This window comes from Mixophyes fleayi, chromosome 4, assembly GCF_038048845.1.
Source record: "Mixophyes fleayi isolate aMixFle1 chromosome 4, aMixFle1.hap1, whole genome shotgun sequence".
NCBI classification, from domain to species: domain Eukaryota; kingdom Metazoa; phylum Chordata; class Amphibia; order Anura; family Limnodynastidae; genus Mixophyes; species Mixophyes fleayi.
The window spans coordinates 135,654,393-135,781,545 of NC_134405.1; the positions used below are offsets into that span (position 1 = coordinate 135,654,393).

General features: G+C 41.9%; 2 protein-coding genes across 2 annotated transcripts; both read left to right on the forward strand.

Annotated features, from left to right (window-relative positions):
* The first annotated feature begins 930 nt into the window (after positions 1 to 930).
* Positions 931 to 35,841, forward strand: CRABP1 (cellular retinoic acid binding protein 1). Its single transcript, XM_075208403.1, has 4 exons — positions 931 to 1,239; positions 5,340 to 5,518; positions 20,276 to 20,389; positions 33,770 to 35,841. Exons 1-4 carry the CDS (start codon positions 1,170 to 1,172, stop codon positions 33,818 to 33,820), a joined length of 414 nt encoding a protein of 137 aa, XP_075064504.1. The 5' UTR covers positions 931 to 1,169; the 3' UTR covers positions 33,821 to 35,841.
* Positions 35,842 to 58,073: 22,232 nt separating this feature from the next.
* Positions 58,074 to 117,198, forward strand: IREB2 (iron responsive element binding protein 2). Its single transcript, XM_075208404.1, has 23 exons — positions 58,074 to 58,159; positions 63,572 to 63,623; positions 63,738 to 63,827; positions 73,565 to 73,730; positions 85,307 to 85,444; positions 88,812 to 89,024; positions 89,146 to 89,215; positions 89,777 to 89,960; positions 92,873 to 93,012; positions 93,956 to 94,127; positions 95,074 to 95,171; positions 98,194 to 98,310; positions 104,412 to 104,571; positions 106,712 to 106,847; positions 107,512 to 107,596; positions 107,675 to 107,831; positions 108,296 to 108,420; positions 108,622 to 108,726; positions 109,116 to 109,258; positions 109,385 to 109,532; positions 115,120 to 115,242; positions 116,124 to 116,309; positions 116,619 to 117,198. Exons 1-23 carry the CDS (start codon positions 58,103 to 58,105, stop codon positions 116,727 to 116,729), a joined length of 2,976 nt encoding a protein of 991 aa, XP_075064505.1. The 5' UTR covers positions 58,074 to 58,102; the 3' UTR covers positions 116,730 to 117,198.
* The last annotated feature ends 9,955 nt before the right edge of the window (positions 117,199 to 127,153 follow it).

Consider the following 127,153-nt stretch of genomic DNA (forward strand, 5'->3'; position numbering starts at 1 on the left):
TAAATAGTTAATGCAGACACAGCAAACATGCCCCATTTTAGGCTACTTTTTCCTTATACTAGAGTGACCCCTTAACCCATTGTTGTTGCCACTCTCAGCAGGCAGCCCTGAATCTGAAATATCCACATACAAATAATAATGGGAGTGTCATATTATGCAGATTTATAGCAGTGTATGTCATTATAGCCAGAAGGCACTTGGATTTATGACACCTTAATGTCTGCATCAACGTCCCAAGTGTCCCACACCCATAGACCAGCTGGGACATTCTATCAAACCCAATCGGCAGCTGTGACATGCATTAACTGTTCCACTGCCTGAGGGTGCACAAACATACCCATCTGCTCATGGTGTGCCAATGAAACCTTTATACCTTTGCATACCTGTCAGCATATCATATAGTAATTTCAGAAGGGTAAGAAGAGCACTTTGCTTGTGTTTGAACACTATACACACAAGCACCTCAACATTTATTACACATATTACTATAAAATACAACTAATCTTACTATGCAATGTACTAAAAGTCACAAAATATATATAGTATATATAAATAATTGTATGTTAGGTGCAATGTACTGTATATATATGTGCATGTATATATCATACACTTGAGTGTGAGCCATATGGATGAATATATCCGAGACAAAACAGGAACAATGAGAAACAGTGGTGTAGTTGCTTGTGTTGTAAAAAAAAAAAAAGAGCAAAGATCTACGTAGAAATAGGTACAGACCTGTACCAAAAGCACTCAAATGCAAAATTTAGGGCTGTGGACTAGACTTTTTATAAATAGAAATATGCTTGCTGCAATATATTTGACTGGGAATAATAATAAAACCAATCTTGCACTTTTATCCATTAGACCTTAGTACTGAGGCTGCAGCTGAAAAGGAATCTTACACATTATTTGCATACCATGCATATGTTCTAGTAAGGTGCTTATATTCCAAATGAAAATCTGACATTGCAGAAGGGGGGCAGAGGAGAGGGCAGAAGGAGGGGCACCCCCTCTCTCCTCCATCAAGATGACACACATAAGAGAATAAGACAGGACTCATTTAGACGTCTGGCTGGAATCAGAGCGTCCGCTGAGGGTGAACCTTCCTGAGTCCCTTCATTTTTGCCCTGCTCACCGCCAACAGCTTCTGTGGAATTAACATATACATCATGCCGGATTTTGCAGGAATTTGGAAAATGAAAAGCAGTGAGAATTTTGACGAACTTCTGAAAGCTCTTGGTAAGACTGGCAAATAAATATGCAGCACTTAATCATCCCTGTTGGAATCATATAATGTACAGGATTTTATATATTTCGGTAGAAGTCCCTGCCTTCTTACTATCTATGGCTTGCATACTGAACACAAAGAACTAACAAACTGCTCCTAAGGGCTCTAATGCTGATCTCTCTATCCTGCCTCTTATATAGAGTTCCAAAATAATTCTACAATCATGCACACATTTATTAAAATATAATTAAGCATATCACTGTTTACTTAACTATGGTACGTTTATGGCATAACTCAGCAATTCCATCACTATTACTAACTATATATATATATATATATATATATATATATATATATATATATATATATACACACATGTATATGCCCTGCCTCTCTCTCTCTATACATATATGTATGTCTGTGTGTACATATGTGTTTCCTTGCATATGTGTGTGAATATGTATCTTTTTCGAGCCATTGTATGTAATTTGTTTGTATCATGATCCCCTCAATGTATAGCACTAGATAAGATGCTTTATGAAAATGGGTGATAATAGATATATATAACATATAAAACATTTATGTTAAGTATTATATTACATTAATTGATGCATTTTAATATAAAAAGTGGTTAAAATAAGTAAATACAATTTAACAGGTTTTGCAAATACTGTAAATGAGGCATAGAGTGGAGATAGCCTGTAATGGCTCAGAACTGCTTCTTATGATGAAAAGAGATTAGACTACAATCAAACTCACACTTTACATATCCTGATTATACAAGTTCCTTTCATGGTCATTTCATTCTCTAATATATTTCATTGGGTCAATTACCCTCACTTTACACTACCTTTTCCTACAGTTTATACCACCACTATTTTCCTCATACAGTATTTTGAACTGTTTCAGTACTGAACATGTTTATTTCTGTGCGTTACTGGAAGTTTTCAGTATAGTACGTACAATAGTTCATGTTCTGATATTGTAAAAGTTACAAAACACTGTAAAAACTATATACATGTCTGGATATAGCACTTTTTATAGGTCATTTTATGTAAAGTACACGTTTAACATTATAGAACAATAAATTGCAAATGGCTAGAGTGTTTATCTACAGGTGGGAGAACATATAGATTAAAATAGCATTACAAGAAAACATTGGGACTAGATTTATCAGACTCTAAGCCACGTTATCAAGTAGTGCTGAAATCTATGTAATATGACAGTATAGGTATAGATCTGAAACAAGGTGGATATATGGCTTTGAAACAAGTTTAGTCAAGAAAGAAAAGTAATGGACAAATGATCGTTTTTATCTGTGACATAACGGAAAAAGCTATAATTATCAGTACAACAGAAAAATACCATCATTATTAGTTTAGCAGATTGAAGACTTTGGACTGGTGGATGTTTACTCTATGCCTATATTTGGGCTATGCTTACACAAATTGATGCGTCTTTTACAAACTCATGTACAAAGTGTACAGTAATTTAATTATATTTTCCTTAAAGTCACACTTTTTTCATTGATACATGGTAAGCAAAACCATACATACATGCTAAGCAACTGTGGCTAGTGAATGAAATATTATGCAAATTGGGTATATAACTAAAATATAAGAATCAAGACAAATAGCTCACATGCAGTTTAAAAGGCCATCTTGAATCATTACTCATAACTATTTCCAATCCTTGAAACAAAATATTGTTAAGACTTAAGACCACTTGAGAAAATATGGTTGTGGTGACTGACATGTCACTGATATGGTTAATGTACAAAAAATACCTGTACCTATGAATAAGATTTGTGTTATGCTGAGCACGTCTTTTTGCTGTCACCCTGGTGATAACTACAGCATTGAGATGTGTAGGTGTTAAATATCCTATACATGAACAGCATTTTTACTTGGCATAATACTGTGGGGCTCGTGTTGAGAGGAAAGCAAATTGCATTTTTAGTGTATAATACTTTTTTGTTTCTTCTCAAGAGCATAAAGCACTACTTCTGAAACTAGATAATAGAGATGTAATCATATATAAAAAAAAGCATATTATACACCAAAAATGCAATTTACGTTCAACTCAACATAAGTCTTGTATATACAGTGAGCGTGTCAAAACTACCACTAGTATAAAAAATGAATCCTTCTTTTTGCTATGTTTCATTGGGTGTATAGCACTTTATTGGTATGTTTTGTATTGATAATATCATTGTGCATTTACCTCTTTCTATATTCCCCTCTTATGATTTTTTTGATGTACCCTTTTCCCTTTTTTGCTTTCTGTACCCCTTTATTTGACAAAATGTAATAACTACTATTGTTGGGGAAAAAATGCATCCTTCATAGGAAAGTAATTTTTGGGTTGTTTCATTGTTAAGGGGTCCAAAGAAACTTTAAAAAATAGGGACATATTATAGTGAAATGTATCAATATTATAATTATACTTTAGTAATAAAGATTTGCACTTAACATTGGTTAACTTAGTGGTGAAGATAAGGTCATGTTATGTGCTACTATTATTAGAGTACTGTTATGGTGGTCAATGTATTTTCTTTTTAGTCTTCATACGACATTAGGAAATAGATGCATATGGCAAGATATGTATGTACAAAGCTATGCTGCCATATATAGGAATTGGTGAGCACAGCTAGAAGCCACTGAGAATTGCCCATTAGTAGTCCACATCTCAAAATAATTTACTGGAACACTTTGCTACTAGGAGGATGCATCTCTTTATAAAACACACACATTAAAATACAAATTGACATTCCTTCAATCTGCACTACCACCTTGAAAAATACTTTCCTAATGTACCCCTAGCTAGAACTTGGCGGCTGAGAAATACAACTGTTTTTCCTGGGGTTGTACCAATTCTATATGACGGAAACAGAAAATTAATAAAGTCCACCATATGTAAATGGCATTGAGGGGGAGTGTGAGGACCAATCACAAGCCATGTTCTCTTGAATATGGCTTGTGATTGGTACTCCCGCTTATGCACCCTCCACCCCCCTCTAGTATTCAGCGGGCGAGGAGAGGTATAGAGGAGTCCCAGAAAAATGGTTGCACGTAGCAGCTTCTCGGGCTGAGCATAGGCAAACCAAGGGGGAGGGGGGGGGTTTCCTAGTGCTTGGAACCCCCCCCCCCCCTCCCAGCCTGAGCTACTGTTTGCTTAAGGTGGCTGGACCTGGCCCCGGGACCAGCCACTTTGCAGCTTGTGTGCAGATTGTTTCTGTCTGTACTATTCACAGCCATCTCTCCCCAACCAGTATTGCAAGCAGCAAGAACAGGTAGGAGAGAGCAGGACAGTCTGCCAACTGTTCTGACACATTCAATCAGGACTTTGTCCTGATTGTAGGGACAGTTGGGAGGTATGTCCCACTTCACACAGCTCTGCACTAACAGTAGTGCACGCAGCATTGCCCATGTATATGATGGGGATAGGAGTAGTTGGAGAGCAGCCAAGCACTGTCTAATATTATAGCCACGCCCGAAGCATGCTAGCCACGCCCACTGGTGGTGTGGCATGGAAACCCCTCTCTACAACTCCTGCATTTGCCCCTGTTGAAGGTAGTGAGGGAGCACATTAGGAAAATACTTTCCTTGCTGGTAGTACAGCGTTAAATAAAACTTGACTTCTACTAAATATAATATTATTGTAATTAAGAATTACACACAGAAGAAGATAAATAATACATTGCAAATTGGTCATGCATAAAACACAGTAACAGTGCCAAGAACAAAAACATTTCCAAGCACACATCTGCCCAGGAAGTTAGTTGCAGTTGGCAAGTAATGATATTTATATTTGTTTCTTTGAGTGGCATAGTGTATTCTTATTAAATGTACATAGTATGTCTATTGTAAGTAAAGGGTATCTGGTACCAGAGTAGGAATCTGTGTAATTTAGAATGTGTTAAAATATCAGTGAACTGCAGGGAATGAATAACAAGCATGATACACAAGTAGTTGTCATGCCATTTTGAATCTATGGTGATTAAAGAAATAATATATACATTAATGTCATTTTGCTTTGTTTTATAATTTGTATTATTACGTGAGAATATTTTAATGTTAATATGACCAAAAACTATTGTATAACTACACAGGTGTGAACGCTATGCTTAGGAAGGTAGCAGTGGCTGCAGCTTCCAAGCCTCATGTTGAGATCCGTCAAAATGGGGACCAATTTTACATTAAGACATCTACCACAGTCAGAACCACAGAGATCCGATTCACCGTTGGAGAAGAGTTTGATGAGGAGACTGTGGATGGCAGAAAATGCAAGGTATCCCAAATGATTATATTGAGATTCTTAACTGCTGCCACATTGTATGATACAGAATTGTGTATAGTAAACAATGGATCAGTATGAACCCACAATATATTATTAAACATTAAATGGTACTATAAATCAAAAATTGTCCGACCAGAGCATATACTGTAGGAATTAGCTGCCTCTGTGCAGAAAGGACGATCTGTACACATAGATTTATATAAAAATGTATAATGGGAAAAATAGGTGGGTGCATAGCACATCCATGCTCTGCAATGTACTTTTATTGTAGCCCAACTTGGATGGTGGAGAGGATTGTAAGTGTCTGAGTGGACATACTGTATATCAAGGTCTATCTTTTTTTATCTTACTGGAATGCAAAGTTCTCAAATAAAGCAGGAGCAATTCTGCTCAATGGGCATTGTAAGATGACAATGTTGCAAAGAATTAAGATGAGAACGTAGGTAAATAAAACAGAAACATGACATGACAGTCAGGCAAAGACCAGACTGTCATGGTCTGCCCATAATCTTCCTGTATGAGTTCTAGATAGCCTTTTCCCAATTCACTTTTATTAATTATTTTACGCTTATTTCCCAACAATCTTAAATTCTTTTATTGCATGTATCTCTACCACTACCTCTACATGTATAATCCACCGCAGCTAATGAGACAGACTCCACACCATGTCTGGCCCTGATTCATCAAGGCTCGCATACTGAGCGCAACGCGAGTTTGGTTTAAAATGCACGTAAATCGGCTCTGAGCACACTACCAAATTCATCAAGGCACGGATCTGGAGATACATGCGCTGTTGAATTCAGGTGTAGGTCTTCTGTGCTGTACAACACAAGACACTGCAGGATACGAGCCTATATGAATTCTAAATTCGCAAAAGAACGCACAAAAAAATAAAATATAGAATTAATGCTACCAGTTAATAATAAAGGCATTAATGATAAAATAAATGCATCTATTAGGACGCTGTTAATGTCTACTGAACATAAAATGCATTTTTACAGTTGTTCCTTATTGCAAACACATGTTATAGCATGCATACAAGACTAATCATCAATAATGATAATGACTTAGACTAGCCCTGTAACTAGAGCAAGAGATACAGCAGAATAACAAGTAACTTTGAGATGCCCAGAGCTTGATTCGTACATGGCTGCGTGCGCATGAGTTTTGCATTGACTACGGAAAAACACCCCTTCCCCACCCCGTTCACTCCCCAAAATTGTAGGCTGCAGTAAGCGTCCTTTGCATTCGAAGGAGTGAACAGGGCTGCGTTTACTGGCGTATGTCCCGATTCTGGGCATGCGCAGAGTGGTTTTGCATGCAATACGCTCACAATTGGCAGAGGTGTGCCTTGATGAGTCAGGCCCTCTGTGTGCAAATAAATAGCTAAGCTCATAATGTAAAGATGAATTTGGAGCGTCTTTATGGCGAGTATACTGCAACTTAAAACTTATGTATGTAAATTACAATTAATTAAATGTTTTTTTAATAAGCATGTGGTACTATAAATGCACAGTACTACCAGGGACAAATGTGTCTCTTAACCTCAATACAACATTATTGAAAGCCGAAAATAAAAAAAATAAAAAATTTAGACACTTGCTTATATTGTGAAAGCATCAACAGCTTCATGCTAAGAAACGTCATAAGAAAAAAAAAAGATGGGCAGTAAATGTAAAGTACTTTCACTCATTGTTACAAATCTGAGGCGGCAACCGAAATTTTGACATTGTCGCCCCTTACACAAACTACCACAAACATTTGGATTTTAGCTGTTTATATTATGAAAAAAAATAAAATGTACCATTTAATAATTAATCAATAAAACGTGTTTTGCTGAAATATTATTGATGTAAGGCAGCACGTTCTCATGCTCTGTTGGTTAAGCGCTGTTAAAGATATATTTGGATTGCCAACAGGGCCGGTGCTAGGGTCCATGGCGCCCTAGGCATTTTTACAAAATCGGCGCCCCCTCCCACCCCCCGAAAAAATCGGCGCCCTCCTACCCCCTCACCCCATTTTCCGTACCTTGTCTCACCACCGCCGCCTCTCCGCTCCGTCTCCTCCCCTCCACTCACTGACACTAGTGAGTGGAGGGGAGGAGACGGAGCAGAGAGGCGGCGGTGGTGAGCAATAGCCTCTTCCCCCCTCCCCGTGCATCTGAATGCTGTGCGGCGGCCGTGACAGGTATGGTCAGCGATCGCCGCACAGTTTTAAAGTAATTTACCATTCTGTGGCGCCCTCCAGGCGCCCTCCAGAGCCCGGCGCCCTAGGCAAGTGCCTAACCTTGCCTAATGGGAGTGCCGGGCTTGATTGCCACACAAAGCAGATGAAACACAAAATATAACTTTCCGGTGCTGAAAATCTTCTGCCCCTATTAGTTAGATTTCAGCTAAAATTGTACTTTATTATCCACCTTTTATTAATAATATACTTCCACACAAAGGGAGAATCCACATTTTGTTTATCTGGATAAGTCCCATAAAATAAGCATGAAATAATATTTTGCCCACTTAATGTAAGACAGTAAGTGGTGGAGGTGTAAGCGCATTAATGTAACACACTCTGCGATGGTGTCAGAGAATTAGCTGGACACAGAACAGCTGTCAATGGAAGTACATTAGTGTAACAGATGACACACGTAATGGGCTACGGTGAGCTGTATATTTCTGAATCTGTCACATTGAACGTGAATTGGCTACATGATTACATTCCAGACATTACACAGTCCACCTGATGTACAGTGTATTAAGCCTGACACTGCACGGCATGACCCTATGATATATAAGGCATCTCCATCTGGCTCTTTATAGAGTCCAGACCAGAAGATGTGGTGGATTTATCAGAGCACCCAGCCTGCAGAAAGGGCGTGGTACTAATGATGCGACACAGCAAATTATTATATATAATTACTGTAAGAAACATTAAGATATTTGGCAAGGAACTAGTACTATGAGCCAAGTGTCATTTACCATGGTTCATGCTGGCATCTATCATTTTTACACGTCTATATTTTTCACACATCTCTTCAGTCTTTTGCCTTTCTTTGACAAAACAGGGTCCTATGAATTTTGTTCATTCCATAAAAGCAATGTCATGCTTTCATATTTTCATATGTGTGCTATAGATGTAATAATTATAGCAGGGATCATTGTCTACCACTGATTTGTCTTAAACCCAAGAGGGCACAGAAATTTTGGGAAAGAAAACACAAAATAAATACATGATCATACAAAGTATAAATATACAATCTTAAAAAGCAAAATATAGTTGTGTTATTATTTAAACGCTACCTATATTATGGTCTGAGGCAGTGATGATACAAAACTATTTAAGTCTATGACCGTAAACCAATATGTTAGTAAACATAGGCTATTAATAATTAACTACACAAAGTACATCAACTATAATGTTATAAAGTGACTATAAAAAGTATAAATTAATTTCATTGTTGACATTTAATTTTCATTCCTTACTCATGTAAACTGCTTGGTGATTCAGGACCAACAAGAAGCAAAGACCTTGGCTTGAGACCCAATCGGAAACAGAGTACCTTTATCTCCCTACTTTTTAGGCTTGGCGATGCACCTCATTACTGGCACAGTAAATTCTTTAAAACTCCATCTTTTTATTAGGTCTTACCCGACTCTCTTATCTATACTACTCACATCAAAACACACTTACAAGTGGGACTTGGGGTTCCACAACTACAGCAAAGGCACAGGTTGCCCATTTTGAATATTATGGGTGTTACTGCTGAAAATGAATGTCATCAAGGGATCAACAGCATAAGATGCATTTTTTATTATTATTATTATTATTATTATTATTATTATTAATGCTGGGACTTGAAGTGCAATAGCAGCTGGGGCAGCAATAAAGTTTGCTTAAGACTGTGGACGCCAATGAATATTAATGAATATCTCTATGTAACAGTGTCTTCAGGTGATCATTAATCCACAGTTTCTTATCATCTTCTCTGAGTGGTTAGTTATTTGTAATGGTACCATCTGGTGAACTGGAGGTTGATCATGCATCTGCTTGATGAACCTACAAGACTGAGTTTTCAGCCACTTTGTTTTTCACAAATACGTCATGCTCTTCAAGGGTTAAATGACTTTGGGTCACTCGTTGTACAGTACACACACAGTGGTGGGGATGCCCTAGAATACAGAGCATACAGGTAAATCCTGTCTGACCCAAAGTAGTTTTGGCAGTGAAAATTGGCACCAAACTGGGCATAGTGTAGTGGCATAACTACCATCACTGCATGGGGTACAGCTGTTAAAGTGCTCATAGGTGCTGATTACCGGCAATTTCAGCCCATCTGCCAGAGGCCCCCACTTTGCCCTTCTTAGCTTGTGTGGGGGCCAACCCATTCACAGAAGAGCATAGTGAGGGTCTCGAAAGAGTCGATTGGCAATGCCCGGCTCACATTCAGATTTTGCTTTGGACCAAGCCCATACCATGTTCCACCCCTGGCACAGTGGCTAATGGTTTCAAATGGTTAAATGACTGGGTTACTAATTTCCTGTGCACATACATAGGTATGATTTACCTGAGTGGTCCAATGTCATTTAACCCTTGAAAAAAATAAAAAAAAATTACTTATTCAAATATGCAAATTTCTACATTATGCCTTTTTGGTCCTGTTTTAAAACCCAGAAATAGTTTGGGCCAGCTAGATTTTGCTATATCCTGTGCAGGTTAAAAGTACCTGTAATGTAAAAACAGTTGCTCACAGTCATTTAACTATTTAAAACATCCATTATTTATATGTGAATAAGATTTTGATTAAATTAGCAATCAATTTCAGCCATTTGATGAATGCTTGAGTCACTCAGATTCTTATGCCTGTGTTACCTTACTTTTATATCATAGGTAATTTACTTTACTATTCAGCACATCATTAAATTATTGTTAACAACCTAAAAAAATAGTAAATTGCCTTGCTAGTCCATTTTAGCTTCAATATAATGGTGATGTATTATGGATGCCATCAATAAATATTATTTAAAAAACAAAAACAAACAGTTATAAATATTGTATATGGTATTGCAAAGGGTGTGCTAGTCTAAAACCTATGTAGTGCTGGTGGACATGTCTGTCTGCACTTGCACAGTTGTGTCCCTGGCTGCCGGCGAGAGACTATATCTCCTTGGAGGCTAGGGGTCTGGAAGAGGAGAGGAGAGCCCATGCACAGTACAAATGATTGTTAAGGCTGTTGGGGGGGAGGAACAGAGCCAACTTATGAAAAAGAGAGAGCAAGAAAAATGCAGCTGGCTGAGAAGGGAGTGTATCTCTGTAAAATTGCATGGGAGCCAAATAGAATCAGTGGAGAAGCAGGACAGAGACCCTGTGAGAGTACCAGAGGTCAGAAAGAGGAGTGGAGCAAAGTTTGAGAAGAGGAGGTAGCAGTATCTAATAGACCCCTGTGTACAGAGGACCCATATTGGTAAATAGGAGCTGTTGGTTAGGTGACTGCACACCTGTCACTTGTTTGAACGTTCAAACAGAGGACTGGAGTAAAGGAAATACCTCAGAGTGAAAGAGGGAGACACAGTGAGAAGAAGGAAAAGATCTTTTAAAAAGAGAGACGACTGGAGTCCTGACTGGAAAAAGCCATCTTTGACTCAAGGGCTGATCATCATATGGATAAATAACCTCTTTTTATTTGTATATTGAATTACCGGGACAGTGTAATGCACCAGCAGTAGATAGGGACTAAGTGGGGAGGCCTGAAGATTGTAATGTAAAAGAACCCTTTTGCTGGCCTGAGATAATATTAACAAGGGATTAGTGCAGGGGCAGTTAGTTAGGGAGCAGAGACTGAATTATATGTATGAGAAACTGCGTAGACTACTTCACTATCCTTTCAGCCACACATAAGAGAAATTCATAAACCTGCGTTGTCAGGAGCCTATGATACTAAAGAGACTATATGGTCATGTCTAAAGTAGAGAATCATATTGAAACTACCATCTGAATAAAACCCTGCATAACCATTTATGTCTATACTGCAGAACATACTTCATGCTAATTGTTTGATATTAGTTATATTTTTCAGATAACCATAGTTAAAAGAGAGGTACCTCTTAGTTGTAGAATAATAGAAAGGAAATTATATATATATATATATATATATATATATATAGGGATCAGGAGATGAAAACAACAGGTGTTCTTGTACAGAGCGGCACCTATGCCAAGATTACAGATTGCTGTCAAGCAGTTTAGTAAAAAAAAGGGACAATGTTTCTTTCCTGCTCTTGAAGATCCCACTCCAGTCAAGCGTGGCAGCGCATTCTGTGTTGAACTTGGCTGAGGATTATTTCCTAAGGACTCAGTGATCTGGATCTTTGGCAATGTGGTAGCGTGATAGTTACTGAATCCTGCTGTCCTGTTCCAGCTCAAAGATACCCAGATAAGCATATATCTTAATTTTTTAATGTAAGTGTACATCTGTATTTTACTCTGCAATAAATGTGTAACCATATGGTATTACACTATGAGAGTCTTCCCCCTTTTTTCCTCTATATAAATGTGGCTACCACTGAGGATATTTGAAGTGTCTGTTCATGCTCCTGTAAGTGTTGAGAATAACACTCCACCAACCTGAAGGGGAATCAAAGCTACTCTATCTATGAAGGGACCGACTATACCTACAGATAAGCTTTAAAGTTCTTTTATCTGGTACGCATATTGGTATGGTGTTGGTGGTCTTGGAAATATTTCCTCCTCTGTGTGTTTTTATCCTTACTGATTCACTTCTAATACCTGAGTGCCTATGTCCACTTGGTGATTTAAATTCTGGCTTGCGGTACACCTATCTGTATTGTTGAATACAGTATTATACTATGTGGCGCCCCCTCCTACTTATTTTGTTTTATATATATATATATATATATATATATATATATATATATATACACACAGGTTAACCCGTGCATTCTAGTCAAATCAAGCTACTTAAGGTGTTCAAAAGGTTCTTGTCATGCATTTGGGCCTAGCCCAGGCCTCAACCGTCAACCACTCCCCACTGTCACCCCCGGCAACCACCAACCACTCCCAACTGTCACTTCTCCTTCAAGAAATATATATATATTTTTTTAAATCTTTATAAACACTTTTAACAATTAACAAATTAAAAACATCTTAGTATACCAAATTTCAGCCCTTTCTGAATTTTTTTTTCCACACACACTAAGAATTTAGTAGGTCAGTGTATAACTCCGCCCAGCAGGTGGCGCTGCAGCTTGGTTTTATTTTTTCCACACACACAGACAGACTAACACACGCCACTAAGCATTTATATTATAGATATATATATATATATGTGTATGATAATATAGGTATTAGTAATATTTATCGATTACATATAATTGTTTGCGTAAACTACAAATTATATTTTTGATTCAAAATACTAGAAAATCCCTTTAGAAACTTACATCTCACTAATAAATACCCAGTGTGGCTTCTAAAGATAATTTCCATGTTATATTACTCATTTGTGTGTGCCTTTGTTCCAGTGAAGGGGGTGGAGGGTTCCTTGGTCTCCCTCTGTTGTTACTACAACCATGACACTACCCAACGAAGACCATTCAGTAATCATATCAAGGTGAAGGCACTGCTCAATCAGGAATGCAAGGTACTGAATCCATTTTCAGACTGCACACACAAATTGATATATACACCATAACTGGGATAAGGGGTGTTACATTGGAGGCACTGCTGGGATTGAACAAAAAATTCAGGATTGTAATAGGAAAAGGAGTTCCATGACGATCTTGTCCCAGGAGATATACCATTGGTGCGAACAACTCTCGAAGGATTCGGATCGCTGTTTGCACTGAGTGGTGAACTATCTGGGGTCAATGATGAAGAAAGTGCTAAAAAATTGCTAAAGTAACAGCAGTAACGAGCATGGATACCTAGGCCTAAAGTGTTAGATAGGTGTGGTGACAGCCAGACTAGGGTGCATATAGTACTACCTGAGAGTCAGACAAGTTTAGATAGAGTATTACTCCCCGCTGCCTTTTCGGATGGAGGATGACGTAGATGGAGCATAACGTTAGCCATTATGTCTAGCAAAGGTGTGGTAGTTGCCCCACAGTTAAATCCTATTTATGGAGAGGAAAAATTTCCAGATTCCCCCAAAGGCGGAAAATTCATCTGTAGGTCCTAGTGACATACTCAGAGTCAAATGTTCCTGGTGGCCATGAATAAAAAAAAATTGTAGAACAAATGGGGAAGACCAAGCATAAGGATGGATACAGACGGTTAAGATCTTTTTCAGGTAGCCTACCTGTTCCTGCTGGGGATGAAGTCTATGAGTCATGGAAATAAACTGCAATATTGTATCTGGAGAAGTGGCAATTTCCTGAAACTACTAAAAGACAGAGAATAATGGAGAATTTGCTGGGCCCAGCAATGGAAATTGTACAGGTTACTCGCCAGAGAGATCCCCAAGCCACTCTGGACTATTTATCCGCATTGGAAAGAGAATTTGGGAGGTCTGAAGATGCCACCGATTTGTTACATAAACTAAGAAATAGTTATCAAGAGTCAGGGGAGAGGTTGCTAAATACTTATATAGATTAGACAAACAAATATATTGTATTGTAGAAAAAGAAGGAACTTGCTGAAGTGGACAATAGTTGCATGTGACAACTGTTAAGAGGGGCTTTATCCTTAGATCCAGTCACTTCAAAAGTACCAAGTAGTTGTGTTGGGAACATGCAACCAACTGATCCTCTAGGTCAACCAAGAAGAGGCTTTAATAGGTATTAAAGATCGAGTGACAAAGAATGCAAAAGCTGCAGTATGAACTCTGAACCCAATGCAAAAGAAGAAAAGCTGCTGAAAAATCATACATGCAAAAAAAGAGCAGATAGACTGATTGATAGCTATCCAATTGGACTCCCAGATTCACTGCTACACCACTTTCCAATCGACCAGTAGAGGGGGGTGACAGGAAATGTTTTGAATGTGGCCAGGTGGGACATATAGCCCAAAGATGTCCTAGTAAGTTGAATTCAAGAACACCTCCTAGAAAGACATGTCATCCTAAACCACCGTCGGGAAACAAGAAAGGGGGACCAGAAGACTCCACTCTGGGCACCCACAGAATCCATATAAACACAATGGGGAATCAGTCAAGTACATGGAGTAGACTGCCACCTATTCTAGTAGGCCCAGCGCCACATGTGCTGCCCTGATAAATGAAAGAAAATGTAATGCTTTACTTGATAGTGGCTGACAGGTGCCCATTATATTTGAGAAGTGGTTCCAGGAGAATATGTCTGATGTGGAGGTGCAGCTGTTGTCTGAACTCAGTGAGTGAACAAAGCTATCCTTATCTGGGATACATTACAGTTGACTTGAAATTACAGTGAAGCGTAGCAGGTGTTGAGAAGGAGATCCTAGTAGTCGCCCTGTTATGTCCAGCCAGAGGAAAAAGAAAGAGATATACATCTTATAGTGGGCACTAACGCACATTTATTCAATACCTTCGATCAGTGGTGTGGGAAAGTATGAGGGATGGAGTATCACCAGACGCAAACCAAGTGTGCCTAGCAGCCTACCAGAAGAGAGAGACAGAGGAAGCTAGTTAGGAAGCGTGCAGTTTATTTCAATTGTCTAAAGCTATTTTTCATGAATCAGGGTCTTAGCCCTGTTTACGCCACTCTGCAATATAACTGTGCATATCCCTCCTGTCAGAATGCTTAATCCTGGAACAAAGTGTGACTTCTGTCTGCTGTACTGGAAGCTGCCATCTTGGGTGAGACATTTTTGCTGCATCCTGCTTATTCAGAGCACCTGATTTCATCAATCAATTAGCACCCTCTGCATACTATAAAAGTCACATACTACACTCAGATAATTGCCAGTAGAACACTTTCCTAGTTCCATATTGCCACTTTTGTTGTTTGTTTGCTGCTGTACAGATTTCAGCCATTAACCCTTTGTGTGAATTCAGCTTCATTCTGCCTGCTGCTGTACAGATTTCAACCATTAACCCTTGGTGTGAATTCAGCTTCATTCTGCCTGCTGTAATACAGACTTTGGCTATTAACCCCTTGTGTGGATCCACCTCATCTCTTGTGTGGATCCTGCTCTCTTCAGCCTATTCCTGTCGCACCTACTGGCTATTTGGGGTAGTAGGTTATTGCTCTGAGTCTTCCAATTTCTGGAGCCATCTCTGTGTTTTTAGGTACTGGCTTGCAGTTCCAGGCTTGTCTCAGATTCTGAGTTCTGAGTTGCCCGGGCCAGTTCCAGGCTTATACAGCTCAGGAGGTAGTCACCCCTGATAATCAGCTGCCTGAGTTCTGAGCCTTCCAAGTCCAGGTTTTGGTACTATATTCATCTGAGTTTCTGGATCCTTGGAGGAACTGAGTCTCTGGCCGTGGTTTCAGTCCACCAGGTCCAGCTTCCAGTCGTTTATTTCAGTATGAAGTCCAGTCCAGTAATCCTCCTCCTAATATCTGGTGTACAGGAGTAGAGCACATCCTCCATGAGCAATACCTTCATCCGGCCTCCTAGTTTCCACTTCATCCCTGCCACTGGTAGTCTCAAGGGTCCCGAGACAGATCCCAGAAACCTATTCATGTGACACTGTGTTTCAAAGAATCGGATGCTGACCCAACAGAAATAAGGAGGATGACAGAAGAAATGTTGAAAAGATATGGGGGATTGGGACCTTGGATTGGCCTGAGGATTCTGCCATAAAATCCGTCTCTGACAAGAAACAATTCCGAGTGAGGTCCTTCCAATCTGTATGATGTGAGAAGCCACCTAAAGGGCTTATTAGAAAACGATGTGATAGAGAAATCGGAGTCCCTATGCTTCTCCTATAGTGGTAGCAATGAAGAAGAGTGGTGATATATGTATGTGTGTGGATTATCTGACTCTGAACAAGAGGACAGTGCCTGTTTAGTATACAGTACCCAGGATAGATGAGGCCTTAGATTGTCTACAAGGGAGACAGTGGTTCTCTGTATTGGACCTGAGAAGTGGGTACCATCAAACTTTGTGAAACCAGATTATGCAGAGAAGACAGCCTTTATATACCCTGAGAGATTCTTCCAATTCAACCGAATGCCGCAAAGGGGTGTCAGGAGCCCCAGTCACGTTCCAAACATGCATGGATGAAACAGTGGGAGATATGAACTTCCATGAAGTGATAGTATAACTAGATGATCTAATTGTATTTGGGAAGACATTGCAAGAACACAATAAAGTTTGTGATTGTCTGAGAAACAAGGGTCCGAAACTATCATTAGATAAATGTAAGATATCCCAAAAGCAAGTGAAGTATCTCCATTGTAAGCAGGGAGAGAGTCTACACTGATCCTGCCAAGATAGAGGCTGTAACAGAGTGACCCTGGCCTACAAAGTTGACAGAATTGTGATCTTTCCTGGGATTCTGTGGTTACTACAGAAAGTTCATCCCAGGGTATTATAAAATAGCCAGGTCACTGACAGAGCTAACCAAAGGTTACCCGCTAGTGAAGGGACAGCATTGCAAGTGGGAAAAGAAATGTTATCTTCAGATCAACAATCCGTTCGGAGAGAGAGATGGACAGCAGAATGTGAGAATGCTTTTAAAAAGTTTAAAGAGTGCATCATTCATTCTCCTGGGCTCGCCTACGCAAACCCTTATTTACCCTATGTTCTACATGTGGAAACATCCTTCGATGGACTAGGGGGAGTGCTATATCAAGAGCACTGAGGAAGACTGAAGCCTATATATTAAATAAGCAGAGCATTGTCGCCCAGTGAGAAAAATTATCCAATGCACAAATTGGAATTCCTAACACTGACAACAATCCCTTGACCTATATTCAGACTACAGTGAATTTGGACACCACCAGACATAAGTGGTTACCCAATCTAGCTGTGTACGACTTCAAGTTAAATTACCAACATGGCAAAGGTAACATCGATGCTGACTCACTCTCTAGTTTGGCAGGAAGGCAAGCAGAATTACCTGAAGAAAGTGGGTTTAAGTGCCTACTCCCGAGACTCGAGGCATGTGTCAAGAAGGAAGAGTTGTAGTACCACTGGTGAGCGAATGCATCACGACATTAGGGAGTACTGAGGCTGTACTGCCCAAACAGTTTTGCTTGCTTAGTCATTTGGAACAGGACAACTTACAGAGAGTAAGTAAAACACAGCTGAAGAATGACCAGCAGGAAGATCCATCCATAGGAGCTGTGTACTAGATGGTAAAAATACATGAAGACTGGGGCCAATGGCTCTTAAAACTGAGGAAGCTAAATTATTGTTTGATAGTTTTGGCACGACACCTCTACAGAGAAACCTCCAGCAGGGATGACAGACTGAGGAGACAATCGGTCTTGCCAATTGTCACCAAGTGACAGTCTTGAATTCACTGCATGATTAACACAGACATTTGGGTGTTGAGAAGACAAATAGGCTCATTACTGAACAATTTTACTGGCCCAGCATGGAAAGTAAGATAGAGAAATATTGCAAAACAACATGTGGGACATGTGTTCTGAGAAAAACATTACCTGAGAGAGTTGCGTCCCTGAAGATCATTTAGAGTGATGGGCCACTAGAACTTGTATGTATTGTTTTCCTGTATGTGGAGGCCGACAAGAAAAACACCACCAACACCCTCATGGTCACTGACCATTTCACTAGATATGCTCAAGCATACCCAGCAAAATACCAGAGGGCTACAACAGTGGCAAAAATTCTTTGTGTATTATGGGCTTTCTGTGAGAATTCTTTGAGAGTCTATGTGGAATATGCAAATCTCAAACCACACCATTCTTTCCACATCATCATCATTTATTTATATAGTGCCACTAATTTCGCAGCACTGTACAGAGAACTCACTCACATCAGTCCCTGCTCCATTGGGGCTTACAGTCTAAATTCCCTAATGCACACACAGACACACAGGCTAGGGTCAATTGGTTAGCAGCCAATTAACCCTATCCACAAGGAGACTCACAGCCAGAGAGATTCTACCGGACCTTTCTCAATTTGATGGGCACTTTGGGCAGTGTTAGAAAGTCACATTGGTGCAAACATGTTACTCAATTAGTACATGCCTTGTACTAAAAATGAGTCCACAGGGTATTCACCTTATCATGTTTGGAAGAGAAGCACGTTTGCCAGTTGACGTATGATTTGGATTTAGCGACTCCCGACACTCAGGGGATACTTATCTATAGTACATCCAGCAACTGAGAAAAGGGTTAAAGGATGCCTACAGATTGGCACAAGAGCTATCTACTCATTCAGGGTTATGAAATGGGATTGTCAATCAGGATTTTTAAATTGTACCATATAACAGAGGGAAGGTCTGAGAAGAGGATGTGAGGGAACCAGGCATCAAAGTTATTGAGAAATTGGGACCTGGGGCTTGGTAGATGACCATGACATGAAGGTGAATTTGAAATCTTCAAGTGAGGAGAGTCAGGTTTCAGTGAGACTCCCTTTCCCAATCCTGTCGTTTCCATCTCCAGAACATGACCAGGATTTGACCTTTCCTCTCCCTTGATGCTGCCAAAATATTAATTCACTCATCATATCTTGCCTTGAATATTGCAACCTTCTCTTCTCCGGCCTTCTCCTCACCTGTCTCTCCCCTCTCCAGTCCCTCCTCAACACTGTGGCAAGATTGATGTTTCTCTCATGTTGCTCTGTTTCTGCCTCCCCCTCTGCCAAACCCTCCACTTTCGCCCTATACAGAATCCAATCCAAACTACTCACCCTCAGCTATAAAGCTCTGAACTGCTCCTCCCCCCACACTATATCCTTGACATCATCTCCCTTCAGTTCCTCCCACCCCCTCCATTCGGCCAATGAACGCTGCCTGCCATTTCCAGCCAGCTACCCATCACTGTGTCAGACTCTCCCCAGCATTCAGTGCTTCAAACATTCCCTCAAAACTCACCTGTTTACCAAAGCCTACCACACCACTGCCTAACCTCTCCCTACCAACCCTTCTTCATCCCCTTTATGTCACCCCCTCGTTCTTCCACTCCAATCCCTCCCATATAGATTGTAAGAACGGGCCTCCTTCCACTTGTTTCTTCCCTCCCACCTTTTCCTCACTTGCTTCCTACCCCTCCTTTTTCACCTTCAGCTACCCTTGCTATCCTTGTAATTGTCCAATAATTGCTCTTTGAAATATGACTTAATTAATATTGCCTTCCTTATATTGCTATTTGTATTTGTTTTCCGCGCTTTTCAATTCTACTTGTGCTATGTACATTTTGTGAACTTCTGTTTACCTATGTGACTTATGTCTGCCTTTTTTTGTACTACCTCCATGCACGGCGCTGCAGAACTTTGTGTCACGCTGTAAATAAACTCTAATAATAATAATAAAGTAGAATAACGCAGTTATTAATATGGTAGTTGTTTGGATTTTTTAGAAATACTTTAATTGGCTATTTATGAGAATAGTTAGTTATTAGGGGATGACTGGATAACAACATATTCACAAGGTAAAACACAGATGTTACAACAGTCAAGAGAGTCAGTGACTGATTCAACCGTTTTGAAGAAGGGTTCACCATCAGTCCTGTTAGTAACATGTGTATACTTTGGATATAGATTTCCTGACCAACTCAACAATCTTAGATTGCAGTGAGCATGTTTTGTTATTTTATAAGGCTTGTAATGATACTGACTTTGCTGCTTGTTTTCTGTATATCCACCATTTTAACACATACAGACTTCAGTCTATTTTTTTCTGTTTACTAGAGTTTTCCTATTTGGGAGAAGGAAAATAAGATCTACTGCAAGCAAACTCTGGTGGAGGGGATGGGGCCCAAGACATACTGGACTCGGGAGCTTGTAGGAGGCGAGCTGATTTTGGTGAGATCTTATATTTGTACACTCTACTTACTGTATGTATCTCTTTTGGCAGTGTAATTCAACCTACTGCCTTACTATCTTTTAAACAGAAGCTGACAGATCACGGTCATACTTTGGTATTAGAAGTAACGAGGCTCTCTTAGCAATGAAGAAATGTTTTGTTTTTTTACACAAAGGTACTGCGGCAAAGTTCTGATGAAAAGTTAATGCCATTTAGGGTAATGTTGGGCCAGAGATAAGTCTGATTGACAATTTGGGAATTGAGGTGGATTTTTGCCCCCTTTGGGATAAAACTGAAAATGATGTATCTCTCCTGAGACAACAATGGAAAAACTTTCAAGAGATGGTTACACTGTTATCTCCAAAATTGGCTTCAACATTTAGCACATGTATGCTATGCTGTCTTTATGTTATATTAAGAGTGTGTTCTTTGTCTTCTCACGTGTGCTCAAATATTAATTTCACTATGTTTTTCAGGTGTGCATGCTTGTGTGTCTATTTAATATTTGCTAAAATGGTTTTGTTTTGTCAATGGCCTACTCTTCTTAATTTAACCATCCAACTTCATATAGCAAATAGGGCTGGTCTACTGCTAAGTGTACCCATCCCTGTTACCTTAGCCCAAGAACGTTTAAGCACTGAATCCTGCTAGTTCTTCCTGCAGCATAAACAAATGCTTTGTAGGCTGCCCCTAGCTTTACAATAGAGCTCAATGGAAGACCTTCTCTCTTCACCTCTATTGTGAGCTGTGGATGAACTGACTCTCAGATAAAGGTAACAGTGGGGCTGTTCCCCCACCAGCACTCCATTTCATATGATAGATATATATAGAGAGAAGGTTTAAGTAAGAATGGGTTGTCCAAAAGTGGCCAATCCCTTTAACATTTACCAGTTGTGTATCATCATTTATCTTATTTAAAATGCTGTTTGTTGGTCGTGTTAATTGTTCTGCTTCTGTATACTGCACATTGACAATTGTTTAAAATTGAAAATTGTAACTTTATCATGATATCATCAGATTCTGTGGTCATATTTGTTGGAACTTAAAACCACTTGTACAGGAACAAATTGACAACCATTTTTTTTTGTATAAGCATTACATTGTGTGTTTATGTTTTGTCCCCAACAGTTATGATAGAAAGGTGGACTCACATTTGTGTTGCTATCTTGGCTGCCCTTGGCTTTAAATAATTCACATACATTAAAACATAATGGGGTAGCAGTACAGTAAGAGTAGGGCCTACAAAAATTAAAGGTAACACTGACCTCATAAGAACTAATTTTTTGACGTGCCTCCACTAGCCTATTATCATTGTGTCTGTTTTAACCAAACATACTGCTGTGCATTAAGATCAAACAACTCTACATTGTCTTGTCTGTTCGGAGAACACTGTTGCTGTTACGAGCCGCAGCGGTACTCACAGCCGCCGCGGCTCACTTTGGGTGCCCTCTGGCGTCCCGGCCGTCACGTTGACGACCGGGACGTCATGTCCGGTTCCTGCCCGGCCGTTGCCAAGGCAATGACCGGACGCCTCTCGTGTAGCGCCACGTCCCGGCAGTGCTGGAAGCCGGGCACATGCGCGCAAACAGGTACAGCTTGTGGGCTGATTAATGTAATTATCTGCAGGGGGCTGTGTATGATTCAGAGCTAGGCTCTGATTGGTGGACTTTGCTATTTAAGGCAGTGAGGTCTGCAGCCTCACTGCCGGTTATAGCTTCTCTGTTACAGTCTTGCTGACCTGCTCCTGCTTGCTAGTCCTGTCCTGTGGATACTCTGTTTGATCCCTTGTGTATGACCCCCTGCTTGGATTATTGGACTCTGCCTGTTTTGCTCATGACCCTGACCTTTCTTGCCTGTACCTTGGACCTTGCTACCGTGCCTGTGACCTCTGACCTCGGCTTGTTTGTTGGATACGCTGTCTGCTGCCGGCCCTCGACCCTTGCCTGGACTTCACTCTGCTTTCCTGGGTTCTCCCCAGCCGGTACACATTTCACGACCCTCTGTTAGTCTGCGGCCAAGTCTGTCCCCACCACTAGGGGCAACAGTGAACACCAGACTTTCAGAGCAGACTCCGGGTTTTGCTGTACTGGTTGGAGTGGTTCCTAACAGTTCCATTGTCTTATGTTTCATTTAATGCAACTTTGCAAACCTAAGCTGTACTGCATTTCTTCTATATAATTTTTCACAGAAGCGGCTTTCTACTGTCTACCCTACATGAAAGACATCTTCAATCAGCCTTTTTCTGCTAGTCATGAACTTTTTTTTATTTACTGTCTTGACAGAGATCTGTAGATCCCTGGTTGCACAGATTTGATAGTGTGTGCATCATCATCACTCTTTATTTATATAGCACCACTAATTCCGCAGAGCTGTACAGAGAACTCACATCAGTCCCTGCCCCATTGGAGCTTACAGTCTAAATCCCCTAACATACACACACAGTAATGCAAATAGATGGCTGATACTTGATACCATATAGCAGCAACAAAATACTGAATGTAGTAATGAATCAAGTACTATCAGCTGAAGGGGTCAATAAGCTAATCAGACGATCAGAAGTGGTTTGATAGCCTTCATCACCATTGCTTATTGCTGTACCAGCTCTCCACCACCTGCAAGAGATATGCCTCCTAAAAGGCATATATGCAGATGTGTCCTTGTCTGAAAAAGCCCTTACTATATTTTGTCTGCTTGCCCACCCCTGCTCCCCCTCCTCACCGGTTATAAATAGACGCAAGTAAACAATACGCTAAAATCTACATATGGGGCAAATGTACAGTACAGAAATGCGTATATTGCACAAAAATAAATGACATTCGTCCAATTCTATACTCTGTCAATAGTGACATATAAGGAATGAATTGCATGTCTTCACCTACATTTACTTAAATAAGGATTAAATCCCTATATTTTGTTTTTTTGAGGTAATGCTATTGTATAGCAGCGATATATAAATGCCTTCTGCTTTAAGAAAGCTGTTGCTGTACTTTATTCACATCATTTAATAAACCTAAATCATGTGACCAAGCAGTGCAGTATTCTTCATAGTGAATATGGTTGAGTGGCTATTTCTATGCATAATATTACTGTTCCTGTATGTGTCATTTTATAGAAACTTTGCATGCTGCTTACTGTGTGAGGACTTGGAAGATATGGGAAATATTCAAGTCTATTGGACATTTTCATCAATAACTATTTCACATACTCTTTTAAGCAACTTCTGATAATACTAATTTACACATTTTATAAAAGAGAAGCCACAATATATAAGTAGAGAATGTGAAAATGAAAAATATAAATTGAAAATATAATGACTGAAAATATTTGTCAATGGAAAAGTGTATTTTACTCTACTTACAATGGCAAATCGCAGTGTTATAGCTGATTATGTTAGAGGAATCTTTAAATTAAATACTGTATTTACCCTTCACAATTCTAATGCACCTCATTAGTATATAATGATGATTTCCTGCGACAGTGAGGTCACCTGGAACATCAGATCAATAGAAGAAAGTTGTTGTTTTCTGACCCAACACTCGTTAACATTATCCATATTCACAGAGTTCAGTGCTTTTGCTCATTAAAACCCTGGTCCAAAATATTGTTTTCTCTCCTAAATTGACTTTTTATTATTATATATTCATCCTCAAACCTGACGTACTTGCTTTTCTGCCACAGGTCATATACAAATTTGGCATCAACAAGGTTTCTGGGATGTAGCAATCTGTAATGTGAAAGAGAAGCTAACAGCTTGTGCTGACTCACAAACAGGACTGGGAGACACAGTCACAGGCAGGACTGAGAGACAGTCACAGACTAGTAGAAAAAGGATGATTGAGCTTCTCTTTTATAGAGAAGCTCCACATTTGTTTTCCCCACCCAGCAAACTTTAAGTAACAAGGTACAGGCAGGGCCGGTGCTAGAGTCCATGGCGCCCTAGGCATTTTGAAAAAATCGGCGCCCCCCGCAAAAATCAGCGCCCTCCTCCCCCCTCACCCCGTCTTTCCTTACCTTGTCACACCACCGCCGCCTCTCTGCTCCGTCTCCTCCCCTCCACTCACTAGTGTCAGTGAGTGGAGGGGAGGAGACGGAGCAGAGAGGCGGCGGTGGTGAGCAATAGCCTCTCCCCCCTCCCCCGTGCATCTGAATGCTGTGCGGCGGCCGTGACAGGTATGGTTAGCGGTCGCCGCACAGTTTTAAAGTAATTTACATTCTTGTGGCGCCCTCCAGAGCCTGGCGCCCTAGGCAAGTGCCTAACCTTGCCTAATGGGAGCGCCGGGCCTGGGTACAGGGTTTTCTGGCAAAGTCCTCTTCCCCCTAAGTGAGCTCATGCCAGTTAGTGAAAGATCCAGATAAGATATATACATGTGGGTGTCAACCGCATAGAGGTAATACTGGAACACAAATGAGCTGATACAGTTTAGATTAGAGAAGAGTAAAGGGTCTAGGCACTAAAATAATAAAACGCTTCACACAAACATACAATTGTCACATGTAGTAAAAACAATTTCGATGTTTACTCACAGTCATGATTTTTAAAACTATAAACTAGGCTGTTATGACAACCAGTGCGGCATAAACTTATAGAACAGGTAGAAGAGGTCTTCACCTTTAGCAGCCGCCTTTTCTGTAGTGACTGGTTATGCTCACAGGTACTCAGATGCCCCCAGGTCTTAAACTCAAAGTAGTATAAGTTTAAACTCACACAGCTGCATACAGGTACAGGAGATGACACACGGAACAGTGGTGGACCAGCGATCTGCAGACTGGACGGAGCACCGGAGGGGATGTCAGGTATCAGCATGGTGTTACGAGCTGCGGCAGCTCTGGGTACCGCCACGACTCGCTCCCTGCTGTCTTCAGCAGAGCCGGATTTAGACCTCATAGGGCCCTAGGCAGGATACTGTTTTTGGGCCCCCTCCCTGAAACAATCCATAGCACTATATTTTTGCAGCCTACCATATACCCCTATAGTTACGTAGAAGTGAAAGCATGTGCCGCCGCATGCCTACCATATACCCCTGCGCGGCGGCACGCCGCCAAAGGAGGTGAGGGCGTGGCTTGCATCTTTGGGGGCGTATCTAACATGTGAAAAGAGCAAGGTCACCCTGCTGCAGAAAAAGGCACCCCTAAATAATTACCAAGCAGTCCCGTTTTTTTAAGTAGTTGGGTCAAAACAACATAATAAATATTGAAGTCAGGGCAGAAATACTTACTTAAGTTGTTTGCAAAAATAATACGCATAAATCCAAGTATGGGCTCTTGTCCCTTTTGTCCCTCTATCATCACACTGTGCCCCTTCATTGTCACTTTTGCCCCTTCACAATATCACATGTGCCCTTTCCCCATCACCTCTGTGCCCATCACCATCACCACCTCTGTGCCAATCACCATCACCACCAATGTGCCAATCACCATCACCACCTCTGTGCCCATTACCACCTCTGTGCCCTTCACCATCACCACTTCTGTGCCAATCACCATCACCACCTCTGTGCCTCTTCACCATCACCACCTCTGTGCCCTTCACCATCACCACTTCTGTGCCAATCACCATCACCACCTCTGTGCCTCTTCACCATCACCACCTCTGTGCCCTTCACCATCACCACCTCTGTGCCCATCACCACCTCTGTGCCTCTTTACCATCACCACCTCTGTGCCCTTCACCATCACCACCTCTGTGCCCTTCACCATCACCACCTCTGTGCCAATCACCATCACCACCTCTGTGCCAATCACCATCACCACCTCTGTGCCAATCACCATCACCAATTCTGTGCCCCTTCACCATCACCACCTCTGTGCCCTTCACCATCACCACCTCTGTGCCCATCACCACTTCTGTGCCAATCACCATCACCACTTCTGTGCCAATCACCATCACCACTTCTGTGCCAATCACCATCTCTGTGCCCTTCACCATCACCACCTCTGTGCCCTTCACCATCACCACTTCTGTGCCAATCACCATCACCACTTCTGTGCCAATCACCATCTCTGTGCCCTTCACCATCACCACCTCTGTGCCCTTCACCATCACCACCTCTGTGCCAATCACCATCACCACCTCTGTGCCAATCACCATCACCAATTCTGTGCCCCTTCACCATCACCACCTCTGTGCCCTTCACCATCACCACCTCTGTGCCCATCACCACTTCTGTGCCAATCACCATCACCACTTCTGTGCCAATCACCATCACCACTTCTGTGCCAATCACCATCTCTGTGCCCTTCACCACCTCTGTGCCCCTTCACCATCACCACTTATGTCCCTTGTTTTACTTACCTTTCTATTACGCGCTGCTCCTCCTCCGTCAGTTCAGATGTAAAAAAAAAAGAAAAAAAAAAAAGAAAGAGTCACGTGATCGCTCGTCGGGTCCCGGCAGCCTCTCCTCCTCTCTCTATCACTGAGACACTGAGAGGAGAAGAGGCTGCCGGGACCCGATTCGGGGCACCCGACCCCCCCCCTCCCGACTCGCGGCACCCCCCCCCGCACGAGTCGCGGAGGGGGGGGTGCCGCGAGTCGGGGGAGGGGCCGAATTTTTTAATTATTTTTTTTCATTTTTTAAAAAATTACTCCTGTCCCCCCCAGCTGTGCCCCCCGAGAGCCGCTAGGCCCTAGGCAGGTGCCTAGGTTGCCTAGCGGTAAATCCGGCCCTGGTCTTCAGACGTCCCGGCCATCGTCATGATGACCGGGACGTCACTTCCGATTTTCCCCGACCGTTGCTAAGGGAACGGCCGGGACGCTATTGTGAGGCAGCAACGCGTCACGGCATTCAGGGTAGCCGGGTGCGCGTGCGCTAATTTAAACTTTAGCCATGTGGCTAATGTAGGACCTGCCCCCAGTTCCCTTCTATTGGCCAGTGCACAGTTATAAGGCAGGGAGGGGCAATCCTCCCCTGATGGTTATAGTTCCTGCTTGCTGCATACTAGCCTGCTGTATCCCTTGCTCTCTGTTCCATTTGGATTCTGAGTACTGTTGCCGACCCTTGCCTGGATATCGGACTACGATTTATTGCTTGTGCCCCTTGATCTTTTGCCTGGACTCTTACGCTGCTGTTTTGCCTGTGACCTCTGACCTCGGCTTGTTTATTGGATACTGTTTGCTGCCGGCCCTCGACCCTTGCCTGGACTTTACTCTGCTTTCCTGGGTTCTCCCCAGCCGGTACGCATCTCACGACCCTCTGTTAGTCTGCAGCCAAGTCTGTCCTCACCACTAGGGGCAACAGTGAACACCAGACTTTCAGAGCAGACTTCGGGTTTTGCTGTACTGGTTTGAGGGGTTCCTAACACACGGTCAGGGTCGCAGGCAATGGTTCGGAATCCAGGGACAGGCAATGGATCAGGATCACAGGCAACGGTTCAGAGTCCGGGTGCAGGCAATATGTCAAGGTCACAGGCAAAGGTTCGGAAACAGGAAGCAGGCAATAGGTCAAGGTCACAGGCAAAGGCTCAGAATCCAGGGGCAAGCAAAGGGTCATACACAGGTAGTCAAATCCAAGGGTTTTCACCAACAAAGGCACAGGAGCAGGCTAAGGTACAGGAATACTGAACTATAACCGGCAGGGAGGCTAAGCCCTCCCTGCCTTACAGACCAACACTGGGCAATGGGGACAGGGAAGTAATCAACCCTAGAGGCTGTCCTAGTGGCCCACACTTGCTGATTAGCGTGCCCGGCTGCACCTAATGCCGGGACGCGGCGCTATGTCCGACAGCGTCCCAACCGTTGCCTAGGCAACGGCCGGGACGTGACCCGGAAGTGACGTCCCAGTCATCATAGCGATGGCTGGGACGCGGAAAAGAGAGTCGCCGCGGCTGAGCACCGCCGCGGCTCGTAACATAGGCTAGGAAAAAAAGGGTAATGTTTACTTTAATAAAAGGGGCACTAGTAAAGTAGAAGGAGTTGGACTTTGATGTAACTTGTACACTTTACACAGTGCACTACTGGAGATTTTCCATCCTTTACGCACACACTTAGATACATGTCTAGTTAGAAGAGGCACCCCTGAGTAGGTGTCTGCTTTGAAGTGTGCTGGGCAGACCATTCAGGCACACTAGTGCAAAACCAATACGTCACATCCAGTAGACTTCATAAATGAGGCCCAGTGCAAACAGCCATTCTATGAGCTGAGTCAATACTCATAAGATTGCATTCTATCAGTTCATTGGGAACCAGCGATACCATTATGTGTAGGCAACAGGTGTGCTTTAAATTTAGCAGGATAAGATTGTACTTTTCAATTGACCAAGGAATGCACTTGTAAAAAAAATACATATAAAGTGTACAGTAAACCCTTGCTTTTTATAGTGCTAATCACATTTTACATACATACAGCATATTGTCACGGTTACAAACAGGAGTACAGTTAGGAGTCACGAATATGGTGAAAACAAACACTCTGTTTATTTGCAGATAAGTATAAATAGCAGGTAATCGAGAGCAGTAGTAAATACCATGTGCAAGCTGATGCAGGAAATAATACGAATGTTCAGAAACCAGCAGGTAAACAGCTAATGCAGGGAAGCAGGAGGTATGAACAGATTCCAAGCAGGCATGAACCAGAGGAGCAAGGCAGGAGGAAGAATCCACAGGTTGCAACAAGGATATGACATCACAGGATGGGACAACAATAACCAGCAATGTGTGCTGGGAGTGACAGGTATATAAAGGGAAAACCACACCCAGGTGCATGGGATAATTGGTGAACATGAAGGTTAACCCCTAATGCACACAATAAGGCACAATAGCAGCACCTCTGGTGAATGGAGGTACTGCCAATACAAATACAATAATAAAGGACAAAAAGGCAGGAGCTGCCATGCAAAGCAGCATGTAATGCATAAGCTGTAGGCAGATCGTGACAGTACCCCCTCCCTTAAGGGCGGATTCCAGACGCCCAATTACCAAAAATGTCTGAATGCATCGGAATCATAGTCCAGAATTGGGGGCCCGGCAGAAAAGTCCTCGTCCATGGGTGGACGGGCAAAGGAGACTATGCCAGCTGCCAGTTCAAGCTCCGTAGACCCTGCTCTCTTCTTTCGCTTTTTCTTCTTGCGAGAATTCCCTGGAACAGCAGTTTGAACCAATTGGGTGGAGCACAAAGGAATCTCTAGACCAGGTGAGATGGGTGGAACTGCTGACAATATGGAGGCCCCGTAAGATGGCATAGCGGGAGGTGTTGGTGAAAACTTGTTGATCACTGCCTCGACAAATAGTGGTAAGTCAGATAGTGTGGGGTGATTAGTCTCAATCAAAGGGTTCGCCCATTCCATAGCCTCTCCTCTAAAGTTTTTTAATAAAAACAAAACTTGCCTCTTTGGGTCACTGACAAGGCTAGGTACTGAGGGGAAATATGAAGCACAAAACCTCAGTAGAGCACTAAATTGAGAAAGGTGCCCCTCAAAGGTAGGTGGCAGCTCAGACTTGGCACCCTCGGCAACGGATGGTTCGGACTTGGCAGCAGGCTTGACAGGAGACCCGGACTGGGCGGCTGGCTTGGCAGCAGGCCCGGACTGGGTGGAAGGCTTGGCAGCAGGCCCGGACTGGGCGGAAGGCTTGGCAGCAGGCCCGGACTGGGCAGATTTGGGGGCAGGCCCGGACTGGGCGGCAGACTTGGGAGCAGGCCCGGACTGGGCAGAAGGCTGGGCAGCGGGCCCGGACTGGGCAGAAGGCTTGCCAGCAGGCCCGGACTGGGCGGCAGGCTTGGCAGGGACAGCACTTTGAGAAGCCTGAGGGCAGACAGCACTTTGAGAAGCCTGAGGGCAGACAGCACTTTGAGAAGCCTGAGGGCAGACAGCACTTTGAGAAGCCTGAGGGCAGACAGCACCAAGTGGTAACTCAGGCTGGACCGCATGGACTGGCAACTCGGGCTGGACCGCATGGACTGGCAACTCGGGCTGGACCAAATGGACTGGCAACTCGGGCTGGACCGCATGGACTGGCAACTCGGGCTGGACCGCATGGACTGGCAACTCGGGCTGGACCGCATGGACAGGCAACTCTTGAGCGGACTGTAAGGGCAGCGCCCCCTCTTGAGCAGACAGTAAGGGCAGCGCCCCCTCTGGAGAAGACGTTAAGGGCAGCGCCCCCTCTGGAGAAGACGATAAGGGCAGCGCCCCCTCTGGAGGAGACGGTAAGGGCAGCGCCCCCTCTGGAGAAGACGGTAAGGGCAGCGCCCCCTCTGGAGAAGACTGCAACGGCAGCGCCCCCTCTGGAGAAGTCTTTAAGGGCAGTGCCCCCTCTGGAGAAGTCTTTAAGGGCAGCGCCCCCTCTGGAGGAGTCTTTAAGGGCAGCGCCCCCTCTGGAGGAGTCTTTAAGGGCAGCGCCCCCTCTGGAAGAGTCTTTAAGGGCAGTGCCCCCTCTGAAGCAGACTTTAAGGGCAGCGCCCCCTCTGGAGCAGGCTGAAGCTCAGGAACAGAGACAGCGGCTGAAGACTCGGAACTGGAGGCAGCGGCTGAAGACTCGGAACTGGAGGCAGCGGCTGAAGACTCGGAACTGGAGGCAGCGGCTGAAGACTCGGAACTGGAGGCAGCGGCTGAAGACTCGGAACTGGAGGCAGCGGCTGAAGACTCGGAACTGGAGGCAGCGGCTGAAGACTCGGAACTGGAGGCAGCGGCTGAAGACTCGGAACTGGAGGCAGCGGCTGAAGACTCGGAACTGGAGGCAGCGGCTGAAGACTCGGAACTGGAGGCAGCGGCTGAAGACTCGGAACTGGAGGCAGCGGCTGAAGACTCGGAACTGGAGGCAGCGGCTGAAGACTCGGAACTGGAGGCAGCGGCTGAAGACTCGGAACTAGAGGCAGCGGCTGAAGACTCGGAACTAGAGGCAGCGGCTGAAGACTCGGAACTGGAGGCAGCGGCTGAAGACTCGGAACTGGAGGCAGCGGCTGAAGACTCGGAACTGGAGGCAGCGGCTGAAGACTCGGAACTGGAGGCAGCGGCTGAAGACTCGGAACTGGACACAGTGGCAGGAGACTCGGGACCGGACACAGTGGCAGGAGACTCAGGACCGGACACAGTGGCAGGAGACTCAGGACCGGACACAGTGACAGGAGACTCAGGACCGGACACAGTGGCAGCAGGCTCAGGACCAGACACAGTGGCAGCAGGCTCCAAGCTGGAGGCAGATGATGTGACCTCAGAGCTGGAGGCAGATGATGTGACCTCAGAGCTGAAGGCAGATGATGTGACCTCAGAGCTGAAGGCAGATGATGTGACCTCAGAGCTGGAGGCAGATGATGTGACCTCAGAGCTGGAGGCAGATGATGTGACCTCAGAGCTGGAGGCAGATGATGTGACCTCAGAGCTGGAGGCAGATGATGTGACCTCGGCACAGGAGACAGAGGCTGGCACCTCGGCACAGGAGACAGAGGCTGGCCCCTCGGCACAGGAGACAGAGGCTGGCCCCTCGGCACAGGAGACAGAGGCTGGCCCCTCGGCACAGGAGACAGAGGCTGGCCCCTCGGCACAGGAGACAGAGGCTGGCCCCTCGGCACAGGAGACAGAGGCTGGCCCCTCGGCACAGGAGACAGAGGCTGGCCCCTCGGCACAGGAGACAGAGGCTGGCCCCTCGGCACAGGAGACAGAGGCTGGCCCCTCGGCACAGGAGACAGAGGCTGGCCCCTCGGCACAGGAGACAGAGGCTGGCACCTCGGCACAGTAGACAGAGGCTGGCACCTCGGCACAGGAGACAGAGGCTGGCACCTCGGCACAGGAGACAGAGGCTGGCACCTCGGCACAGGAGACAGAGGCTGGCACCTCGGCACAGGCGGCTGGAGCTGGAGCCTCCGGACAGGCGGCTGGAGCTGGCAGATTGGGTCTCTTCCCAGAGAACAGAAATGGTGGAGCATAAACAATTTTGGAATGCGGAGAGGAAATAACAGGAGATGGTTCAGTAAGCTGACGTGGTCTACGGACAGGACAGTCCTGCAAGAAATGTGCATTGCTGGCACAGTAGAGACACAACTTGTATGTTATCCTGCGCCGCCGTTCTTCTTCGGTCAGATGGGGGCGTGGACCACCTGTGTACTGGGAATTTGTTACCCCATAGTTCATAGAAAACAGCAAATTTGTAGAAGTACTTTTAAGAGGTGCTGTTTGCACAGGTTCATCAGCAGAGAAGGTGGATTGAGACAGCTCAGGAGCTTCTGAATTAAGAGAGACAGAATCTGACAGTCTCCTGAGTGGGTCCACAAGTAAAGAGGAAAATCTAGCAAACTGAGAACGTAGCAATATAATATAATGTCCATCTGTAAAGTTTGTAGCAGTGGCAATTCCATGATTGGTGAAACAGACATGTTGCAAAAAATAAATGAAAACTTGATTGCAGAAAAAAGGTCCCAGAATAAAACAAAACTTTCAACTGACTCCAAAGCTGTCTTGTAGGCTGGTTATTCTGTCACGGTTGTACTTTTCAATTGACCAAGGAATGCACTTGTAAAAAAAATACATATAAAGTGTACAGTAAACCCTTGCTTTTTATAGTGCTAATCACATTTTACATACATACAGCATATTGTCACGGTTACAAACAGGAGTACAGTTAGGTGTCACGAATATGGTGAAAACAAACACTCTGTTTATTTGCAGATAAGTATAAATAGCAGGTAATCGAGAGCAGTAGTAAATACCAGGTGCAAGCTGATGCAGGAAATAATACGAATGTTCAGAAACCAGCAGGTAAACAGCTAATGCAGGGAAGCAGGATGTATGAACAGATTCCAAGCAGGCATGAACCAGAAGAGCAAGGCAGGAGGAAGAATCCACAGGTTGCAACAAAGATATGACATCACAGGATGGGACAACAATAACCAGCAATGTGTGCTGGGAGTGACAGGTATATAAAGGGAAAACCACACCCAGGTGCATGGGATAATTGGTGAACATGAAGGTTAACCCCTAATGCACACAATAAGGCACAATAGCAGCACCTCTGGTGAATGGAGGTACTGCCAATACAAATACAATAATAAGGACAAAAAGGCAGGAGCTGCCATGCAAAGCAGCATGTAATGCATAAGCTGTAGGCAGATCGTGACACATATTAGCATTTTGGGTGATTTTGTGAATTGGAGCTCAAAAGGACATAATTTAATAGTGTTTATTTACTAACATTGCATTTAAGTGCAACATTTCCACTGCACCACAGCAACCAATGTTCTTATCTGCCTTGTACAAGACAGATTATTAGAGCAAATGTCTGATTGGTTGCTATGGTTTAGTGCTAATTTTGCTCTTCAATGTAATATTAGTCAATGAGTGATGATGACAACTAAGAAGTTCAGCATGAGGAATAATGTGGTTGTTCTATTGATATTGAATTTTGTATCCAGAGTACTCAGTATTGAAACTAATTGTAACCTTCTTTGTTGCAGGTCTTCGGGGCTGACGACGTAGTCTGTACACGGATATATGTGAGGGCATGAGACATGAACTTGTCTGGTCTCTCGGAATCTTCTTTCACCGTCAGTAATGTAGGGATCATTTTCCTGTCACACCAGCCCACCTGTTGTATACTTTGAGGTTTAAAATAGTGTTCACTAGTAAAATCAGACTGCGCTCTTAGAAAATGCAGTTTTTAACATAAAGTATGAATCTCCAATGAAAAAAACTCTCATAGTGTATTGGTGCTATCTACTTCTATATATACAACCTAGAACTTCTGCTTTTAAGATGTACCACAATGTCCTGCTAGAAGTCATTACTGTGCAAAGATTCCAGGTCTATAAATTTCTTTGCATTCAATTCAGCCCATTACTTTAATGGATTTTGGTTATATACTGTAACCAGACAGGGGTTTCTCAACTTTTTTTCAAAATATTCCCTCTGTGATGGTAAATGCTTACCAAATAACCCCTAAAATGGGTTTATACCATGTATTGCCTAATGTGAGTAATGTATTTAGACAACCCCCTAATCTAAATAAATTTACACCAAGTCGTTGCATTTATATGTTTTTAAAAATACACCTTCTGATTATTTTTGTATTCTGATTATTTAAATACTGGAGTACCCCTTGAATCTATTTGAGGTAACCTTTGAGTCACACATACCAGAGGGTGAGAATCTAGGCTTTAAAAAAACTAAGCGTTTGCATACATATATTTCATAAAATAAACTATACTCTGCTAATGCAGATGGTAATATTAGATAAACTCCATACCATTCAGAATATCTAGCACCTTTAAGATTAGCATCTGAATTTATTAAATTATGCCATTTATAAAAGCAGCAATTTCTGCTATATACATAGTGACTTATGCCTTACTAGCACACCTCTATGTAACTAAAGCTCCAGTTGACAAGTACTTTTCAGGAAACGACCTATACACTGGCATTGATGCCTTCAGATTGGTAGTGTAGCCTCTGACCTTGTGTAGCAAATGGAATTATTGGCACCACCAATATAGTATGTTTATGATTTTGCTTCTATTAGAAATTTCCCTATTGTAGTATGGTCCACCATGTATGGATAGATCTGCTGAGGTTTTTTGTTAGATAGACATATTGTGATATGGTTGGTAACATTTTGTAGAGACATTAGTTCATATTGGCAATACATTGCAAGTTCTCATTTTTGCTTAATAGTGTTTGCCTTTGTTCAAAAGAAGTAATTCTGGGGCCACTAGGGAGGTAACAGGATGAAGATACAGGAATCACATTTTTACCTATTTTACACTCAAAATCTGCAAATTCTATTTGGCTTTAGTTTCTATTGTCAGATTATAAGTTTACCGGAGTTACTCAATGGAGAAAACACAGTATAGAATACCCAGCTAATCAGAACCAAGTTTGTGTAATAATTGTACAGACAGATAATGTACAAAAATTAACAATACACTTAGCTCATCTGAACGGGTAAGTTTAATTTGCATAAGGATATCATTCTTTTCTGATAGGTTAGAACAAGTTCTAACATCATCTTATGATGGACAAGCATAAAAAACTATTGATACTCAAAGTGGTTAAAAAATTATGTGAACATGCTATTAATTTACTTACAGTGTATTGCCCTAAAATCAAATACAAAGGCATTAACTGAAGGTATCCTCATTGATGACTATGGCAGAGACTTCAATGTTAAACATGATATGTTATAATAAAGAGAAACTTATTAACAAATCACAGCACGTTACTTACCTGTATTGTTCAGATTGTGTTACATTCAGTAGAGGAGATAAATAAATGCTTTATGTAAGTCTGATAATAGTACTGTGTTAGCCTGGTGATTACAATTGGCATCAAATAAACTTCTAATGACAGGAGGTTTAAAATGGTATGTTTGCAAAATATCTGAACCAATGCTGCATTTCATAAGGACACAGTCTGTCTTTAATCCTTTACTGCCGAAGGGGACTGGATGCACCACATAGCACCAGCACTTCAACCATTATACTTTCTGCAATGTTTTTTGTATTGTGTACTGTGCCTTTGATCGATGTCTCATTCCATGTAATTTCTTGTTTGTCATTTAATAAAGTTATTTCAATAAAACGCTTTATGTTTTCTATTAGAATTAATGAAAGCCATTTAGCAACACATCTTTTGACAGTTGTAAAAGTAATTGTATCCTGCCAAAGTCATTGTCTTGCTCAGAACCAAAGAGGGGATACTGTACAGTATCATAGCCCCTCATTGTGGTCACTGGAGTATAAAGCTTGACTGCTTCACAGGAACTTAGCTTAACATGTAAAGATAAGGTTAAAATTTATAGGTGTTTCTGAGGTTTGTAATGTGGTTGAGGGTTTCACTGCACAGAGTAATTCAGGTGGTCATATATGGTGGGGTATTGCCAGTCTTATGAGCTTTATCTTACATTCATATTATTGTTGTTTTGTCTTTTTATTATATATACAATGCTGTGAAAAAGTTTTAGGCAGGTGTGGAAAAAATGCTGCAAAGAATGCTTTCAAAAATAGAAGTGTTAATAGTTTATTTTTATCAATTAACACAATGCAAAGTAAATGAACAGAAGAGAAATCTAAATCAAAATCAATATTTGGTGTGACCACCCTTTGCCTTCAAAACAGCATTAATTCTTCTAAGTACACACTTTAAGGGAACATTCAACAAATGTAAAGTAAACTTTAAAATGTATTCAAATTCATTTACTCCCCTTTAATTTTCCCAAGTCAATGATATTTTGTTTTCTTAGGAACAAACAAGGCTTACTTTAGATATCATAAAGTATTAAATACATTTTTAATTTCATTGTAATACACAGAGAAATAAGCAAAATAAAAAAAACCAAAAACATATTTTCAAGATATTGCCAAAGGTTATGTGCATGAACATAGTCCATACTTGGCAACTTTTTTGATCTGTCCTCCGGAAGATCCCAGAGGACAGGTCATGTGACAGAGGGGGGGGGTGACGTTGTCACTCCACCATAGCCCCGCCCGTAATATAGAATGTCGAAATTCACGAACCCCTCCACAAGAATCCAGGCCTACTCTCCCGGGAGTCCAGGAGGACTCCCTGAAATTCAGGAGCCTATCGAAAATTTTGGGAGAGTAGGCAAGTATGACATAGTGCAACCTAATTAATTTACCCCAAACTTTAAATAGCTAGAGACTCTCAGTAGAAAAATGCTTTTGTACGTTTATAAAATGTATATATTTATATTGCAGAGAAACAGAATAGGAATTTGTATGAATTCCTTTATTTTATTCAATATTTTTATTTATTTTTTTCAGGAATCAAAAGGCACTTCAATTGGTCTTCCTTATTAGTAGCACTGCAAAGGCTGATAGGATCTAATAAAGCAGGCTAAAAAAACAGACCTTATTCAGGTCTCCACTGCTTTACCTAACATGTCTAATGCTAGAGAGATATTCAAGTGACAATGAGATGCAACAGGATTAGACACATAGTACTTAGTTGGAAAACTGTATGCAGTGATTGTGTGCCTGGCATTTATTGAAACAATTTATGGTCCCAAATTATTTAAAGGTGTGGTGGATGCACATAAACAGTACTAGATAGAGATTGCATGAGCTGCTAAGTGAAGAAGGAGTTTACCACACTCCTCAGTGATACAGGCAAAAGGACAGCACGGTGGCTTAGTGGTTAGCACTTCTGCCTTACAGCACTGGGGTCATGAGTTCAATTTCCGACCATGGCCTTATCTGTGTGTAGTTTGTATGTTCTCCCCGTGTTTGCGTGGGTTTCCTCCGGGTGCTCCGGTTTCCTCTCACATTCCAAAAGCATACTGGTAGGTTAATTGGCTGCTATCAAATTGACCCTAGTCTCTCTGTCTCTGTCTGTGTGTGTGTGTGTTAGGAAATTTAAACTGTAAGCTCCAATGGGGCAGGAACTGATGTGAGTGAGTTCCCTGTACAGCGCTGCGGAATTAGTGGCGCTATATAAATAAATGGTGATGATGATGATAGTACAGAAAGCACTCAAGTGCAAGTAGAGAAAATGGGATATTGGATAAATGCGGGTCTTCTAATACATATATGCCAAATGGGCAGAAAGAACAACTGATGTGTAATATAACGTATTTTGTGCATCAATGTGAGAGCAGAGGATAATGTCCAGGGTAAAGTATTAATGTCCAAATGAAGCAGGCACGGAGCAGTAATGTAATTGGAGGTGACTGCAACTAGGGTGTCTGTGTATGCACTGCTTCTGGAATACCTCAGGGTGATGTATGCAATACACAAGTGATGTCTCGGATGCTCTTGCTATATGCCGAGGGTGTACAATTACCTGAAAGTGGTATAAGTAGTACCCAAAGATGAATTCCTGATGATGTTACCCTGACGCCGTGCTGGCGTGAGCTTGTCTGACCATGCCCTCGGACCCCTGGCCCAACCGTCCGGTGAATGTTCCTGTCGGAGTCAGATGTAATCTTCCTGGATGTAATGGTATACTGAAGGCTGCACAAGTGCAGGTGGCAAATTTGGAGGAAAGTAAAACTACATAGTGAAGTACTATCAACAAACTTTATTAGCAATCGGCTATGGGGATGTAGCCACACAGTGATCAACATGGGGTGTGGCTGCGCCTTTTTTTTTAAAATACGTTTTATTAGTAACATCTTATCTTGAACAGCATTACAAAAAAGAAGAAACTTTTGAGAGGTACATTAGTGAGATGACAAGTGCACATGAAAATTTAACAGTGTGTATGACACTCTCTCACAGAGCCTTTACAAAACAAATTAAGTTTCATAAGAACATAGTACCATGGAGATGTTATTTTGTTTTAAATTATACAAATAAGGGGGAGAAGAGAAAGAAGAGGGGGTATAGGGATGGAACAGGGCAGAATGGGGGAAGGGGAAAGAGATTGGGGGGGGTTAGGGCAAGGGAGGAGGAATTCACGCTTTTATGTTTTTAGCAGAGGATAATAGTTCAATCTGTTATTTCCAGAAACGGATCGGGTTTGACTAATATTGGAGCAGAGGTTGGTTGTAATATGAAGCCCAGGGAGACCAGACTTTGTTAAAGACACGGAGAAGCCCCTAAGCACGCTGGTGAGGGCGCCCTTGTGACCTCCCCACAATACAGAGGGCGCCCTTGTGACCGCCCCACAATACAGAGGGCAGCCATGTGACCATCACACAATACAGAAGGTACCCATGTGACCACCACACAATACAGAGGGAACTCTTGTGACCACCAACTCAAGTACTTTAAACCAGATCCAGATAAAATTGCGGCAATAGATCATGAAAAAAAATAATTTGGCATGTTACAGGTATATTGCTTTTTGTAAAGAAAGTCTGACTTTCAACATGGGTTTCAGCAGAATGAGGCATTTGAAGGTATTTTTTTCCTCTTTCTTTTTCTTTTTACTGGATTTCTAGCACTATCAATCCACAGTCAAATGGAAAGATTGAGAAAACCTTTAAACTTACAAGTAGAGAACTTCACTTTATCACTATAGTGAAATACAGCTGATCACACTGTATGCTGCTAATTACAACTAAAATGGATGAAATTCTTCACATCACACAATGCCATATACAAACACACAATGCCATATACATACACAATGCCATATACATACAAATGCACATAATGGCATAAATATACACATGTGCACAATGCCATATTCCTACACATACTGCCATATACACACAATGCCATATAAATACACATACACACACACACACACAATGCCATATACAAATATAATGCAATATATACACACACACTGCCATATACACCGACACACAATGTCATGTATATCCACACACACAATGCCATATATACACACACAAATGTCATATTATATATATATATATATATATATATATATATATATAATATAAAAGCCTAGCGGCGTATGTTAGTGTGTGTGTGTGTGTGGAAAAAACTAGCGGGTGACAGAGTGCTCAAGCTGCAGCACCACCTGCTGGGCGGAGTTATATACTACACTGACTTACTAAATTCTTAGCATTATCTAATATATAAAAGCCTAGCGGCGTGTGTGTGTGGCGCTGAAGATGACAAGAACCTTTTTAACACCTTAAGTAGCTTGATTTGACTAGAATGCATTAGTATCATGCACGGGTTAACTTGTGTATATATATATATATATATATATATATATATATATATATACTAGCAGAATACCCGACGTTGCCCGGGATTTAAAGAATTTTAAGACACAACTGTGTTACAAAGTGTTTCTCTGAGTTTGAAGAGACCAGTTACTGGATGAAGCGGCATTAAACCATTCCCAATATTTAAGAAATGATCAGCAAACTGACCGTCCATTGTGTTGCCATGCAGAGAAACTCTCATATTTGTGGTTAGTCGCAAAGTGCGAACATGCCTGCAAAGATGTGATGATTTAAGGCATGCATTAATTTCATCCGGCATTGTTTCTTTTGGAATGACCGGCAATGTTTGTCGAAAATCTCCAGCCAATACAACAGTGACTACACCCATTAGTAAATCATTGCCTCTTAAAAATTGAAGTGTTTGATTGAGGGCCTGTAAAGCATTTTTGTGTGACATGGTGCATTTATCCCATACAATGACCTGACATTGCTGCAGAATCTGATTTTTTTCTGTTCGTTTAGTGATATTGCAGACGGGAGTTTCACTTCAGGCCAGATTAAGCGGTAACTTGAAAGCTGAATGTGCTGTTCTTCCACCAGGGAGCAAAGTTGCAGCAATTCCAGAAGAGGCCACAGCAATAGCTATCTTGGAATGTACTCGAATTTTAGCAAGTAACAACTTGATGAGAAACATCTTACCTGTTCCTCCTGGTGCATCCAGAAAAAATATATTTCCCCTTTTTTTTGGAACTTCTTCCAAGACATTGTTCCAGACATTCCAGAGTTATGGTCGTTTTCGATGATTTTTAGGTGTTACCCCCCTCGCCACCCCCACCCTTAGGAGTGCTAGGGGTGTTTTGCACCTACAATATTTGTTGTCAGACTGTAAGTCATATGTGTACCTGGTTTGGTGTAAATTGTTCCAGACATTCCAGAGTTATGGTCGTTTTCGATGATTTTTAGGTGTTACCCCCCTCGCCACCCCCACCCTTAGGAGTGCTAGGGGTGTGTTGCCCCCACTATATTTGTTGTCAGACTGTAAGTCATATGTGTACCAGGTTTGGTGTAAATTGTTGCAGACATTCCAGAGTTATGGTCGTTTTCGATGATTTTTAGGTGTTACCCCCCTCGCCACCCCCACCCTTAGGAGTGCTAGGGGTGTCTTGCCCCACAATATTTGTTGTCAGACTGTAAGTCATATGTGTACCAGGTTTGGTGTAAATTGTTCCAGACATTCCAGAGTTATGGTCGTTTTCGATGATTTTTAGGTGTTACCCCCCTCGCCACCCCCACCCTTAGGAGTGCTAGGGGTGTCTTGCCCCCACAATATTTGTTGTCAGACTGTAAGTCATATGTGTACCTGGTTTGGTGTAAATTGTTGCAGACATTCCAGAGTTATGGTCGTTTTCGATGATTTTTAGGTGTTACCCCCCTCGCCACCCCCAACCTTAGGAGTGCTAGGGGTGTGTTGCCCACACAATATTTGTTGTCAGACTGTAAGTCATATGTGTACCAGGTTTGGTGTAAATTGTTCCAGACATTCCAGGGTTATGGTCGTTTTTGATGATTTTTAGGTGTTACCCCCCTCGTCACCCCCACCCCGTAGTGAATTTCAATTTTAAATTTTTTTAGTTGCCTCCGTCATGTTTTAATACACTCGTATGCAAAATTTCATGATCTTCGCTTGAAAAATGTGGATTTGTATAGAAAGACAGACAGAAGGACAAATTTTCTCTTTTATATATTAGATATATATATATATATATATATATATATATATATATACATACACACACACATATACACACACACACGCACACATACATACATACATACATACATACATACATACATACATATACAGACACACAATGCCATACACATACATACAATTCCATATAGATACTCACAATGACAGGTTATAACACCCCCACCCCCCAGTCCTCTGTATTTACCTGCTGACGTACGCTGGTAAAAAGGAACAGGAAAGAAAGCCTCATCGGCCGCGCTCTGAAATTACAGACAGCCTGGCAGCAGTCTGATTTGTTTTCTGGCTACCTGTCTCCATTAGTTCACTGACAGGGCTATCCTGGTTAGCATCTGCCCATCTCCCGATTAGCCCCGCCGCTCCAGGCCAGGTGAATGGAATTTTTTTTTTTTCTTAATAAAAAAAATAAGTTTGTGGTCTGCAGTGTGAGCCCGGGTCCCCAGGCATGCCCAGGCCCTGCCCCTCTTGTCGACCCCGAACATAAGTCAGGAGCCTTACTGTAGTATGTCCCTATGTAGCTTTTCAGTGTTTTTGGTCTAACAAACAAATATTTAACACAAACATGCATTTAAGTGTCAGCAACCAAAGATTGAAAATATTAAATGCCTAGCCCCTATTCAGGGCACTACCTCACTACTGACCCCTTATTGCCACAGGTGCAGGAGGTCTGGTTAACAACTTCTCTCATGGGCACCACGGTGGCTAAGTGGTTAACACTTCTGCCTCACAGCGCTAGGGTCTTGAGAAGATAGTTCAATTCCCAACCATGGCCTTATCTGTGTGGAGTTTGTATGTTCTCCTCGTGTTTACGTGGGTTTCCTCCGGATGCTCCGTTTTCCTCCCACACTCCTAAAACATACTAGTAAGTTAATTGGCTGCTATCAAAATTGACCCTAGTCTCTCTCTCTCTGTCTGTGTGTGTGTACGTTAGGGAATTTAGACTGTAAGCTCCAATGGGGTAGGCACTGATATGAATGAGTTCTCTGTACAGCGCTGCGAAATCAATGGCGCTATATAAATAAATGGTGATGATGATGATTCTAGACTCTGTACTCTGTCTCCTCTCAGTCTCTCTTGGATGCCTCCTGCCCAACATAGTGTGTTTACTGGGCCCTCCTCAACTCTTCTCTTAGCTCCTGGCCTACCGTATACAAGGCTTTACTGGTGGGCTTCTCACAGGTGTGTGACCACAACATTTCATCTCTCTGGGGGAGGATCTCCCAGGCCTGAACTTCTGGCAGACTAGCACCACCTATTCTGTTACCACCACCAAAATCATTACTAGTTACATAACTCCTGTGCTTGCGGAGATTATCATCTTAAGGGATCTGTGAGCTGTTTGTCCCTCCAATCTTCCTCTGACCAGCACTAGGCTGGCAGCACTAAGGTTATTAACCATTTATTACCCCACACCCACTTCCCAGGGGTGTGGGAACAGCCCTCGTGTTGTCAGCCTTGGGTTGGGTACCCCTACCCTAGGGAGGGGGCTGGTTGGCATCATGGCAGGAGGACCCTCTCTTGCAGTTCCCCTGCTATAGTGCCACCAGCCCCAGCTGGCTAAGCCAAGGGTTGGTTGTCCCAATTTTCCGCCGACCAGCATTAGAGTTAATATGACTGAGGAGGGGAGGCTTTATTTTTAAAATTGTTTACTGCCGGCGACTCCAGCAAATATATATCTATATCTATATATATCCCTCTAGCATTGCCAATTTAATGTCAACACTGTGATTGTCAATAGTGAAAATGCAAACACACACAATGTTGGTATTATATCTGTGCCGGGAAAATTGAAATATCAGCATTTATTCCATTAGCATTTTCATGTCGGCAGGATAAGTGTCGGTATTTCTTCTGTCGGAAATATGACTACCACCGCTTTTGACTCCTATCTGGTACAACCCTCAGTTTCCCCTGGGCCATCTACTGCGAAGTACTGTAGTTGGATCTTGGCAGACTTTAAATTTCCTGCTTTCTCCAGACAGGGATGAGGCGGCGTGGGAGCCTATGAGACTGGGGATTGCCAAAACTCTATCTTAGCCAAAATAAGGAGACATAGAATAAACTTTACTGCTGCTGGTACTATACTCCAACAAGACTCAATAAAATATTTCCTTACTCTCCACCTGTTGGTGTAATTGTGGTCATAGGGGCACCATGCTACATATTTGATGGACCTGCCAATTTGTCGCACCCTTTGGGGACAAGGTTCATACACTTTTGAACAACCTCTTTGAGGCCTTGGTGGCACAGGCCCTTGGATATTTTTTATGTGTTTGATAAATTCTATAGAAAAGTCTCTTAGCTTTTTAATGGAAAAACACTTTATCCCTGTCTCTGTCCGCACTTAAAAAGCAGATGACATGTTGCATGCATGGAGGAGATAACCTACTACCTCCATGACAGAGTCCTTGCTCTTATTCAAGTCTTGGCTCCCTGGCTGTTTACAGAATGCAGACCTCCTATTTCAGCTCCACCCCCCTCCCTCCGACGACCCATGTACAGTAAACAACTTCTCTTCCTATATTATATATAATATTTATCCTCAGCTATCCCGTACTACTTATTCTACATTGTGCTGCTTCATGGTTGCCCCTCCCCTCGCTTTTAGTCCTGTACTCCTTCTCCCCTTTCAGTCTAATTGCTGTTTATTATGCTACAATTACTGTAAACCTTTATACACTGGTCATAGATTATCATCCCCTGGGACCTGCTTGTGATATGTTATATATGTTATTAAAAAAAAATAATGTATCACTGTTTTATCTCTTTGTTACTGTATTGTCTATTGACCACTCAAGATAAAGAACTATAAAAAAAACGCATTGTATGTACAGTACATATTAAGAACATCTTTATTATTGTAAATACAAATATATATATATATATTATTTTTTTTCTTTTAAACCAACCATATTTTATTTACTAATGATTATCTGTTTGTTCATTTCATTTGTAATATAAAGTTTGTGTATGCATTCTAATGTGACCTTATATTGCACATATGCTTATGCGCATACTGCAATCTGTCATTTACCATACAGCAAGTAACGTTTAGGCAGAGCCCATGTACACCCAGTTCAAATCGAAACACATCATGAGATGTGCTTGAAATTCAATACGGTCAGAACAACAAACATATTGATCTGAATATTCATAGCGCTTCAGTTTCTTTTAAAAAACAAAACAAAAAAGCTTGCTATAGAAAGAGGACCTGTTGGAGACATTTATGAAAACTGTGTAGAATAGGAAGTTTTGCCATAGCACAGCATGCCATAGGAACCAATCTGATTCTGGCTGTCATTTATCTAGCTGGGAAATAAAAAAAATTAAAAATTGTGCAATGTGCAACTCCACTCAGTTACCTGAAGCACCGTTTTCAGAAAAGTCTCCAATTGTTCTGTGCTTGGGTCAGCTATTACTCAACGGTATAGATGCTTTCAGGGGTTTCCTGATTTATATATACATACACTCATTCTGTGGGGAATATTTGTTAAACTGAAATGAGCCAAAAATCCCAACAAAACTGCTGTTTTCTCCAGAGAAGCGCTGCTTAATAGAATTTATACCAAGCACCGGCACGCTTTTTTCAATTTTTTTTAGGAAGGCTTGGAGATTAGACAGCCGATGGGTCCTCTCATTGCCCCCTTAATGATGCCAATGTAGCTGTTGCAGCTTTAAGTGTTGTGACTCCTACTGTCTGCATTTTCTGCTGTTTCTATTTATCAGAGGGACGTCGGATATCATACCTGTCACTTTTTATGTAAGTCTGAATTTTTTCTACTTCGCTTTAATCACCTTCGGCATTTTATTGATGATTTAACAGTTGTCGGAATCATGGCCATCGTAAATTTGACTACTACCGAATATTAAATAACAAAAGTATTTTAAATAAAAGTTATACATTATAAATGCTGGTAACATTATCAAGATTGAAAGAAGCTGAATTAATAAGCAAGGCCTGGACAATTTGCAATATAAGTGGGGAGGGGCAGTCTGCACACAAGATATTTAGAAGGTCGCGCTGTCACAGAAAAACATTATATGCAGAATGGGCATTAGAAACGGTTACCTTTTTGCGAGACTTAAACTGACCAATGTGTGAAGTTTTTATCATAATGTTTGCAAAGCAAATGTAAGGTTTATTCTTTCTTCGTGATGAAGAGAAATATAACATTCCAAGTTACAAAAAACAGTTTGATGTAAAAACTTTCTTTCATATAGAGTTGAAACCTCCTCACATCATGTCACTATCCATGTCACGGACAGGTCACTGCTGTCCACAATATAAGTACACTTATATTCCAAAACAGATTGTTTGATTCTTACCCACTTCAAAATAGGGTACACATGGACAAACAGGAGATGCAATATTATAGGAAAAAGGCGGTCAGAGCCTAGCCAGACGAATTTGAGACAACTGCAATATCAGCCATTTCAGGCTCATATATAAGTAACTAAATAACTATTAATATGACTATATAATAACAGGTCTTGAAGGTTGCCCCACGATAGACAACAGTTATAGTAAACTTCACTAATGTCCAAAAAAAAAATACAGCTGTACCTTTTAGATAGCAAGCTTGGATGTGCCTGCTTCCAGATCCCAGGGTAGAGTTGAGTACAATTCCATAAAGGGAACAAAGCATACCTTTTTGTAGGGGCTAGATGTTTAGATTCTCAAAAGGGGTTATCTGTCTTCGGACTACTCCCAACATGAGTGTTCCTATGAAATGTCTCAACTGCAAATATACAAATCCTTTTAGATTAAGATCAGAATATCTACTTACTAGGGCATCAAAGGAAAACAAAACCCCTGTGCCAGAGAAATTGCTGACAAATCATATTCCCGATCTGAACTAGGTTTGGGAGTAGATGTGAGATAGGCCTGGAGGGGAGTCAGGGCTGTCCCATAGCAGTAGGATAGGAAGAAATAAAGACTTCAGAGATAAGTGGGATTTGCAGTTATCCTAAATCTTATATGATAAGCGCAGAGTAGGCAAAAATGTTACAAGGTTTGTTCCTTATTGTTTGGGAAGACCCCAGATGTTGGGTAGGAAAGTCAGTGTAATGTATTTGGTCTTTACATCTAGCCAGGATAATGAGGGAGGTGGGGCGAAGGAGGCGGCGAATTTGGCTTAGATGGGCTGTCCAATATTAAATTTGAGATCTGGGAAGACTCTACCTCCTTGTTTTTTAGGTTTCTTAAGTAGTATTAAACTGATCCTGGGAGACTAGTTGTTACAAATAAACTTTAAAAGGCATTTTTGGATGGCTGCAAGTTCAGAAAGTGGGGTTCTGATTGTGTGGGACTGGAAGTAACGTAGGAGTTTGAGGAGTATATTCATTTTGAAGCAATGATCCTGCCCAAACACATAAGATAATTTGACATCACCAGGAATAAATGTCTAATTTGGTCTTGAGAATAAGGCCTGGGAAGTTCTCTTGGTACATGGATTTTGCAGAATGCGTAACACAGACCCCAACATATTTGATTTTTTCTTTTGCCATTTTAAATTTTGTTGCCTATCCTGGAGGGATAGATTTAGTTACATAGAATCTGACTTTGTGATGTTGATTTTATAGCCTGATAGATCGTTGTAGAAGTCCATAATTTTGGAACAGAGATTCTCGGCTGTTAGAAGATAGGACATTGTCGGTGAAAAGTGATAATTTGCTCTCTAGGTCCAGCACCCTCACACTGCAGATGTTCTGATAGTTGCAGCTGGGGGTTCTATTATAGAGTAAAGATTAGGGGGGTGATGGGTCACACTTGATTGATGCCATTATTAATAGTAATGGGTCCTGAGGAGGGAGCTATTGACCATGATTATAGTTGAAGGCTGTATATATAGAGCTTTAGCACCCATGAGAAAGCTTCCAAACACAGCAAAATGGTTTAGAGTTCGGGTCATAAATTGTCAGGATATCCTGTCAAAGCTTACTGAGTGTCCATAGATGGTATAATGGCTGGATCCCTGGCTTGTCTACCTAGGATAAACCTTACCTGGTCATAGTGGATCAGGGATGGAATTGCCGAGTTCAATCTGTTGGCAAGAAGTTTGGCATATAATGTAATGTAATTCTTTGTATTCCTATCCTCTTTCTTCCATGAAACCTTTGGAAAAAATAAAAATGAACCCTGTTATGTGATGACTGACTTATTCCAAGAAGAGCCACAAGATGGACCTGACTGCAAGTAATCAATTAAAGCGGCTTTGCTTTGATTGTCTACTTGTGAATAGACCCAACATGGCGTGTCAATGAAGTTCATAGTAGATAGCAATCTATCAATAGATCACGACCAGTCAGATAGTAGATCATGCATTAGTTTCCAAGTTACCCCTGACTTGTGCACCCACATGCCTGTGCCCTCTCTTGATGAGCGGGCTCGGATGTCTGGAATCCGAGCCCACCCGAACAGTGTTATTCCGAGTCAGATCCAAGTGATGTCCGGGTATTCCCGCCGATTCCGAAACTTAAAACGAGGCTCTGACTCATAATCCCGCTGTCGGATCTCGCGATACCCGGATCCTTTCAATTCCCCGCTTGCCGCCGCCATCTTCACTCGGGCATTGATCAGGGAAGAGGGAAGGTGTGTTAGGTGGTCCTCTGTCCTGTGATTTCTCGTGCTGTGCTGTGTTCTGCTCAGTCCAGTCCAGTGGTGCTGTGTCCTGAGCTCTGTCCTGCTGAGTCCAGTGGTGCTGTGTCCTGTGCTCTGTCCTGCTGAGTCCAGTGGTGCTTTGTGCAGTGCTGTGTCCTGCTGATTCCAGTGGTGCTGTGTCCTGTGCTCTGTTCTGCTAAGGGCATTGTTATTTCTAAATTATTCCAAAGTTATAAAAAATTTATTAAAAAGTTATAAAAAAATAAATATAAAAAAAATAAAAAAATTATACGAAAAAAAAAAAAATTAGGTTGAAAAAAATAGGTAGTACTACTTCAATTCAAAGTCACACTACGTTCACTCTTGCAGCTGTCACAAAAAATAGGTAGTACTATTTCAATTCAAAGTCACATTACGTTCACTCTTCCAGCTGTCACAAAAATTAGGTAGTACTATTTCAATTCAAATTCACACTACGTTCACTCTTGCAGCTGTCACTAAAAATAGGTACTGCTGTATAACTACAGTCCAGTGGTACTCTCCTGTGCCACAGATAATTTGTAAAGGCTTTGCCCAGTGTGTGTGGTTTAGGGGTACGCTCTCTTGTGCTGCATATAATGGAGTACCAAAATATGGAGGATAAAGTAGTGAAAGATCAAGAACCACTTCCTCCTAATGCTGAAGCTGCTGCCACTAGTCATGACATAGACGATGAAATACCATCAACGTCGTCTGCCAAGGCCGATGCCCAATCTCCTAGTACAGGGCATGTAAAATCCAAAAACCCAAAGTTGACTAAAATTTCCAAAAAAAGAAAATTAAAAACATCTGAGGAGAAACGAAAACTTGCCAATATGCCATTTACGACACGGAGTGGCAAGGAACGGCTTAGGCCCTGGCCCGTGTTCAGGACTAGTGGTTCAGCTTCACCCAAGGATCTAAGCCCTCCTCCTCCCCCCTCGCAAAAAAATTGAAGAGAGTTATCCTGTCAGCAACAACAACAAAACAGCAAACAACCCTGTCTTCTAAACAGATGACATCACAAATCCCCAAGTCGAGTCCAAGGGTGTTGGTGGTTGATAAGCCTGACCTTCCAATCACTGTACGGGAAGAGGTGACTCCATCCACCATTTGCAGCACACCCTCTGCATATGCTGGAAGGATCACCCACAGTATAGATCCAGATTTGGATAATCAAGGTGTCAATGTTGTACACCGGGAGGAGGCTATTGATGTAGCTGGCGCTGTGGAGGAACTTGATGATGAGGATGCTGATGTGGTTATTGTAAATGAGGCACCAGGGGGGGAAACAGCTATTGTCCATGGGATGAAAAAGCCCATCGTCATGCCTGGTCAGAGGACCAAAAAATGCACCTCTTCGGTCTGGAGTTATTTTTATCCAAATCCTGACAACAAATGTATGGCCATATGTAGCTTATGTAGGGGTAAGGATCTTGGCCACCTAAGGACATCCTCCCTTATACGTCACCTGAATAACCTTCATAGTTCAGTGGTTAGTTCAGGAACTGGGGCTAGGACCGTCATCAGTCCAGGGACACCTAAATCCCTTGGTCCTGTTGGATACACACCACCAACACCCTCCTCGTCAACTTCCTCCACAATCTCCATCAGATTTAGTCCTGCAGGCCATGTCACCAGCCAGACTGAGTCCTCTTCAATACGGGATTCATCCGAGGAATCCTGCAGCGGTACGCCTACTACTGCCACTGCTGCTGTTGCTGCTGGAAGTCGGTCATCTTCCCAGAGGGGAAGTCGTAAGACCGCTACGTCTTTCACCAAACAATTGACCGTCCAACAGTCATTTGCCATGAGCACCAAGTAAAACAAAATTAAAACAAATTAAACAAATTAAACCAAAAGTATAATATAACTTATAAACACTACACTTGAAAGCTTGAGCCTTTAAATGAAAAAGTCACTCTTCATTGCACGAAGATTTGCAACAGGGACAGTTTTTTTGTTTCCAAAGTCAACAAATAACACTTCGACCCTGTCTGTCTTTAACATACTTGATGGGATCTCAATGATAAATGGTCTGTACCATGGTTGGAGGAGGTATTGTGGCCCCGGTACCAAATTGGGTACCGGGGCCACTCCACTACGCAGTCCAGATAGAGGCGTATCAGATATTAAAAAACGTTGACTGTTGCTGCCAAATCCAAAATTAATCAAAATGACCTGTCATCGTCTAAAACAAGAGGTATTGACACGCTCGAACTACACCCTGTATATGCTGCAGAGGATGTAGGAGCAGGCAGCTGTGCAGTGGAATTGAGACCATTTGAAGGCAGAGGTATTGTGGCCCCGGTACCAAATTGTGTACCGGGCCCACTCCACTACGCAGTCCAGAAAGCTACCTCGGTGCAACGTTTTGGACTAAAAACAATATTGTGAGGTGTGAGGTGTTCAGAATAGACTGGAAATTAGTGGAAATGATTGTTATTGAATGTTATTGAGGTTAATAATAGCGTAGGAGTGAAAAACAAACAAAAAACTAGATTTTAGCACTTTTTATGCTTTTTTAAAAATAAATCAGAACCCAAAACCCTAAATCAGAACCAAGACCTTTCGTCAGGTGTTTTGGCAAAACAAATCAGAACCCAAAACCTCAAGCTAATCAGAACCCAAAACACTAAACGTGCCCGGTGCACACCCTTAATTTTCACACACCCACATGCCTGAGACCTTCCCTGAGTTGTAAGAAAATACAAAGAAGTTCCACTTAAAAGGCACGTGCTTGAAACACAAAGTCTTTCATTTGTTGCTTTGGACCCTCAGAAACAACCGTACAGTTACCGTTACAGTGCGGATACAGCTCTATGATTGGCCTTAATATCACACTAATGAAGACTGCTAGGTTAAGTGTAATATAAGCTATTTAAAGGTATGATTTAATACATTTTGAAATGGGATTTACTAGAAGTAACTTTTTCATATACTTCCGTGGCCTGTTTGGATAAATGTCTGGGCTCTAACTAGTGTTCCCACTAAACAGTTTTTTTATATTTCTGAACAGGAATACATATGAATTTGATTCAGTAATGAGTCGGACTGCTGTATGGTCTAAGCCAGTGGTGGGCAAACTCAGTCCTCAAGGGCTACCAACAGTTCATGTTTTTAGGATTTCTTTAATCATGCACAGCTGAGTTAATCTATTTGGCTGGGTCAGTAATTATCCCACCTGTTTCTACAGACAGAAATCCTAAAAACATGAACTGTTGGTAGCCCTTGAGGACCGAGTTTGCCCACCACTGGTCTAAGCTTACATTGAATATTTATGAATTTAAATATTCATGTATTTTTACTTATACTATCATCAATAAAGTAAATTTTAAAACTTAACAAGGAGACCACTGAATCTAGTAATGGTATATAAAGATATATATATATCTATATACACATATATATTGTAACCGGGTGGTTAAGGGTACAGGTGCCATCTCCTGGGGTAGACAGTTGTGTACAGCAGCAGTGAAGTACACGGTTCTAGTACAACTAGCCTCAGCCAGTTTTACTAAACAGAAAAAAAACAAACAAAGACAGCTTCAATATAAACACCTTGCCTGTCTGGCAGTAATTAAACACAGGAAAACCCTATCTCAAGTGAGGGATCTGTGTCCCACACACATAAAAATATACTGGACTTACTGGTTACAGTTTGCAGTGTCTAACAGGAGGCACCCCCCTTTCCCCCAAGTCTGAGAGACTGAGACTGATCTGGCATCCTTTTTTAAAAAAAAAAAAACAACAACACACCTTTCAGGTGCAACCCTTAATCAGTTTGCTCCCAGACTGACAGAACAGAAGACCTGGACTAGGCCTTGAATATGAAGCCCACCTTTCTCTCTCCATTTACAACCCCAAGGACAGTTACCATTTTTTTCTGAAGCTAAAAACATGCTTTGGGAAGCTTCTTACCATAAATGACAGAAAGCCTGGGACATATACCTTTGCTATTCACCACTTGCCTGGTGCTTATCTCACTGTATATATATTTTTTTTTTTATCAAAATGATTTTTACTGGGGTATTTAAATGGTAAGGGAAGGGATACAGAACAAAGGAAGGGAAGGGGAACATAGTGGGGAGCAGACACAACACAAGCTGAATACAATCAGAATTGTAAGTGTCATTAACAGATAAAGATTAATAAATCAGTCAAACTTCCGGCAGATAAATTCGTTACATACTCTAGGGCCAAACTGTTGCGTGTCCTATGGCACAACTTGGGAAGACTGTACATGAGGATTCAGGATCGCAGTGATCAACCTAACTGGAAGGCCAAGCATCCCAACCCCCTCCCCCTCTGTAGCAAACTCATGCCCAAATACCCACTTAACTATGGGTGAGGACAGGGCCATGGAATAAGGGACCTCGTGTCTCTTCATCTCGTAGCTGAAATGGATTTTAGCTACAATTTTGTTGATGGTGGGAGGAGAGGATTGTTTCCACTGCTGAGTAATGGCCGCTCTAACAGCAATCATGATATGACCCCATATATATCTATGATGTTGCGGTACCTGATCGGGGAATAGTTGGAGAAGGGCAATGAGTAGAGACGGGGAAAGTTTTACCAATGTGACCTTTTCTGTGAGTTGAAAAACTTCAATCCAAATCGATTCAATTATCGGGCAGGACCAAAAAACATGAAAAATATCACCCACCTCTCCACAAACACGCCAGCAATGCTGAGAGTGAGAGGGCCATATTTTATGGAGGTGGGCAGGGGTTAAGAAAGTCCTATACAGGAGCTTCATAAACATTTCCAGGTGGTTTGTGCATTTAGACATTTTGGCTATATTATTATAAATGCAATCCCATTGAGTCGGGGAAAGGGCTAAATCTAAATCGGATTCCCATTTTGCTTGGGAAGTATATTTAGTGATAATAGAGAGGGTGGAAAGGTAGGTATACCAAAATGTGATGCCACTTCATGTCTTACGCAGAAGGTCAGTGATCCAATGCCGCAGCTACTTATAAAAAATCTCTGGCGCGGAGGTCGAAACTATCCTGCAGCTGTGCAAAGGAGCAAAGACCCCGTCCCAAACAAATGTGCCAAGGAGCAAAAACTCTCAGAGATCCTGCTTTCTGGGCAAAGCCATATGCGTGAAAGACAAACGAGAGGGCTTGCCCCTCCAGGGGGTAAATGTATGAAGCTCCAGGTTCTTCAACACCCGCGAGTTCGGCGTCTTCAGCGCTTAAATTTAAAGCGGCGCTGCCTTCATACATTTACCCCCAGATGTACTTAATCATAAGGGAGTGCATCGCATCTAGATATTTATTGGGGAGCATGTATGGGATTGTTCTAAAGATGTACATGAGTTTGGGGAGCAGCATCATTTTGAAAGCTGCCACTCTGCCCATCCAGGTAGTTGATAGTTTAGTAAGTTGGGCAATCAAAGGCGGGTAATTTAAATCAAATACATCAGAAATGTTGGCCGATATGTGGATTCCAAGGTAGGATAGTGAGTGTTCCTTCCATGTGTATTTAAATCGGGCTTTCAAACGCGTCATGGAGTCTAAAGGGTCGTTAAGAGGAAGAGCTTCCATTTTTGTAGTATTTAATTTATAAAAGGACGCTCGACTATATTCAGTAAGATTCTTGTGTAAATTTGGTAATAAGGTCCCTGGACAAGACAGAAGGAGCAGCACATCATCCCCAAACAGACATAGGCCGTGGTCGGTTCCCCTAAAGCCAAACCCCTTGCAAGCATCTGAGCGACGTATCCGTTCCGCCAACGGTTCAATTGCCAATATATAAATGAGAGGGGATAAAGGGCAACCCCCTCTAGTACCATTAGAAATGACAAATTTTTCAGAGAGGAACCCATTGCTGAACACTTTGGCAGAAGGGCCATCATATAATGCCAGTATCGCTTTCAAAATGCTAACAGTAAAACCAAATTTCAGCAGGACCTGTCGCTTATACCCCCAATGGAGTCTGCCAAATACCTTCTCTGCGTCCAGAGAAAGCATCAACAGTTCATCTCGAGACCTAAAAATACACTCCACAACATCCAGAACTCCTCTTGCGTTGTTGGAGGCCTGGCCTGGCGCTCCGTAACCACTACATATATATATATATATATATATATATATATATATATATATATATATGTTATGCATTATACAGCACAAAAACAATGCTCAATTGGTATTAAGGGGCCTAATGTGTGACAAGAAAACATTCCTCGACCATTACACCACCACCAACAGGCTCCACCATTGACAGAAGGCGGGATCAATCCATGGATTTATATTGTTTACACCAAATTCTGGCCCAATCATCTGCATGTTGCAGCAAAAATCAAGATTTGTCAGACCAGGCATAGCTTTTTCCATCTTCAGCGGACTTGTTTTGGCGAGTCTGCGCCATCAGTTTCCTTTGACAGCAGTGCAATCCAGTGCCATTTTCTGCTGCTGTAGCCCATCATTGTCAATATTTGATGTGCTGTGTGTTCAAAGATGCTCTCTTGCATACCCCTGTAGTAACGCATTATTTGAGTTGCTGTCACCTTCCTGTCAGCTTGATCCAGTCTGGTAATTCTCCTATCTCTCATTAACAAGGCATTTTTGTTGTTTTGTGCACCATTCTCTGGAAACTCTTGCGACTCTGAGATACTCAAACCAGTCCATCTGTTACCAATAATAATTGCACAATCAAAGTCCTTTCGATTACATTTCTTCCCCATTCTGAACAACAAGTGAACCATGTCTGCATACTTTTATGCATTGAGTTGCTGCCATATGATTGGCTGATTAGATATTGTATTGACGAGCAGGTGAACAGGTGTACCTAATAATGTGACCACGGAGTGTGAGTTAAAAAAGTAATAAGCAAGCCAAACTGAGCCATAGGAGCATTCAGTGAGGACTACAGGAGCATGCAAGCACTATAAAAAAAACCAGGGAGATAGCCTTTGTTGTAACACAAATGTAGTTTCCTGTGTGACTGTAATTTCATTCCGTGCTCGTAATTTCCTTTGTACATCATATGTGGAAGTAATGGGAAAAAAAGAAAGCGACATGTGAACAAGGAAGAGCTCTGACCTGAAACCGGGCACAGAGGCAGCAGAGGCTGCAAATGAAAGACTCCTGGATGACTGCATTACAATGACACAGAACATTTGAATCACAACTTGCCTAGCTTTGATAACAAACTATTCATTAATGTATATAGACCAACGTGGCTGATTAGGCAGCCTAGCAATGGGTAATCATTATGATAATTATTTGCTTAAATAAAAATATTTACATTGGTACAGGTGTCCGAGTTGCTTTGAAATATCCATATAGCCACAGATTCACATAATTCCAAGTACAGTTTGTTTTACCTACATTTAATTTTAACTAAGTTTTTTTCTTATGCTATCCTTTGCAGCTCCACAAAAGTTAACTATTATGAATATGACTGGGGCAGGCTGAATCTCCAGTCTGTGACAGAACATTGCACTGAAACAGCAGGAACAGAATTTGTTGCTAGCAAAAAAAAAAGTAATTGTAATATGTTAGCAATTCATATGAAAGTGCAATTTAAGGTTCCTACAAACATTGAGATTTTTATATCAGTTAAGTCATTATAAACTCGTTTAGCCAGACCTATCCATTTATATAAGCACAAAAATGATAAGCTGGGCCCATAAAAATTAGTTAGGGTCCGATAGGATTTTTACTGGGCCAGATCAAAGCTCAAAGTGGGATGGTATTGCTCGTATGATATACCGGCACTTCTCCCTACTTCCATTGAAGCTGCTCACATGCTCTACAAGCATGTAAGCACATGATCACAGCCATTGCTAGCTAATCCATTTTGTCCATGTCACACCAATGAAAATCCCTTCCGATTTCACCAGCTGCTTGCAACCCACCAATCCTCGGCTATTTCCCAGCCATTACAATGTTGATAGAGCTTCTGCTTTTTGTCGCAGGACTGCTCATTCTTCACCAGTTCCTAGCGCCACTCTGATTGACTGCACTGTCCAGTGAGTGCAGTGTTACTTTATCTGTATAGCCTACCCATTGTGCAGTATAGAGGGGTCCTTAAACTGGCCCCTCCCACCACTGATAGAGGAAAAGCACCTACCTGAATTATACCTAAAATAATTATAATACTAACCTGGCTGATAGTTATGGGGGGGGGGGGGGCAGTACTTACCAATCATTATACTCAAGATAATTCTAGATGAAAAGTACCTACCTGTCAATAAATGGAAAGCTCTTAGCTTAACTTTCATTATATCTGGCTTATTATTATGAAGGTAAGAGTACCTACTTGTCATTATACCTGAAATAGTTAAAGTATTTACCTAGCTGGTAGCTATTGGGGTACATGATTTAAGTTTGTCTCAGCTGATGGCAGGAATGTTAAAAAGCATATAAAATTAATTCAATTTTTTAATTTTCCAAACCAGCACTATTTTCCCACTTCAGCCGCTGGTCTAGACAATGTCTGATAGTAGGCCTCCCACTCCTGTCACTGCAGCAGGAAATATATATTTTTAGCATTGTTTGTTTCCAAAATCAAGTATTTTGGAAACACCCCTCTGGAAATCTTGTTTTAGCAGGGAGTGTGGAGGTCATACCCGATGGTGAAGTTTAGGAGATGCCACCAATGTCAGCTGTAGAGAATGTGTGTCCATGGGGTGGTTTGTGGAAGAAGAGAGATCATGCCCTTAATTAAAGTCACCATACTTGCCAACTTTTCCTCATTGGCTTCAGTGAAATCCCAGGGAGGTGGGCATGTGGGAAGGGAGGTGGGCATGTGGGTGGGGGGGGGGGGCTTGATGAATCACATAGATTTGGCCCCACCCCCGCGATATTTGCATCATTAAGCCCCTCCCCCCACCACTTATCTATTGCGGAGGCGAGAACCGGGAGGTTGCCCTGGTCTCCCGATCCGGGAGATTAGGCAACTATGCGTTAAAGAAAAGCAGCTAATGAATCTCTAGAGACTGAAGTGTCTTTTACATATCTGTTTCCATTACTGAAGTCATGTTGTCTTACTTGTCAGTCTTTGATTAAATCTTGGTCTCTATGAAAATGGCCACCTCCATAGGCATCAATACATGGACATAGGACATAATTTCTGAACTGTGTCATCATGCCACAGATGGCAAAGTTAACCACGTCTTGCAGTGTCTCATCATCAGGGATAATGCCAGACTCTTCAGGGAGTGAGGGAGATCAGCCCTATTTCAGGAAGTCTCCCTGACATTCATGGAGTTGACAAGTATGCTTAAAAGTCTAGTGCAATTTGCATTACATTCACACTTTCTAGGGTCAAATGGTAATGTCACCCCAATCAGAACATACCTCCCAGCAAACAAATCAGGGTTGTTCTAAACTAAATAGGAACAGTGTGCACTCACGCCATCTTGACATGCTTAGCCATATAAATGCGCACAAAAATGGTCATAAATACAGAAATGCATACACGACGCCACAATGGAAGAAGAAATGGTATTTGCACTAGACCTCCAAATGATTCCACATATAAAATTACCCTTATTTTGGTGTAACACAATGTGTTATCAAAATGTACATTCCTGTTATTTACAAACTTTGGCAACTCTAACCCTTAAAAGCTAGTTATACCTGCTCTGTAACGCCATCAATTACTGAGCTTTGAGAGTAGACTCAAATATTGTTTCCACATATATTTTAAATCGAATGCAATGTTTATAAATAAAGTTATTTATGTTGAAGGGAAACAAACAGCCAGTATGTCGTTTTCAATAAAGTTTTCTTTTAAAAAAAAAAATAGTTTGACGTCATTGAGCTGCTGGCTCCGGTGGAGTCAATATGGCGACTGCTGGTTCGGGAGGTGACGGGGAGACTGAGACGTCCTCAGCTCACTTGGTGAGACGTGATTTCGTGAGGCAGCATGTTTACACTTATGTATATGTGTCACACTTGGTTTATCCCAATGCTATCTATTGCTCCTGTTATCTCGATGATTATCAGCGCTATTGACTCCTTTTCAGCAACCAGTCTACCCAAATCCACTCTCTTGTTTCTAGGTCCCCAGCTTTCTGCTCTCATTTCCTGTTATAATTGCCATTCCATCACCCTCCGCAGTAGTGACCCCACCCCCCCATTTTCTTCTGTACAATATGACACATTCTATTAATATTTATCCATGCATAAACCAACAATACACACACACACTCTATGACTGACACACACACACGCGATTAAAATTCACACCCTATGATATGATCTGTTGTGTCTGATGCAGATATCCAGTAATGACAAATAACAATGTTTTTATACATTACAGCAGCTAATTTTGTCTCTTTGTAATGAAATCATTACCACATTATTGATCTGTGCAGTATAGGTTGACTTTATTTACCATATAGATTAACCTGTCTGGGTTAGCATTGAATTGGTTATTTTATTTACTACTTTCTTTACCAAACCACATATGATTACTGTTAGGAGTGTGTTGGATGCACAGTTACAAAAATTGCTGATTAATGGCATGTGTATATTTCATTGCTTTGTGGGAATTGGGCAATTTGCTGACATCAAACTGTATTACTGCAATTGACCAGCCAGGATACACTTATTTATTATAGCACCAGAATACTTTGCAGCACTTTACAATTGTGTATAAACACAGAAATAAAAGTTTGGCAGCTGACAGTCTATAGGAACTTTGGAGTTTGATACATGAGTAAGTGTCACTTATTGGATTTTGGTTCATACAGATAACAATGGAAAAAAGTGCTTAGTGGGGTTGTGATCCAGTCAGGGGTCATAGGGCTTTTGAATCTGGGAGGAGACATATCAAGGTATTTTGGTACAAAACCTACTGTCCTCTGTCAGAAAAATTAAGAGGAATATCACTTTTCAACATAATCACAATCCATAAGCATACATCTAAATCAACCAATGAATGGCTTCAGTAAAAGGAAGATCAAAGTCTAGTAATTGCCCAGTACTAGCCCAAACCTCTGCCCCATTGAAAACCTGAGGAATGAGCTAAAGAGATCTCCTTGCAATTTGTTGGATCTCAAACATTTTTGCAGAGAAGAGTGGAAAAGAATTGCAAAGTTGATCAAGAATTGTGCAAAAAGGCTCACTGCTATAGTAAAAGCAAAATGTTCTTCCACATAGTATAACTTTAGGGGGGTGTGCACAACCAGGATATTCTGTTTTTTTAATTTTCTCTTTTTAAAAAAAAAAAAAAAGCCTTCTTTGTTTTTCAGTTGAATTTTGTTGGTTGAAAGCTCACATTAAAGGTGAAAAAGGGTCTGACATGATTTATCATGCAACAATTGTAATTTCAATAAGGACATTTAGATGTTTCATATCCACTGTATGTTAATAGAAGTATTTTATATTAGATTTGGTAAAACAGAGGCAACCAATCAAGGAAAATTAGTCTAGCTGTTTCAGTCAAAATAGATTGAAGGGGTTAAAGTTTAGTTAGGGGGAAGACCTGTAAGAAGGGAATTTCAATAGTCAATGCGGGAAGTAATGTGTGTAAGAAATTTAAGTTTTTGTATGAGATATACACGGATCAGCCACAAAATTAAAGCCACTGATAATTGAAGTGAATAATATTGATTATCTTGTTGCAATGACACCTGGCAATTGGTGGGATTTATTAGGCAGCAAGTGACTAGTCAGTTCTTGAAGTTGATCTTTCGGAAACAGAAAAATGGGCAAGCGTAAGAATCTGAGGGACTTTTTGACAAGGGCCAAATTGTGATGAGTGGGTCAGAGCATCTCCAAAACAGCACGTCTTGTGGCATGTTCTTGGTATGCATTGGTTAGTGCCTACCAAAAGTCCAAGGAAGTAAAACCGTACACCTGGCGACAGGCTCATAGATGCATGTGGGGAGCTAAGGCTGGTCCAATCCCACAGAAAAACTACTGTAGCACAAATTGCTGAAAAAGTGAATGCGGCCTATAAGAGAAAGCTGTCAGAAATGTATTGCAGACTGGTCAGAGTGCCCATGCTGACTGCTGTTCACTTCCAGAATAGGCGGTGAATAGCAGTCACGTGAGCTCTAGAACTAGACACCATGGAGCAATGAAAGAAGGTTGCTTGGTCTGATGAATCACTTTTTTTCTTTATTTTACATAATGTGTACGTTTGGGTGTGAGTGCGTTTACCTCAGGAAGAGATGAAACCAGAGTGCACTATGGGGAAAAAGGCATGCTGGTGGAGGCAGTGTTATGATCTCGGAAGCCTTGGGTCTTGGCATTGGTGTAAATGTTATTTTGACATGTACCACCTACCTAAACATTGTTGCAGACCAAGTATACCCCTTCATGACAATGGTATTACCTGATGGCAGTGGCTTCTTTCAGCACAGTAATGTACCCTGCCACACTGAAAAAATTGTTCAGGATTGGTCTGAGGGACATGTCAAAGTGTTCAAGGTGTTGACTTGGCCTCCAAATTCCCCACATCTCAATCCAATCGAGAATCTGTGGGATGTGCTGGAAAAACAAGCCCGTGCCATAGAGGCATGACCCTGCAACTTAAATGATCTGCTGCTAACGTCTTCATACCAGATTCCACAGGAAACCTTCAGAGTGTCCATGCCTCGACGGATCAGAACTGTTTTTGCGGCACGAGTGGGACCTACACAATATCAGGCAGATAGTTTTAATGTTGTGGCTGATCAGTGTATATGCATAGATGGTTCTGAAATCCAAGGAACTGTGACAGGGTGGGCTTACTTTGTCATCTTGTCCTTTTTGGTCTTCCGTCGGTAACCTGCCATAACTGACCACTACTACAGGTATCACTCGCCACTAAACACTAACCAACTACAAGTACCAAGTGCACACTAGTTGTAGGAGCTTAGTCGATACCACAACCAATCCTCTTTACCGGTACCTGAAACTGCTTAGTTCTGGGTATCTGGTGACTTGTGGCTGATTCCTTCTGACTACTTACTTTTTATTTGGACTGCAGGTAACAGAGAGTTGAGACAGGGCACTGGATTCAACACATGGACAGCCGGGGAACAGATTAGAATTTAGCTAACAGGAAATACAATAGGCAATAAGTGACATGCAGAATCTTAAAAAGGAGAATATTTATTACTCAAAAGTAGCTTTGTGGTACTGGTGATTACCTCAGAAGTACGAGATGGTTTATTCACTATGTGGGCTTTGCTGCCTCTCTTTATAAAGTGTATATACACATCGGTAGGTGGTGTTATCCCCCTCTTCAAACTGACACCACAAGTATCTGTTATTAATGCATCAGTGTGTAGAACAGTAATCGGTGCATTTTCTAAAATTGCTGTAAAATGTAATTTAAACTCAATCTTTAGTTTCCCAAATTGCTTGCTGTTTCACTATGGGAATAGTTTCCCTATCTCTCTGATTACATAGGATACAAAGGAGGATGACCTCCTGCTGACAAAGTTTAACATGGGAATTACGGTCTGAAAATGCTGCACAAATACGCCATTTCAAATATACCTATATCAAAAATACACACTGCATTTATTATAATATACCAGGCTCGCTGCTGTTGAACAGCACACTGCACCAGAGAAAAGAAGTTTACAGCTGTAGAAATAGAAGCTCTTGCTGTGAAATGGACTTTACAAACCTTAAAATACCTGTTATGGAGCCATTCATTTTAGAGACAGATCATGAGCATCTTAACTAGATGTACCTGAATTAGGAGAGTAATGCTTCAATAATTCGCTTGTTCCTTTCTCTACAGTTGTTCAGGTTTAAAGTGAGACACGGGTCTGGCAGTTAAATTGGCAATGCAAATGGCCTGTCATAGTGTACTCTCTGTTAGTGACAGTCCCTCAGCTCATAGGTGTGTGTGAGAGGCAATGTGGCAGGTTTATTCAGGACAGTTGTGTCAGCCACAGAATTCTTGGGTTGGTTTTGCCTGTATAAAACAGTTTGGCATGCAAGGTGTTCTGTAAGGTAAAGTTGGTCTCGGAGACTCAGAGAGGAGAGCTACTGTTATGCTGAGGCAGTTATTCATTATAGACTAAGCACACAAGTTACCCTACAGAGTTTTAATGGCCGGGGACAGATTGGCTGTTGGAAGCCACTTGTCGTTTCAAAGTCCTTTTTACAGCAGGGCCCAGAAATAGTAAATATTCTGCATAGCTGTGTCTGTGAGCAACCATGTGTTTAAAGGGCCAGTGCCCTAAGAGTTTTTGAATAAAAGTAAACTTTGGTTTCATTTAACTTGTGGCTGGAAGTGTACTAGGTTTCTAGGGGGAAGGAAAGATATGACTACTTTGGACCCTCTGAAGAGATAGCAGTGTTATACCCCAACAGATTAATAATATGTAACAAATATTGTGTGTCAGAATGTACTTCATCCACGGTTTGCTTTTATAGTGAGTTTCAGGCCTCTGCTATGGACCGCTCTTCTTTTGAACTAGAGTACTGTTAGAGTAATTTGACATTTTCTCACAGATTAGGTATGCACACTGGAGTAATGTTGTTTAACAAAATGTTACTTTTACTTCCAAACATTACAGATGTTTACTTTTCATGTGGCATTTGAAACATTCTTATATGAATAATATTTGTTTAAACATTTAACTGTTTATTATTGTAATTGTAAACTTCAAATATGTGCTTTTAAGATGTGAACATCTGTCATGTATTCATTTTGTTTATCTCACAGCTAGTATCAATTAATGAAAGGGACCTATTTGCATTTAAACAATTGCAGACCAACTTTTTTTAGGTATGTAATGTTTGTTTGTGCTTTTACCGTGAATCCTAAGGTAGCCATTGTCTTTATATTATAAAAAATAGAGATTGAAAATTATATTTCAGTTTTTATGTCCTATTATGCAACTGCTTGAATTCCGATGGAAATGCTGTCGCCATCCTTTGGGTATTGTGGATTCAGACTGGTATTCCTACCCTGTCCTCACCTTCATTTTTCAAAGTGGCAAACCTAAATTTCTGCTGGTTAGGTGGTAATGCAGGTTTACAATACTGAATCCCTTGGTATGTTAGTACTTGTAGATCCTATTTGTCCTACTGGAATGATTCAATATCTTCTGATTTATTAAACATTTTCATGTTGATCATCTATTAGGATACCTGGTAATATATGGCTCTCTATTTGGGAGATAGCCAGATGGACAAGCGTACTTGGCATTTATGATTCACCAATAATAGTTTACCTTAAAGTACCCATATTTATTTATTGTATGTATTCCAAGAAATATTACATTTTAAGTTAATCATTGTATGTTTTGACCATAAATATACTCCTTCATTTTCATTATGTACATTATATTTGCTTAGGTTGGTGACTGGTATGATCAAGCAGATAAACTGAGGATGGATAATCTAAAAGGTACTCATTAAATATGCTACTTTAATGTAGTAAACACATGAGTGAATTGTTGTGTGATTACATTATGTGGGTATATGTCACTGACTTTGAAACCTTTTTCTCATCCCTCCTTAGAGAGCCCCTTCAAATACTTGGTGGAATCCCTTGAATGCAATCCTGACAAAATATTCTTCAATATATCTAAACTGCAGGCTCCAGAGTATGGTGAGCGAGCTGTTTTAATAAAGGACGTTTAAATTATATGTCCACCTTTTCTGAACATTTTTTTATATTTGAATTTAATAGACTGCTAATGGACAATTTAATTAGCCACAGGGTCCTATATGAACTTCACATGTTGTCTGTGCAGGATGTATCTGCTAAGAATGCTAATGTGTCCTGTACAGTAATTGTAGTATTTCTGCTCAAGAACACATCACTACGGGACCTTGTGACTACTTGAATCTCTCCCTTAGGTAAATATTAACTTGCAAAATAAACTTTTTTAAATGGCCTATCAAAACCTCTAGTAGCATTGTGTGCAGTGTACATTTCAAACCAAGGGATACCAAGTCTGCTGATGTGGTGGTTGTGGTTTTGTGTTAAGTACTTGTGGAAACACAGATTTCTGACTCTGCTTGGCATCTGTTGAGAGCTGTTACTTTTGTTTGTTAGCTGTACTCTCTAGAGACAATATTTAAATTACCTTATCTGTGTAAAGAAATTGATTTATTATAGTATTTTCAGTTAAATTCTCTATACAGTTGATTGGCAACTTGATATTTTTTAGGGGGCCTCCTAAGTGGCCCATATTCTTCATTAGGGATCTATTCACTCTGTTTTGCATAGAAATATCAGCTCACATTATGTACTTAGAGCTGCAGCATGTGGATAGTATTCCAACTTGGTCCAGCCATCACCTTTCAAACATGAACTTACTGCTTCATAGCAGAATGTCCTGCAATCACTGTGCTTTCGACATGGAAGGTTGCTGTGTCAACTTCCATGTGCAGGTGGGCATTGAACTCCCTTGGCCCATCCCATTGCTTTAAGACTGTTGTCGGATGTCTTATATTGACCTCTTGAGGTTGAGTTTAACTCAAGACAGGAGGCCAGATGCTTTCAACTTCTCCTCGCTGATAGCATTGAGTATCTGGTCCTCCACTGAACTGTTTATTGACCTGAATATAGAGATGGAGAGGAAATGGATCTACTATAAACAGGTTATTAAAGACTATAATCCAGCAAATGAGAGTTTTTGTGCATTTGTTTTCAAGTAAATGGCTCTATTGTCTACTGGGCCACTAGTGATTGGAAAGTGTTTATTGAGTTAGGGATGAGTGCTCAGCCCATTCTATTTGTTAAATCTACTTTCTACTGCTGCCACATACATTAATAATAGTGAAGTGTCCTGCCCTAAGATAACAATGTAGAATAGATCAATGTAAGGTTAGGGGCAAGATAAAGAGTGTGCAGTAAGATGTCAAATGTACACAATCCCTAGTGGTGAGCTGTACTCAATGCAGACCTATATAGTATACCAGATAATAGGTGCAAAAAGGAAAAACCATTCAGATCATATGCATTTGGCAGGGGCGCAGCGCAGGATTTTTAAGGGTGGGGTTTCCCCCCATCCAAAAAGGAAAAAAAAAAGAGAGAGCTGCTGCGCATGCGCCCAAAGAAGCATCCGTGATGGTGCTATATACAATACAGCATTGCCGCGGACTCCCCTTTGACAGCGCCGCGGCTGCTATATAGTACAGTGCCACTATGTAGAGGCACTTCTTGAGGGGAGGGGTTTCTGGAGACCCAGAACCCCCCCCCCCCCTGCGTGCGCCCCTGCTTGGTCAACCTAAAATGCATGAATGCTGAAATGGTCTGTTGCCTTCTATTAATGTCTGTGCTTTCAAAACAAAACTGGTAGTGTTCTTATAATTAGTACTTCTTGTTCTATACAGTATTCCCCTTTTCCCAGGATATCTCTCCACTTACACATTCCTTGTGGAAATTGTGTCCTTTTGATGCAAGAAATAGAAAGACATACATGGTCACAGTATAAATTTAATCATTAGATTGTTCTACTCGCACTTAAGCTGAACAAAGCATGTGTATCAAATTAGCCTGTCTGGATCACCATTCTTGGATTTAGCGGTCATGGAGCAGGTGTTGACTATGTCCTAATCATTCTCCTTGTGTTGCTGCTACTCCCTTTCTCCCACAATACAGGAGCTCCAAGGTGCCAAAGTTGTTGCACCGTTCTGCTGTCATTTGTGAGTGTGTTCCTACGCAATTCTACAACTTGCAACAAGTTCTACAAGTGGATCCTCAGTGGATCATGGTAGTGTGAAAAACAAGCATATTTATAGTCTAATGCAGACAAATAAAACAGTTGAGTAATGAAAGTAAATTAGTTTGCTGGTCACCAAATTGCAACCCTTAGAACATAACAAGCCTTAATACATCTATCTTCACTATACCTTCATCATAGATTGTTTCTATACAAAGATGTACCTGTGTCGCACACAATTTCTAACTCGCAATAGTATAACTTTACAACTGTAAAGTCATGGTGGAAGCGTGACAGATGGTGTTAAATGCCAAACTAGCATTTAAATACAGAGCTGTGACTTGTACTACAAGCTCCAGAGTGGATAATCTAAGTTGGGGTCACTTTACTTGCCTATACATATTCTTAGATTGTGGAGGTTCTCTTCCACAATGGGGTGTGTAGCAGTAGTATAATGATCTCTCACCACAATCTATCACACATATTAGACATGTACTTTACCTGAATAATAGTTAATCTGTATGTTTCCTCTAAAAATTGCTCAGCCATCTAAGTATTGTACCTACTTCTGTCAGTTTGGATTAGGCAGCTAGTCCTTTTTCTCTGTATACTCCCAAGTAATTTATGGTCTGTTATTCTTCTGATAATACTCTGAGGTAGAGAAATACCAGCCCTTGGTGGTGACTTCCAATGTTGCAACTTGAGCTGCATTTAATTAGTAAATAGCACGCATCTTCCATCCATATTAAGTATACCTTGCATCATAAAACAGATCATCTGAGTATGTATAAATGTTTACTCTCCTGTGTATAAGACAGAATGAGTTATCATCTTATATAGAGAAAGTGATCCACAAGTTTTATCAGTTGTATGTCTTGTAACTTTTGCAGATTACCTCAACAGATCCATCCAGGGCAATGGTCATTTCACAAAAAAAGTTGTCCAGGTTCCTGTCTGAAAGTTTCGTACTTCCCCAAAAAAATTTACTGCCAAAAACCCAGAACACCAAAGTTGCTTGTCTGTGGTTTGCAATAGCTTAAGCTGGGTACACACTACAGAAATTTCGACCAACTTTTTATGCAGAGCGATTTTACATGCGATCGATGATCCAATCTCTCGGCCCATGGACTGCATACACACTAGCCTTGTCTAGGACGAGAAAGGGAAGAGCGGACGTCCCTTTAGCAACTTTTTACAGCCATGTTGTCGTGAGCAATGACTGTAATTTCGTACTCACTGTTGTGGATCGGTCGGAAGTTTATACACACTGCACAGCGGAAACGAGGTTGGACCGAAAATATTAAACGGTATGACCAACCAAATGAGGTGATAATCGTCCATTTGGGCAGACTTTCGACCATCGTGTCACTACACACACTGACCCGACTTTTGAACGAGCGGTCGTATGTCGGCTGTTTGAGACGATTATTGGATGAAAACAGTGAAGTGTGTACCAGCTTTATTAAGTTATCCCGGGTTTAGCATAGGATTTAGATAGTGAGATCCATTGAAGTGCACCAGGAACCTCCTCTGCATCCAAATTCGGATGTTGTCTTTTTAATTGCATAGAGATCGAGTGGTCACAGTTGAGTTGCAAGGAAGAGTTTCTGACAAGTTCTTCAAGTACTTGTGAGTGAGGTGTGGAGGAGATTTATTCTATAATGCACATCCAAGTTGGATGATCATATTTCTGCTAGCCTTCTACATTTTCTTGATTTTCTTCTCAATGACTTCAACAAGGGCATTGTCCTGACATATCTAAGGTTTCATGCGTCTGCTCGGTGTTTTTCTGGACATTATATTAGCATTAAAGAATCTTATTTTTCAATATTGTTTTTATTTACTTGTTCCCCTTGTTAAACATTTTGAGGCACCTTGGGTTCTCAGTGTTGTCCTAGATACCTTAATATTTAATTCCTTTCAGCCTTTGCTAGTGGTCTAACTCAAGTGTATCGCGCTTAAGGTGTTGTTTCTAGCAATCACGTTTGCCCAATGAGTGGTGGCATTACATGCCCTATTGTTTAAGGAACCATTTCTAAATATTATATATTCCTAAATTCCTTTTGAACTCTGTATGTTTGTGCCGGAAAATATTGAATAAGCATTTAATATGTCAATATGAAAACTTATGATTTAAACTGCCGTTGTCTGTATTTGGCTGTTCTAACCTTGTTAAAATGATAATCTAGTATTATGTGTAATCCCAGTAACCTCTCTATTTTCCTCAAACGTTCTTTTGGAAGATGAGTTCTCTCATTTTAAGTTTTAGGTAAGGAAACAGGCTGGCCAGACTGAAGATAGCCATTTTACAAAATCCCATTAGATAATGAGTTCTCACCTTTTATGATCTGCTCACACAGCTGATCCAAATCTCATTGACTGCAACTAAATGGGGATCATTATCCCAAACTTCTGGGATACACCTCTGATTGGGGGGGTGGGATGTGGGTGATGACATGGTCTACAAGCGTTTAAGGATACCACAGGTACACGCCCTTTTATATATCAAGCTTTTAGAATATGGTAATTGGACAAATCTATTATTATGAAAGGGTTTATAGACTTTCCTGTAGGGTAATGCTAACCTTCCAGTGTTTTTTCTTCTGATGTTGATATTTTGAAGGGGTGAGAATATGAAAATTTTGGGTATGAATGTGATGAAGTTCTTCTAACAGATATATACCCAACTTACCATTCCAAAGACTTCTTTTTATAGATATCTTTGGTTTTACTGTGTTACCATAGCAGACTATATTGGTGCGTTTCTAGAAATTTTGGACTTTCTAGCACTAGATTACATCCACAATGGCTATACTAGAAATTAATTTATACTGCCTTTTTAATACAGTGCGAGGTAATGCATTGTACCAAACCTGGAGAGGTGATGTTGGTCCCATCGAGAATTCCAACTGATAAAATGCTTTATCTATTCTCTTGGTGGTCTCTCCTCATTATGGAGAGAGAGAAACTTCATTATATACACTATATGGACAAAAGTATTTGGCCACACCTGTTAATTATTGAATTAAGGTGTTTCAATCAGACTCGTTGCCAGAGGTGTATGAAATCAAGCACCTAGCCTTGCAGTCTCCATTTGCAAACAGTTGTGATACAACATGGGTCCTTCTGAAAAGCTCAGTGACTTCAAGCGTGGTACTGTGATAGGATGCCACCTTTGCAATAAGACGTGAAATTTCATCCATGCCTGTTATTCCACAGTCAACTGTATGTGATTATTAGAAAATAGAAGCATTTAAGAACAGCAGCAACTCAGCCACGGAGCGGAAGACAACGTAAAATCAGAGTGAGGTCAACGACTGCTAAGGCGAATGGTGTGTAAAAGTCGCCAACGCACTGCTGATTCCATAGCTGAAGAGTTCCGAACTTCCACTGGTATTAGTGTAAGCACAAAAACTGTGCAGTGGGAACTTAATGGAATGGGTTTACATGGCCAAGCAGCTGCATGCAAGCCTTGCATCACCAAAACCAATGCCAAGCATTGGATGGAGAGGTGTAAAGCACACAGACACGACTGTGGAGCAGTGGAAACGTGTTCTGTGGCGTGATGTATCACGCTTCTTGTTTGGCAGTCAGATGGGTGTGTCTTGGTTTGGCGGATGCCAGGAGAACGTTACCTGCCTGACTGCTTTATCTCAACTGTGAAGTTTGGTGGAGGAGGAATAATGGTATGGGGCTGTTTTTCAGGGTTTGGGCTAGGCCCCTTATTTCCAGTGAAGGGCAATCTTAATGCTTCAGTATACCAAGTCATTTTGGTCAATGCTATGCTTCCAACTTTGTGGCAACAGTTTGGGAAGGCCCTTTTCTATTCCAACATGACTGTGCCCCAGTGCACAAAGCAAGGACTACAAAGACATGGTTTGATAAGTTCAGTGTGGCAGAACTTGAATGGCCCGCACAGAGCCCTGACCTCAACCCCATCGAACACCTTTGGGATGAACTGGAACGGTGATTGCGAACCAGGCCTTCTCGTCCAACATCGGTGTCTGACCTCATAAATGCTCTACAGAATGTGTGGGCACAAATTCCCACAGAAACACTCCAACACTTCTACAGTCCGCAACAAACTATCCTCCCTCCATGACCCTTTCATTTCCAACTCTCTTAATCTTTTTGCTATCACTGAAACCTGGCTTACTTCTTCTGACACTTCCTCTCCTGCTGCTCTCTCCTACGGGGGCCTCTCCTTCACCCACTCCACCAGGCCGGATGAGCATCATGGAGGTGGAGTGGGCCTCCTCCTGTCCCCTAACTGCACTTTTCGGGTAATTCCTACCTTACATTCCCTCTTCTTCTCCTCTTTCGAAGTTCACTCCATCCGTCTCTTCTCCCCTATCCACCTCCGTGTCTCTGTCATCTACCGTCCCCCGGGCCCCACGCCCCTCTTCCTTGACAACTTTGCTGCCTGGCTCTCCCATTACCTCGCCTCTGACCTCCCCTCCATCATACTTCAATATCCCCATTGACAACCGTTCCGACCCCGTCACCATCAAACTTCTCTCCCTTTCCTCCACTCTAGGCCTCATCCAGTGGACCTCCTCCCCCACCCACTGTCTTGGTCACTCCCTCGACCTTGTCTTCTCTCATCTCTGTGATCTCTCTGACTTCTCTAACTCTCCATTCCCACTCTGACCACCATCTCCTCTCCTTCACTCTGTCCTCCTCCCCTACTCCCGCCTCTCCTAAAGCCACCCTCACTAGGCGCAACCTTGATTCTATTGACCCTACCTCCTTCTCCTCCTCTCTTGAAACTCTCCTATCACCCCTTCCCTCCCTGGCCTGTCCTGACCAGGCGTCCTCTCTCTACAACCACTCCCTCACTACTGCCCTTGATGCTGTCGCCCCGGCCTCCGCTATCCGCCGACGCCGCCTCATTCCTCAACCCTGGCACTCCAAACTCACCCGCTTCCTCCAAAGTGCTCTCGCACTGCTGAACTCCTCTGGAGGAAATCTCGTTCTAGGCTGACTTCCTTCACTATAAATTCATCCTCTCCTCTTTCTGCTGCACCCTCTCCCTCGCTAAACAATCCTTTTTTAAGTCCCTCATTTCTTCTCAGTCCTCCAACCCCCGCTGCCTCTTTGCCACCTTCAACTCCCTCCTCTCTCTCCCCCCCCCTCCTGTCCCGCCCTCCCTCTCCGCTACTGACTTTTCCACCTTTTTCTCCTCCAAAATTGAGGCCATCAGACTGAACATCTCCTCCTCCTCTCCCGCCACCCTCATCGCCTCACCTCCCTCCAACAACCAACTCTGGAGCTCCTTTCGCCTCACAGCAGGGGAAGAAGTTCGCTCCCTTGTTCTTTACTCTCCTCCCTCTACCTGTGTATTTTTGATCCCATCCCCTCCCACCTCCTTCGCTCTCTTTCTCCCACTGTCTGCTCTTACTTCGCACACCTCTTCAACTTATCTTTCTCCTCTGGTGAAGTCCCCTCCTCCTTTAAACACACGCTTATCTCTCCTATCCTTAAAAAACCCAATCTCCACCCCACCTCTCTCGCTAATTATCGCCCTATCTCACTACTCCCCTATGCCTCCAAATTACTTGAGCAGATTGTCTGCAGCCGCCTCACCAGTCACCTCTCTGACTTTTCCCTCCTTGACCCCCTCCAATCCGGCTACCGTCCTCTCCACTCCACCGAAACTGCCCTGGCCAAGGTTACTAACGACCTCCTATTGGCCAAATCCAAGGGTCACTTCTCCCTACTTATCCTCCTTGACCCTTCCTCTGCCTTTGACACTGTGGACCACCCCCTCCTGCTGCAAACTCTTCTCTCTCTGCCTCTCCGGATCTGTCCATACCTGGGTCACCTCTTACCTCGCTAACCGCTCCTTCTCTGTATCCATGTCCGGCTCTTCCTCCCCCCTACTCTATCCCTGTTGTTGTCCCGCAGGGCTCTGTTCTTGGCCCTCTACTCTTTTCGCTCTATACTTCCTCCCTTGGTGCTCTCATCTCCTCATTCGGTCTTCAGTATCGCCTGTATGCTGACGACATTCAACTCTACATCTCTTCTCCTGACCTTTCTCCCGCCGTCCTCTCGTGTGTCTGACTGCCTCTTCGCCATCTCCTCCTGGATGTCCACGTGTTTTCTCAAAATCAATATCTCTAAAACGGAACTCATTGTCTTTCCTCCGTCCAGACTCCCATCCCACCACGACCTCTCTATTGTCGTCAACAACACCAACCATCTCCTCTGTCACCCAACTCCGCTGCCTGGGGGTCACTCTCGACTCCTATCTCTCTTTTGCCCCCCACATTCATTCCCTTGCCCAAGCCTGTCGCTTCCAACTACTCAACATCGCCCGCATCCTTCCCTTTCTCTCTCAGGATGCCACCATGACCATCATATATGCACTCATCATCTCCCGCCTGGATTACTGCAACCTCCCCCTCACCGGCCTCCCCCACTCCCATCTCTCCCCCCTCCGCTCTGTACTCAATACAGCCGCTAGACTCATCTTCCTCTCACGCCGCTTCTCCTCTGCCTCCCCTCACACTGGCTTCCCTTCCCCTACAGAATCCCTTTCAAACTCCTCACCACCACTTACAAGGCTCTCTCCCACTCTACTGCCCCCTATATCTCTAACCTCCTCTCCATTCACACTCCTGCACGCTCCCTGCGCTCAGCCAATGATCGCCGCCTCTCCTCCACTCTTATCACCTCTTCCCACTCCAGAATCCACTCTCTCCTACTCTGTGCTCCCTTCAAACGTGCACTGAAAACCGACCTCTTCCTTAAAGCCTACCAACCATCCACATAACCCCTTCATCTCCTTCACTCGCGCTCTCCCTTGCCTCATCTGGCTCTCCTTGTGCCTGTTCTGTTTTCCCTCCCTTAGGATGTAAGCTCACATGCGCAGGGCCCTCTTCCCTCCTGTCTCCCTGCCTGTTCTTCTGCTCCGTGTTTATTGCATTAACCAGCCTGGAGTTTCTGTACTGGTATTTTTTGTTTATTGTTTTGTACTGTTTCACCCTGTATAGTGTACTGTTTGTATGGTGTACGGCGCTGTGGAAATCTTGTGGCGCCTAACAAATAAAGGATGATGATAATAATAATATCCTGTGGAAAGCCTTCCAAGAAGGGTGGAAGCTGTTATCTCTGCAAAAGGGGGACCAACTCCTTATTAAAGTCTGTGTATTTGAATGCAATGTCATTACAGTCCTTGTGGTGTAATGGTCAAGCGTCCAAATACTTTTGTCCATATAGTGTACTTGTTCATAGATTATATTACACTTCTCATTTTAGTAGTCAGACTCTTCAATTAGAACATAAATAAACAAAACATGCGATCAGGAGCTGATCACAATCAGTCTGCATGTGCAGTCGTCTTCCCACCGCTCAAGGAAGCTGGAAGAGATTTGGATGTTTGTTCGTTGTGCTGAACGGCTGTAAATGCAGGTTTGGCTAAATTGGATCTTGATCCATGCAAAATCATCCAGTGATCAGTAATAGTTGGCTACAATTGGTAGTAACCTTTGCAAAAGAAGTGTAAAAAAAAATAAAAAAATTCTTTTAAATTTAAAAAAATAAAATAAAATATCATGTATGTGGTTAGATGGACTAGTAACATTGTCTGTGTTGACCAGTGACTGTTACAAATAATGTCTAAGCAGATCAGTTGTCACCGGGTTGTGTTGTAATGTTGCTTGTTTTGCTGCAGATGCCTTGCCTTACTGTATCCGTGTTGTGCTTGAATCCGTGGTGCGAAACTGTGACGGTGTCTTGGTAAAGCAGGAAGATGCCATGAACGTTTTGAAATGGAAGACCAACCATGAATGCAGAGAAGTTCCCTTCCTACCATCTCGCGTTGTTCTGCAGGACTTCACGTGAGCATTGCCTTTTTTTTTTTTTTGCTTTCTTTTTTTTAAGCAACCCTGTTAGTGATGTAACTGATTTAGGAGTGGAAAGTCCCAGAATTTCTTATGCGTGGTCATTGTATATATTGATCATGGAGACTGATGCTTAGCAGAAACTTAGAACAAGTATACTTTCTTTGATACTGGAACTTTCAGGAAAAGCAAAGTCCTGTAAGTACAATAATTTAATTAAATTAATTATATATATATATATATATATATATATATATATATATGTGTTGAAATGTATATTATGAGTCCACATTTACAGTAATATACAATGCACTGACAGTACGAAAGTACCTAAATGCACTATACATAATTTATACAAAGACCAGTCCACTATGAATGAACAGAATACATACAGAGAACATAGTATTGCAGGTCAAGATCACGTAATTTACATGACCAGCGAGTATAAGTGGTATACAAAGGCCATGTGAATTAGTCTTGTGCGCATGAGTATGGGCTCGAGAAAGCTGGCCTGGGTAAGCAGACCAGGAGATGCAGAAGATACGAAAGTGTAAGGAGAGCATGAGGAAATGGCCCTGCTTGTGAGCGCTTACTTGCTAAAAGGAAAGGGTAAATGCATGCGGTTGCACTGAGTGAAGGTGGTGGTAGAGGCAAAGGCGTTAAGAGGGGCCTGATAAGGACAGATATCTTTTGGGGCACATATTGATAGCTGCTAGAGCGACAATAGCCCAAAACTGGAAGTCCCCCTCCACTCCTAGTATTACCCGAATCATTTCCAAGATTCAGTACACCTTTTAAATAGAAACAATAAACATGCCCTATTCCACATCTGCATCAGCTCTCATGAGATGGTTTAGGTGGCATGAATGTCACAGACAGCCCTGGGGCACCCCGAGACACACCACCATTCCCCTCTCCAGTGGCCCTCGTAGAATTCCCCCACCCCAACGAACAGATCACACCCTCCGCGGCACCCCTGACATGCTGGGAGTATTTTCAGACTGTCAAAATGAAGGTTAATGTGATTTGATCTACAGGGTGAGTCAAAAGTCGCAGTACACCCTTTTATTTCAAAAATGTATATAGGAATTGGGAAACCTGAATACTCCAGTAAGGTATGGGTGACATGGTCTATCTTTTACGGTATGTACCAAACATGGGCGCCATCTTAAAATCGGCCAATCGGCCCAATTCCTGTAGAGTTTTTGAAATAAAAGGGTGTACTGTGACTTTTGACTCACCCTGTATACTTGTTTTTACTCTATGTATATTGCTGATTTTATGAGCCTTGCTTCAACTGAGTGACCCCCCCCCCCCCCCTCTGTGTTGGGGTCCCCATGTGTTCTTCCTTGTGTGATTTGCCCTCTCCTTTTTTTCTGTACCTCCATATATTTTTGAAAAATTTCAAAAAAAATATTGATGATCAAAAAAAAAAAAAAAAAGAGTTGGGGCTGATGGACTTTAATAAAGAAGTGGGGTTGAAGGACATGCTTGAAGCCATGGAATGCATTCCACAGGTGGGGAGCAGCCCAGGTGAAATCCTGCAGGTGGGAGTGCGAGGAGGTAATCGGTGTGGTTGAAAAACAGAGGTTGTTGGTTGAGCGGAGGAAACTGGAAGAAGTGTGGGTAGAGATGAGTTTGGTGATGTGGCTGAGGTTTTGTAGCTTTGACACGATTCTCGGAGCCAGTGTAGTGATTTACCACAGAGATAGAGGAAAATAAGACTGGCAATGGCATTGAGGATAGGCTAAAGAGATCCTGGAGTTAGGAAGGACCGTAAATGAGAGTTTTGGTTGCTTCCATGGTGAGTGAGGGCAGGATTCTGGAAATGTTAAGGAGGTGGAAGAGGCAGTATTTGGAGAGGGACTGAAGGTGTGGAGTGAAAGAGCGGGGAAACTCAAGATGTCCCCTAGGCTAGACTTGAGATACAGAGTGTAGTGTTTTCAATGGATAGAGCGTGGGGGTCCTGGGGTGCACGGTTGATGACTATAATTTCAGGCTTTGATATTTTGAGTTTCAGAATGCACTGGGACATCAAAGACAAAACTGCTGGAAAACAGCAGGAGAGTTGAGGGAAAGCTCAGGGGCAGATAAATTTGGGGGTTGTCGTCATACAAATGATCATGGAGACCAATGGAGCTAATGAGATCACAAAGGGAGGAGATGTAAAAGGAGGTGCTCAGAACAGATCCTTGGGACGCCTTCAGATAATGGAGGGTCTCCCACTTTATTAAATATTATTGAGCCACCCATATTACTCAATGTATCCTATCCTATTCGCCTCCTGGACGCAGGGTATGGGTTGATATTAAAGCTGCTCTCTCCAACACCTACTCTCCTGCCTGTGGCTTAACCCTCAACACTGCCCTCCCCCGCTCCTCTAGCGTTCTCGCTCACGAGCTGGTCCCACACTGTGACGTCTTATGGCCCTAGCTCCAGCTCCTGGCGTATGACTTGCCTATGGAGCAACCCTTCCTCACCCCTCCCCCTCCTCCTGACTCAATTCTTATTTTGGACGTTTTATGACATTAAATTCTTTAATGACCTAGCCCCCCTTCAACTGTTCTCCACATTTTCTGCTCTATAGGCACAATACCGCATCCCCTCGTCCTGTTTTTTCAATATCTTCAACTCTGCCAACTTTACTTTGTGTAATTTCATTTTATTGAAAGATTGGGGGAATGCATACAGCAGATGAAACATAATGTAAAGGTAATTGAAAACGTTGTAGTCCATCAACAAATAAATGATGCAAAATGTAAAGACAAACCATGCATGCCAGACGAGAGGGGAAAAATAAGGTGGGAAGGTGCAGAGAGTGGGGCGAGAAGGCAAGAAGAAAAGTGGGTGGGAATCGTGCGCAAAATGGGGACTCCTCACATGTTAATGCAACTTTGCTAGGAAAGGGATGCCAAACAGGAGTGTATGTCAGGCCTGACCCCCCCAGTGTGCCCACCCAGATGATCCACTAGCGATAGAAGGCTGTTCACAGTCCATGAGGGAGCGGTAAGATGGACATTCCTTAAATTCAAGCCAGCGGAGCCACATTGCTGTATATTCAGTAACTTTCTTTAGTCCAGAAAGGGCAATGTCCTCCATGAGCCTATAAAGATCAATCCGTCAGAACCATTCTTGCATGTTGGGGGAGGCAGGGCACCTCCGATGGACTGGGGTAACCGCTGTGGCTGCGTTGCTCAAATATCGGTGTAGTGATTTTTTATTTTGGGAAATGGAAGCTTCTAGGAAGCTGAACAGTCAGAAATCAGGGCCTTCCGGAACGGAGCATCCCATGATTTCCTCCGCAACTGTTTGCACCATGCACCAGTATTGCGCTTTGACAGGACACATCCACCATATGTGGAGAGAGCATCCCGTCCACGAACCTCATCTCCAGCATGACACTGTGACACCCGGGTGCATCTTAATTGGAAGCGACACCTGTACTAACGTGAAAGAACCTTGTACTGCGTTTCCACCATTGGTAGGCTGGTAGAGCTCACCAGGGTGTATTGGATCGTACTAGTCCAAAATTGGTCAGAGATGGGCCTCTCCGGTTCCCTGTCCCATGCAACACCATAACCTGGCAGGACGGGTAGATGTTAAAAATAAGCAGTTGGTAAATAGTTGAGATTGTTTTCGTTCTGTGGAGATACAGCACAGCTCCTCCAAGCCAGACAAGTTCCTACTCCCTCCCTCCATAACAGCTTTCGTCTGTAGAGAACATCTGGCCTGCAAGTACAGCCAGAACTCCAATGCATGTAGGTCCAATTTTTGCTGTAGGAGAGAGAAGGCACATACATGTCCATTTAAAGAAAACGGAATCCCGTGCTGGACTGCACCACACCAAATAAACACACATCTCAGCTGCAAGGCAAGGCCATGTGCCAGCCCTCAATCAAAAAGAACCACAGACCAAAAAGAAAAAGCAGCGCTGAATAGTGATATATAGGTGTGGCTATATATATCGCTAGAAAAATCAAAGGAAACCATGGCAGGTTACATAAAACAAGAGATAATAGTATATAAAATATATATTTTTTAATGTCTCAATAAATATAATACATAGGTCTAGTAAATTGGTAATTGAAACCAAATGTTTAAAAACACTGGGACTAAAAGCTGTATAAATTAATTCACAAATGATGTGTCTAAACGGACTAAATTGAGTATGTCCATGTAACTAGTAAATATATGGTAGTTCATATAAAGATATAATCAGAATAAAAATAACAATAAAATACATACATGTCCATTGGCAACCAGTTGAATGGGAATTGGAGGGGTAAAATTGATTTTATACAAGGTAGAGAGGTCCCTTAGCAATAATACCCCTAGATATTGAGAGGGTGAAGGTGAAGGAACAACGGAGCCCTTCAAGAACATGTGGCGGGTTGGAAAGATTCAGGGCCGTAGATTTTGTATAATTCGTTTTGAAGTTGGACAGTGTCCAAAAGTTCTCAAATTTGAGCCTTAAATTGTGCAATAAGATTGTAGGATTGGTGAACGTGACCAGCAAATCATCTGCGTAAAGGGCTAACGTGCTCCATCTCTCCCACCCACACCCCAGTCACATTGGGATTATTACTAATGGACTTTGTCAGGGCCTCCATGCAAAGGACAATATCAATGGGGAAAGCGGGCAGCCCTGACGCATGTCATTGTAGATGGAAAATGTGTCAGAAAGAGGGACATTAATTTTAATGCATGCAGTAGGGTTCCTGTAAAGGCAGATGATTCTGTGAGGACAGACTGGTCCTATTCCCATGTGTTCCAGCAACCCCTTGAGGAATTGCCAATCCACCTTGTCAAAAGCCTTCTCCGCATCAATTGCAAAGGAAAGATCCCCAAGAGAAGAGGATTTAGCACTTGGTTAAACATCTTATAGTAGCCAATGGTGAACCCATCCTGGGTCCTGGGCTTTTGCCACACGGCATAGAGGCGATAACCTTTTATTCTTTTAGAATAAAGGGATGGTCCAGCATCTCCCTGTCAGACTCTGAGAGCTTGGCAAAATTGCATTTCTGGTGGTAGTCGCTTATCTATTCCCATTTAGAATTTTGAGTCGCCAAGGGTCAAGCAATGTTAGTCGAAGGTCCAGCAATGTTATTTCACAGAGAATAGTAGGCATTAAATGCTGAGTCTGTCAAATGGCTCTCCTTCCCACTGGCATCCTTCACTGAATGTATGAAAGAAGCAGCGCATTGGGCTCTCAACGCCCATGCTAACAGCTTGTTCCCCCATTGGAAATATTTATGTTTGCAAAGATCAATGGCCAATTTTGATCACTCCAACATTTCTATGACACTATCAGACTTACAGGGACTGACATCCAACTGACCTCCCCACTAGTGTCCTTTTGCTCACTCCGCTCTTCCTCTAGAGGTCTCATTTCTACTTTCTAGCACCTTATTTTGCAAAGCAAACGCCCTCCCAAGGACCAACATGAACTCAAATGGGAGGAGGGAAAATGCTTACACCGAAGGACTGGGACAAAATTCGCCTTCATCTAGCTAAAACCTTGAAAAGTATATTATCATTGGTATCTGTTCCCTGAAGACTCCACACTATCTACCCAGGCGTGTCTCTGCTATGCTGGCACCTGTGTAGTCGGGTGGGTACCTTGTCCTACATCTGGTGTCACTGTCTAAAACTAACCCCCTTCTGGGAAATCTACTCACCGCTTCATTTTCAACATCACTCATACTCCTTGCTCTCCAGTCTCCTTCCCAGTGTCCCTAAACATGCTCAAAAATTCATCACACATATCCTTAGTGCCGTGAAATGTGAAATCGCTCTGTTCTGGAAAAACCCAGAGCTACCACCTCTTCCCTCCATTATCAATCGCATCTGGCAGGCTTACCACATGGAAAATATTGCGTTGCACCCCTGCCCCCTTAACGTTTGTCTGGAGCCCCTGGACAGAGTACCATGGATCTCCCCCACCCTTCGCATTCTAACCTTTCTAACCTCCCTGATAGTTGGTACTCTCCTTACATCACTCACTTACACCATCATGCTCAATAGTGAATAGTGACTTCCTCCTCTTCCCTCTATTTCGCTCTGCCATTTTTTTTAGCCCTCTCCCCTCACTCCCCGCCCCCCATTGCCGTATCGCCTAGGGCATAACATTATAACATTGCTGTCAGTATTTGGAGCCTTGCACTTGTTTTTCTTTTCTGTTTTGTTTTTTTTGTTGTTTTTTATCGCTCCTACATTTGACTACTTTGGATTTTTTCTTGTCTTGCATTTCCTTTTGTAAACCCCAATAATTTTTTTTATTCAAAACATAAGAGTGATAGGGAGATACTAAAAGAGAGGGAAAGTTGAATTATTGAAGTCAGAGACCAGTATAGAGGTAGGAAAAGACCGGATCACTGCAGTGTACATATTAAACTGATCCTTTCTACACTCTGCTTTCGTAACGGTCTCTGCTCTAAGATTCAAATCCTGTGTATGCACCTTAGTCTGTTCACTGTGAGTAATTATTTTTTTCAACCATTTCTTGCTATCACAAGAGTTGGTGGTGTTTAGCATTGTTATACAGTATTATAAAGCTGGGTGTTGCAGCTGCATCGTATTCAGTAGGCAGGACTTTCTCATTTCATTGGGAAACACTGAAGTGTATAAAAAAAAAAGTAGTAAAACCGCAATAGGTAGCATTAAATATTTGTTAAATATTAGGCAATCCTTAGGTTTCTGTAAAGGTAGTCTTTTAAGTAATCTATTTAAAAACTAGTTGATCAACTTGTATGCTTTAAATTATAAATGTTTAATATTATACTTATATTTTTTATTTATCACTCTTAGCCAGTACAGATGAGAAGATAACTCCTATCCACCAACAGGGTTAGGACAAAAGAATAAATTCTGCCATCTATAAACCCTGATATGCCCTGTGAGGCTGGTTTCTATATATTTTTCTGTACCTTGTTAGTTTAGCATCCTGGAGATGTTATAGAACTTTCCTTTTGTGTCAGGTTCCTGAGAATTCATCTGAACAAAGCAAAGTATTCATTAAGCTTTATTCAGTGTATTGGTGGCTGACCACTGAGCAAGGAGAGGTATAAGGCATACTGAAACCTCCAGGTAAATCAGTAGAAGGCCTCAGAGCAAGATCCCTCCTTATGTGTCTGTGCAACTTGCAGGGCATTCTGATTTAGGTTTGGTTAATTTGTATCGTTTTTGTTATGCCCTACATCTATACTTTGTGCAGTGGTTTTGGTTTTCTAGCTTTGAGGGCTTGTTTTTCCCTGAGCTGTATATTTCGTTCAAGAGAAAAGCTGGCTTAGTTTTCAGCTTTGGTTAATAAACAGTCATTTTTGTGTTTGCCAGGCTACTTGCAGACCTGGCAATTTGGAGCTGGTCACCGACTGTATTTGACAGCAGTCAATAATGTTTTGCAGAGGTCCTTCATTATCTATGTATACTGTGTGTGTGTGTGTGTGTGTGTGTGTGTGTGTGTGTGTGTACTTGCATATTTGGCCTTTAGGAGCTAGAATAGTTTCTACATTCCCTGGTTGTTTTGTGTCATTAATGCTATTTCCTGCATAATATGTATACAGTTACCTCAGTGCCTCAGATATTGTAGCTATCTATGACTACTCAGACCTTTGTGGATGTTTGTTATGAGTAAGAAAACATCAGAGTGCCTCATATATGATGGCTATGTTTAACCATTTAAAATCTTGAGGCTGCGTATAACCAGAAATTAAATAATTGCACAAGGTGGCCATGTATGAAAGCACAAATCTTGAGGTTGAGTGCTATGTATATACACAATTCAGATTGTCTCACATACAAGGGCTATGTATGGCCAGCAAAAATAAACATGTGGTCATGTGCTATCTGTTAAAGCTTGCATCAGAATGACCATACATTTGGTGTTAATACATGTGTCTATTTAATGTGTAGCACACCGTATGGATTGTACATGTGGTTGCTATCTAGGAAGACACAAATGTCACATACATCTGGCATTTTATGTGATGTACAGTTACTGAACGATAATGGAAATCCTAGTATAACGTCACTTGATGGGGTGTTTGGCCACTATATTTAGCCAGTAAGGCAGCCTGTAGGTGCAATAGCATGAGTTTACCAATGTGTGGATTTGTCCAAGGGGAGTCTGTAGTACTATTCAGAAAGCCTCTCATTTGGCACCTAGTTGACAGTGGTGGAAAAAGCACTCGGGCATTCCAGAATATCCCATAAATGCTCAATTTGGATCTCTCTTGGTAATTGAGAAGAACATGATATATGGATAACATCCGTGCCATACTGATCAATCCAATGAGCACCCGCATGTGTAGATGGGGGCAGTGGTATCCAGGTATGCACCCCTTCAGAAACGAAAGACATACTGCACCAAGATCACTGTTTCATTAAGTATCAATTTAGCTTTGACTTTGCGTTCTAAGGGAATAACTGCACCCAAATAATGCCAGGAAAATGCACCTCACACTCACAACATTAGTTACGTGAGCCCTTCATAGTTCAAAAATTCTGTAGGTTGGTGCCACACATGCACTCGTCCGTTTGTTGACAACATGGTGAAGGATGATTCATGAGACTGTATCACCTTCACTGCTCAGTAGTCTACTACCTGTGCTCCTTGCACCAATGAATTGGCAAAGGTGCGTTGCCAGGTGTGATGAGCTGTTTTTGCAGTGCAGCTCTACTGCTCTGTGAAGTTATTATCGGATCGTTTTTTATGAAACTGACTGCTTGTGATTTGCAGTCACTTGATCTACTTTTAAGTCTTTGGCCATTTCATATCAGAATGTTGACAAAACTCCTAAGGTCTCTGTGGAGGTCATTGATTGATTAAGCAATCCTACAAATTTTAATTATACAAGTTGTCTTCCACCAACACAAATATGATCCTTTTTAAGACCACATCATCGAGCAAAGAGTTGATTTGGTGAGAAATGTACTTATGAAAATTGTCCCCCCTCCCTCCCTCTCAAATTTATCCCCCCCCCCCTTTTTTTTTTTTTTTTGGGGGGGGGGGGGGCAAAATAGGACGAACTTTCCTCAGTCAAACACTGATACCCTCCAGTACCTTTCTTAGGTAACTCTCCTGCCCCCTTTGGTGGCATATGGTATTCAGAAAAGCAAGTCAATGTCAGATTCGGATGGCATCCTGAATTCTTTTGCTGTTCAGGGATGTTTGTTTCCCAAAAATCAGTTTTTCTTAAACTTCCTAGAATTGGTGGCTATGTTTAACTTTGTTCTCAACTGAATCACTGTGCTATCTGGTACTTGTCCAATAAATCTATGCCACCATAGTTTCTTACATCATTCACCTGGGGTACATTATGAAATGGAAAGCCAGTTCAGAGCCCCCCATTATATTGGGTAAAAAAACGGACTTGTTTTTCAAAAGTCGCACTTCATATGGAAATCAGATGAAGGGACATCTGAGCTAGAGTAGTGAAATAGAAAGAGGCGCGCTTCTTTAAATTAATGAAATGTGTACAAGTGAATAAAATTATTTGAGACTGCAGCCAAGGACAAATGAGGTCAGTGTGCAAGTGCAAATAAAAGAGAAATGATGTCAGGTGCTCAGAATCAAACAAGTTTATAAAAATCACTGTCGGCATTACATAAAGGAGAATTTTGTGCACAATATAGCTATATTGGGGTTAAGCTCACCTACCAGCATCAAGGCATCTCCTGTTGGTGAGATGGACCTCAAGTCGTTTTGTTACAGCTTTAAAGTGCTGTGGATCATGGCTCTGTACTTGTATCCCTTAACTGTTGCATGTGGATGCCATGGTTTGTTTCCTGGGACTACCAGTTGATAGTCTTACTTTTACCCCCTTTGGCTATGCTCACACGCATAAACAAAAGGGTTAAGTGGAAGATAGTCCATGTGGCTTCTTCCTATGGTTTCTGGTGTAAACTTGGGATTTGATATTTGCTCTCGGAGTATTGCAGGATAGCCATTTTGAACCTATTTGTAACATACCTCTTAAAATGTTGACATGGAAGGTGACCGCCTAATATCTCCACCATATCCGAATAGGCGGTGCATTCCTGCAAGGTGCAGTTTTTCGGAGCTCTATTATTTATTATTAGTAGTAATAGGACTGAATTTCTCCAGAAGGTTGTTTCTCTCATTTAATTTTAACCAGTTTGTTTCCAACTGTCGTTTTGCCCTTGTCTTTCGCATCCTCAAAGTGACACAACACTCCTTGGATGTTGTGTGCCTCATTTGGTCTGGTTTTTTTTTTTTTTCTCCGTCTGTCCTTTAAGACCTCACAAAGGTTGGGTGGCCCCCAAACTGGCAGTTTCACACTGGATACATCAACACAACTCATCCTCAGGGCTGTGTTTTTGTTTTTTAAGGGGGCATTTTTATCTTCAGGGTCACTGCATACTCCACCAGCATCATTGTTACATCATGGTTCTTTTAGAATCCGTTTTGTTTGGACCAGCTATGCAAGGGGGTCCTCACCAAGTTTTACGAAATTCTTGTGTCAGTAGACACCTGTTTTGAGTGCACTTGGATGTGTTGGCTTTTTGCCTGTATCATTCTTCCCATCCTGGTCTTCTGAGGGCTGCTTTGAAATGTCCCACATGCTTATGTCCCCAAATGCAATATCAGAAGTCAGAGTATTTTTATACTCGCCGCTAAATTCTTTTCTTTTGTAGTTCATTGGGGGACACAGGGCTTTTCCATTAGTTTCGCCACAGTCTGTTTCTTATGTGGTTGGCTTGTTGCCTTTTTTTGCTATTCTCGATCTGCTTCTCCCTTACGCTCTTTGTCCTTCCACATTAGCCAGCCTAGACTATAGGAATTGGTGCTGGTTACACTTTTAGAGAAGGGAATTTAAAAAAAAAAAATATAGATTTATTTAATCCTTTTTTGTTTCTCTTACATTAAATTCAAAATTCCACTTTTTACTGCAAATGCTCTTTGATACAAAGTGGGTTTCTGTGCCTGAAAGTTGGATGTGTCCAATTCTAACTGAGGCACTTGGTGTGCAACCTCCTGGGGGGCATGCTCGATAACCCACCATTTTCCCCATAAAACTACAATGGAAACTGACTTACAAGTAAATTAAAATAAAATATCTGATTTTGGGGTCAATTGGTGGTACAGTGAGAAAGTTCACTACTTCACTCCAAAAACTGGCCACGGGAGAATACATTCAGTTGATGTGCCAGAAGTCAGCATCTCTCTGAGCTGCACTATGTCTTATATAAGCTATGGTATAGATTTGAGCGATTACATCTCTAGTTAGCCCGTACATGCGTCTCTGGAGAGTAGCCTCTGTCGTTTTAGTAGACTGCAACTCGTTATTTGTTGCTATTGTCTAATTTATCACCTGTAAAGTAATTTAAAAATGACTACCCGTTCTTCACAGCAAGACTACTTCCTTGAGGAAATGCTGTCTTATCTGAAGTATCTATTAGCTCTTTCTAAGAGTTTCTACAAAGGGTTTGCAGTTATTTAACCCATGACTTGTTTCTTTTTCTTTTGTTTGCTTTTTTATTTTGTTTTTACTTTTCTTTCTTTTTTTTTTTTTCTATTCACTTGTCTGATAAGGTGTTTTCTCTTGTTGCAGGGGCATTCCTGCCATGGTTGATTTTGCTGCAATGAGAGATGCTGTGAAGAAACTGGATAAAGATCCTACATTAGTGAATCCCGCTTGCCCCACAGACCTCATCGCAGATCATTCTTTGCAGCTGGATTTCACTAAATGGTATTGACGTTTTCATAGTGAATTAGCACCCATTGCATGTCTTCAAATGTTTATTTGTATGATAAGTTTGCAATTTTATATGTACCAGAACATGCACATTTCTTTCTATGTTTCACTATATAACTGAAGATTTAAAAATCTTGTATCCTGGCTGCATGGCACCCTGTATGTCTCTGGGATGATTGTATATCTAATTCTCCCTGCATTACTAATCTTATTTTCCTACTCCATGGCAGCCCACACAATGGGTTAATACCCTACTCGGCTGAGTGTAGACAGGAAAAAACTTTTCCACCTGGAGTGTATATAAGGTGGCTCCTCCTCCATACTGGTATAATTTTTTTTCCTGTCTCAGCATGAGTAGGCAGGGTAGTGTTTTTTTTTTTTTTTGTTTTTGTTCTATTAGGGCTTACCTAAATCTAGGTCTGGCTTTTCCTTGGAAGCTTTCTGGCTGCAGTAGAGTACCAGTAATGGGGCCTGTGCAGGGCTGGAGCTGGATGGCGAGTCTAACCCTCCCACGCCTCCTTTAACAGACAACTATCAGTGAATGCTGTATCCTTCCCGCTAAATGCACCTCTGTGAAAGGAGTGTAGGTCTGGCTGGATGATCCAGTAAACTGTGTCCTGTGTGGGCGCATGCGTTGTGGTCCCCAAGACTCCGTGCGGGCGCACGAGCAGTGGATGCCCGTATGTTGTGCGGGCGCATGAGCAGTGGATGCCCGTATGTTGTGCGGGCGCATGAGCAGTGGATGCCCGTATGTTGTGCGGGCGCATGAGCAGTGGATGCCCGTATGTTGTGCGGGCGCATGAGCAGTGGATGCCCGTATGTTGTGCGGGCGCATGAGCAGTGGATGCCCGTATGTTGTGCGGGCGCATGAGCAGTGGATGCCCGTATGTTGTGCGGGCGCGTGAGCAGTGGATGCCCGTATGTTGTGCGGGCGCATGAGCAGTGGAGGGTGCCGTGGATGGCCTAATATTTCTGGTATAGGAAATTTATAAAGTTGGCAATGAAGGGCAAGACAAGGCGCCCAAAGGGGGGACATTAACAGTTTTGTACAATGCATTTTTGGATCACAAAGATGTCGCTGTAGATACTCCTTATAAGCAGCGAACGCCCATAGTGTGGCTCATGGTTTACTTCAGGTGCATTTAAGCCTCTGGATTCCAGAAGCTGGAAATACCTGCACAGATGGACCAGGAACCCACTCCAAAAAAAGCCCTTAGTGTGAGTGTTTTTATTAATATTCTTAGCTTAGTCAGCTAGTCAGTAATTCTTGTTATTTGGTTGAACAGTACCCCTATGGAACTTGTGCAAGGGAAAAGGTCAAAGGATACAAATATCAAAATTCAGTCCCTGGCACATCAAGTTCAAACTCGAGCACGAGTTTCAACACGAAACTCCCTCCACCTTCTAGGAATTTTCTCCACGACTATAGGTATCATTCTGTGGGCAGGGTAGCACATAAGGAGCCTTCAGTCAAGTATGTATGCCAAATGGGATCAGACTGTAGGATCACTAGATTTTATGCACAACCTTCCAAAGAAAGCAAGATGGTCCCTCGGTTGGAGGCAGCATCTGGGCCTAGGAGGTCAGGGTGTGGCTCTCTCAGAGCCAGAGTGGACGTTTGTCACGACGGATGCTAATTCTATAGCCTGGGGAGCTCACATGTAGACAATGATAAAGCAGGAGGAGTAGAAACGTCTTGGAAATGAGGGCAGTCATGCATGCGGTCTGACACTTTCAGGCCTCTCTGGTCCAAGCATCTAAGAATATTCTCGGACAACAAAACAGTAGTGGCCTTTATAAACAAACCAGGCGATACCAAAACCAGAGCAATGACAGCAGAAGTGACCACCCTAATGTGGTGGACAGAAAATAATCTGAAATCGCTCTCAGCCCTCCATGTGGTAGATAAGAACAATGTCCTGGTGAACTAACTAAGCAGACACCAAGTACATCCGAGAGAATGGATTTTGCACAAGGAAGTCTTTCAACTTATAAGTCAAAAGTAGGGATTCCTGAAATAGATCTTATGGCAATGGGGGACAAAACCTAGATACCCCAGTTTTACTCCCATTACAGGGACAGCAAGGCTCTTGGGATAGACGCCTTTTCAATAGCATGGGACTTCAATCTCATGCTTTCCCATGCTTTTTCACAATTATCTCTTGGCTGTTGAGGAAGATAAAGAAGGAAGCGGCAGAAGTGATCGCAATCCTCCCATGTTGGCCCCATCGCCCCTGGTTTCTGGTAACGAGTATCATGCTGCAGGAGCAACCATGGCCGTTGCCAGACAGATCTAATTTCGCATATCAAGGCTCCATTTTATATGCAGACCCGGACTCCCCCCTCGTTTCATGGACTGGGGACTGAGCGGTCACTCTTAAAACTCAAAGGTGTTTCTGAAATGGTAGACATATTAGTTCAAGCAAGGAAAAATAATTCCTCTACAATTTACTACATGATCTGGGAAAGATCCCTTTTCTGGGCAAAGGACAGGACGAGTGATCCCATGATAGCCAGTGTTCTGGTGATCTTAGAATTCCTGAAGAGGTCTTTGCTAAGGGACTAGCTCCCTCCACATTGAAGGTACAGATATCAGCTCTTAGCATTCTGCTTGATACCAAGCTGGCATCGCATAAGCTTATTGTCCAGTTCTGCCAAGCAGTGAAGAGGTTACAGACAAGAATAAAACCCTTCCTAGCTCCCTGGGACCTCAATACAGTTCTGGAAGCTTTAACTGTAGATCCATTCAAAACATTACAGAGCATTTCTCAAGGGGCTCGCTCTAAAAGTACTATTCCTAGTATCGAGTGGGAGACATACATGGTTTATGGTGTGAAGAGCCCTTTCTGAACATTTATACAGACAAGGTGGTTTTAAGAACTAACCCAGATTATCTACCAAAAGTGCTGCCGTGGAGTATTTTAAGGAAAAGAAAGTAACCCGAGTATAATTCTCTAATTTTCTTGATAAGGGAATAATTTCCTTATCCAGAGGATAAACGTTGAAGGATAAATACAAAATATTATAGCTTCTCTACGCAAAGGAACTACATGATATTCCTCTAAGAAATTATAATAAACAAGTTTGTAGCTACAAAAGTGACATCTTTGATGTAGAGCACTTTGTATATTGATGAAGACCTCATTGAATTGATCTTAAATTCAACGTTTTAGAATTTGTTAGCTCAAAACAAAGCCAAATTATTCTGTATCTTGATGGTAAATATATCTGCTCTGCAAAGCCATTGTTTAAGTTCATCATTAGTTTAGCTATGCTTCAAGAAAATTGCAATATTATGTCTTTATTACTTTAATCATTCTAATATCTATTTGTGTATTCATACTTTTCTTTCTCCCTGCAGTGCTGCACAGAGCGTGCCTGGTGCAGCCTTCCTTGACCCACACCGACCAGCATCCAAGCTCTCTCCTGCTAAATCAGTAGGTTCCAAATCACAATGTAGAGGACAAAGTGGCTGTAAGGGGGCCTGTAATTCAAGAACATCAAGCAAAAACTCTCGGGAGCAGATTGAGAACACCCCAATGTTGTGTCCTTTCCACTTGCAACCCATTCCAGAGTAAGACTCTCTATGAATATAGTTAGTAGCAGTCTCATATATTTAAATTGTTCTGCAGTGCTCTGTAGATACCAAGTCTTCCTATGTTTTACAAACCAATTTCTGCTCATTCTTATTATAGACCAGAAGCTGCTCTGAAAAGTCTTGAGATTGAATTTAACAGGAATAAAGAGAGGCTTCAGTTTTTCAAGGTAAGGACAAAGACATATTTACACTTGGCAGCAGATCCAACTAAAGGGTCCCATTTTTCACCTGAATTAAACATGTGGAGCAAGGGCTGCAAATTCTATCTTTTTTCCATGCAGTGAGTAGACTGACTGCCTTGACCTGAGTTCTAGCAGTGCAACACAGTACATGTTTACAATAGCTATCTAAAATTGTACTTGAGTTAATGTATTTACTCAACTATCATCAAGTAAAAAAATGAAAATAAACAGGTTATTCCCTGAGAAACTGAACCAAGGGAAAAATTGAGGGGGATTGAGTTATTCTAGGTTACTTAATAATCATAAACAAGTGCTCGTGAGCAGGCGTGGGTGTCCGGTCAGTGACCAACTTCAGGAGAGAACTTCCTCTAAGGTGATAAGTAATTTGGTTGATGAGCCTTTTATGCAGAGCTCTTCTGTTGCTAGACTTTTATAAGTCGAAAAGCTGGCTCCTAAATTTTGCTTTTGGGGGGTTTTTTTGTACCTGTCAAATTTGTGAACACAGCAACTATACATTCTCCAGTGTGTGTCTCCTTTTTGTGTCAGTGGTGTTCAAAGGCTTTCCAGAATGTGACCGTGATTCCGCCAGAAACTGGAACTGTGCATCAAATAAATCTGGAGTACCTATCCCGTTTAGTTATGGAAGAGAGAGGTTTCTTATATCCAGACAGTGTACTTGGTACTGACTCTCACATCACTATGGTGAATGGCCTTGGAATCTTGGGTTTGGGTGAGTACATGTTTTTTCTCCTCTTTACATGCCCTTAAATGATTTGGGATTTTCTGAGGGGATAGATGTACATTTTTATTATTTATATATCGAGCTGTAGTAAAAAAAAAAAATACAAATCTCCTAAGTTTGTTTGTCAGCGCACTTGACAAAGTCTATTACATTCAATGGGAACGCATAGCCACTTGCGTTTTTCACATGTATTAAGCTAGAGGAAGATGTTCTGGTTTGTCAGATGCATGTTAAATAGCACAGAGTGAATGCATTTTGTAAATGCGTCAAAACGCGACAACCGTAGACAAAACACTAGTCAAATAAAGTCAATTGCATTGCGTTTGACATCCATTTTCACTTTCATTTTTTAACGCAAAATAAGTGCCAATGAATATGAGGCCTTATTCAGCAGCATCGACATTGGGATATCATCTAGGCTGTAGCCGTCTTTCCTTTCATTTGCTTTATTTCTGTTATAAATATTCAAAATAAATTCTGGAGAAAATGTTCTCTTTTTCTTATTCTGCTAATTGTAAAATTTGATGCGTAAGCTTTGTTTGTCCAAAACAGAACAATTGTAGACCTTAAGTGCCAGACACAAGCCAGACTTCTGGCCTTTTACGGATAAAAGGTGTCTAAATTAGTGATAGTTATAATTACTGCATAATATTGAAAATTTGACATTATAGGCCTGAAACATGGCATTTTTTTTATTGTGGCTACCTGCACAAGGAAGTATAGCTATACCCCATTCACAAGTGCCTTTGCAACAAAGTTTTCACTGACTCGGATTTTAGGTCCTCCTTTTTGGGGCATATTCAATTGTTAGCAAGACGGGTGAAAATCCCGCGCTCTAAAAAAAAACGAAAAACCCCGCGCTCGTTTTTAAAAAAAAAAACAAAAAAAAACCGCTTAATTCAATTGTTAACATTGCATCCACCCCCTCGCGCTCTATTATTGGTCCTAGCGAGTTTGAAATGAGGAGTGGTTAAGGCAGTAATTTTAGTATAAAAAAAATAAAAGAAAATTAATGCAATCAATAAGGGCCCCAGCACTGCAAAGGAGATTGGGCCCCTACACTGCAATCAAGAAGGGCCCCAGCACTGCAAGCAACAATGCCCCCCCCCCCCCCCCCCCCCCCAAGCCGGACATTTCTTCGAAGGTACAAATATTTGTTGGGACTTTGCGTAAATGAGTGTGTGTAGGTAAAGCATCAGAAAACAGGATTTTGTCCATGGTGAGTATTTTGTTTTTAATAAAAATCTATGGTGTACATGAGGGTGTTTACTGTATTTCTTGGGGTTTTATTATTTTTAATAAAGATTTGTGGTTGTAATGAGGGTGTTGTGCTTTTATTTAACATTTTGCTTTGTGGAACTACAGATCACAGGCATCCGTGGGTGTAAGAGTATTTTGGCACTTGTGGTTCTACAAGTGCAAACATGCCCTGGGTGCCATGGGTACGCTGATGCTTGTAGTTAGACAAGTAGCAGCATGCCCACACTATTTAGGCCAACATGGCTGGCTGGGACATGTAGTTCCACAAGTCAAATTTTTTTTTATTTTTTTTTTCATACAAAATCCCCATTACCCTACTACCCACAGCCCAGGGGTAGTAGGAAGAGCCCTAGTGCTATCGGCAACGGGCTGCGTCCCGTCCCCCGCTATAGTGCCTATCACCCCGGCTGGTTTGCCTAGTGCTGGTTCAATTAAAATAGGGGGAACCCTACCCAAAATTTTTCAAAGATTTTAACACACACAGCAATAGCCTGCGAGCACTAGGGTTAAGACTAAATAGAGTGGGGAGCAAACGCTTTTGGTTTTAAAAAATAAATAAATAACATGCTACTTTTCACAATTTTGATGAGAGCTGACTGAGGTCAGGCACATCCACCCCCCCCCCCCTCCCCCTTTAAAAAAAAAGTTTAAATACATGCACCACTAATGGATTTTTTTAAAGGGGGAACTTTCAAAAAATTATTAATTATTACACTTTTTTTTTTAAAAAAAATAGTACTTTTCAGTTTTTAGGTTATTTTTATGAACTTTTACACCTATTTTTTCAGTTTAACGTATATTTTTCTTAACTTAATAAAAAAAAATTTTCTTTGAGCAGACCAAGGAGGTGCGAGATGAAACCGCAGATTTGCCTGTTTCACCCACAGCGTTAAAAAACAATTGAATAGCTTTTTCCGCTGAGGGTTCGCATCCAGCCTATACTTTAACATTGACAAACGTTTGGAGCGCGATAAGACCGTTTCGGTAAAAAAAAATAAAAAATTTGAATTGCGGGACAAGTTTCCGCGCTCGAAAATAATAATAAAAAAAAAAAGACGTAACACGCTCGAAATTACAAACTCGCTAACAATTGAATACCCCCCTTTGAGTAAATCTAAATAGTGGGTGCAAATTGGCACCTGGACAAACAATGTTGCAATGCAAAAAAGCAGTATATTTTTGCATGTAAAGAAATAGTGTCTGCTTTTGAATGAAGTGAACAAATATTTCACAGCTTTATTTTAGAGTTCAGCTAGGACACGCCCCCAGTTCAGTTCCAAATCTGTCTGCATGTTTTAAGGTTTCATCCCCTACAGTGCAACAAGGATCAGGCCCTTAATGTGATCTTTACTACATTGGATTAAACTGCATCAGATCAAAATGTAACAACAGGTGATTGTGCATAGGATGAGATATTGGACAACTTCTTTTCTTTGCAGCTGATTTGGAATTTTCTTTTGCTTTGTGCCTACCCAGTTTGTTCTGATCCCAATGTAAGTACACTTATAAGAGTGCAGGGTGTACTTTTAACATAATAAAAGGCCTGTTCACCCCAGTTACTTTTCATGCAGTGGATGTGATATAAGAACTGAACTAACTCTTCATTTCTCCAACATTCTTTATCAATTTTTCTTCTGCAGGTGTGGGAGGAATAGAATCAGAAGCTGCCATGCTGGGCATACCCATTACATTAACTCTACCAGAGGTTGTTGGATGTGAGGTGACTGGCTCTGTTGGTCCACTTACTACTTCCATAGATGTTGTTTTAAGCATCACCAAGGTGAGCTCATTGTCACTACAATAGACATGTCACCTAAACACGGTGTAGGTATCCATTTTGTGGGCTGAACCAAATCACTTTGCTTGGAAACAAGGACATCACTGAAGCTCTGCCTGATTTAATATTCATGAGGCCTGACTTATTCACGAGTTCCTAATGATCTGGAATGACCTCCCTCGCTCCATCAGTCTGTCCTCTAATTTGAGCACCTTCAAACGGGCTCTCAAAACCCATCTGTTCCTGAAAGCCTACCAGCCATCCACCTAACCTTCTCCTTCCTGGTTCTCCTTACTTCCCTGTTTGTGCTCCTTGTTTTCTTGCTTCCCTCCACTGACTCCTGTAAGGCTGCTGTTTGTTTCCCCTCCCTTTAGTCTGTGAGCTCTACCCTTCTGTATTAACTCCATTCCTGTACTAGCTTTCCTTGGAGCTTTTGGAGTCTTGGTTCTACTCATTTTTGCTCTGTACTGTTGTACCCTGTATTGTCTACTATTTGTATTCTATTTTGTACAGCGCTGTGGAAACCTTGTGGCGCCATATAAATAAATATTAATAATAATAATAACTGAAAATGGATGAATCCTCTGTGTAGGAGACTGGATCACTTTAAATTTAGTATAATTTAACTTACATATGCCATGAATCCCAGTGTAGCTGGTAGCTTTTGCATACCTTTGGTACTTGGTGGTGATGTGGTGACACCTTCGATGTAGTAACAAACTTCTTGCTTGAATTCTTTTTTCCAAGAGATTATTACTGTTCTATGAATTAACTTGGAATCATGCATAACAGTAATTTGTTATAGGCTAGCCATAGCAAATTGTTTTCATTTAAATTTTAGCTTCTGCCTCTGATATGTTAAAACCCTTTTATGGTGTGTATATTGCAGTGAAACCAACAAGGCTTGTAATTTTGTCTAGCAATCGCTTTCCCTTTCTTTTTTCAGCTCTTAAGACAGGCTGACGTGTCTGGTAAATTTGTGGAGTTCTTTGGAGAGGGAGTTTCACAGCTTTCAGTTGCTGACCGCACCACAATTGCCAACATGTGTCCAGAGTATGGAGCCACAGTGGCATTCTTTCCAGTGGACCAAGTAACCCTTGGCCATCTGCAACAGACTGGTAAGAATTCTGGGGTTCAGATAATCTGGTGTTTAGGAATGCATTCTAACAAGTTTACAACGTGTAATTTAGCAAGTGTTCAGAATTTCAGTGTTCTCAAACAGACTTTATCTCCAAGTCTGACCTTGAGTTTTAGCTTAAAGTCTGGGGAAGGAGGCTGTAAGCAATCTCGTTCTAGGGCAGATTTTCCATCTTGTAGCTTTCATTTTTTCAGCCGACTTGGGATCTATTTGGTCCCATTAACAAAACTGTATAGAGTGAAGATAGTACAGAACACTGTGTCAGCTACTGTGGCTGTTTATGCAGCATTGTACTCAATATTTTCCTTTTGTGATCTATATGTTAGAGATACATCCACACACAAACGTTAGAACATTTCTATTGAAAAGGTGTTATCATTCAGTCCCATTGGCACACACAGGAGGTTTGCATGCACAAACCCAAAGAACCTCTCATTGATGTTTGAGGAACCACTTGATTGTGTTCAGCATTATTCCCCTGTAGAAATAAGCACAAATGCATGAAGGGATATGTATTTTTTTTTTCATGCTGTTTTTACAATGATCTTGAGTGTCACAACTAGCTTTGTACTGCCTCCAAGTCAGCTGTAAAATAAAAAGTCACAAATAATCAACAAGTAGCAGAAACAAACTATTCAGATTGTAGAAATCAATCTGCGAGACACAGGTTGTACATTTAGAAAGTTTTACTTCACTGGGCATCCTTTTCAAATGTTGGCAGAAAGAAAATGAATCCTGCACAATTTAATCAACCTGATACTGTTTGTTTGGTGTTTTTTTGTAATAATTGTTGCATAGATCACTTTGCTTCCATCTTCAGCGAGTGGAGAGAAGGTTCAGACAGTACAAGGACATTGTTAGTTTAAAAAGACCTACTATAGTTTCCATGATGATCTCTGCATTTCCATTATGTTCTCTCTTATTAGGTGTTGATGAGCACAGACTAAGGACATTTGAGGCCTATTTGAAAGCTATTAAGCTGCTTAGAGAAGAGAAAACTGTGAGAACACCAGAGTATTCCAAGGTAATACACAAACTGGATATGAAAATGTCCCAGCTCTCTAACACCTTTCTTTTACTTCACACTTTCTTTCTATTGATCCTTTTAAAATTGGTAACCAGACATTTCTAATGATCAGTGTGGAGTATCAACTATGAAGTGAAGCGTAATTCTTGTGCTGTGGATGATTACAAAACATTAGCACCAGTGGGGTTATAGGTTTCCCTTCTTCCCGTAATGTTTATTTGAGGTTTCTGTCTCTCTGGCTTCTTCAGTACATTATAATCTGCACTGAATTACATCTTGACAGACATTGTAACCTTTTGTATTTTCCAGCATTGTTTTTTCAATAATACAATAGATATTCTGAATGATATTCAAGCCTTTGTATAGCTGCTTTGCTGTCCTAATGCTTAACTTTTTTATGTAGCATGAGTATAATTTCATGGATTTTTTTTTTTTTTTTTTTTAATGGGGTGGATAAAATGCATGTTAGCACATATCCACGCAATGTAGTATGCATCATACACATTGTTTATCTAAATGTAGTATAAAGCTTATTTCTAATTTTCTATTCTAAAACTTCCTTTTCCTTTTAGTGGCACATTTTCAGATTGGACTTGGCTTAAAACATGCTTAATTAAGGGAGTAACGTAATCTATAACTTACATATCGCACCTGTACCTGGATATATAGAACCATGCCATAGTGTGTACATATTGCATGCTGTGGATTTACTATATACATCCATCCAGAAATTATTCTTACCAGTGTCGGACTGGGGCATGAAGGGCCCACCGGGGAACTGCAATGCTAGGGGCCCACCAGAGGGGGTGTGGCCAGTCATCATAGAGGCGAGACTAGACGCTAGAGGGGGAGTGGTCAGCCCACGAAGGACAGCTAGCACCATAGTGTAGTATATAAAGAATGCAGTGTGTGTATAAAGAGTACACAGTCTGACCTGCCCCTTAGATTGGACAGAACAGTCACCATAAATCGGGATTGTCCCACTAGACCAGGCTTGGCTAACCTGTGGCACTCCAGGTGTTGTGAAACTACAAGCCCCAGCATGCTTTGCCAATATATAGCAGCTTATTGCTGGAAGGGTGTGCTGAGACTTGTAGTTTCACAACACCTGGAGTGCCACAGGTTAGCCAAGCCTGCACTAGACTCAGAATTTTTGACAGACTGTCCTACCTGTTGTTGTCACTTTTACCACCTGCAGCTGCTGGTTTCTTTAGTTGCTGCTTGTCTGGATCTTGGAATGTTGAGGGCCCTATTTGGAAAAAATAATGGGTACATTTAGAAGATTCCAACCAGCCCTGGCATTAAATCAATAGGACCAACAATTAATACTTAGGCCTTCCTCCAGCCCCAACATTAAAGTTATAGTATTCCCATTTAATAAACCTATTTCCCTCCCCCCAGACAGCCCCTGCAATAAATCGCATTTATGTATAATACGTATAATAAATATACCTATTTCCCGCAACCGTCACTGCCATTAAATAATTCATATTCACATTTAATTAAAAGCCCCCAAACCACCCCATCTTAAATTAAATTGCCCCACCTTCACCCTACAAAGAAAATAGCACCCATTATTTAGCTACCACCTACCACACACACTTTACATTGCCACAAGCCCGCTGTGCCATCACACACACATTACTGTGCCCCTTAATCACCATGCTGGGCCTCCTTATGATCAGACTGCGCCCTCCATGCTGTTTTTGCCCCCCCTTCATCACCCTGTGTCATGCTGCTTTTGTTTCCCCCTTCTCCTGGCCCCCCTTAACTCTGCCATCATGCTCCCCCTTCACTCTGCCTTCATGCTCCCCCTCCACTCTGCCTTCATGCTCCCCCTCCACTCTGCCTTCATGCTCCCCCTCCACTCTGCCTTCATGCTCCCCCTCCACTCTGCCTTCATGCTCCCCCTCCACTCTGCCTTCATGCTCCCCCTCCACTCTGCCTTCATGCTCCCCCTCCACTCTGCCATCATGCTCCCCCTCCACTCTGCCATCATGCTCCCCCTTCACTCTGCCATCATGCTCCCCCTTCATGCTCCCCCTTCACGCTCCCCCTCCACTCTGCCATCATGCTCCCCCTTCACTCTGCCTTCATGCTCTCCCATCATGCTCCCCCTTCATGCTCTGCCATCATGCTCCCCCTCCACTCTGCCATCATGCTCCCCCTTCACTCTGCCATCATGCTCTCACATCATGCTCCCCCTTCATGCTCTGCCATCATGCTCCCCCTCCACTCTGCCTTCATGCTCTGCCTTCATGCTCCCCCTCCACTCTGCCATCATACTCTGCCTTCATGCTCCCCCTTCATGCTCCCCCTTCATGCTACCCCTCCACTCTGTCTTCATGCTCTGCCTTCATGCTCCCCCTTCATTCTGCCTTCATACTCTGCCATCATGCTCCCCCTCCACTCTGCCTTCATGCTCCCCCTTCATGCTCTGCCTTCATGCTCCCCCTTCATGCTCTGCCATCATGCTCCCCCTTCATGCTCTGCCATCATGCTCCCCCTTCATGCTCCCCCTTCATGCTCTGCCATCATGCTCCCCCTTCATGCTCTCCCTTCACGCTCTCCCTTCACGCTCTGCCTTCACGCTCTGCCTTCATGCTCTCTTCTTTCTTCCATTCCCTCACTTACCTTTTCTATCTGATTCTTTATTCTCTTCTGTCTTCTGTCTTCTGTCTGCGGCGCTCCTCACTGAATGTCGGGCGTGATGACGTCACGCCCGGCATTCAGTGCGCACGGAGCCAGCGCCGCAGACACGCAAGTTTTTTTTTGTTTTTTTTTTCTTCAGTTACTCGCTCCCCCACCAACGAAGGGGGAGCGATCAGGGTTGGGGCCTACCGGGGGATAGACCGGTCCCCCGGCGGGCCAGTCCGACACTGATTCTTACCATGTCCTTACACCAAGACATAATATACCCACAAAAAGAAAGATTTATGACTAGTGCTGAATCCAGACACATCACACAAATCATTTGTTGTCTTTCTGCTTGATTTGCAATGTACTCTTCTCTTTTAAGGTTTTAGAAATTAACTTGGACACCATTATTCCATATGTAAGTGGCCCGAAGAGACCTCAAGACCGGGTATCTGTAACTGATATGAAGAAGGATTTTGAAGCATGCCTAAGTGAAAAGGTAGGTGAAAAGCTGAGTAACTTTCTTGTAACAGATATAGGCTAACTTTCTATCTTTTGGGGTTATTTTAAACAAATTGTTGGGAGGGGATTTAGTTTGAAAAGATGTGTTGCTGGACCTCGCCGCTATCGCGCGCACACTTTTTTTTTTTTTTTTTTTTTTTTATTGCATCGTGAAGACCCATGTCTGGAATATGACACTTGGGGGGACACCCCTGTCTTAATGGGTATATGTAGAAGCTGTTTGTCAAGAGTTACCACTTTGATCAAAGTCGAACTGGAAATCTAAAGTATTGACACAGACTACATGGTGGGTAAAGTTTTAGCCACCTGAGGACATCCATACACCTGCATACAGTCATGGTCAACCACTGTGTTTAGTTTCAACTACTTTTTATTTTATTTCTCTTTACAGCTGTTATACCGTTCTTTTATGTAGAATTTCACAGCTAACCAGTTTCGATCTTTCAGTGCTGATGGTTCAGCCATGATGCACGCAACACAATCATGCTTTCCGGGCACCCAACTTGGATCTCTGTCCCAGTTTTTTTCCCTGCACTTCTTTACAACTTGACTGGTCCATTATGAATCTGCCATAAAAACAGAAGGCCAACATGCTTTTGCTTAACAAAACCATGTGCTACACTGACCTTTGGAAGTCTTGGCTGGGCATGGTCACATGTTGCTGGGTCCATACAGTCTCCCTTCTGACTGGGAAGTGTCAACCGCACTAGGGCAACATCTTCATGAAGATCTGATGTATCTCTTAAAGAGAAGGTAGTCAGCAACATCTTGGAAACTTTCCCTTCCCCCCCCTTTGATTAAGCAAGGTCACCTGTGCCCGGGTGACCTTTGTAAGCAATGTCCAGTTATTAAGTGAAGGCTCAGTGGATAAATTGCATTGGTATGCTTGTTGTTTCAAGTGCATCTTTTTCACATCTTCAGTGTAAGGTAAGAGCTGAGACTTGTTCCTCATTGACTCCTTAAGCGGTTTCAAACAAGCTGATCTTGCCTCATAGATCTTCCTGGAGTTGCGTACATATACACCGCAGCAGTGCAGCACCTCCATCATTGCCAGGCACTCCACAATGCTTGATATCTTTTGCAAGCCTTGCCAGACCTTCAGTGCCAGCGATTGTGTCTTAAATGCATTAGTTTCATTTTCAATGCCAGCCAACAGCTTCACCTTGTATACTACATTCAGAAAGTTTGATGGGATGATAAAGTCTTCCATCTTCCTCAGAGGGGTAGCTCTTCTGGCAAGTAACAGTAGCTTTCCCATTTCTCAAAGCTTCTGATGAATGTACTAGTGTTTGCCAACAGCTGACCTGACCCGGTTGAAGAGATGCTGCCCCATCTGCATGATGCACCTATCATTTTTGACTAATTAAAATTAAAATTTAGTCTGGGGTCATGTTGCTCCAAACCTTCTAAAAGCCACTATTAATGACAGGTGGAACTTGCCGAGCAAAGGCACACAGACTGAACTCTGTTTATGCTAAGTTTTGTTTGTTGTCCCTTTGGTTAAGCTTACATGTCTTAATGTATCGTCACAAGTATTTTCTTGCAAAAATACTTTGAAAGCCACACCGTTCATGAAGCCTTTGGGAACTATCTCTTTGGTAGCTTGCATGGAATCAAAACACTGTGTCCTGTCCTTACCCCGTCCAGAGTTGTGTACAAAGTTGCCTCTATTATGAAGATGTGCAAATTGCATGCCCCATTCTTTCGAGTGCTTTGGAAATTTCATGGCCCAGGCAACTTCAGTCACATTATGGTGAACATGCTCAGTATGCCGGGCTATTTTTGAGAGGGGCTTCTCGCGGTACAGACAGTGCTGATTTTTTGTTATACACTCTGGAGTCATCACTGTTTTTGGACAGTCTTTGGACGGACACAGCATTATCTTTCCAGCCTTCTGGTGCCATCAGATTGAGACTTGTCCTTAGGCAATGGCACATCACTGCTGGTGTCTGCACCACTCTCTTCTGAAGTGTCAGCGGCATTCTCATCTCCACTGCTCTCTAGGATAGTTGGTGCCATCACTGGTTTGTGTCATGCTTCACTTTTCCCACTTTATTTTCAGCAGCAGAAGGACTTGAATGTGTCTTATCCCATTATGTGTCAAAGGGCAGGAAAACTGTAATCTCGTTTTCACTTTCCTACCATTGGGGGACACTGTGGTACATTTGGGTATAGTAGGTGGGACTAGGAGTTTAGGCACTTTGTTCCCTACACTCCTCCCCTACCATGCCTGTCCTATCCAGCTCAGACCTGTTATTGTTAAGTGCCTAGGAGATAGGACACGTTTGTATAGGCTCCTGCCTATACTATAGTTAGCAATAGTTTTCTCCCGTTTTTCTTTTCTCCCGTTACAAGTGCAGTGCAGGGACCCTTTGTTAAAGACCCAGAGGAGTGTACAGCCATATCGACTTCCTGCACTCTGGGTCTCTGCACAGGGGCGATTCTTCCAGTATGTAGTCGAACATACATACGTATGTTCCACTGACATCTAGTGGTGGTGTGCACACACTTTCCCCCTCTGCGTCAGACACCCGTGCACACTTTTGCTCCAACAAAAGTGACTCTTTGGGGTAAGGCCAGGTATTGATGCAGAGTATATTAGCAAGGTTCCCTGCATTAACTAGCATTGGTAAGTTTTGTAGGGACTTCATTTTTTTTTATTGTCCCCACTCCGACCAAGATCCCCACAGTGTTGGTGTGTAAACAGATCAATATCCTCACAAATATAGAAATACAAGTGCACACTCTCTCACAATTACTCAGTTGCAGGGAAGGGGATGTTCTTCCCCCTGTTGACCCACTGCCATGGAAAGGTAGTGGCTCAGCCCCCCACTCCTCCCTAGCTTCAGTAAGTTTTGTCTTGATATTTTATTTCTTTAAATCTTCCACCCAAACTACTTCCAATACATTATGTCCACAAGGCCATGGGCCCTCTCCAAGCCAAATATGACTGCAGGAAGGTAGAACCAGATCTATTTGAGCTTGTCTGTGGTGGGATTCCCAAAGTGCAATGGACAATCAGGTTTCAGTAAAAATCCTTCTGGTGCTACTAGAAAGGGCTCCAAGTGCAACTGCAGTCCGATCTCCATATGGGGACTCTGATTGCAGCAGCCTGAATACTGGCTATGCTTCTTGTGCAATTTCAGTGAACTTATGCATGGAGGTACTCTTTTTATTTTCCTAGCTCCCAGGAATGGGGAGGCAGTCTGCAAACCGCCAGGACCTGCCAATCTGCTAGACTTTCAGGTTGAACTAGATTTATTACATAAAAGAATAGAACACATTTTTAAAATGCTTAAATTTTAAATAATTAGAGTACATTATGCACATGGAATACTGTACCGATGATATGGATTACCTTTATACAATGCACGCAACACATGCAAGATGTGGAATGAGGATCATGCTAAAAGATACTTGAAATGTGTAAGACTAGAAGGAGGTATAGTCTATGGAATTATTCACACCACTCCCTGCTCCATTAGAGCTTAGAGTGCATTTTTTTGTCAGAAGCCAATTGACTTACCAATTTGGACTGTACGTGAAGAAGCCAGGGATCCCACACAAACATGGGGAGAACATACAAACTCCATATAGTCCAAGGCCGTGGTAGGAATTGTACCCATGAGCCAAGCACTGTGGGGCAGCATTGCTAACAGTGCTATCATGCTGTATAGATAAAATCAATATATATTTTGGTTTTATAAGTATAGATAAAATAAAGACCAGATGGAAGAATGGTGTGTTGCAGTACATTTGCATTCAGGCGTTACTGCGTTTGTTTATGATAAAGAAAGTACTGCATTAAATTAATACAGGACTTAAAATAAAATAGAAAATAGTGGGGTGGGGATTAACTTTATATTTATTGAAGGGAAAAAAAAAGCACATAATTAATAACAGTAAACAAGTGGTTTCAGTTTACCACAGATGGCTGGGTGAGGGGAATTGTGGACCACAGGTACATGATAGATCTCCTCAATTATCTTCCCACAGACCAGCACCACCTTTCTACCCAGATGGTTCTTTTATACAGGTCGGACAAAGCGCCTGATGAGAGCCCATCCATTTCCTGATTTCTTCAGGGGTGCTTATACCGGTTCCGGAAAATCGAAGCGGTTTGGGGTTTTATTCCAAACTCTTTCAGGTTCTACAGCCGTCTGTTTGTTTAGGCTGACCCTGAACCTCAAATCTTGGAACACCCAACTGCAGATGCTCAAATTCAAGATTGAGTCCTTGAGTTTAGTAATTCACAGCATGGAACAGGGCGAGTTCATGGTGCCTCTAGACATCAAGGTCGCATACTTGCATATTCACATCTGGGAGGGCAATCAGGCTTGCTGTTCAATTGGACCACTACCAGTTCAGGTCTCTTTCTTTTGGTCTGGCCATGGCCCCAATGGTTCTTCGCCAAGATTATGGCATTCAAGGCAGCATTGTTGCAGTCAAAGGGGGTTACGATCATCCCTTACATGGACAATATTATCATGGCAGAGTCACCATCTGACTGGAGTCCCACGGTTGAATCCTCAATTTCAAGAAATTCAGATTGACGCTATTTTTGGGTCTTCTCTTCGTCTCTTCTTCTTAGTGGACAAGATTCAGGCCTCATAAGAGATGGTAGGATCTCTTTTGGCTCTCGGACACAATTCTGTACACTTCTGCATGAATATTTTGGAAAAGATGGTATTGAATTTCAAGGCAGTCCAGTTTGCTCACTTTCATGAGAGGGAATATCAGCTGGAACTCCTCAAGTGGAACAGGTTTCACCTCAGTCTTTCCAGTCAGGTGTTTCGTGTTTCCCCTCGGGTACTTCAGTCGCTTCTTTTGTGGCTGCAGAATGACAAACTCTGCAGGGGCTGCCCATTCTCTTTCAGGAATTAGACATTGGTGATGATGGATTCTAGCCTTTGGGGTTGGAGAGTTGTATGTCTTCACGCCCGCTTTCAGGGTCTTTGGACTCTGGAGGAAATCAAGCTTCCAGTCAATGTGTTTAAAACTGCAAGCAGTGTTCTGTGCTCTGGTCAGTGCGGGACTTTTGCTGCATACAGTTGGACAATGCCACGGTGGTGGCATACCGCAATCATCAGGATAGCACCGGGAGCCCTCTAGCAATGAGAGAGACGAGCGTGATTTTTCAGTGGGCCGAAAATCACTCAGGTCATCATGGCAGTTTTAATTCCAGGAGTGGAAAATTGGGAGGCACACTCTTAACCCCGGCGAGTGGTCTCTGCATTTGGCGGTATGTCACATGTTTGTGGACAGATGGGGTCAACCTGACATTGACATGATGGCCTCTTAGTTGAACTACAAGGTCTAGCTCTTCTTCTCCAGGGTTTTTCTAGTGTGTAGTGTGGCAGGACGCATTATCCTGCTGTAAGAGGCCACCGCCATCAGGGGAAACTGTTGCAGAACAAGAACCCCTTCATGACAACAATGTTTAGGAAGGTGGTATGTGGCCAAGTAGCATACACATGAATGCCAGAACCTATGGTTTCTTAGCAGAATATTGCCTCTGACAGCTTGCCTTCTTCCCATAGTGCACCCTGGTGCCATCTCTTCCCCAGGTTAACGATGCACACGCACATAGCCGTCCACATTATGTAAATGAAAATATGATGCATCAGACCAGGCCACCGTCTTCCATTGCTCCATGGTCCAGTTCTGGCACTTTTGGCGATAGGTGGGGTCGTCATAGGCACTCTGCATCGCAGCTTGCTGCGTAGCCGCCGACCGGTCACGGTTTTCTGACAGGTTTTAATCATAGCCAGCACTAACCTTTTCCGCAATTTGTGCAACAGTATCTCTTCTTTGGAATTGGATCAGACTGACTAGCCTTCGCATAAATGAGCCTTTGGCGCCCATGACCCTGTCACTGGTTCTTTAGACCACTTTTGGTCAGTAAATATTAGGATGATTGTGATGTCACTGGAATGCTAGGAGTGTGCAGTATTTTGCCAGTGTAGTACATCAGATTTTTGCATAAAATAAGATTTCTTTCTGTTGTATTGGGTAATCACTGTACAAACAGATATATACCAGGCCATTTTTCTCATTTGTGTTTATCTTTCTTTTCAGGTCGGTTTGAGAGGATTCCAAATTCCAGCAGAAAAGCAGAAAGTAGAGGTTGCTGTCACATATGGAAACTCAGAATATTTATTGTCACATGGTTGTGTCCTTACCACTGCTGTAATCAGCTGTACCAACAACTGCAACCCCTCTGTCATGCTGACTGCAGGTAATGAAACCTGAAGTCCCACAGCACTCTGGCTCATCCTGTGGTGAAATCAGTTGGTGCTGTAACCACGTGTACCAGCTGTCCACAGGCATTTAGACCCTCTGATAGTGGTATAAACAAAGACACATAGGAACAATGTAATTAGAAAATAATAGAGCTTTCAAAAGATATATCGCACAGTGTAATCGTTTACAGCATTGAGTATCAAATATAGAGCAAGTCCAAGATATATATACACAGGATCAACATATAACATGAAAGGCCCATAGATAAGCAATATAGAAAAATACAGTGTGCCGTTTATAAAGGGGGCGAGATCACAAGCAGGGAATTAGACTTGTAAGCCTGACATGAATAGTGGGGAAACTACTGGAAGGTATATTAAAGGATAGTATTTTGGATTACTTGGTGCACAATAAGATTATTAGTGGGAATCTGCACGGCTTTGTGAGGGATAGGTCATTAAGTTATGAAGAAAGGTTAGCCAGTTTAGGAATGTTTACTTTAGAAAAGAGACGTCTAAGAAGAGATATGATTACAATGTACAAATACAATAAAGGTCAATACAGAGAACTTTCATGGTAACTTCTTACCCCAAGGACTATACACAGGACACGCGGTCACCCCTTAAGGTTAGAGGAGAGGAAGTTTCACAACCAGCAAAGGGAGGGGTTCTTTACAGTAAGGGCAGTCAAGATATGGAATTCACTACCAGGGAAGGTTGTGATGGCAGATTCAATAGATATGTTTAAGAAAGGGTTAGACAAATTTTTTGCGGGAAAAATATATCCAGGGAGATATGAATGTTAATTAAAATGAAGGATAGTAGTGGATATAGGGATAAAAGAAGACTGTAATATTGGGTCTGGAGGGTTTTTTCCTGATTGAATCAGATTGGCGGTTTCTTAATCTGGATCAATTTCGAATATAAGTGAGGGATCGCAGGAGATCCAAAATAGGTTGAACCTCATGGACTGGTCTCTCTTTTTTTTTTTTTCAACCTCATCAACTATGTTACTATGTAGCAACAGTTACATCCAGCTTTTTTTTTTTAAAAAAAAAAGATATCTTTTCATAGAGAACACATTCTCACAGATTTGTGCATAAGGCTAGGCCATTCTAAAAAATGTTTTTTTGTTTCTTTCAAAATAAAAGCCAAATTTATTCTGTATTTAGGTTCTGTCAATATCTAGTTCGTAATGTCTGATATCAAAGTTTAACAGTATTAGATTCTAAAATCTCACCTACAAATATCATTGGAAACTTTTTTTGTTGCCTAGAAAATATGATGTTTAAACAGACAATGTTGAATATGGTCAAGACGTTTATGTTGAAATATATTTATGCTAGTTACATGTTCTAATATTTTGATTTTCAGTTTTCAAATGGGTGTACCAACATAATGTAAGCCACATGGACAAAATAGCATATAAATATCAGAACTATGACAGTTGACACAGTTTGTAATATGAATTGTCAAACTAACAGCTCTCAAAAATCATATCAGTCATTTGGGCCGATTCAATTAGATGCATAGTTCTGCAGTAACCTTGTGGCTATGTTTAAGTGCGCATTAGTGGTATTAGTGGCAATTCCGATAATTAAAATGTTCCTCTTATATGCTTGCGCTAATATGAGGTGTGGTAAAAAAAAACAGTAAAAATTCTTACAAATCCTTCATACAATATTTATTCTATTTAACCAAAAGGAAGCTGTGATATGAAAAACACATTCACCTGTGTAGACTTAAGAAATACAAGTTAATTATCCCTGTAAATTTGACTGAAAGTTTCACAAAGGGGGGACGGTGCCATCCAGTTATGAAGTAGTTAAAATAATGGTAAATAAATGGGCTAACCTATAAAAGACTTGCTGTCTATTTGCTAAAAAGTGCAGACGTGCAGTAACCCAAAGCAATCGGTCAGAACTTTGCTTTCATTTTGTAACATGCACTAGTTTAACCAAAGCCAATTGCTGGTTAGTTCTGCTGTAATTATACTGTGGAAGCGAGTGCATGATTTCTTCTTGCTGCAGATTTAAACTGTTTTTACTAAATGAATACCATTGACTACCTTGTGGATAGGAAAGCGAGTCACATATTAAAATCCTGTAAGTGTTCATGTAGCTATATTTCTCGCAGGCCTATTGGCTAAGAAGGCTGTGGAAGCTGGGCTCAAGGTAAAGCCATACATAAAGACAAGCCTATCGCCTGGAAGCGGAACGGTCACACATTACCTCACTGCCAGTGGAGTGCTGCCTTTCTTGAACCAGCTTGGGTGAGTAAGAGGATTCAGGGTAACGGCTACAAAGGGGAAGGAAGCTGTATACATATAATTTCTAAATACTTGACCTTTTGTGTTGCCACGTGTCAAATGCCTCCTTTTATCTCCCACTTTCTTTTCTTTCTTTTTTTTTTTTTTTTTTTTTTTTTTTTTTATATGGGTCTCCACCTTCTGGGACTTTTCATTGTTGGCTTGTATATGCCCTTTTATCATTTGTAATCAATATATTGATTTTTCCTATAGCCTTTGTAGTGTGCGCCTCTGTATTTATGTAATTATGCATGCATTTTTATGTTGCCCTAGGGCATAGACAGGCTATATCCTCTACCTTGGACACATTATTAATAGCTCTGCATGATAATATAAACACATGACTGTAAAGTACAGTCTGGCTAGAAAGATAAGACAATAAATTTATTGAAACTTGCAGGAAGGCATTAAATGCTATGAATATGGAAATCTCTTTTGATTTGTTAAGATGCACCTTATATATAATTATAGGTTAGTTCAGTATTGTCTAGTCTTTTTCATGGTAGGGGGGGTGGGATGTTAACATTTTTTAAATGGATCTTCATGTTTGTTCATAGCCTCTTAATCGTTTATTTTTGCTCTGATAAAATGTAAAATATCTGCTCATTTGCATTGACTTTAAATTCAGGTTTGACATTATCGGCTATGGATGCTCGAGATGTGTGGGCAACACCAATCCTTTACCAGAGGAAATTGTCACTGCTATTAAAGAGGTATGCTGACATCCGTTTTGTTCAAATATGTATTTGGACTACAGCAATCTCAAATGCATTCCACTTATTTACTTTCAGGGGGACCTTGTGGCATGCGGCATTTTCTCAGGAAGCAAGCACTATGAGGGCAGCAGATGTAGCTGTATCCGTGCCAATTACCTGGCTTCTCCACCTCTAGTTGTTGCCTATGCATTAGCAGGCACTGTGAACCTAGACCTGCAAACAGATGCTTTGGGTGAGTCTTCACTATTGAGATTGTAAATATGGATATTTTATTTCCTTTCATTTCCTATTATTAATATTAAGCTAAATTTTAACATTGTTTTCTCAAGTAGTAGTCTGCCTTAATGACATGAAGAATGATACAAAGTAGGCTGGATACCTTATGAAAATTTTCACACACCCTCTGTGAATCCTTAAATATTTGGAACAAGAAGTATTGTGTGCAGTGTTAGTATACACACAGCATATTTATTTTTGCTTTGGCATATTAATTGTTAATATCGCACTTATTTTAATTTTTTTTCACTAAAATTAATTGAAGGCTGCTACAGTTGTTGCCACCAAGATATTTAAATTTTACCAATTCAGTGTGCAATTCAGTGTGATTGATAAACTGTGGCATATTTTTTAGTACAGTCCTTGTTTTGTCCACTTCCCTTCTCTACAGACAGTAATATGTTCCTATATTACTTTTAGGGGAGAATGCAAAGGGGGAGAAGATCTTCCTACGGGACGTTTGGCCCAGCCGTGAGGAGGTTTTACAAGTGGAGGAGCATCTTGTTATACCGTCCATGTTCAAAGATCTGAAAGTGAAAATAGAGGTAAGATCTGACCTTCTGAAGCAGCGTTTATTTAACCTAATTAGAGAATGATAACACTTTTCTAAGATCTATTAAACCTTGCTTTTAATATGAGAAGCGGGAGTGGAGATACATGTACTCTAGCTACACTTCTTATATATTTGTGTATAGCAACTTTTGTGTGTTTGTTGACTGTTAAAAATGTGTATTCTATTTTTACAGAAGCAAAATACACGGTGGAACCTCCTGGAGACACCTGAAAGCACTTTATTCCCTTGGGATCAGAGATCCACCTATATCAGAAGTCCGCCTTTTTTCAGCAAACTAGTGAGTACATCGAAGCCCCTATCCCTGAAGAGATCTTTCTCTTTCTCATTCTCATTATCTAAATATCTCCAGCTGTGGCGTTTTAGTGTCTATTGGCATGAAATGACTACATCTTCATCTCCATCTATTGTATTTTCTGTTTGAAAGTATTGCATATCTATCCAGGAGTTGATATATTTTCCTGTCTTTATATAATTCTTATGAATCGCCTTGATTTTATGAGTAATGTCTTTTCCATATCCGTCTTTTAAATTTAAAAAAAATTAACTGAGCAATCTGGGTACAATTTATTTTTTAAAATGTTATGATCAGAGAAGATACACAAACCACTGACACATTTATTGTCGTGTATAATCAGCCTTTCTTCAGCCTTTCTTTATCACTTTTAGGATAAGGACCCAGCACCACTTCAGGCCATTGAAAAAGCCCATGTGTTGCTTTATTTAGAGGACTCGGTTACTACTGACCACATTTCTCCTGCAGGAAGCATCTCTCGTACAAGCCCAGCTGCCAAGTACTTGATTCAGAGGAAGTGAGTCCTCCGCATTATACAACATGCTTGCTCTTCCCAGTAATGTTTGCATTTTTATTGTAACTCTTCTATTTGCAGCTTGTCCACTCTGTGTGCATTTACAATGTAATGTTCTTATCCCTGTAGTCTGGTACCCAGAGAGTTTAACTCGTATGGGGCTCGCAGAGGCAATGATGCTGTGATGACTAGAGGCACTTTCGCAAACATGAAACTTTTTAATAAGCTCATTGGAAAAATGGGGCCAAAAACCATCCATTTTCCATCAGGACAGATGGTGAGTAACACAATAATGATTCATAATATTTCCATTTAGAGGTATATTCACAGGAAAGACACCATTGGAAAGATACAAAAAAAACTCAAAAGAAAACAGCCAACTTTTGTCTTTAGAGTCAGACGTTCTAAGAACTCCTATTTAGAATATGCCTTAGAAACGAACTAGACAAGCTACATCCATTCCATTGTAAACCAGTTATACAGTATGTCCAAACTATGAAATCATAGCAGTTTATGTATAATACCTTGGACTACACTGGTATATCCTCTACCAAGTTTTGGTTTTCAGATATTTATACGACTGTGACACTTTTTTCATGGCTAACCAGAGACCTTTATTGATTTTCACTGTTCAGTCTTTATAAAATGAAAGAATATGGTGCCTTCTTTGAAGGGACATTAATTATGCCGAGTGTCTAGAATATGTGAATATGAGATCTATTCTGGTCAGCTGTTACCACTATTTACAGATCACATTCATTTCAATATTAAATATTGGCATGTAATGTTATCATTTTATAAAAAAAGTTATTGTTATAATTATCCTTCTTTTCTTAGTGTTAACCTATTTTCAACACTGTATAATTGTGGAGGTAAACGAATCTAATAATGATGAAATCTGAACATACATTGAAACAAAATGAGTGTTTCCTCTTTGCTGAAGCGTACAACATAAGGGGGATTGAAACAAACACAAGTGGTGGCTTCTACAATACAAAAATGAAAGTTGCTGACGACAATTTATCAAAGGGAAAAGTAGGAGAAAGAAAAGTGTGTATATATAGAGGCACTCCGGGATGTAAAGAAATATCTTATATCAATAAAATTATCATTTTATATTAAAAGATTGTAATCTCATACAACTAGCAAAAAATAAAAAACAAAAAGTGAAAATATAGTGACCTGTGAAATAACACTCTGTTATCTCACACTATTGTAATTGAATAAACACCTTCATTTGTGTAATTTAATTATAGTCTGCCTCTGTTGATATTGTAGGTAAATAATTAACTTGATCACAGTATTTACTCTGGTTTAATCCAATTAAGCAAGACACCATCTATATTAGTTTTAAATATACCATTCCAAATGCTAAACTATGTTTGTTAGTGTCAATTAGCTAGTAATAGCCCTTTAATTCATAGCGATCCTTTGGGTTAATAAATCACTGAATATAAGTGATCTTATTGTAAATAATTTAGATTCATAGCATAATGTGCAGAAAGTTGTTATTGCCTGCCTATTACGAAGTTATATCCAGTAAGTTGTTTAGTAAGTGCAAATGACCAGAAATAATCGTCCAGTTCATATATATTGCGAAGTTCTGTTAATAGCTGTACAGTCCCCATATATGATTCAAAAGTGATTACCTTAATACATAGGTACGGATAGATCTGGGCTGTACCAAGTCAGCGATGACACTATTCTGTCTACTAGCCGTCCTGTCCAGTTAGCCATCTGATAATGGGAGCAATAGAACCAGCTTAAAAAAGTATAGGTATCATTAGTATGGCCGAGAATGAGATACAAAGCGAACGCCGACGCGCATCTAGCTTGTCTGCTTTGTCAGGGCAAGACGAACAATAGTACTGACATGTTATTGAAGCCATGAGAGCCAAGCCCCCATGTTGACGTAATAACCGGGGAGCCAATTAGAGAATCAATCCTGTAAGGATGATCGCCAGTAGTAACTGCCTATCCTATTCAAAGTCCTACCTATCTAAGGATCCTATTGGTACAATCACGATGTTACTATTAGGACACGGATACAAGATATTTTCATTCATAAAGAGAGTTCCGATTATATATAGCCTCATTAATTATTAACAGTAACAAATCGGACACTATCTTCTAAGTACAATAATGGAACATTAAATATAAAGTTAATGTGAAGGGTAAATAACATTGAGTAACTTTACTTATATCTAATAAATATAATCTGTGTGACATAGTGGCCGTTAAAACTATTACCGTTATTATGGTAATAGTAAGCTGGATTTCAGCTCGCAGCGCCCTGAGCTGAAATCCAGCGAGAAAAGTACCGTAATACTGGTATTTACGCGAACTATTACCTTAATGACGGTAATAGTGCGCACGCCGCGAGAATTTTGGCTATATAGCCAACAATTGAATATGCCCCTGTATGTTGATTTAGAGATTAGTAATATCATAAAGGTATTTATTATATTAAAAATAATATAAAATCCAATACTATAACAGAAAACAATTATTTAATATTTAAATGAAAAAATAGATTATAAATCCAAAATAATTATAAAATAAGTGACAATAATAAAGTGTCAGATTAAATCATGGGAAGGGATGCTTCACGTAGGTATTTGAGTGATGACAAAAGGATTAGGTTTCCCAAATGTTGATTTAATGGTATTGAGTCTACAGTACTTATGGGTCAGAAATGCAGAACCTACAGTACAGACAACTTTATTGATTGCATTAGGTCCTCCATTGAATTTTTAAATAGATTATACCTTCCCTTCCTTGCTCATATTAAACATATTCCTAATACAATGAAACAAGAGGAAATTAATGTAATGCCCATAGACTCCATACCTTATCTGCACCAGTATGTGCACTGCATTAAGAAAGCACAATTTTATTTCTTAATACATGGTATTCTGTTCTTTCACTGTTTTTGTTTAAAACTAATACTGTAAGCCTTTGTTGTGAGAGGTTATTGGTGGTTGATTGAAGTCACTAATTACATGTGTTTAACCATACAGTGTGTAGTGGCTGCAAGTCGGTGTGGGGTGCTTAGCTATTGTGATTAGTTCAAAGTGTGTTCGTTACAATTGTATTAAGAGTTATATAGCATAATTCGAAGCTATAACCGAGTTTTACCCTGTTTCGAAATCACTGGTAGCACCTGCTTTTGACACGCCTTACTGATCTGCTAGTATTGGTGATGAGATCACTTCTGATTTAATAAACCACTTGCAAATCTTGTCTCTCATTTCAATTCTCTGTATGTCCAATCTGTTCATCTGTATTACATGTTGTTCTACACACTATGAAAGTGTTCACACACTATGCTAACTGCTTTCCATGTCTATCCAGACTGCACCATCCTCTCCACACTTCACTCATACCTCTCTTCCCTTGTTCCCCTCCTTCCCAGCCGCCCAGCCCAATATCCTTTAACCTTCTCTATCGCCACTTCAATTTACTCTCCTGACAGTTAGACTATTTAGCCTTCACCTTCTCTGCTATCCATCTGGACTGCTAAACTTAATGTCCCTTCAGTCGCTAACATTTCTCACTATCACCTCACTCTAGAATGTAATCTCTTATGGGCAGGGTCCTCTAAAAAATGTCTCTTGTCCATCAAATCTGTCTTTTTTTGTTTGTCCCGATCATGTCTGATGCTGAATTTTTTTCCTGTATGTCATGCGATTTGTTCTATTAATTGCATCCTTGTATTTATTTATTCCGCTCTGTACCCATGTACTTATGTTTACAGTTTTCATGTATGTCATATTTGTACTACTATGTCAGGTGCTACAGATTCTGTGGCGCAATACAAATAAACAATAATAATAATAGGTATGTCATGTCCTTGGAACAGTTCAGACATCATTGCCAGAGTTGGTCCATTTACACCGTGGAAATCACTCACAAAATCCTTTTAAATCATTATTCTGCTCTTTTTTAACTACTCAGAGCTTAAAACCACATTGTCTGTAGGTCACAAGAATGTGACAGAGTATAGGCATCTTGCAGGGATAAAGCAGGATCTCTAGGAAGAGTAATGTTGCTTAAAGATACTTGTTAAAATAATTGTTACACTCCACTAAACTAGCGATCTCACACACACACAATAGCACACAGCCAGATAGATACAGATGGAACATACTATATGTTGGATTTTTCTGCCCTTTTTATACAGTTTCTACCCACTATTTGGCAGGAGTAATTTAGCTCCCTTTAACCAGTCCAAGTTGATTCATTTCGTTACTCAACGGATCACTTTTTCATCTTCAAGAGTCACTTCTCTCATCTTCCTTGGCCTCTCTTCTGCTTTTGATATAGTCAACCATCCTCTAAACCTGTATACCCTTCACTCCCTTGGTCTTCACGATACTGTTCTTTCCTGCTTCATCTCCTACCTCTCTAAACGGTTCTTCAGTGTCTCTATTTCTAGCAAATGCTCCTCTCCCTTTATGCATCAGTAGGGGTCCTTCAAAACTCTCTTCTTGGCCCTCTGCTTTTCTCTTTTTATACCTCTTCTCTCAGTGAACTGACACTTTTTTTTTTTTAAGTCTCCGCTACCACCACTTTGCAAGTGTTACCCAAATCTACTACATCTCCCCATGTCTTTTTGTTCTTCCTGTGTATTCAACTGCACCAATTCTCTGTACTGGCTCCCCACTGCCTCCAAGATTAATTTCAAGTTAATAACCTTCAAAGCCCTCACCAACTCATTCCCTTCATTAATCTCTGTCCTCTTCACTATATTCTTACCCTCTTAGATCCTCCCCTCCTCTCTGATTACCATCTTTCACCAGACTTCTCCTGTGTTGCTTCTCGCTTACTGGACTCTACTCTGCCTGACCAGACTCTCCTCCATCCTTCAATCTTTCAAGTGCTCTCCCAATAGCCACCACTATAGCCTATCCTACCCCCACCTGATACTAATGTCTCTGGGAGCTACAGTCGTAATCTCCCACTAGTTCCCATTGTCTCTGTACTTGCCTCTCTGTCTAGACTGAACGTAATCGCAAGCAGGGCCCTTTCTACCCTCTTTTATTTTTGTAATAAAAGATTTAAAGAATAGCGCTATAGGTCAATAAATGCAAAATGTATATAAACTAAAAGACCCTGTTGCATGTCTGCACCTTCTTTATCAACCTCATATGTTCTGTTTTTAGTTACAATTTGTATTTTGCATGAATACACATCAACTCTCTATTTACATCAAACTGCATACATCTAAAAAAAACTCTCTCGTTATATATAGTAAAGCGCTACAGAACAGTGGCGGATCCAGGGGGGGGTCTCTCCCTAACTCTCTCTGCCGAACGGACCTGCACATAGTGTGCAGCCGTCGGCAACCTTAGGTGGCAAAAAGGGGGTGGGGCTAAATCCCCCCCTCCCCCCTAAATCGCCCCCGGTACTATTAAGTTCTGGATCCGCCCCTGCTACAGAATTTGCTGGCGCTATGTATAAAGTAACGTTGATGATGATTTGTCATTCTTACCAATGATGATGAGATGAAATCTTTTTGATATTTGGTCAGAACTGACCCCATTCAAACCTCTAAGAGTGAATTTGCCCTTCCAACAGTTCCAAAATATGGGTTTACACAGGTTTTGTTTTTTTTTACGGTGGTGGCAGAAATGTCTATATAACAGATGAAAGAGACACTGGGTGGGTCAGGATGACACCTGACCTGGGCGAAGTAATATTTTGAATTTGCGGACCCACAGTTCATGCCTGCCCTGGTGGGCTTAGGGAGCAGTTTTTTTTTTCTTCTTGAGATTGAGGGTTGACAGATTGAGGTAAAGTCTGAGGTTCTTTTAAACAGAAGTTTAAATGGCAGTTACATATTCATTTTATTTTTTTTGCAGATGGATGTATTTGAAGCTGCAGAACTTTACCAAAAAGCAGATATTCCGCTCATCATTATTGCTGGTAAAAAATATGGATCAGGGAACTCGAGAGATTGGGCAGCTAAAGGACCATTTTTGTTGGTATGTTTTCAACTATTGTAATGATTTTGAATGAGTTTGAAATGTTAAGTTCGGTGGATGCCATCCAAGGTTGGAATAATTACACTTGCACATCATATCTATAAAAGCCATTTATTTAGGCAGGAAAAGCAAATATTCTTAAATGAGGTCACTACCCCTGTCACAGAAAGGGTTTTTTGGTTTACCTCAAAACATAGTATGTTTTCAAAATTGCTTACCGTGTCATAACTATTCAGCCAATGTTGAATACACACATTTGAACAGGAAGGTAACGGGCTTAGAATAGAAGGATAACAATGCTACAATATTGGGCGCACACAAACTAAGAAGAAGATTGCTACAAAATGCATAAGATATACAGTATATACAAATTAGACAGCGCACACAGCAGCAATTGTTTATCACACTTTATTCTTTGATCACTTACTATCTAAATGTCTCACTAGAAATTGTAAACAATAATGATTTCAAATAGTTTTGCTTTTGCTTTTTTGGGGCTTTTTATTTTTTTTCAAATGCTATAATAAAGATTATTTTAATTACTCATAGTGCATTATGATCAAGACAGTCTTTTCTTTTCTTACAAGCTCTGTAAGAAAGGAAGGAGGACTTGAGGGTCCATATTATCTCTTCCGACACCTTTAATGTCTGTGGAAACAGGTTCTCCGCAGCCGGTTGTATTGTAAAGTATTATTGGAGGGCCCACCTTTGGATAATAAAGCTAAAGCCGCATTCAGGTCTTTAATATATGTATTTTTCCACCAGAAGGTAACGGAAAAGAAAATAATCTTGCAATTTGTGAAAATAGGGTTTTGGCTTTCACACAGGCAATGGTAGGAGACTCCTCTGCCATGTTATTCATAATCTTTATAATCCTTCAGGGTGTCCGAGCTGTGATAGCTGAAAGTTATGAGACGATTCATAAGGACCAGCTGGTGGGAATTGGCATTGCTCCTTTTCAATTTTGTCCTGGAGACAGTGCAGAATCACTTGGACTCTCAGGAAAAGAGCAGTATTCTATATCTATTCCTGCCAACCTGGTTCCTGGAGAAACTTTGGAGGTCAAGGTAAGTTTTATTTGAACTCTCCAACATAACATAATGTTTACATTTAAATCAAATCCATGTCTTATACTGTTAACCAATGAGTTGCATCTGTAAAACTAGAGGACATTTTTTTTCAAGCCTTTTAAACGAAGTTTGTCAAAACTGAGATTTATATTTTTGTAGAAAAATTGTTCTAACTTCCCAACACGTAGGCTGTTAACTTTCTAACATTTTGTAGACCGTTAAGATTACTGTGGTTTATTATAACCTAAATGCTTCTAAATTCATATTGGTCAGTTTTATTAAACATGTTTATTTTTTTGCTTTCAGACAAGCAGCGGGAAGGTATTTCGGGTGATTGCCGCCTTTAATAATGAAGCAGAGGTCACATTCTATAGGCATGGAGGAATATTAAGCTATGTAGCTCGGAAATACTTATAGTAATGTCATCAAAGACAAATGATGAACTGTTTGGATTGCACAACTGCTTCACGTGCTCTTGTCCTTTCTTTCCCGCCTTAAAGACTGGTGGGAAACAAAACCAGTGAAATCTCTTCCAGCACTTTCAATAGACGACTGGTGCTACAGGCATGCCTTCCTTATTCCTGCTGAGGGATAACCAACAGTCATCCCCATTACACAGGCTTGCACGTTACTATGACTTGCTTTGAAGTCATGTGCACAGGGCACCGTTTTACTCTGCAAGACCTGCAACTGGCTAATTCGTGGACTTCCAATTCAGAAGTGAATGAAGGAGTGGCACCATTTTTTATTTAAAAACTGTTCTTCCATTTGATGAGCTCTTAGTTTTCATTCTGTCATGGAAGTAAAGACTAATTTACTTTTGTGTGAACACCAGACTCATTGTTGAGTATGTTATGAAATAAAGATGCCTAAATCTTCATTATCATTTTGCATTGGACTGCATTAATTTGAGGTTTTAAAGGGTAAGTAATTAGGTGCTTGTGGCTTACTTTTGTGTAATGTCAATAAATGAAAGACTGTAAATGCCAACAAACATTCTCCCTTCCTCCCTCAGTTGCTGTACTCCTTTTCTGGCTGCTTCTTCTGATGAGAATAATATTGTCAAACAAACAGCAGAGCACCGGTCTAGTAGTTATCCAATCATAAATACAGTAATTATGTGGCTCACACTTCCAGCAAGTGAAACAATACACTACAACATCTTGTGTCCAAATCCATGTTTTGGTCTATTGTTGTAAAGAACTTTGGTGCACCAAAAGGTTGAAAATAAATCTAAAGTATATAGTATACAGTAATAGTATATAGAATAAAGTAAATCTATCCTTCCTATCCCTATAGTCCTGGAGAGGAGGAGGGGGTATCCTGGAATCTATGCTAGCTCTGATCTTGTACTGATGTCTTGTGCAGCTAGACCTAGTTGGTCAGCATGGATCCATACAGTGCAGGACAATTTTTCATATAAAACAGTTACTTACAATGTAAAGGGCTCATATAACTTGTTCATTAGGACTTTCATTCTCATCGATCTGTTTGTTTAACAAAGCTTCATGACTGGAGTGCATAGTGGACTATGGGATAAATAGATCAGAGCACACTTAGGCCTAATTCATCTTATATCCAGCAGGTTTTATGAACACTCAACTACTCTGCTCCAAACTTTGGTTTGTTTACTGTGATACTAGTAAGAAAAATTGTAATTCTCAAATTCTGATATTTAGTACAATTAATTGCAAATACTAACACAATGATATTTATTTAGTGACTTCATTTTTTTAATATGGTTGTGCTTTAATGCTGGACAGAAACAAAAACAAAAATTATTGTTAATACTGACAGAGCAACACTTTTTAACAATATTCCTATAATTCACAATGTGCAAACCTCAAATTCAAGCCTCTGCAGCTAGATTGGCTGAATAGAAAAACAAGTGTTTGCTTCTTACATCTTTTATCTGGTTGACTAGCCATACTCTCTTGTAAAGTTATTGTAGATTTCCCAATACAATAGAGGTCACATGGGCAGCATGGTTGAGCAATGTGATCACTAGTCCTTGTTAAGTGATACCTAATACTATAGTTTTTGCTATGTGGGGTTGCTGAAAAGTCAGTCAAGTGTTCATATTTTTATAGGTAGTGAAGCCACTACATTTGAAACAACCATGTTTGGTGTGCCTGCCACATTGAAGCCATTTTATTGTATATGGAAGACTATAGATCATATTAGAGGAAATGTTAAATCCTATATTCTGAGTGCCTGGCATACAGTATCCAGCTGAAAGCAAGTACATAACAGGTAGTGGGTTGGTGCATATAGTTCCACAAGGTCAAATACAGCACTGTTTAAGTGGAGGAGTCACTTTCCAAGATTAAAGAAAAAAATATATTGTGTGTGTGTATATATATATATATATATATATATGTATGTGTGTATATATGTGTGTGTATATATTTTTCAAATACAAAGAATATGCCACACACAAAGATCAAGCTTTGTAGTTTTAAAAGCTCATTGGAAAAGCTGATGGCTTGGTTCAATATTGAGGAGCTTCAGTCCATAAATTTTCATAAAAAACAAAGAGATTTTCCCCTCATTTTATTTTCAGTAATGTTCATATATCTTTGGTAATTTGTCTATTTATGTTGTATGGACGGAGATTTGTTATGTGGTGCATTTAGTAGTTTGGGTGTTGGGGGTAGAAAGCAGGTACGAGAAATTACTGGAAATGTAATGATTGGCCTAAAACATACACATACCATGACCATTTATGGAAGGATACACAGTTGTTGGCCTTTAGGATTCTATTTGGAAGTGAGGGGTGAATGATTTATATCATATTGTGGCTAGAGAGGATCATCGCTGTTAAGATGAACCTGGTCCCTAAGTTTCTATACCTATTCCAGACTCTCCCCGTGAAAGTAACAGTCAGTGTTTCGGGCCTTGCATTGCTTTTTTCTTAAATTTGTATGGTATTGCAAGCCCCCTAGGATCACTGTGGCAGTGCTCAAGAAGCCTAGGGCTCAGGGAGGCAGAGGTTTTCTGGATATCAAACTTTATTACTTGGCATCCCATTTGACCCAGGTTGCAGTTACCTATATCCCCCCGCAGACCATAGCGTGGGTGGACTTGGAGACCCACTTCACGGGGGTCCCTACCCTGGCATCACTCTGGGGCCTCCCTAATGTAGACAAACCACCAGATGCTTCCTCCCTCCAATCTTTAGTTTTGTCTGTCCTATGGGACTCCTGTCGGATCAAATACAAATTATCCTCCCTCTTTTCCCCCCTGGTGATTCGTCACAACAATTTAAGCACTGGTTACATGCGGGAATTCAGGTGGTTTCGGACCTGGTCGTCAGTGGAACTTGGTCTTCTAAGTCGGATCTATACCACAAGTTTGAACCTTTTCGCCCGCTTTTCTTTGAATATTTCCAGGGCCGACACTTCATTATGTCCTTACCCCCCTTGTATCTCTCCGGACCCACAATATTTTTGAGCACATGTGCCTGCATAGCCCACTTACTAAAGGAATGATACCTGGGATTTATAATTGTCTTATAGAGACCACCTTTGATGCATCAGGACTGCATGAACGGGAATGGGAGAGGGATCTAGGGCCCCCTCCAGATGGATCCTGCTGGGAGGAGGTCAGGGAGGGGATTGCCAAAAGCTTGATCTCTACATTAATCAAGGAAGTGGCCTACAAATTGTATCATAGGTGGTACTATATCCCAGACAAGCTGTCTAGAATGTTTCCCTCGGCTACCCCGAGCTGCTGGCGGGAATGCGGTCGGAGGGGTATGATGCTACATATATGGTGGACCTGCCCTCGTATAGTCCCTTATTGGGACATGGTCCTTGCGCTTATAAACTCTGTGTCAGGACAACAGGTTGATTAGGACCTTTGGTCATTCCTTCTCTCCCGCCCCATACCTGATGAGAGCGCCCCCTTCTACAAGCTTATAGCCCATATCCTAGCTGCACCTAAATCATTAATAGCCAAGCAGTGGAAAGACCCTAATCTTCCTTCTATGCAGGAACTACGGAATTATATTTGGCATGTCGCACGCATCTGAAGTATTATGCAATACCTCCACGACAAACCACATAAATTCAACAAGATGTGGGCCCCTAAAGTATTGTGATGTTTGTATTCTTGTTGTTTCCTCACTAAGTAAAGAATAAAAAAAAGAGGGTGCATAAACTTAATGTAATTTTCAAAAGCCATTGACACCTATGAAATGCTTGTAATTTTACGTCAGTATACCATAGCAACATCTGACAAAAAGGTCTAAAAACACTGACGCAGCAAACTTTGTGAAAACCAATACTTGTGTCATTCTCAAAACATTTGGCCATGACTGTTGAATCTTTAGAGGGTGATGTACAAACAAGGCGAGACTCAGCTCAGCACCCTATTACGAACGTTTGAAAGAAAAAAAATTCAGGTAGCCCACTATGGTACCAGGCTGGGGGGCTGATGCCCTCCAGCCCACCTAGCCAGCCCGTGTTTACAAGCAAACCTAGAGAAGCCCTGATGAATGGAGCAAGATAAAGAATTATATGAATAGGAATATGAGATAAACAGAGCAAAATGCCAAAGATGCCCCTGATTGTTGGCTTATCGCTTCCCCGTCACCTACCACCCTCCAGGCCTCACCACATATCTTAGTCTTTGACACATCAAATTATATAAACAGAGGCTGTGATTCACACTTGAAAGTAGATTGATCAGTAGAGTAATTTAGGAAATGTAGGTTGGCAACTTGCACCTGCTATGTTTAGGATAATATCATTTGATGTTTAAAATATTTTGCTACTTAGATTTGTATGGATTGATAGTGTTTTCTAATGTATGATAGGGCTTTGCATTACGTGTTGCTAAAATCTTTTTCTACTGGATTACCTGTTGCCTGACTCTGCTTGTTTCTGGAAACTCCTTGTCAGTGGCCCCTCTCCACCCCTGGCTTGTTGTCTGGACCTTCCTTACTTGCTGCCTACTCCACCCTTCTGGCTTGACCTTTACTTCCCTGTTCGCTGCCTGCCCTCGATCATTTACATAGTTACTGGTACCCTGTGTATGCCACCTAATATACTACTACTAGCAGCCTCCATTGACCATTGCTACCTGGTGTTAGGAACCCCTCTAGCCGGTACAGCACAACCCGGAATCTGCTCTGCCAGTCAGGTGTTCACTGGAGCCCCTAGTGGTGGGAACAGACTTGGCCGCAGACTAGCAGAGGGTCGTGAAGTGTGTACCGACTAGGGGGAACCCAGGCAAGCGGAGTAAAGTCCAGGTAAGGATCAAGGGCCGGCAGCAGACAGGGAATCCAATACACGATCCAGGGTCAAGGGTCACAAGCACAGTAGCAAGGTCCAGATACAGGCAAGAAGGTCAGGGTCACAGGATACACAGGCAGGGTCAAATCCAGACAAGGGGTCATACACAGGTAATCAGTCCAAACAGGTTTTCACCAATACTAACAGGAGCAGGTTAGCTGACAGGCAGACTGGACGCTATAACCGGCAGGGAGGCTAAGCCCTCCCTGCCTTATATACAGACTTTAGCCAATCAGGGCTTAGCCCTGCAACACATCACAGCCCAAGCCCAGACAATAATTAGCCCACAGGCTATCTTGGCGCATGCGCCCGGCTGCCTCACTTGCCGGGGCGCACCGCTTGTTACACTCGGCATCCCGGTCGTCATGGAGATGGCCGGGACGTTCACTAGGAACAGGAAGTGAGTTGCGGCGGTGCCCGAGTCCGCCGCGGCTCCTGACAGTACCCCCCCCCCCCCTTGAGGAGCGGTTAAGGAACCCCGACACCCAGGTTTTTTAGGGAATTTTTTGAAAAATTCTCTTAAGTTTTGTAGCCTTAAGTTTTCTCTGCGGGACCCAGGACCACTCCTCCAAGCCGCGATTCCACCACTGTACCAGGAAGTGCACCTGAACCTGCACGTTCTTAGAATCGAGAATCTTCTGAATTATGTATTTTTGAGGCTTATTCCGATTCTGTACATGTGGACTTGGAGGCTGGGATTGACTTGGGTATAGTACAGGCTTAAGCAAAGAGCAATGAAATGTGTTTGGTATCCTTAATGACCCAGGAATTTTCAACCTGAATGCCACGGCATTGATCTGCTTAATAATGAGAAACGGACCGATGAATTTAGGACCCAATTTCCTGCAAGGCTGTCTGAGCCTAATATTTCGTGTAGAAAGCCACACTTTCTGCCCCACTTTAAGGGAGCAGGTGGTACGGTGGCGATCAGAAATTTTTTTTGCAGAAAATGAGGCCCGTCTTAAAGCGAATTGCACTTTTTTCCAAATGACCTGGAGGTCAGCAGCTGTGGAACGAATCTCCGGAATACCAGCGGATCTGAGGGAATACAAGGAATTGGATCTGGGATGGAAACCAAAGATGCAATAGAATGGCGAGATTTGCGTAGATGAATGATATGAATTGTTATAGGCGAATTCTGCCCAGGGCAATAAGGACGACCAGTTGTCATGAAATTCGGACGTGTAGCATCGTAAGAACTGCTCCAAGGACTGATTAACCCTTTCAGTCTGTCCATTAGACTGAGGGTGGTATGCAGACGACAGGCTAATCTTGATTCCAAGCAGGGTACAAAAGGATTTCCAAAATTGAGCTATAAATTGTGACCCACGATCAGAAACAATGTCAACAGGAAGTCCATGGAGGCGGAATATGTGCTGGATGAACAGGACAGCCAGATTTCGAGCACTAGGGAGCCTGGCTAGTGGTATGAAGTGAGACATCTTGCTGAATCGATCTACTACAACCCATATGGTGTTGTGTCCTGCAGAGAGTGGCAGATCAACGATAAAGTCCATGGACAAATGAGTCCAGGGTTTTGCAGGAACGGGCAATGGAATCAATTGACCTACCGGACGATTCCTGGGAACTTTATTCCTCGCACAACCCTCGCAAGAGAGAACATAACTCCTGACATCAGTAGGTAACGATGGCCACCATACAGTACGGGATAAGCTTTCCAACGTTTTCCGGACTCCGGGATGTCCAGCAGTCCTTACTAATGTGAGCTTCTGCAAGAACCGCCTTCCTTAAATGAACCGGCACAAATAAACCATCCGGGGTATTATCCGGGGCTATCCTTTGAAACCTTTGGAGTGTAATGCTCAGGTCTTGGGTCAGCCCAGCATGGATTATGGAAGGGGGAATGATAGGTTCCGGATTCATAATAGGAACATGATTTGCCAGGAAGCTTCTAGACAGAGCATCTGCTCGGACATTCTTAGAACCTGGTCGGTAGGTGATAACAAAATCGAATCGAGTGAAAAATAGCGAACAACGGGCCTGTCTGGGGTTCAGACGTTTGGCCGACTGAATATATTGTAGGTTTTTATGATCCGTAATCGCGGAAATCTGATGCGTGGCACACTCCAGCCAATGACGCCACTCTTCAAAGGCCCACTTAATTGCCAATAGTTCTCGGTTCCCCACGTCATAGTTGGCTTCCGCCGGAAGAGAATTTACGAGAAAAGTAAGCACATGGATGCAGACGGTGAGTATGAGAGTTCTTCTGAGACAATATAGCACCGACATCGGAGGCGTCAACCTCAAGAACAAATGTTTTTTTAGGATCTGGGTGTCTAAGGACCTGAGCGGATACAGAGGCTTTTTTCAGGCTTTCAAATGCAGCTATTGCTTGAGGCAACCAATTAGTGGAATCCATTCCTTTGTGAGCCAGGGTGACAATAGGAGCCACAATATCACCAAAGCCACGAATGAACTGTCTATAATAATTGGCGAAGCCCAGGAACCTCTGCACCGCTTTGAGATTATTTGGTTGCACCCAATCCAGGATAGCTTGGACCTTGGTTGGATCCATGGAGAACCCTTCCAAAGAAATTACGTAGCCTAGGAAGGATACCTTCTGCACCTCAAACTCGCATTTTTCTAGTTTGGCATAAAGGTGGTGTTCTCGCAATTTCTGTAGGACCTGTTTGACGTGGCCCCGATGTATAGTTAATTACTTGGAATAGATGAGAATGTCGTCTAAATAGACGACCACGAAACAATCAAGGAACTCTCGTAGCACTTCGTTAATCAGATCTTGAAACACAGCAGGTGCATTACTGAGGCCAAACGGCATGACCAGATACTCGTAGTGGCCGGAGTGTGTATTGAATGCCGTCTTCCATTCATCTCCCTCTCTGATGCGAATGAGGTTGTATGCGCCACGGAGATCGATTTTGGTGAAGACCGTGGCACCTCTTAACTGATCGAATAACACAGAGATGAGATGGAGCGGTTAGGTGTTCTTGACTGTAATTTGATTGAGACCCCGGTAGTCAATGCAGGGCCGCAGTCCACCATCTTTTTTTGACACAAAGAAGCATCCGGCAGCTACAGGAGATTTAGATGGCCTGATGAACCGCTTCTCAAGATTCTCCTCAATATAAGCTTGCATGGACTTGGTCTCGGGACCAGAGAGAGAATATAAGCGCCCCTTAGGTAACTTGGAACCAGGAATCAGCTCAATAGCACAGTCTAAGTCTCGATGAGGCGGTAAGGTGTCAGCAGCCTTTTTGGAGAACACATCCCAGTACTCATGATATTGTGCGGGAAGTTGCTCCGGAATAGACTGGATTACACGCAGAGGCAGAGTCAAGCAGGACTGTGTACAATACGAGTTCCACTGGACAATTTCACCTTTTTCCCAATCCACGACAAGATTGTGACAGGAAAGCCACGGATGGCCCAGGATCAGCGGGACTGATGGACAGTCGATGAAGAGGAGGGTTATGGCCTCGGAATGGAGAGCTCCTATGTTCAGTTGTAATGATGGAGTCTCGCAAACAATTTTACCTCCAGGCAATGGACTCCCATCTAGACCACAAACTGTAACTGCAGAACGAAGTTTACCATAGGAATCCCAGCAGAAAAGGCAAACCCGATGTCGAGGAAGTTGCCGGCCGCTCCACTATCAATAAAGGCAGACAGGGCCACGGAACTGGCACCGAAAGTAATTTGTGCAGGAATCAAGACAGCATTCTTTTGGGAAACGATTTGCAACCCCAAGTGGACTTTTCCCAGACATGCTCCCTTTTCAGGTTTGTATGGACAAGAACAGGAAAAGTGGCCCTTATTGCCACAATAAAGACATAGGCCTTGTGACCGTCTCTTGTCTCTTTCCTCCGGAGGGAGGTGAAACGCCCCTGACTGCGTAGGCTTCTCAACATCCGTGGAGGCTGAAATAATTGCAGACAAACAAGAAGACGCCTCTTCTTTCTCTGTCTTCCTCTCCTCGATCCTCCTGTTAATTTTAATGGCGAGTTGCATAAGGTTTTCCAACGAGGTGGGGGAAGGATACTGCACAAGTGAATCCTTAATCTCCTCTGACAGTCCTAAGCGAAACTGGCTGCGTAACGCTGGATCATTCCACTCACTGTCAGGCGACCATCTGTGGAATTCAGCGCAGTATTCTTCTGCCGAGCGCAGGCCTTGCTTTAAGGGCCGTAGGTGAGCCTCCGCAGAGGCAACTCGATCGGGATCATCGTAAAGGAGGCCTAGTGCATTAAAGAAAGCTTCCAACGATTGCATGATAGGACTCGACTGTGGTAGGGTGAAGGCCCAGGACTGGGGGTCACCCTGCAGGAGGGAGATGACAATTCCAACTCTCTGCTGTTCTGAACCAGAAGACCGAGGCTTTAGCCGAAAGTAGAGTTTGCAGCTTTCTTTAAAATTCCGGAACAGAGCTCTATTTCCGGAGAACCGGTCCGGCAAATTTAACTTGGGTTCATCAACTGAACCAGAACTGAGCAGTGTAGTCCGGGGGACCCCGTCTGGGGAGGACAACCGCTGGGACAGTTCCCGGCTCATCTGGTAGAGGGTCTCAACATGACCCGCCAGGGCTTGAAGAGGAGACTATTTGGTTCCGCTTTCTTCCATACCGACTTCGTCTCCGAAACGTGTAGGCCGGTTATAATGTTAGGAACCCCTCTAGCCGGTACAGCACAACCCGGAGTCTGCTCTGCCAGTCAGGTGTTCACTAGAGCCCCTAGTGGTGGGGACAGACTTGGCCGCAGACTAGCAGAGGGTCGTGAAGTGTGTACTGACTAGGGGGAACCCAAGCAAGTGGAGTGAAGTCCAGGTAAGGATCAAGGGCCGGCAGCAGACAGGGAATCCAATACACGATCCAGGGTCAAGGTTCACAAGCACAGTAGCAAGGTCCAGATACAGGCAAGAAGGTCAGGGTCACAGGATACATAGGCAGGGTCAAATCCAGACAAGGGGTCATACACAGGTAATCAGTCCAAACAGGTTTTCACCAATACTAACAGGAGCAGGTTAGCTGGCAGGCAGACTGGACGCTATAACCGGCAGGGAGGCTAAGCCCTCCCTGCCTTATATACAGACTTTAGCCAATCAGGGCTTAGCCCTGCAACACATCACAGCCCATGCCCCGACAATAATTAGCCCACAGGCTATCTTAGCGCATGTGCCCGGCTGGCTCACTTGCCGGGGCGCACCGCTTGTTACACTCCACGTCCGGCCGTTGCCTTGGCAACGGTCGGGCCCGAGAACCGGAAATGACATCCCGGTTGTCATGGAGACGGCCGGGACGTTCACTAGGAACAGGAAGTGAGTCGCGGCGGTGCCCGAGGCCGCCGCGGCTCCTGACACCTGGTTACTAAGATACGTTTTTATTACTATGAGTACAAGACCTGGGGGCATCTGAGTATCTGTGAGCATATCATGTTCTACGGGAAAGGTGGCTGCTATAGGTGAAGACCTCTAACTGCCTTGTTCTTAAGAGCTTGTCTAGTTTCCAGCGGGAGCCATGACAATGAGATGCAAATAACACTGAATTTAATATTATTACTGTGTAGAGGA

Excerpts from the sequence above, each read along its gene's own strand:
- CRABP1 (XM_075208403.1), top strand. The coding sequence starts at position 1,170 with ATGCCGGATTTTGCAGGAATTTGGAAAATGAAAAGCAGTGAGAATTTT. Across the intron at positions 1,240-5,339 it reads CGAACTTCTGAAAGCTCTTG|GTGTGAACGCTATGCTTAGG; the intron begins GTAAGACTGGCA and ends ATAACTACACAG. Across the intron at positions 20,390-33,769 it reads TAGGAGGCGAGCTGATTTTG|GTCTTCGGGGCTGACGACGT; the intron begins GTGAGATCTTAT and ends TCTTTGTTGCAG.
- IREB2 (XM_075208404.1), top strand. The coding sequence starts at position 58,103 with ATGGCGACTGCTGGTTCGGGAGGTGACGGGGAGACTGAGACGTCCTCA. Across the intron at positions 89,961-92,872 it reads CCTTGGAATCTTGGGTTTGG|GTGTGGGAGGAATAGAATCA; the intron begins GTGAGTACATGT and ends TTTCTTCTGCAG. Across the intron at positions 107,832-108,295 it reads CCTGCAAACAGATGCTTTGG|GGGAGAATGCAAAGGGGGAG; the intron begins GTGAGTCTTCAC and ends TATTACTTTTAG.